The 144,179-nt window shown below is 41.5% G+C and overlaps 1 protein-coding gene across 1 annotated transcript; it reads left to right on the top strand.

Moving 5' to 3' along the window:
- Positions 1-73,919: 73,919 nt before the first annotated feature.
- LOC126267058 (odorant receptor Or2-like) lies at positions 73,920-124,490 on the top strand. Its single transcript, XM_049971897.1, has 5 exons — positions 73,920-74,710; positions 81,825-81,924; positions 96,498-96,599; positions 108,457-108,612; positions 124,373-124,490. Exons 1-5 carry the CDS (start codon positions 73,920-73,922, stop codon positions 124,427-124,429), a joined length of 1,206 nt encoding a protein of 401 aa, XP_049827854.1. The 3' UTR covers positions 124,430-124,490.
- Positions 124,491-144,179: the final 19,689 nt, after the last annotated feature.

Here is a 144,179-nt window from a genome sequence, read left to right as displayed (position 1 = left end):
AGAACCCCATTCAGATCTTAAGGAAGGGACTGCTAAGGTTAGGTGACTATGAGAAAATTATGGAATAACTAGCGATGGGATAACATTTTATGAGGTGAAACTGCTAATTTCAGAAGTCTGAACATCGTAGTAAAACTAGAAATGTAAAAAAAAGTGAATGTAAAGGCTCAATCTAGAAATAGTAGGGATCAGTGAAGTAAAATGGCAAGAAGAAAAGGATGTATGGTCTGACGAATATAGGCTAATATTAACAGCAGCAGAATATAGTATATCAGGGGTAAGATTCATTATGAATAGGAAAGTGGGCAGAGAGTGAGCTACTGTAAACAGTTCAGCCAAAGGATCGTCCTCATCAGATCTGACTACAAACCAAAACTAGCAATGATAGTTCAGGTATACATGCCAATGTCACAAGGGGAAGATGAACAAATGCAAGAAATATATATGTATATATGGATACTGAAAGGATAATTCAGGATGTAAAGGGAAATGAAAAGTAATAATCATGGAAGATTGGAATGCAGTTATAGGGGAAGATGTGGAAGGAAGCATTACAGGAGAACACTGGTTTGGTACTAGGAATGGAACAGGAGAATGACTAATTGAGTCCTGTAATGTGTTTCAGCTAGTAACAGTGAACACTCTATTCAAGAATCACAAGAGGAAGTGGAATACTTGGAAAAAGGTGCAAGATTACATCATGGCCAGGCAGAAATCTGGAAATCAGATAATGGATTATATGGTATATCCAGGTGCAGATATAGATTCAGATCATAATTTAACACACGCGAGACAGATTTTGACATTTTAGAGAATTGTCCAGAAGAACCAGTGTGGAAGGAATTTAACATATCTGAGAAGGACAGTTGTAAGTGTTGGACATTGAGATGTAGGCAAAAGGAAGGTAACAGTGAAGAAAGCTCGGGTAACAGATTAAATTCTTCAACTGATTGGTGTAAGAAGAAAGGTTCTGCATTTATGGGAATGCAGAAATACGGCAGTATAAATACCTTAGCAATGAAATAAGCAGGGCGTGGATGGTAACGAAGACAAAATAATGACAACAAGATTTGAAGAAACTGAAAAAGAAATGCTTGCAGGCAGGACTGACTCAGCATACACAAAAGTCAAACCAACCATCTGTAAAATCAGTAGCAAGGGCGTTAACAGTTGAAATTCCACAGCTAAATGCAGAGGAGAGAGTGGATAGATGGAAAGAGTACAATGAAGGCCTCTGTGACGGGGGAGGGCTTGTCTGATGACATGATAAAAGAACAAATTTGAGTCGCTATGGAAGATTTATGAGATCTGGTATTAGAGACAGAACTTTAAAGAGCTTTGAAAGACTTGAGATCAAATGAGGCAGAAGGGATAGACAATATTCCATCGGGATTTCTAAAGCCATTGTGGCAAGTCACAACCAAATAATTAATATGCTGGTTTGTAGAATCTACAAGTCTAGCAAAATACCACCAGTTTTGGAAAAATATCATCACACAACTTCAGACAGTAAAGTCAGATAAGTGTACAATCAGCTTAGTATCTGATGCATCTAAGCTGCTGACAAGGATAACACATAAAAAAACGGAAAAGAAATTGTTAGTTGATGATCAGTTTGGCTAATGTAAGGTAAAGACACCAGAGAGGCAGTTCTGACATTGTGCTTAATAATTCTGAGAAAAATAGGAGTAAGCTGTAGCAAAAGACAGGTGATGTACAATATGTACAACAAAGAATAGGGAACAATAAAACTGGAAGACCAAGAACAAGGTCTTCATATTAAAAGGGGTTACTCTTTCACCCCTACTGTTTAACCCGCACACATTGAAGAAGCAGTGATGGAAATAAAAAAAGGTTTCAAAAGTGTGATTAAAGTCCAGGATGAAAGAATATCAGTGATAGGCTTAACTGATGATGGTGCTATGCTCAATGAAAGGGAAGAAGAATTGCACTATCATTTTTGAATAAAACAGGCTTGCTTGTGACCAAACCTGTTTTATTAAAAAATTATCTTTATATGGTATAGTAACACATCATAATGTATGAAACTACTGCTGCTGGAGAAAAACTGACTTTTCGGCCATGCTTACTGTGGCCTTTTCTGGGACTACTGGTGCATTCCAGCCATGCAGTGCCCCTTACATTTTGTTGTTACTTTTCACAGCACATGCCGTTATGTCCTAACTTTAAAAAGATAGTTTGATTCATTGGTCACTTAAGGAAGAAGGAGAGGGAACTTTATTTTAATAGGATATTGTGCTTAAGGGAGAGCATACCTCTGTTGTCTATTGGCTCTTGTGTTACGTGCCATAATTGGTGGTCGCCAATGAACAAGAAGTTGGCTGCTGTTTACCAAATGCTGGACATCGGCCATGAGGCGGCAGTTACAGACAAGAACCTGAGTTGGTTTGAACAACAACAATGCATCATATTAACTTAGAAATAAGTGTAACAGAATTAGGCTGAATTAAAAAAACAATGACAGTGTCTGTTCAATATGTATTGTAATATTCTGCAAGACTTGTGAACTGTGTGGTTAGGTTTTACTGCTCATAGAAGTACAACAGCAAACTATTGAAGCAGTATGTGGATGTTCTTTGGCAACCTATTAATGAGACTTATCACAATTTAAACTATAGTACACTGGCCATGTAACTGTGTATTACTGGGGGGGGGGGGGGGGGGGGGGGAAGGGGGACAGTGAAAGTAAACATCTGTGAAACGCAAATATGCACCTGTTGGCTACATCATTTAAAATAGTCTGTGTTTGACTTCCATCCCCCAATTTTTCAGCCATTATAGCAACACAGTACATCAACATCGAGGACAGCAAATGAAGAAATAAAAATGGCAAACCATCACATTTGGTGCCCTGATGTGATGACTATTGTATGTAGGCAAAATAATCTAGGACTCACCAATTTTGATAGTGAAGTGTGAACTTGAGTGGTTTACTGTGATTGAAATGGAAGAGATGCAACAGCTAATCAGCACCTGGGTTTCATGGCCACAGTATGACAAAGGCCAATCACGAGCATGTTCTATGGAAGCAGCCATTGAGTACAGGAGCAGCCAATCAGCATGCAGGTGGACACAGCTAACCGGAGATAAACAAGACGCCTTGCTAAGAGAATTACAACTTGCTGCAGCTGTGCTGATCGAGATGACAACTGCAACAGCAGCAGCAGCAGAGCAGCAGAGGATGAGTGAACAAGAATAAGATAATTTCATAGTAAAAGCTGTTATGTATTAAGTGATAAATAATGAGTGGCCTTAATGAACAAGACAGTGTGATTGGAGACAACGCACAACAGGGGCCTGGTTCAGTAGATGATAGTGCTTATAAATCATACATGAATGTAACTTTGAATGATGGGAACGAAAGTCCTATTGTAGATGAAATAATAAAAGCATCAACTACAGTGTATGGTGAGGTGAGTGAAATGGATGAAAACAGTACTGAAGTGCATTTGGTCATTAAGGTTGAGGAGGTGGTAAATATGTTTTCGTTGTTTTGGACACATTCTCAAATATGTAAAACTGAATCCAATTAAGAAGGCAAATAATGGTACTGTAATTCAGACGTTTGCATTTGATTATTTTTGCAATGTAGGGGTACCAAAATCACTTCTGTCTGACAATGGTCCACAATTTGATTCAGAGAGCTTTGAACACTGTATTTCAATACACAAAATAAAACACATAAAGATTTTTACCCATCTTCCACAAGGTATCACGAGTGAAAGGATTATAAGGAGATTAACAGTCTGTGCAGGATGTATTGTAGTAAGAAACACTGCTTGGGTGGGTCATATTCATCATTTTGTAAATAGTATCAACAACTTGTGGAATGCATCAACAGGATATGCTCCATATGAGCTTATGTGCAATGAGGGACCCAGAAACATCATCAAAGAAGAAGTGGATTTACCCTAAGGTAAGCGGAGTAGCACAGGATGACAAGATCAGATTGGCTAAAGAGATGATGAAAACTAGTTTCACAATAGGTGACCTTGTCCTCATCAAAGTCAAAGAAAAATCTAGCAAAGTAAATGATGAGATTACGAAGTTTTTGCATGTGTGTCATGGTCCTTTCAGAGTGGTATGCATTGCCCATGACAACTCTTATGAATTGGTTTGCACAAAGACTAACAGGATTTTTGGATTAAAGAATATTATTGACCTGAAACCCTGTGTATCACCAATTAGATGTTTGAATATTAATCCACTACAGTTTTAAACATTTCTGAGTTGGGTTGTATTGATTTTGTTAGGAGAATGGAGTGTGCAATGAACAAGAAGTAAGACATACAAGAAAGTAGGGGGTTCAACATTCTGTGCTGGATTTGTTATGTGCATCATAATGATTAACCCAGCAGTCTGTCTCATTTTTCGTGTTTCCTGAGACAGTCACACTCTTCTCCTATTGTATCTGTAGTTTATAAGTGAATCAGCATCATTCTATCTTCTACTTTCATGTGATTTTGTACAGTAGGATACTTTAGTATATGGCTATGACAGAAAAAGTTTCTCCAGTGGTGTGTGTGTGTGTGTGACAGACTTACAATATCATCGGAAACCACAACTTTTTATTTCTTCTCCCTGAGAGTTAATTCCCTTTCCACATTTTTTCTTACTTTCCTTAACAGCTTTCTCAATGCACAGATTGAATAACATTGATCATAGGCTACAAACCTGTCTGATTACCTTTCATGCACTTAGAGTCTTATAATTGCTGTGAGAGTGTATACCTGTCCTGTTTTCCTCCTAAAGTAAGTTTGTCTGCTCCCAGGATTGGAATGACTCCTTACCCTCTCCCTTAAAACCCACATCCTTTTGTCTTTCCCTCTCCTTCCCTCTTTTCTGATGAAGCAACTGTTGGTTGCGAAAGCTTGAATTTTGTGTGTATGTTTGTGTGTCTGTCAACATGCCAGCACTTTCGGTTGGTAAGTTACATCATCTTTGTTTTTAGATATAATTTTCCCATGTGGAATGTTTCAAATTGGTACCATGATTAAAGAATTTCTGTCAAACAAAGAGGTAAGGTAAACAGAAAATAAACGGTGTCAGTGTAGGTGGAGGAAAATTAACATCTGAAGTAATCTGGTCCTGTGTGAAATCAGTAGCATTTGCTGCAGCAGCAGAGGCAATATGCAGTAAACACCATCTTGAATACTAGATCTTAATATTAATTGTGGTATAATAGATGTGTTTGTGTTCAGTGCAGTCAGTATATGAAGATAACTATCTACCTATAGAAGTGTGTTATGGTACAGTCTTATATAACATTAAGGAATACCAGCTTTAGACATAGTTGCCTGGTGTAATGTATGTGGAAAGCATAAGCAAGGTTTCTATGTATACCACTTTTCTGGCAAGAATCTCGAGTAATTTGATGGAATACAGTGAATTAATAGTTTTTCTAAGTGATGATTTTGTCTGATCGGTAATGAGAGTTAAGTTTACCTTAGTATAAGGATCTGTTAGTGTGGAGTGTTTCTCTGTAGAATCAGTTTTACAATAGATAAGCAGAGTAGGTGTTTATTTATTAGGCAATGAAGCAATAAGAAAATAATGACTAATGTTAGGGTCTTAATTGTTAGGGAGCATGTCTCTGCAGTAGAGATATTTTTTGAGAATGCACTCCACTAGCTAACGAGGTAAGAAATGTAAGTAAAGTAATGGAGCTGACAGACATGAATAATGAAAAAGTTAACTGCATACAAACAGATGTGGTGTAAATGTATTAATGATGTAAATATGAACTAGGCAACATTGGGCACTGTTTATAGTGTGCAATTCATGATTAACTGATAACTGTGGTGCTAAACTGAAGTGAATATTCTGGCAGGTCAACTATTTGGTAACATTTAGTGATTTTGTGAGGATTTAATTTTCTTGTTGAATGAGAGTACAGCTTCCATGCCCTTTATTTTGAATTGATTATTGATTAAGTTATGTGGTGGTGACTCTATTCCTTTTTTGTAATGTAATGATTAGTAAATCAATGTTACTGCACATCTTGAATTTTTGCTATTTTGCAAATGGGAAAGAAACAAAAAGCGTTTCAAGTTTAACCAGTTTCAGACAGTTATGACTTAGAGTAATGTTTTGTGGTGTAATGTGCACTTGATTAAAAATTTTTTTTGGTCCTAACCTTTCCTACTATAGTCAATTTTATTGATAATTACTGTGGTGTCATGAGGGCTATGTAATATATTTATTTATGATGTAATGTTTATCATTTGCCATTTGTGTTAAACATTTTTTCCTTAGACTTAAGATGGAAGTAAAAGTGCACTAAAGTAGGGTATTTTGTCTCATTTTGTAATTTACTTGGTGGAGAAGAACCACCACAAACCGTTAACAGTGAATTTCCTTACTAACTGCCACTTGGACCTGTTGAAGGCATGGAAAACTGGGCAAGAAAGTGTGTAAAAGGTAATTAAAAGTGTGAAAGAGCTTGCAAAAGATACTAACCACTAAGAAAGTGAAATATTCTGCCTATAAGTGGACTGCAGTGCACAGTGTAATTTAGTTTTTTGTAACCCATGAGGATTTATTTTGTCTAGCAAGACAGGACCTGTAGAGAGTGATATGTATCTTAAAATGTAATCTTTGCTTACCCAAAAAGGACGTCACTTCTGATGGAGATGCCTAATTTTTTGTAAAAGTATAACTTGTGAATATTTTGTACAAATGTACAATACAGTGTATGTAAATATTTTGTATGTTGATTTTCATATGGCCAGTGCATATAAGTATAAATTTGGAAAAACATACATACTGTAGTTTTGATAAGATTCCTTATGTAATATTTTTTGTGTGTAGAATGTTAAACCCAATTTCTGGGGTCACTTGTGATCATTGAATTGCCCAGTTAGATATTTGCATTATCTATCTGGTCAATCCAACAAGGGGGGGATGTGATGATGCAAGCTGGGCTATTTTTATTTCCCCTCTTGTTTTGCCTTCTGCCTCCTTAAATTCGTTTTTTCACTTTTAACTAATTTTCACTAACATACGTGACTATAATCTGAATTTTCATAAAAGATAAAGGCTAGCCCTCAGTTATAAAGGATATAACACCAGGTCTAATTTTGTGCTTAGTTTTATGTATGTAATTAATTTTCTAATTTATTTCGACTATTCCTAGTCAGTATCTTTTGTTATAAGGTGAAATCAGTAGTTGTTTCGTAACTTAAATTCTACTGTTGACATATAATCAAATATAAATTTTGTACTAATTACAAACATTAGAAGGAACAACTAATAGTATTCTTAAAGGATCTATTTGGCTCTATTTGAAAATATGTTAGCAAAGCCAGCCCTGAATTAATTCCAAAGTAATTAATAGTTTTGTCAAAAGCATTGTTTGCATAACAATATTTGTTAATTTCAAGATTTAAAAAAATAATTCGACCTAAGTCTTGCAATAGAAGTAACTGTTAAAGAGAACCATTTTTTTGATGTATTCAATTAATTTAATGAGTTAAGTTTTAATTGTAATTTCTGTAAATTTAATTTCTAGCATTGTGTAGTTTCAGTAGGCTACCTATTATTGTGAGGATATGTAAGGGCCCAATTTTGGTCCCGAGACAGTCAGTGCACAGCCAAGTTTCAGACACGAACCTGTGTTGCTTAGAACAACAACAATGCATCAAGTTATCTGTGAAATAAGTGTAACACAATAGGCCACGTGAAAAAAGCAATGAGAGTGTCTGTTCAGTATATACCGTAATATTCTGCAAGACTTGTGAACTGTGTGGTTAGGTTTTTACTGCTTGTAGATGTACAACAGTAAGCTATTGAAGCAGTACATGGATGTTAACTTGCAACCTATTAATGAGACTTACTAGAAAGTTAAATAATAGTGCACTAGCCATATAACTGTGTATTATTGGGATGTTGTGAACAGTGAAAGTAACCATCTGAGAAACGCAAATGAGCACCTGTCAGCTACATCATTACAACAGTCTGTGTTTGACTTCTACCCCCCTCCCCCAATTTTTCAGCCATTATAGCAACACAGTTCACCAGCACTAAGGACAACAAATGAAGAAATAAAGAAGGCAAACCGTCACATCTTCTGACCCAAAACTGAAAGGCTCTTAGTGATGCGACCCTCAGTTCACCTAAATATTTCAAAATATTCAAATGTGTGTGAAATGTTATGGGACTTAACTGCTAAAGTCATCAGTCCCTAAGCTTACAAACTACTTAACCTAAATTATCCTAAGGACAAATAAAGACACCCATGCTCGAGGGAGGACTCTAACCTCTGCTGGGACCAGCTGCACAGTCCTCGACTGCAGCGCCCTAGACCACTCTGCTAATCCTGTGCGGCCTGAATATTTCCCCTAAATCCTTGTCTTCTCTTATTAAATTGTCTATTACCCTCTTCCCACAATCTGTTTCTATTATCATTCTCTCTGCTCTCATTCCTATTTCTCTCAGTTGAATTAAATTGTGTTTATTACCTACATATCACCTCCTACAAATTCCTCCATTATAATTTTCATTCCAATTGCCATGCTGAAAGGCAGCATATGTATTACAATGAAAATTATACCTCTTGTTTCTCTCTAGTACTCTGTCCATGTTTTATATATTAAAAACTGTTCAGTAGTTGACATATCCAATAACCAGTCCCCATTGTACTTTCAGTGGCAATTTCCTTTTCAGTGCATCTGTTTGTGTAAGTTCATCAAAGGGTCAGTCTAAACAGTTTCTTCTTCTTAACTGCTACTTGATAAATTCTTCCATGCTCCCATTCCTTTCTTTATAACAAGACCCATTTCAAAAATCACTTTTAATTCTAGCTTGTTCAGTCTCTTATCATAATTAAATCAATAAAACCTGTTTCAAAACATTGTAAGTCATGTCTGTGTTGGTATACTGTTTAGCTAATGAAGGTGCCTCCCAATCCAAAAACTTTATTATGTACTTTATCTTAAGCATATCAGTCATAACAACAATGAAATTGTCATGAAAATGTTGTACAAACTCTCCAGGAAAAATTTTGATAGGTACTTTGGCCCACATAATTACTAGTGAACATTTTTATAGCAAAACTCCATTCTAATTCAACTAGTTTCCTATCAATAATCCACACATAACTGTTTAATGAATCTGAATTGCTAGTGACAAATTTGGATTCTATGTAAGTTTTTGTTCAATATTTTGATTATTCTAAACTATTTTTGATGTAACAGTGTTACTTTCTTGTTTTATTACACTATGTACAGTCTCAATTTTTTGCAGTGTTTTCAACTCTATATATGAAATTTGATTTTACCTCAGTAACCCAGTTTCCACTGAATTAATACAACCATTGATATTATTTATTCTCTGATCCAACAACTAATTTAAACTTGGCAATATTTTCTTTTCTCTCTATGACCTGATTGCTGTTATCTAAAGTCTCATTTTTAAAGTGTTCTAATCCTTTGTTTGTAGCAATAATTTTGCCCCCAAATCGTCATATAGTTCTTTTCTTGGTTGTTCTGAACTACTATTTTGTACACTGTTTTGTGTTTCAGCTCTTCTACCCCAACCACTACTTTATTGTTTGATCTTTTTCTTGTCTCAGCTTTCTGACATCCAACGTTTTCTAAACTTCTATTTAGCTCATTTCAATCTCTACGCCGTTTGTTAAGTGTAGCTGCAAAACCTTGTGAGTTTTTCAGGCAGATAGTTGTTGAAACCTAAAAGTTCTCTGTAGTTGAAGCCTTGGATTGGGCTACATGCATTACTCACATTTCTGCCTACTGGTCCTTCATCTGAAATTTAGTAAAGTTCCATATTATTCTGCGAGAGTATTGCTGTTCCATTAATACTTTGATATAATTGCATATTACTGTCTCAAACTGGTGTTTGGCTAACTGCCTCACTTTGGTTTTCCACGCTGAATAATACCAACACACCAGAATATTTCATACAACCTACACACTGTCTCTATCAGTAGGAAAAAATGTTAACATAGGGTACTTAACTTTTGGTGTCCGCAATGATGAAATCCCTCACAATTATTTCATATTTTCCTACATTTCACTTTTCTCGTTTTTTGTCCATCCATGGCTTCACAGTTTCATCTGATGATGGCAGGTTTAACGTTTGTAACCTGCCATGATTTTTAATGTCTTCCTTTCAATTTGTTTAAATACTGATCTGAGGTGAGAAATAATTAGTATGCCATTCTTGATGTTCAAAAATTAAACTGCAAATGATTGGCTGCCACCAAGTACTTCGGGAAATAATTAGTATTGATATCATTGTTGGCACTTCTTGAAAAAGAAACCACACTTTTTTTTACTATTTCACTGATTATTTTCGCATTAAAAACTTAAGTTTTATATTGTTAACTCAGTTTCCTTATATTTCCAGAAAGTATTGTACATGGTGGCTCACTGCAAATTGTTGAGAAAGCTCTGAGCATATGGTTTAGGTTATGAGATATGTGAGAGGAACAAAGACTTTTTCAGTAACAGACCCCAGTACATGGTTCTCAATGACGAGTGTTCGTCTAAGACAAGGAGTGCTCCAGGGAAGTGTGGTATGATCACTTTTATTCTCCACATAGATGAAAGATCTACGTGACATGTGAGCAGCAATTTACAGCTGTTTGCTGATGATGCTGTAGTGTACAAGGTGTCATCATTGAGTGACTGTAGGAATATACAAGATGATGTAAATAAAACAGAAAGAAACTTCCACTTGGGAAAAATATATTAAAAACAAAGATTCCAAGACTTACCAAGCGGGAAAGCGCCGGCAGACAGGCACATGAACAAAACACACAAATACACACACAGAATTACGAGCTTTCGCAACTGGCAGTTGTTTCGTCAGGAAGGAAGGAGAGGGAAAAATGAAAGGATGTGGGTTTTAAGGGAGAGGGTAAGGAGTCATTCCAATCCCGGGAGCGGAAAGACTTCCCTTAGGGGAAAAAAAGGACAGGTGTACACTCGCACACACACACACACACACATATCCATCCGCACATACACAGACACAAGCAGACATATTTAAAGGCAAAGAGTAAGGGCAGAGATGTCAGTCGAGGCGGAAGTACAGAGGCAAAGAAGTTGTTGAAAGACAGGTGAGGTATGAGTGGCGGCAACTTGAAATTAGCGGAGGTTGAGGCCTGGCGGATATCGAGAAGAGAGGATATACTGAAGGGCGAGTTCCCATCTCCGGAGTTCGGATAGGTTGGTGTTGGTGGGAAGTATCCAGATAACTCTGACGGTGTAACACTGTGCCAAGATGTGGTGGCCGTGCATCAAGGCATGTTTAGCCACAGGGTGATCCTCATTACCAACAAACACTGTCTGCCTGTGTCCATTCATGCGAATGGACAGTTTGTTGCTGGTCATTCCCACATAGAAAGCATCACAGTGCAGGCAGGTCAGTTGGTAAATCACGTGGGTGCTTTCACATGTGGCTCTCCCTTTGATCGTATACACCTTCCGGGTTACAGGACTGGAGTAGGTGGTGGTGGGAGGGTGCATAGGACAGGTTTTACACCGGGGGCGGTTGCAAGGGTAGGAGCCAGAGGGTAGGGGAGGTGGTTTGGGGATTTCATAGGGATGAACCAAGAGGTTACGAAGGTTAGGTGGGTGGCGGAAAGACACTCTTGGTGGAGTGGGGAGGATTTCATGAAGGATGGATCTCATTTCGGGGCAGGATTTTAGGAAGTCGTATCCCTGCTGGAGAGCCACATTCAAGGTCTGATCCAGTCCCGGGAAGTATTCTGTTACAAGTGGGGCACTTTTGGGGTTCTTCTGTGAGAGGTTCTGGGTTTGAGGGGATGAGGAAGTGGCTCTGGTTATCTGCTTCTGTACCAGTTTGGGAGGGTAGTTGCGGGATGCGAAAGCTGTTTTCAGGTTGTTGGTGTAATGGTCGAGGGATTCAGGACTGGAGCAGATTCGTTTGCCACGAAGGCCTAGGTTGTAGGGTAGGGACCGTTTCATATGGAATGGGTGGCAGCTGTCATAATGGAGGTACTGTTGCTTGTTGGTGGGTTTGATGTGGACGGATGTGTGCAGCTGGCCATTGGGCAGATGGAGGTCAACGTCTAGGAAAGTGGCATGGGATTTGGAGTAGGACCAGGTGAATCTGATGGAACCAAAGGAGTTGAGGTTGGAGAGGAAATTCTGGAGTTGTTCTTCACTGTGAGTCCAGATCATGAAGATGTCATCAATAAATCTGTACCAAACTTTGGGTTGGCAGGCTTGGGTAACCAAGAAGGCTTCCTCTAAGCGACCCATAAATAGGTTGGCATACGAGGGGGCCATCCTGGTACCCATGGCTGTTCCCTTTAATTGTTGGTATGTCTGGCCTTCAAAAGTGAAGAAGTTGTGGGTCAGGATGAAGCTGGCTAAGGTGACGAGGAAAGAGGTTTTAGGTAGGGTGGCAGGTGATCGGCGTGAAAGGAAGTGCTCCATTGCAGCGAGGCCCTGGACGTGCGGGATATTTGTGTATAGGGAAGTGGCATCAATGGTTACAAGGATGGTTTCCGGGGGTAACAGACTGGGTACGGATTCCAGGCGTTCGAGAAAGTGGTTGGTGTCTTTGATGAAGGATGGGAGACTGCATGTAATGGGTTGAAGGTGTTGATCTACGTAGGCAGAGATACGTTCTGTGGGGGCTTGGTAACCAGCTACAATGGGGCGGCCAGGATGTTTGGATTTGTGAATTTTAGGAAGTAGGTAGAAGGTAGGAGTGCGAGGTGTCGGTGGGGTGAGGAGTTTGATGGAGTCAGGTGAAAGGTTTTGTAGGGGGCCTAAGGTTCTGAGGATTCCTTGAAGCTCCGCCTGGACATCAGGAATGGGATTACCTCGGCAAACTTTGTATGTAGAGTTGTCTGAAAGCTGACGCAGTCCCTCAGCCACATACTCCCGATGATCAAGTACCACGGTCATGGAACCCTTGTCAGCCGGAAGAATGATGATGGATCGGTCAGCTTTCAGATCACGGATAGCCTGGGATTCGGTTGTGGTGATGTTGGGAGTAGGATTAAGGTTTTTCAAGAAAGATTGAGAGGCAAGGCTGGAAGTGAGAAATTCCTGGAAGGTTTGGAGAGGGTGATTTTGAGGAAGAGGAGGTGGGTCCCGCTGTGATGGAGGACGGAACTGTTGCAGGCAGGGTTCAATTTGGATAGTGTCTTGGGGAGTTGGATCATTAGGAGTGGGATCAGGATTGTTTTTCTTCGTGGCAAAGTGATATTTCCAGCAGAGACTACGAGTGTAGGACAGTAAATCCTTGACAAGGGCAGTTTGGTTGAACCTGGGAGTGGGGCTGAAGGTGAGGCCTTTGGATAGGACAGAGGTTTCGGATTGGGAGAGGGGTTTGGAGGAAAGGTTAACTACTGAATTGGGGTGTTGTGGTTCCAGATTGTGTTGACTGGAATTTTGAGGTGTTGGGGGGAGTGGAGCTGGAAGTGGGAGATTGAGTAGATGGGAGAGACTGGGTCTGTGTGCAATGAGAGGAGGTTGAGGTTTGTTGGAAAGGTTGTGGAGGGTGAGTGAGTTGCCTTTCCGGAGGTGGGAAACCAGGAGATTGGATAGTTTTTTGAGGTGGAGGGTGGCATGTTGTTCTAATTTGCGGTTGGCCTGTAGGAGGATGCTATGTACAGCCGGTGTGGATGTGGGAGAGGAAAGATTGAGGACTTTGATTTGGGATAGGAGTTGACGGGTGTGTTCATTGGCCGAGTCGATGTATAGGTGAAGGATTAGGCGGGTGAGGGCTATGGATTGTGCTGTTTGGAACTGGTATAAGGACTGATGGAAAGAAGGATTGCAGCCAGAGATGGGAACTTTAAGTGTGAGGCCTTTGGGAGTAATGCCAAATGTCAGACAAGCCTGAGTAAATAAAATATGGGAGCGTAATCTGGCTAGGGTGAAGGCATGTTTGCGGAGGGAATGTAAATAAAATTTAATGGGGTCGTTGTAGGGATGTTGTGAGGTTGACATGGTATTAGTAGGTGGAGAGGGTAATATGAGGTTAAAGTGAAAGTAAAGAGAGATTTGTATAGGGAGAGATAAAGGTGTGAAAAAAGTCGAAAAAGTGTTGGTTTGAGATGAGCTATGTTGATCATGTGCTGAACTTAGGTTGGTGAACAACAATGGGTGCAAAGGTTGGGTAGTTATGTTGTCTCCAGATCACGTTAAAGGGTGGGGAAATTCAAGAAAATTTCGAAAAAAAAATATTTTTTTTCGAAAAAAGTTTCGAAAAAATAATTTGCGGAAAAATAAAATTCGAAAAAAATTTTCGAATAAAATCTCGAAGAATATGTGTGTAAATGTATTCAAAGGACTGGTTATGTACTGGCAGGTTATGATTATGAGGCTAACAATTGTTTGATGAAGAAATAATAGCGTGTAAACCTGTGGGAAGCTGCTAAAAAATGATCGGTTTTGTGGGAAAAACGGGAATGGAAATAAAACGAAAGTTGTTGGAAAAAAACTGAGATGGTTGTGTAATGGGTGAAAGGAACTGAAGCTGTGAAATAGTATTCACGAGTTTACACGAAATGTTTGTAAACTTGGAACAATGGATTTTATAGCAGCGGTTATGTTGAAAGCGTTGAAAATTTTAGGTTATGGTTTGGAAGTAAATTACGTATTATTGAGTATAATTAGGCAGGATAAAATGTATGGTAGATTACGGAAAAATGGAAGATGAATACAAAGTGGAACTTCTTGTACAAACGAAAAGAGAAAGTAAGACGATAGAGAAGATTTCGAAATGCAACAGAGACAATAACAAACGTAATTGTTGAGTTCAAATTAATGATGATGTAAATAAAACAGAAAGAAACTTCCACATGGGAAAAATATATTAAAAACAAAGATTCCAAGACTTACCAAGCGGGAAAGCGCCGGCAGACAGGCACATGAACAAAACACACAAACACACACACAGAATTACGAGCTTTCGCAACTGGCAGTTGCTTCGTCAGGAAGGAAGAAGGAAGGAGAGGGAAAAATGAAAGGATGTGGGTTTTAAGGGAGAGGGTAAGGAGTCATTCCAATCCCGGGAGCGGAAAGACTTCCCTTAGGGGAAAAAAAGGACAGGTGTACACTCGCACACACACACACACACACACATATCCATCCGCACATACACAGACACAAGCAGACATATTTAAAGGCAAAGAGTAAGGGTAGAGATGTCAGTCGAGGCGGAAGTACAGAGGCAAAGAAGTTGTTGAAAGACAGGTGAGGTATGAGTGGCGGCAACTTGAAATTAGCGGAGGTTGAGGCCTGGCGGATATCGAGAAGAGAGGATATACTGAAGGGCGAGTTCCCATCTCCGGAGTTCGGATAGGTTGGTGTTGGTGGGAAGTATCCAGATAACTCTGACGGTGTAACACTGTGCCAAGATGTGCTGGCCATGCATCAAGGCATGTTTAGCCACAGGGTGATCCTCATTACCAACAAACACTGTCTGCCTGTGTCCATTCATGCGAATGGACAGTTTGTTGCTGGTCATTCCCACATAGAAAGCATCACAGTGCAGGCAGGTCAGTTGGTAAATCACGTGGGTGCTTTCACATGTGGCTCTCCCTTTGATCGTGTACACCTTCCGGGTTACAGGACTGGAGTAGGTGGTGGTGGGAGGGTGCATAGGACAGGTTTTACACCGGGGGCGGTTGCAAGGGTAGGAGCCAGAGGGTAGGGGAGGTGGTTTGGGGATTTCATAGGGATGAACCAAGAGGTTACGAAGGTTAGGTGGGCGGCGGAAAGACACTCTTGGTGGAGTGGGGAGGATTTCATGAAGGATGGATTTCATTTCGGGGCAGGATTTTAGGAAGTCGTATCCCTGCTGGAGAGCCACATTCAAGGTCTGATCCAGTCCCGGGAAGTATTCTGTTACAAGTGGGGCACTTTTGGGGTTCTTCTGTGAGAGGTTCTGGGTTTGAGGGGATGAGGAAGTGGCTCTGGTTATCTGCTTCTGTACCAGTTTGGGAGGGTAGTTGCGGGATGCGAAAGCTGTTTTCAGGTTGTTGGTGTAATGGTCGAGGGATTCAGGACTGGAGCAGATTCGTTTGCCACGAAGGCCTAGGCTGTAGGGAAGGGACCGTTTCATATGGAATGGGTGGCAGCTGTCATAATGGAGGTACTGTTGCTTGTTGGTGGGTTTGATGTGGACGGATGTGTGCAGCTGGCCATTGGACAGATGGAGGTCAACGTCTAGGAAAGTGGCATGGGATTTGGAGTAGGACCAGGTGAATCTGATGGAACCAAAGGAGTTGAGGTTGGAGAGGGAATTCTGGAGTTGTTCTTCACTGTGAGTCCAGATCATGAAGATGTCATCAATAAATCTGTACCAAACTTTGGGTTGGCAGGCTTGGGTAACCAAGAAGGCATCCTCTAAGCGACCCATAAATAGGTTGGCTGCCAGTCACTGGTTTTTGTGTCAGGTGCTAACCTTGGTTCCTTTGATGTGTACTATAGTGCTTATGGAGTTGTAGCTGTTATGTTTCTGGAGATGTGAGTATTTGAAGTGGTCACTATCACATTGTGTTGATCCCTAGACATATTTTTTTTCTCTTTCACATCAACATATGTTTAAACGGAAAGAGTTCCAGACTTATCTATATTGTCCAAGTTTTGGGAATATTTTTGAATGTTGTAATATATTCTTAAATGTTCTCTATTTTAGAATGTTTGAGAAAGTTCTTGAATTGTTTTGTAATATTGCAGTATATTGATAATGATGGACCATCTGACAACAACCTTTTTGTAATGTTCCCAAATATTTTGGAATGTTCTCATATTTCTGTAAACAAGTGGTTAGCAGAGTATATTATTTAAAATTAGGATACTGCTGGATACTTCAGTGGATTTAAGAGTACTGGAGAATATTTTCCAGCATTTGAGAATGCTTTTTAGTGTGGTGTACTACAATTTTTACAATTTTTCAATGAACATTTTTAATATTCTAAAAGGCACTTGAGTGATACAGAAAGTTCACAGAAAACAAATGGAAACAAAAATTTTGTGAAGTGAGTCATTTTCAGCTAGTAAATAAATAAAAACAAAATGAACAAATGATACAAAAGAAATAATGTAATTCTAAATATTTCACAACTAATATAGGTGATTCTAAAAATGAAACAGAAACTTTAAGTTTGTTGGAACTGAAATTAATAGACATAAAAGCAATGAAATATTAACATATTAATCACTTCCTGAAGAAATTAATTTCAACATATTTTTCTCTTTAATTAGCATACTGGTACTTCATACTGATAGATCCTATGAAGTAATATTCTGTAGTATTTCTGCAATCTGTGATAACATTGATCCTGTCAAAGCAACAGTTCAGAATCTAAGCCATAATCAAGTCTTAAAATTCCATTAACACAAGATTACATGAAACAATGAAAAGACAACCACTCCCCTGTAGTGGAGTAATGTGTGGTGCACAGAAACAAGTAACAGAAAACACTATTTACACAAGCCTTCGAGCACTACACTTTTTCTACTATAAATACATGTATTCACAAACGCAATCACAAACTGTAATTGCAGGAGAATGTGTTTGGATGTTTGTATGGCTGGAAGTGAATTTCACCTGTGTATTTTATAGCATTGATTAGTGTTTATTAACTTCCTCTAAGATTTTTGTATAAATTTTTCATGCATTCATTTTTGGTGAGCCAACTTTGGAGTGTAACAAAAACCAGAAATAGTGTAGCAGCAGAACTTGGATGGCATCCAGCAATGTTTTAAGTTAGTGTTACAAATCAAAATTTGATTGAAGATAGATAGGGACTGTGCTGGGTGTGCACAAATGCAGAGGGAATTAATTGGCCATAGTCTGTAAATAGCTGGAAGCCATGTTGGCCACAGTTGACAGATTTCAGACTAGTCCCATGGGCTGTAGAGATGTTGAAGCATCTGAGACAAATGCTTTGGCACCTATGGTGTGTACGACACTGCACACAATCCCTGATGTTACTATGTCTTCAGATTTGCATGTGGCAGTTAGTTGACGTTCAACTTATGATGATCTTTAAACAGCAAGAAGGGTGGGGGGTGGAGAAGTGGGGTGGGGATGTGGAAGGTCACGAATGTCAGGACAGAAGGCAAAAGTGGGTACCAGTTTATAGATGACCCTTACACCTCCAAAATAGGTTACATGTATTGCCCACTGGTGAAAGTATGTCTGCAAATGCACAGGATGCCTCACCTGTAGGGACTGTGGCTGATCTTCATGAGTGGTCCAAACAAACAAAGAAGTTGAGATTGATTGTCATTGGCAGCTCAAATGTTAAGTGGATGATAGAGCCCCTCAGGGAAATAGCACACATGTTGGGAAAGAGGATTAGGGTCTGCTCTGTTTATTTGATGGGGAGTCTTGAGCAAGATGAGGAGAAGGCTCTGCCTGCAGCAGCTGAGCACACTGGGTGCACCCACCTGCAAATCATATCTCACATTGGCATGAATGATGCCTACCACCTTGGTTCATAGGCCATCTTCTGTTCATGCAGGCTGCTGGCTGATTTGATGAAGACAGCTAGCCTTGCTCAGAGATTTTGTAGCACAGTTCCTAGAATCTGTCATGGTCCACTGGTTTGGAACCAAGTGAGAGGCTTAAACTAGAGGCTTCCATAATTCTCTGACAATCTTGAATGCATATTTCTTGACCCCTGCTATCAGCTGGGATAATGTAAGATCCTCCCAAATAGGTAGCATCTGCATGCAGTAAAGACCTTGTTCCTTGATTTGCTGACAATATGATGTTACTGTTGTGCCTTTTTTAGCCGGTCAGCAAACCAGGTCTTTACTGTCTTGCACAGACAGTTAAGAAATAAGGACTTTACAGTCACACATCCCAAGGCAGGACATCCAGCAGAAGCAGCAGGGCCACAAATTCTGGAAGTCTTTTCTGCATTGATGAAACTTTGTCACATAAAAACTGGTTGAGACAGTATATGAAGAACATTTATGTGGTAGACACAGGAATGTAAATATCTGGCAATTTGATCTGCTCTGTTTGCTAGTCCATGTAAACATTTAGGCTGCAGTGGTCTGCCAGAACACATACCAAATGGCAGCTCCTTTCTGTATATTGATGACACAAATATTTTGATAACCAGTAGAGGTGATATGTTACAAGATGCAGTCAATGAGACTATCTGTGTTACAATCTTGGTTCAAAGCAAATAGACTACTCATAAGTACATAGAAAACTGTAAGTATTAACTTCCACACAAGAAGAATTCTTACCCTCTTCAATGCAGCTATAGTTATTGGTGAAGATTGCACTGTGAATAGGCAGTGTACCAAATTTCTTACCAACAGTGACACTCTTAATTGGAAACTACATATTGAGACACTGTCACAAAAGCTTAACAAAATCTGTTATCTGTTAAGCTCATTAAAAGTCACAGCCACTGTAGATAGTTTGAAGTTGTAGTATCATGGCCTGTTAGAGTCTGTCTTGAGCAGTGGCCTGACCTTCTGGGGAAATAGCTCTGAATCCTTTGTAATATCCAAACTGCAATAACAAGTGGTAAGAATAACAACATTAAAAATAGAACTGAGCACTGTAAACCTCTGTTTAAACATGTAAAAGTCTACCACTGCCATGCCTCTATAAAATAGAATTGTCATGTTCTACTTTACAGCACTTGGAATCGCTCCTCAGAATGTAGACTGCCTTACATATGACACCAAAAAGAAAACCAAATTACAAATTAGAGCTCACAACCCAAAATTATATTGTAATGGGATTAGGTATGTAGGCATTAAAAAAAAAACTCTCATGAAACATCAAAACAAGCAAAGATCCAAAAATAATGAGAATTAAATTAAAGGAATTATTAAAAATTCAGTGCTTCTACTGAATTTTCCTGAAACAAAATTTTAATTACTTGTAAGAAGCTGGATTCTGTTTTAACTATAATGTATGACATGTAATATTTACATATGTGTGCACTACAAGAACAAAATTTGGTGATACGGTCTCCAGTAGGGGCATGTACACATGGAGTATTCTTGAAAATGGTAACTGCAAAACATATGGATTATTTCATAGTTATAGAATTTTTCATTTGTTATTTATTGTATGTATTTCTACTTCATAAGATAATTTAAGCTATTGTATCTTATAGTTTTATGCTTCTGTCTATTTCTCTTACAAGTATTCTACTGTTTGAAGTAAGTACCACCAGCACCATCTCTCATAATACATCATCTTCCTATAATTTTTAACTGATTTGTCCTACATGACGATGTGTTTTACTGTACAAAATGTATGATATACACCACTAATAATAAACAAATAAATAAGTCAATAAATAAAATTCATGCCTGTGGAATCATTTGCAACACTCCACAATGAGCCTTGGCTAACAAAAACATGCTGAAGCTCCAGTCTTTTACAGGTAAGCAATAGAATAAAAATTACATTTATTACATGAGCCCTATTATACTAATTTTAAGTTATCACCTACCAATTGTATCTAAGAAATCTTTAAAAATATAATAGAAAGAAACACACAAACACACACACAAATTTCAAGCTTTCGCAACCCTCAGTTGCATCATCAGGAAAGAGGAAAGGAGAGGGAAAGACAAAAAGGATGTGTGTTTTAAGGGAGAGGGTAAGGAGTCATTACAATCCCGGAAGCAGAAAGACTTACCTTAAGGGGGAAAAGGGACAGGTACACACACACACACACACACATATCCATCTGCACATATACAGACATGTCTGTACAGATATGTCTGCTTGTGTCTGTATATCTGCAGATGGATATGTGTGTGTGTGTGTGTGTGTGTGTGTGTGTGTGTACCCTCTCCCTTAAAACCCACATCCTTTTGTCTTTCCCTCTCTTTTTTTTTTTTTACTAGGAAAGTATTTCTAACTGGGTGCTAAGTGTGTCCACACATTTTATGAAAATGTAATTTTTCTTAGACTTCTGGTTGCACTTGCTGCATTTGCAGCTTCGAAATCATTTATGCTGATTTCACATCTTGCTTTTGGATAATGAAATAATATACAAAACCTCATTGAAAAGTAGGCAATGATGTAGAAAATCTCATTGAAAAGTAGGCAATTGAGTCATAAAAATTTAGCTTTTGGGAAAAATTGTGTAATGGAACCCATTGCACTTTTTCCGAATATACCTTGCAAAACTTTGTGATGAAAAATGTGTTTGAATATGGCAAGAACATAAACATTAGGCTACACTACAGGCCACTCTCTCACCACAACCTTTAATTGGCATTGACATTCATTGGCTTCAGCAAATTATCACCTTCCTACCTAACCTAAATTTTGGCTGTGCTGCAGATCAGTCTGTCTGTCACCACAACAAAAATTTTAGGGGGAGGAGTGGTTGAGGGCAGAATTACTGAATAACTAGTGGCAACGTCTTATATTTTGCTCCTCCCCCCCTTTCCCCACATATACACAATTCAAGATTTATGAAGTATTTATAATCCTTGAGTATATTATACCATTTTATTTATTTATATGATTGTGTTAAATGGGGAGTGAATGTTAACTGAGAAGGATTCATACCAAAATTGGGAGTACCTGAACCACAAAGTAGTTTTCTCAAGTTATAATGACATGTGATAAATTCATGGGAAAATTTGCAATAATGAACATAGAATTTGGTCTGTGCTACAGGTTGATCCTTTGACACAGCCCTTTTAATTCAGATTTATTGGCTTTGTCAATTGACAACCAAAGTCACATATTTCATTAAACCCTTTAGTAGTGATACTGATTTTTTGTATTCACCAAACATTTTTTAGTGTTTGAGACTATAATTTCATTCAGTGTGCCCTTTGTGGGAAAAATGAAAATATATTTATGTCTCATATTGTGTGACAAAAATGGTTCTCCTTAAATAACTGTCTCCAAAGATTATTATACATTTGTAAATGTATAGTGACAGAACCAATAAGACTTTGTTTCTAAAACAGTTGGCCAGTTTGTACTGCACAGTATCCATATTATGTAAACATTTCCTTCTGAAGCTTACGTACCTGATATACTCTCTGTATATGCCCCATGTAGATTAGTTAAAAAGAACAATCAAATTTGTGTGTGAATATATAATGAGACTAAACTTCAGTATCAGTCCAGACTGAAGGACTATTGGTAACTCATTCTACGGACATAAATAGCGCCTTTTGCGGAAAATGGAGGGACTACCACATATAGCCTAATTGGAATACTACTTTCTCTTGCTATGAGAAGATATTCAAAAGAGACCAGAGAATGGAACACTTTCAATTTTTAAGTAACTTTGTTAAAGTTATAGAGTTGTGGCAGACTGATGTATAACATTGTCTGAGGTAATAAGTGGACTTGTCTACAGTTTATCACCATGTATCTCACTTTTGAAGTTCTTTCTGAGTATGTGCTTAGATTTTGCCAATATTTATACTTGAAGAATGTTCACACACAATAAGTAAGTTCATTGGTTCATGCTCATTCCAGTTCCTTACAATATTTGTGAAGTACTGTCTTACGGTGCACTTTTGTTGTTGTTGCTGTAGTGGACTTGTCTGTTACAGTTCTCCATGCTGCTATATCCTTTGAAAGCCTGTTCATCTCTGAATAACTACTGCAACCTATATTCTTCTGAATCTGCTCACTGCATTCATTTCTTGATTTCCGTCAATAACTTTTACCCCCAACACTTCTCTTCAGTACTACATTTGTGGCCTTTGATGTCTTGTTATGTGTTCTTTAGCTGTATCACAAATTTCTTTTCTCTACAGTTCTGTAACTCATCATTAGTTACCAGTTCTACCTATCTAATTTTCAGCAGTCTTCTGCAGCTGCAAATTTACAAAGCTTTTATTCTCTTCTTGTCTAAACAGTTTATTGTCCATGTTTCACTTTCATACATGGCTACAATTCTGACAAATACCTTCAGAAAAGACTTTCTGAAACTAAAATCTATATTCAAAATTAACAAACCTCTCTTCTTCAGATATGCTTTTTCTATCATTGTCATTCTGCTTGTTATGTCCTTTCTACTTTGACCATGATCAGCTACTTTACTGCCCAAATAGCAGAAATCATCTACTGCTTTTAGTGTCTCATGTACTAATCTAATTCATTCACCAGATTCAATCTGATTACATTACATTACTCTTCATTTCCTATTATTGATGTTCATCTTATATCTCCTTTTGATACTCTGTCTATTCCATTCATCTGCTCTTCAAAGACCTTTGCTGTCTCTGACAGACTTACAATATCATCGGAAACCACAACTTTTTATTTATTCTCCCTGAGAGTTAATTCTCTTTCCACATTTTTTCTTACTTTCCTTAACAGCTTTCTCAATGCACAGATTGAATAACATTGATCATAGGCTACAAACCTGCCTGATTACCTTTCATGCACTTAGATTCTTATAATTGCTGTGTGGTTTCTGTACAAGTTGTAAATAGCCTTTTGCTCTCTGTATTTCACCCCTTCTACCTTCATAGATTCAAAGAAAGTATTCCAGTCAACATCGTCAAAAGCTTTCTGTGCCATTACACAAGAATATTTCTTCTGTTTTCTGTTTAAGATATATTGCGTATGCAGCTTCTTCCTGAAGTGAGCATGAAAAAGTGATGTTTGTGAATGAAGTGGTGTGTGTACTTATTGAAAGTAAAATAAGTGTTTCATTGTAGCTGCAAATGGGATTTATTCAGCACTACTGTACCTTTTACAAATGTTTAGGGCACTGAACTAGAATTTGGGATGATACGATTTAAAATCTTTCTACAGTTGTTCTGATTTAGACTTTTCTAGATCACATAAGGTGAGTGCCGGGACAGTAACATTGAGGCCTTGGTCAGTCTGTCCAGTGCCAACACAGTGTAGCCTGCCAGGATGTTAATTCATAACCATTTTTTGTGCAGATATTTCTATAACGTTTTGATGATAACATACTATTGTGCAAAGTCAAAAGGCAAATAAGGAGAAGTTAATTTAATGTTCTATGGTCTCATTTATTTAAAAATGATTATTTTCACATTGTTTATCCATTTATAAACTGCCAGGGGTACTTTGTGAACATTAATAATAAAATTTTGTTAATTTTTTTGTCCAAGTTAAATTCCATGTTTTTCAAATCATTCATAGTGATTGTACTGTAACTTTGAAGTACAGCACATGCAAAGAATACTAACTGCTCAATATAAGGCCTTTTATAATATACCAGCAGTGCATTAGTGCTGAAGTATGACTTTTCTTCATCAGGTTATCTTGATTACTTGTACTCTACTGCTCTACTTGGTGACAAAACACTGTATCCTGAGTCATTTCAGTGACAAGAGTAGGTAGCATCTGGTAACAGCTGATCATTCTTTGAGCCACTGCTTACACCTACACATGGTTTTTTCCATTCTTGGTGGTATCTTTGACTGATGGATTAATTAATATATCTCTTAAACCAACACCATAAATTTGAGTACTCAGCATTGTCTTGTCAGTATGATAGTTGCACAGTTGTTTATGGAAGTTTTAATTACACAGTCTGTATTCTGTCAGTTCAATGGATGCAATGCTGCATAATTTTGGTCTATTAAATGTATTACATATATCATAGAAGTGGATGGAACCATGTGGACTGAACATATGAACTTGTTCTACGTTTCACACTCACAGTTGTGTACAAACTCATTGATGTGTACCTACTCTGAAGAAAAATTCTATGTGCTGTACTTTGATGACTGCTGTGCACTATAGTTGTACAGGTAATACAAAATATGTGTTCATGTCTAGTTCACAGTAGTGGCAAATCCTAATTAATGTAAGTTAAATAGAAAATGCTACAGCATCCCCATTAGTAAAGAAAAAAAATAAAAAAAATAAAAAAAAATGTTTAGATTACAAAACTCAACCTATGTTTGTTCCTAATTTTGCAAATATTTAATCATAATCTAGAAGAAAACTAGTAATTTTCAAAAGGGAATGGTAAATCACTATTATTTGTAACACTTTATTAAATTTTGGTTTGGTGCATGATATTTCTGCCAAATACATAGTGTAGCATATTGACACACGTAAACTTCCTTGACATACAATACTTACCTTGGAAAGAAACAATGTGTGATCTTTCAGGATGAAGATACAGTGCCAGATACTCAGATCAAGGAGCATTGCGCAGGCAAACGAATGGTTTTCATAACTTTCCAGATCATCTGTAACTAGAGATTTCACAGGTTTTATGGTGCATATATCAGAACTATATCGATATAGCCAAGAAGAGATAAGCCTATTGTTCTCACAGTAGCTTCATAGTTGCTCTTTTGGGCAATGTTCTCTGAGCTTAGATATTATGGGAATGACAGATATTACCCTGTTACTGTCTATACTGTCTTTATCTCCGTTCTTATAAATTGGGACTACAACTGTAGATATCAAGACATCAGGGAATTTTCCAGTCTGAAATCTGCAGTTTATGAGGTAAGTCAGGGGAGGCATTGTAATATGATGATATGTTTTCAGATGTAATTTAAGAAGCAATAGCTACCTTCACTACATGCGTTTACGTAGCTTAGACACAATTAGGTATGCAATCTGACAACTAACCTGATTCCACTTGAAAGGACTGTCTCAAATCAAGTAGGCTTGTATTATTCAAAGTACCTTCAGAACTATTTTCATCATGTTCTGAGGTAGCAGATTTTCTGTGATTTTTTCCTACCCTATATCTCTGATCCATAGTAGGAACATTATGTTTCATCATGATGTGGAAGGAGAAAAGTATTTTCAGGTAAGGTTTATCCCAGTGCCATTTATTCGGTGAAGTTGGTGCATAATCCATTTTGACCCCTTTAATTATTTGTAGGTATCAAGTTAGAGTATCAAACACATCAAAGGCTCCCTATCACCATTGTCACAATTGCCCGGACTTATGGACTCAGCTTAGTGTAAGTGATCTGTGATCAACATTCTGAATTTCTTGACATATAAGGGTTGCCATACAGTATAATTAACACTTTCAATAGTTGTTTATAAGCCTAGACAATGTGATAGTATTGGATCTATTACATCATGATCTTTTTTTTTTTTTTTGCAAAGTGGTAATTATATTGTCCAAGTATGCATCTCATCTTGCTGGATGTTCCAAATTATCTGCTTGTAAACGTCAGGATTAATGTCTTCCATAAACATCAGCATGATGTTGTCATGTGTAATTTATAGATAATTAGTGACTTTCTCAACATGTTCAGTACATGCAGTAACATCAGATTGTGAATTACAGTACACAGAAACAAGTATTAGCTTAATACTACACAACTGAAATTTCAAAAATTTCCCATTGAGAAAACATTTTAACATTTAGCATTTCATAGGCAGTGCTTAGCAGTTTATTTACAAAAACAGCTACTATTCAATGGCTAATTTTAGTCTTAAAGAAGGTAAGTACGGTAATAGACAGATTCAGCTTTTGTGAGCCAGTGATCCACTATACAGAACGTACAACAAATGTTTGTATTTAAGGTGTTCATTTCCTTTAGTTTGTTTCCAACTGCTGCACAGTTGGCAGATTAGAAACATATTGTCAGCAGCTACTGGTAGGGAAGGCATACAACTGTTAGGCTCTTCAGTGAGCCACCCCCTGAATAGCTTCAGACTGAGAAAGTTGCTGCTGTGATTAACACACTGAACTCACATTTGGGAGGACATCAGTTCAAATCCACACCCAGCCATCCAGATTTAGGTTGTCCGTGATTTCTCTAAATTGCTCCAGGCAAATAACAGTATGGTTTCTTTAAAAATACATGGAAAACTTCCTCCTCCCTTCTTTAAACAATCAGAGCTTGTGCTTTGTCTGCAATGACCTCATTATTGATACCTTTAAATATCTGCTTTAACCCAGTTTTTTGGTTGGTTGGTTTGGGGAAGGAGACCAGACAGTGTGCTCATTGGTCTCATCGGATTAGGGAAAGATGGGAAAGGAAGTCGGCTGTGCCCTCTCAGAGGAACCATCCCGGCATTTGCCTAGAGTGCAGTTTTTTTGTTTTTTTTTTTTTTTTTTTCCTTCCCAGATCTAGTCACTGTAGACCTTCTACTGATCTTTCGATAAGTTGTCATTTTCTCTTGTGTTCATTGGTTTTTCCACTATATATTTGGTTTATACACATTGGAACTGCCTAGTTGGCAGCTGTGGGTGTATTTAATTGTTTTAAAAAATATTGTTGCTCACAAGAGGGGTGATGTCTTAGACATCATCAGCTGTCACTGACACAAATCTCCACATGTACATGCAAGGGCATAGTTTTCCATATACATTCCTTTATATGGAATAATGATTGTCATTTTCAAGGAAGGAGAAAGCATTTCAACATAATTGATTAAAATTGAGTTAAGTTATGGCTTTGAATCAGTATTAGTCCAGTTAGTCCAACTGTACACACAAACATTTTATTTTGCATTTGACAAGTTTGGTGGCATCACCATGGCTTTTTTACATTTTACATTTGACTCCTATATTATTCCCCATGGTGTAAAGACAGTTTCATTTTTATTTTGCTCCTAGTGTTGTAGCCATGTGCACTGCTATTACTTTTGAATTCGTTTCAATTGTTAATAACAAATTTCATAAGTGAATATATATATTGAGAGGCTTCAGTGAAGATCTCTAGCTCTTTAAATAAGTGTCTGCAGGATGATCTTGGATGAGCTCCAGCAATTATTCTGATTACACGTCTTTGTGCAATGAACACTCTTTTAGTCAATGATGAGTTACCCCAGAATATGATGCCATATGAAAGCAGAGAATGAAAATAGGCATGGTAAGCTAATTTACTGAGATGTATATCGCCAAAATTTGCAATGATCCTAATAGCATAAATAGCCGAACTCAAATGTTTCAGCAGATCTTCAGTGTGTTTTTTACAGTTCAATACCTCATCAATGCATACACCTAGAAATTTTGAATATTCTATCTTAGCTACCGATTTCTGATCGAAGTCTATATTTATTAATGGTTTTATTCCATTTACTGTGTGGAACTGTATATACTGTGTTTTGTCAAAGTTTAATGAGAGCCCATTTGCAGAGAACCACTGAATGATTTTCTGAAAAACATCATTTACAATTTCACCAGTTAATTTTTGTTTGTTAGATGTAATAGCTAGACTTCTATCATCGGAAAAAAAACACTAGCTTTGCGTCTTTATGACTATAGAATGGCAGGTCGTAATGTATATTAAGAACAGCAGAGGACCCAAGACTGAACCTTGTGGCACTACTTCTTGATTGATCCCCAGTTTGAGAAATCACCAGTTTTTTTGCATATTATGTGAACTGCTTATTTCAACTTTCTGCACTCTTCCAGTTAGGTATGATTTAAACCATTTGAGCACTGTCCCATTCATACCACAGTAGTGGGGCTTATCTAGAAGTATTCCATGATTTCACAATCAAAAACCTTTGAGAGATCATAAAAAATCCCAACGGGTGACTCCCGGTTACTCAGAGCATTTAATATTTCATTAGTGAAAGTATATATAGCATTTTCCATTGAAAAACTTTTCTGGAATCCAAACTGACATTTTCTTAAAACTTTATTTTTACAAAGGTGTGAAGCTACTCGACAATACATTACTTTTTCGAGAATTTGGGATAAGGCAGTCAGAAAAGAGATTGGGCGGTAGTTGTTGACATCAAACTTATCCTCTTTTTTATGCAGTGTTTTAACAATGGCATACTTCAGCCTATCTGGGAAAATGCCCTTCTTCAGAGAGCTATTACATATGTGGCCAAGAATCCCACTTTTCTCTTGGGAACAAGATTTTATTATTCTGCAGGAAATGCCATCAATTCCATGTGAGCTTTTATTCTTGAGAGAGTTTATTATCTTCCTAATTTCAGAAGGAGAGGTGGGTGGAATTTCAATTGTATCAAATTGTGTGAGTAAGACCTCTTCCATTAACTGCCTTACTTCTTCTAATGAACATTTAAATCCTATTTTCTCTACAACATTTAAAAAATGATTATTCAAAAACGTTTGTCAATATTCTATTTGCTTTGATGGTAATGTGATCACCCTGTTCTCTTGGTTTACCTGTCTCCCTTGTAATAATATTCCAAATTGTTTTGATCTTGTTATCAGAGGTATTAATCTCAGGCATGATGCACATTCTTCTGGACTTTTTAATAACCTTTCTTAATGTAGCATAGTAGTTTGCATAATATTTGGCTGTTTCCGGGTCATTACTCTTTTTTGTTGTTAGATACAGTTCCCTTTTATGGTTACAAGATATTTTTATTCCTTTAGTAAGCCAAGGTTTTTTGCATGGTGTCTTAGAATTAGATTTAATTACTTCCTTGGGGAAATAATTTTCAAATTCTCTTACAAGTGTATCATGAAATAAGTTATATTTTAAATTAGCATCGAGTTCCTTGTACGCCACATCCCAGTATAATTGCTGAAGATTTTCCCTGAAATTTCTAATTGTTGAGTAATTAATTGAACCCACAACTTTGGAGGGTAGTTTTGAATTACTGAATGAAGCTATGTAATATACTGTAACTACCTGAGCACCATGATTAGAAAGGTCATTCTCAACAGGACAAGAATTTATGTTTTTAAACTTATCTTGGTCTATAAAAGTGTTATCTATCAATGTGCTGCTATCCTTTACTATCCGAGTAGGAAAATTACTTTACTTTTGTGAGAATCTACTTTTTTCTTTAATCCACCAATATTTTGTTTAAATATGGTAACATTATTATTTACTTTACTGTTGTGAGAATCTTGTGAGTTTTGGACCTCTTTAGAACTTGCCTGCTTGAACTTGTCATTGGACCCTGATATTAGTCTAAAAAAAAGGTACATTCATGAGTACTAGTGCCCCCCCCCCCCCCCCCTCTTTATGGATTTCGCTAACAACCCTGCCAGTTTACCCTTCCCTTTCCTATTGAGTGGATGTTATTGCATGATTGATTATTACTGGTACATCCTGTTTTTGTTCAGCCTGAATTTAGTATGAGGGTGATCTGTGGATGGTTGCACTAACAACTGAAAATAGTCAAGTCTCAAATTTTTATTTTTATATGTGTATGTGACCTAAACAGTTACAATTTTTAAACTTTTAACATAATTTTATGTCATGTACACCACATCCTACCCATATTCTGGACAGCATGTAGACATTCAGTTTTCTGCTGATATGAATCAATATCTCCAAAGTGTTGTCTTCAACGGAACATTGAATAGGTTCTTACGGTAAATTAATCCTGTAAGAATGTAAAGTGGCATTTTGTGGGATGCCACGTGGACAGAAAGGAGAACATCAGAAGTTGACATTAAGTACTCATCGAAGAAGCAGCACTCAGTTTAAGCAACTCTGTCAAATCCTGCTGCAGACACAACTCCATGTTTTTCAGTATAGTCACAAAATACTTCACCTATAACCTGAAAAGCTCACAAAAATTCCCTGTAGCAATGTGTTACATGACAGACAGACAACATCTCTCCCAAAACTGTTCATTACCTGAAGCAAAGTTGTTTCTCAGAGCCTCTAATCTTTTTGGCTTTGCCAACTCTGACCAAAGTATCGCTACAGCCTTGATAACAAAGAAAATGTAGGAAAAAAGTATGGAAGCCTTGGCAGTGACAATGTTACCAATTTTTCATGAACCAATGGAATTGGAAATAATCTGGGAGCAATAAGGAATGATTTCAGTATTGACAAACAAAATACCTTGTCATGCATTGCCAGCCCATGTGATTCACCGGAAAAGAGTCCTGGCTAGCTGTGCCTCCTTTTCAAGATTTTAGTCAGTTAACTTACAAAAACTGAAAATGTAATCAGACAATGGAAACTCCTACCTGGAATATCAACAATGTAGAAAAAAACAGATTGCTACTTACCATAAAGAAGACATGTCAAGTTGCAGACAGGCACAATTAAAAGACACTCACATATACCTTTCACCCACAGCCTTCATCAATAAAACACACACACACACACACACACACACACACACACACACACACACACACACACACACACACACACACACACACACATGCATACACAAGTTCTAACATTCTCTGGACGACATCAAGAGACAGTGTGGTGCTTGGGTGCAAGACTCACATGCCTCTCAATTCAGTTAACTTGCCTGTTGTTTGTAGCTGACCCTCTCCTCTGGTTAATCAGCTATGTCAATCTCCCAAAAGCTTCTTCTCCAAAGATATGGTACTGGTTAAAGGAATTTAATAACTACTTTTCTATTCTTGAAATAATTTGTGTACTTATAGAATACTTTTCAGTTCAATCACAATACATTTTCAGTGTTCATAAACAATAACTTTGGCAAGCTAACTCATTCTTTGAAGATTATACTCATTTACACATATGCGAATAGCATACATGTGTCTTATTTCATTCATAGTCAAGACATGAAATAATTTAAGTATCTCTAGTCTCAAGTGAGTCAAATACCCGAATGTCCTTAGGAAACTACTATTCAACTGTCCACTAGTCTTTTTACAATCATCACATACATTAAAGAGCACAGAATACTACATAAACTTTTCTTGTTCTTCTTTGCCTGTACATGAAACTATGTGGACCATATAGCAAGTACTTGTCTGCAGTCACTCGGCCACTGTGTCCTCCTTTACCTCTTGGCTGTTCTTTTCGACCTGCACATACAAATAAACTAAGTGTTTTTCGCTGATTCTTTCTCCTACCTATATCTAAAGTATTGGGTGTTCAAAACGGTGGTAGGCCGAGTGATTCTAGAATTTCCTCTGAAATTGTCAAAGCACTACATGATTGTCAACTCCAGCATCTCTGGTCTGAGGTGCTGGAAGTGGCCTTATGTGCATGAGGTGCACTTGTGTGTGTGTGTGTGTGTGTGTGTGTGTGTGTGTGTGTGTGTGTATATTTTACTGATGAAAACTGAAAATGCCCCCCCCCCCCCCCCCCGTATCACATTACTGTTAGCACTTTTAGCAAAATTGTTCTTGATCTACAGTGCTTTGACATTATGATGTTGGATTGTTGATCCAAACAAATATATGTATGATGCTTAATAACTGTTGTTCTGAATGACTTTTAAGAACTTTCTGTGTAAGTATGTATTTTAGAGACTGATTCTCCCTGGGCTGATTTATGTAATCTTTATCCTTCAATGAGAGTTTGAAATATTAAATCAGATGTTGCTTTAAGGCACTTACACACTAATTGAGTAAATAGCACCTTTTAATCCACTGTCTGTGAACTCTTGAGCACTGAAATAATTTACATTTATTACACCTTTAATTTTAATACAAAGATACATGACCTACCCCATATATCAGAATACTTCAATCATTCTGAGATTAGATTAGATTAGATTTACTTTCATTCCAATTGATCTGTAGTCAGGAGGTCCTCCAGGATGTAGAACATGTCAGAAAAACAACAATACATGACAAATATTTTCATCTATTTTACTTATGTGTTCGAAATCGTTCACTAAATGCCTAACTCACTCTTGTTCATCAGACATATATAGAACTAAATGGAAGGTCCTTTGCACAGAACTGAAAAATGCTCAAACAATGCATGTGTTATTTTTGACACACTCATTAGTTTGTTCCCTATTAGAGTCTCGGACCCATGAAACTGAAATGATATGCACCACATATTTGTCTATAGTGACCAACCCACCTTCCAGTGAACCTGTCTCAAACTTTTCAACCAGCAAGAAATAAATTGCAACGTTGGATCTGCTGAACTTCAAGTACCTAGCTGCAGCAATATTTGTATTGTTTTTCTCCATATCAATATACAATATCTTCAAGGTAAGCTTAAAGGAGTATGATAACATGCTACGCTTGGCTACTTTGCTACCTATTGCAGGACAACCATCACACTTCATAGGGTATCAATACATATAAAAACGCACCTACATTTACATTGTCATTTATTTCAACAAAATATAACTTGGAGGTACATACAAAAATGATAAAATGAAAGAATAACAGGTTATGAGGAATTAAGTCTTCATAGAAAAAATGACATTACTACAACTGTTGTCTACCTATAAATATTCTAACATAATTGGTTTTCTACTGTTTCAAGACATATTTGTAAATGTCATGGGGCTGGCAGCCTTTCCATTTGATGCCATTTTGAGAGCTTGCGTGTCAATTTAGCTACATATTTTAAGCAAGTCTCTACTCAGTTGGCCTCATAAGCAGTCCTCCCAGCAGGGAAAAACTCCTAGTAGTGCCAAGAATCAAACTCTGGTCCCTGGTATCTCCATCAGACATCACAACTCAGCTGTGGAAGGAGACTGCCATATCATTGAAAAGGCCATTAGGCTAGATGCATGTGTCAAGAACATAATCAATAATGTATGCAGAAGCTATTTTGAAAAACTGTAGTAGGAGTGTCAGAGTATGTGCTGTTATGGCTTAAAATGGAAAACTCATTTTCCAATTCCACAGAAAGATGAGACACAGATAGAATTATTTCTGAGACACATGAAAAATGTCAAAGAACATTTAAAAGTTATATATTTGTTTGGTAAACTGCATACTGATAACACAGTTTTTTGTGTCTTCCTCGCCGTTGGGATTATCCTGAATAATGACTCACACAAGAAATGAGTAAATATAAATATGAGAAAAGTATCCAGGCCTAAAATTAAAAGTTGCCAAGAATAAGAATGTATGTTAAACTCTGAAAGTAACTGCAAAAATTTTACTAATCTCAGTACAACTAATGATGATATGACACTAATAAATAAAGAACAAAATTTAAAAGATGTCTCAGAAAATGACAGGAAAAGCTTCAAGACACTGGCTATTAGTGTCAGACTACTTGCATACTACACCGTGGCAATGGGCCATGAGCACAAACAAATGATGACTGCAGCTATTTGAGGAAAGAAGAGAGGTAGGGGGGTCATATCCCACCTCTTCCTTGCAGGTCAACCAGCTTAGGCCTGTGTTTCAGGATTCAGCAAATGTAGAGCTGAAGCATGGTAATGAGTACTGAAACCAGTGAAGACGTCTATTGCTACAATGTGCATAACAGTTATCAGGAATTATATGAAATTACAGATAAACAAAATTTCTAATAAAAATGTCTTTAAAGATATACATCATATACAGGATGTTTCAAAAATGACTGGTATATTTGAAATGGCAATACAAACTAAACAAGCAGCGATAGAAATACACCTTTTGTTGCAATATGCTTGGGACAACAGTACATTTTCAGTCAGACAAACTTTCGAAATTACAGTAGTTACAATTGTCAACAACAGATGGCGCTGCGGTCTGGGAAACTCTATAGTACGATATTTTCCACATATCCACCATGCGTAGCAATAATATGGCGTAGTCTCTGAATGAAATTACCCGAAACCTTTGACAACGTGTCTGGCGGGATGGCTTCACATGCAGATGAGATGTACTGCTTCAGCTGTTCAATTGTTTCTGGATTCTGGCGGTACACCTGGTCTTTCAAGTGTCCCCACAGAAAGAAGTCACAAGGGTTCATGTCTGGCGAGTAGGGAGGCCAATCCACGCCATCTCCTGTATGTTTCGGATAGCCCAAACCAATCACACGATCATCGAAATATTCATTCAGGAAATTAAAGACGTCAGCCATGCAATGTGGCCGGGCACCATCTTGCATAAGCCATGAGGTGTTCCCAGTGTTGTCTAAGGCAGTTTGTACCGCCACAAATTCACGAAGAATGTCCAGATAGCATAATCCAGTAATCGTTTCGGATCTGAAAAATGGGCCAATGATTCCTTTGGAAGAAATGGAGGCCCAGACCAGTACTTTTTGAGGATGCAGGGACAATGGGACTGCAACATGGGGCTTTTCGGTTCCCCATATGCACCAGTTCTGTTTATTGACGAAGCCGTCCAGGTAAAAATAAGCTTCATCAGTAAACCAAATGCTGCCTACATGCATATCGCCGTCATCAATCCTGTGCACTATATTGTTAGCAAATGTCTCTCGTGCAGCAATGGTAGCAGCGCTGAGGGGTTGCCACATTTGAATTTTGTATGGATAGAGGTGTAAACTCTGGCGCATGAGATGATACGTGGACGTTGGCGTCATTTGGACCGCAGCTGCAACACGGCGAACGGAAACCCTAGGCCGCTGTTGGATCACCTGCTGCACTAGCTGCACGTTGCCCTCTGTGGTTGCCGTATGTGGTCGCCCTACCTTTCCAGCACGTTCATCTGTCACGTTCCCAGTCCATTGAAATTTTTCAAACAGATCCTTTATTGTATCGCTTTTCGGTCCTTTGGTTACATTAAACCTCCGTTGAAAACTTCGTCTTGTTGCAACAACACTGTGTTCTAGGCAGTGGAATTCCAACACCAGAAAAATCCTCTGTTCTAAGGAATAAACCATGTTGTCCACAGCACACTTGCACGTTGTGAACAGCACACGCTTATAGCAGAAAGACGACGTACAGAATGGCGCACCCACAGACTGCGTTGTCTTCTATATCTTTCACATCACTTGCAGCACCATCTGTTGTTGAAAATTGTAACTACTGTAATTTCGAAAGTTTGTCCGTCTGAAAATGTACTGTTGTCCCAAGCATATTGCAACAAACGGTGTATTTCTATTGCTGCTCGTTTAGTTTTTATTGCTGTTTCAAATATACCGGTCATTTTTGAAACACCCTGTACATACTGCAGGCAACTGTGTGACAATTTATTATAGTCACTTTCAGAGTCACTCTACACTTCCTTGGTATGTTAAATTAAACTGAACTGAATTTTATTTGGTCCAGTAGGTTCACATGATGTATGGTGTATGTACATGTAACATAGGAAATGCCAACATTAGCAAACATTCATTATCATGTAATTACTAATCACTTTTTTATATTCTAACTTAATTGATTATAAGAAAAATATATACAGATTTAATGTGATAAGTACTTATAACTCTGTAAAATCCCTGTTCCACCAAGCAATCTTTGAGGTTCTTTGAAATCTTAGTTTCACATATATTGTAATAAAGATTTTTAGCCACACTTCCCAGTTATTTGATATATGAGTAGAAGTGTGCATCCCCAAGCATTGCCAGTTGGTGGCCTATGCTTCGTATGTACACTAGCATCTGTAGTTCTCTCTACACTTTCTTTTGTGACGTACCTTATAGTTTTATATATGCACAAGTATGTAAAACTTAAGACATCTAGTCTTTTGAAGCACTTTCTGCATGTTTCAGAAGTCATTCTTCTTAATAAGATCCTGATTGCTTTTTTTGTAATATGAAGACTTTTTTTAATTTCTTGAAAGAGTTTCCCTACACTGTCACTCCATACTGCAGATACAGTTCAAAGAGTCCACAGTATCCTGTGCACAGAAGCAATTTGTCTGATTACTGTGATAGCTGCCTCATGAATAAGATAGAGCTGAGTTTCCTACAAACAGAATTAATATTTTGCTTCCATTGCAGTTCATTTTCCACAGTAATACCAGACAAGCTAGTGCATTCTACTTCTTCCAGTATCATTTCATCCACTTCTAAACCTATGTGTGCAGTCTTCTCTTTATTTCTGAACACTGCAAACATAGTCCTTTTTAGATTTATAACAAGTCCATTTTCAGGAGCCACTGAGCTGTGGTGTATGCTCTCCTCTCCAGCTGTACCACATGTTTGTTATCGTTCATTATTGTCATGTCATCTGCATATAATATTTTCTTCTACTTTCAACACCTGTTGATTTACAAACAGATTAAACAGCAGTGGACCCATTATAGATCACCACAGTATTCCATATCTGATGGCTCTGGCTTCTGGCTGATATGCATTCATTATTGAAACATATTGTTTTCTGCTGCATAAGTATGATTCTATCCACTCATCTGCTTGCTCTCAAATACAATAGTTTTCAATTTCCTTATCAGTACTCCACAGTCAGTAGTGTTGAATGCTTTGGAGAGATGCAGAAACATTGCACATACAACTTACTTTTAATCTAAGGACTGTGTAATATATTCTGGTAGTCTGGCAATTACTGATTCTGTTGGTTTACTCTTTTTAAAACTATGCTTTTATCGTATAACAATGTTGTATTTGTCCAGATAATCAACTAATCTGTCATAAATATGCATTTCAATAAATTTTGATAAATCTGATATAAGCAAAACTCATATGTAATTGTTGCGGTCGCCCTTACCCCCTTTCTTGTATACTGGTACCATCCTTAGTTTTAGTTTTTTTTGGAATAATTCCATCCCTGAAAGAGCTGTTTACCATGTCTAGCATTGTTGAGATTATTTGCTCACTATTTGCTTTATTACGTAACTCAATATTTCATAATCACTAGGTGATTTCTTGGAGTTCATTTTTTTCTGCTGTTTTCCTCAGATCATTTTCTATGACTTGTTTCAGGTACATGATTCTCTCTGATAATTTATTAACCTTCCTTTGTGGACTATTTATTTCCAACTTTAAGTTCTCTAACAACTTTATACAGTTATCATTGAGTTGTTAGCTATTTCTCTACCATCTGTAACCGCTGTGACCATCTGTTTCTTTGTTTGATTCAGCTCTTTCCTTTCTTTCACCATTAATTGCATTCCAAGTTGTCTTTACCTTGTTATTTGAGTTCACATTGGTAACATTAATTTCTCTTGCTTTGGCCTCTAATTATTTTTCTATATTTCTTATGTATTATTTTATAATTTTCAGATTCATCCCTCCATCTCAGATCCTTCAGCTTCCTTCTCAGTTCAATTATTTCACTAGTAAGACTAATTATCAGCTGTGTCCATGCATGATGAGCTCTCATGTTCCACTGTGTCTGTATTAGATGAGTCTTCACTAGAGTTATTGGCACGTAATGTCTCATGAATTGCAATTTCCATTATGTCATCATGCCTCCTGTAATCAAGTTTCACCTCCCACACTTTTCTGCAATACATTTCACAGTCACTTGGAGTGACAGAATTGAATGCATCCTCTGTCAGTTTTTTGAGATTGGTTGCAGACATGTCGCCAGAGACATGTTGCTCCCTCATGTACTATTTAATTTTCATCCATGCAAGTTCAACTGGGTTCAAAATGGTTCAAATGGCTCTGAGCACTATGGGACTTAACAGCTGGGGTCATCAATCCCCTAGAACTTAGAACTACTTAAACCTAACTAACCTAAGGGCATCACACACATCCATGCCCGAGGCAGGATTCAAAACTGCAACTGCAGCGGTCGTGCAGTTCCAGACTGAAATGCCTAGAACCACTCAGCCACACTGGCTAGTGTTCAATTGGGTTCAGGTCGCAAATGTACAGTGGCAGGCAAACCATGGTGTGTCCTGAGTTCTCAGACTCTTTGTCTTCTACATATGTGTTTTCCACTCGGTTTATTCACCTGCACAAATGCATTCAGCTCAACCTTTGTCATTTGCAGCTACATCTACCATCTGTTCTCAGCAAACAACCACGAGGTGCACGGCAGAGGGTATGTCCCATTGCATTATTATTAGAACTTCTTCCTGTTCCATTCATTTTTGGAGGATGAGAAGAATGATTGTTTGAGTGCCTATGTGCATGTAGTAATTATTCTAATCTCATCCTCACAATCCCTATATAAGTAATACATAGGCAAATGTAATAATATTCCTAAAGTAATCATTTAAGACCAGTTCTTGAAACTTTGTTAATAGAATTTCTCAGCTTAGCTTACATCTATCTTCAAGAGTCTTCCAGTTCTGTTACTTTAGCATCTGTGTGACATCTCCCATGGATTAAACAAACCTGTGACTATTCGTGCTACCCATCTCTGTATACATTCAATATCCCCTATTAGTCTTATCTGGTATAGGTACCACACACTGAAGGAGTATTCTGGACCTTTGAAAATCATAAAATGATATGAAAGAAGTATAGAAAAATAATAAGAGAGATAAAAGCAAGATCAATTAATGCCACCATAATGAAATAAAAAAAACAAGGTAAAGGCAGCTCTACTGCATTTAACATTCCTTTTTCACAGGCATTCTATCATCACCATCTTTGGATAGTACATTGATAGCGTTTTGTCCACCTGTCTACAGTGATATAATACATTGTCCGTAACACTGTTAGAATTTAGTGGAAGATTTAGGAGCTCCATCTTTGAAAACCATTTCTCGAAATTTGCAGAGCTCATTTGGTAATTATGATCTCCTTGCGTTGATTCCTCCCTAGAAGTTTAGCACTCCTTGATTCACAACCAGTTTTTCAAGCCAATACTTGCCAGTATTATCCTTATGGATGCACTTCCCTATGACATAACCCCCAATACATTTCGTGGCCTCTGCCAGAGTTTGCCGCCTGTCAGGTAGCTATCAGTCAATGTTTCATAAAGATAAAAAATATTTTGTTGAGCTTCCCTAATGCCTGTCATGTGTACAAGGAAACAAGAACTGCCAAAGAACAATGTAACCACATCCTAGCAAGAGATTCTGTTTGTTGATTACATATTTCCATATGAATCCTGACGTAAGTACAGGTTTTTAATGAGGAGCCCACACCTCCAATTTACTTTTCACACAGCAGTGAAGGAAGTTTTTGGAGTGATATAGAAGCAGTGGGGGACAGGAGAGACATCTGCCAGTAACTTCAGCAATCACTGCTTTATGTTGTGTCCAGAACTTCATGATAATATTCCTTATAACTAACTAACTAAAGTCATTCACTTCTTCTTGATTAGAACTATGTCTCTTCCTAAGTGAAACAATATAAAAAGTAATTTATTTTAAAAACAAAGATTCCAAGACTTACCAAGCGGGAAAGCGCCGGTAGATAGGCACAATGAATAAAACACACAAACACATACACAGAATTTCTAGCTTTCGCAACCAATGGTTGCTTCTTCAGGAAAGACGGAAGGAGAGGGAAAGATGAAAGGATGTGGGTTTTAAGGGAGAGGGTAAGGAGTCATTCCAGTCCCGGGAGCGGAAAGACTTCCCTTAGGGGGAAAAAAAGACAGGTGTACACTCGCACACACACACATATCCATCCGCACATACACAGACACAAGCAGACATTTGTAAGGGCAAAGATTTCGGGCAGAGATGTCAGTCGAGGCAGAAGTACAGAGGCAAAGAAGTTGTTGAAAGACAGGTGAGGTATGAGCGGCGGCAACTTGAAATTAGTGGAGGTTGAGGGCTGGCGGATATCGAGAAGAGAGGATATACTGAAGGGCGAGTTCCCATCTCCGGAGTTCGGATAGGTTGGTGTTGGTGGGAAGTATCCAGATAACTCGGACAGTGTAACACTGTGCCAAGATGTGGTGGCCGTGCACCAAGGCATGTTTAGCCACAGGGTGATCCTCATTACCAACAAACACTGTCGGCCTGTGTCCATTCATGCGAATGGACAGTTTGTTGCTGGTCATTCCCACATAGAAAGCGTTGCAGTGCAGGCAGGTCAGTTGGTAAATCACGTGGGTGGTTTCACACGTGGTTCTCCCTTTGATCGTGTACACCTTCTGGGTTACAGGACTGGAGTAGGTGGTGGTGGGAGGGTACACAGGACAGGTTTTACACTGGGGGCAGTTGCAAGGGTAGGAGCCAGAGGGTAGGGAAGGTGGTTTGGGGATTTCATAGGGATGAACCAAGAGGTTACGGAGGCTAGGTGGACGGTGGAAAGACACTCTTGGTGGAGTGGGGAGGATTTCATGAAGGATGGATCTCATTTTGGGGCAGGATTTTAGGTAGTCGTATCCCTGCTGGAGAGCCACATTCAGAGTCTGATCCAGTCCCGGGAAGCCTCCTGTCACAAGTGGGGCACTTTTAGGGTTCTTCTGTGAGAGGTTCTGGGTTTGAGGGGATGAGGAAGTGGCTCTGGTTATTTGCTTCTGTACCAGGTCGGGAGGGTAGTTGCCGGATGCGAAAGCTGTTTTCAGGTTGTTGGTGTAATGGTCGAGGGATTCAGGACTGGAGCAGATTCATTTGCCACGAAGGCCTAGGCTGTAGGGAAGGGACCGTTTGATATGGAATGGGTGGCAGCTGTCATAATGGAGGTACTGTTGCTTGTAGGGAAGGGACCGTTTGATATGGAATGGGTGGCAGCTGTCATAATGGAGGTACTGTTGCTTGTTGGTGGGTTTGATGTGGACGGATGTGTGAAGCTGGCCATTGGACAGATGGTGGTCAATGTCAAGGAAAGTGGCATGGGATTTGGAGTAGGACCAGGTGAATCTGATGGAACCAAAGGAGTTGAGGTTGGAGAGGAAATTCTGGAGTTGTTCTTCACTGTGAGTCCAGATCATGAAGATGACATCAATAAATCTGTACCAAACTTTGGGTTGGCAGGCTTGGGTAACCAAGAAGGCTTCCTCTAAGCGACCCATCAATAGGTTGGCATACGAGGGGGCCATCCTGGTACCCATGGCTGTTCCCTTTAATTGTTGGTATGTCTGGCCTTCAAAAGTGTAGAAGTTGTGGGTTAGGATGAAGCTGGCTAAGGTGACAAGGAAAGAGGTTTTAGGTAGGGTGGCAGGTGATCGGCATGAAAGGAAGTGCTCCATTGCAGCGAGGCCCTGGACATGCGGGGTATTTGTGTATAGGGAAGTGGCATCAATGGTTACAAGGATGGTTTCCGGGGGTAACAGACTGGGTACGGATTCCAAGCATTCGAGAAAGTGGTTGGTGTCTTTGATGAAGGATGGGAGACTGCATGTAATGGGTTGAAGGTGTTGATCTACGTAGGCAGAGATACGTTCTGTGGGGGCTTGGTAATCAGCTACAATGGGGCGGCCAGGATGTTTGGGTTTGTGAATTTTAGGAAGTAGGTAGAAGGTAGGAGTGCGAGGTGTCGGTGGGGTCAGGAGTTTGATGGAATCAGGTGAAAGGCTTTGTAGGGGGCCTAAGGTACTGAGGATTCCTTGAAGCTCCGCCTAGACATCAGGAATGGGATTACCTTGGCAAACTTTGTATGTAGAGTCGTCTGAAAGCTGACGCAGTCCCTCAGCCACATACTCCCGACGATCAAGTACCACGGTCGTGGAATCCTTGTCAGCCGGAAGAATGATGATGGATCAGTCAGCTTTCAGATCACGGATAGCCTGGGCTTTGGCTGTGGTGATGTTGGGAGTAGGATTAAGATTTTTCAAGAAAGATTGAGAGGCAAGGCTGGAAGTGAGAAATTCCTGAAAGGTTTGGAGAGGGTGATTTTGAGGAAGAGGAGGTGGGTCCCACTGTGATGGAGGACGGAACTGTTCCAGGCAGGGTTCAATTTGGATAGTGTCTTGGGGAGTTGGATCATTAGGAGTGGGATCAGGATTATTTTTCTTCGTGGCAAAGTGATATTTCCAGCAGAGACTACGAGTGTAGAACAGTAAATCTTTGAAAGGGCAGTTTGGTTGAACCTGGGAGTGGGGCTGAAGGTGAGGCCTTTGGATAGGACAGAGGTTTCGGATTGGGAGAGGGGTTTGGAGGAAAGGTTTACTACTGAATTGGGGTGTTGTGGTTCCAGATTGTGTTGACTAGAATTTTGAGGTGTTGGGGGGAGTGGAGCTGGAAGTGGGAGATTGAGTAGATGGGAGAGACTGGGTCTGTGTGCAATGAGAGGAGGTTGAGGTTTGTTGGAAAGGTTGTGGAGGGTGAGTGATATATATATATATATATATATATATATATATATATATATATATATATATATATATATATAAAGATTCCAAGACTTACCAAGCGGGAAAGCGCCGGCAGACAGGCACATGAACAAAACACACAAACACACACACAGAATTACGAGCTTTCGCTACTGGCAGTTGCTTCGTCAGGAAAGAGGGAAGGAGAGGGAAAAATGAAAGGATGTGGGTTTTAAGGGAGAGGGTAAGGAGTCATTCCAATCCCGGGAGCGGAAAGACTTCCCTTAGGGGAAAAAAAGGACAGGTGTACACTTGCACACACACACCCACACACATATCCATCCGCACGTACACAGACACCATTTTCCCATGTGGAAGTTTCTTTCTATTTTATATATATATATATATATATATATATATATATATATATATATATATATATATATATATATATATATATATATATACTCAGAAGCGTACTCAGAAGCTTTGTTAAACATGAACATGTGGTGACTACCGATAAGTGAAAAGTGTGTTTTATCTGTGAATGACTTTCTTTGGACGAGTCCGATACTGGCTTTCTCCCGTGATGTAACACTCATGTTTTTCTGCTGTATTGTGTCTAGTTATTCAGTGTTTAATAAATGTATTTCCATGAAAACATTTGTCATAAGTCATATACATTACCTTAACATCATTAATAACCATAAACAGCTTTACACTTGTACAGCACAAATCAGGACTAAAACTGATGTTTTGTTTCTTGGAGTACCAGGCTAATAACCTGGATGAGAGCTTACAAACTTTCTAGTTCCATGCAGGCTCATACACTTTTACTGGTGTAAGTAGCAGTTCTCTTATGGGCCTGAATGAAAGGTTGTAGCAGTTTTTTGCTTTCTTTCCCATCTCGCAGTGCTCAAGCACAGTATCTATCACTTTATGAGCACCACTTTTTGCTACAAATCTTCTTTTCCTTTTAGTTGTCATGGGAGCCATACTAGAACCCCATGATGGACCTGGAGCAGTGTCTTCACTCATTTCAAAATAAGAGATGAGCAACAAGCAACACACAACAAAAAGCAAAACAAAGCAGAGGATACGTGAGGCATTCATTAATGGTTGGCAGTGCTGTTAAAATGGTGGCCCAGGCCTGACCTCTATTGGTAATTTCAGCAACCAAAGATTGGAATACCCCCACCCTCACTTAAAACTGCACAATACTGTAAACGTTGACCATTAACCACCAAACAAGAACAGTACCAGCTATTTTGAAACTTAAATTAATTGAAAGTGAAAATGTTGCACTGAAATTATTTGGACTGGTGAGTAATCAAGAAAATTATCTTGCAAAAGACACAATCACAATTTTTGACAGCGAACTGTCCTGTGCACTTTTTTTTATCACACTTATCATGAAACTATGATAAAATATTTACTACCATACCTATTCTCTACTCCAATCTGCAGCAGGTAATGTTGTGTTTGGGGAAATTGCTCAACTACTAAGAGTAATTTTAGATGACTAAAGATGTCAAATATGTGTTAGGTTCAACACTTGTGGAATCTTATAGAAACAACTCAGCTCACCTAATATAATGACAGCAGCTAGTCTGGGAATATAATAGTTTAATGCATACTAGAGAAAACATGTAGATTTGTAACACGAGATGTGATTCTGCATAGTGCTAGGAACAGCTACTGTTTAGATTTGCCTTCATCAAGACTCTCCCTGGGCTATAGCAGGTAGAGGTAAAATTATCTAGGCATATAAGTGTAACTTGTGTACATATTACACAAAGTGCTTGTACATTGTCATTAAATAAATGTAGATGAGTACTAGAAACATGGCTTCAGTGCAACAAATTCTGCCAGAATGGAGAAACCTTTGAAACTAATAACATTAATTAATTTTTTGGGCCTGCGGTAAAAACAAAAGGTAATTCATAGTAATGGCCAAGGAATTTATGTGATTCTTGCAAATATATGTGGTCTTTATATGAAAGTTAACTCTATTCCATACTTTGATTAGGACAACTATATGGAAAATATTGACTGGTCAGTATTTATTTTATTATACTTTTAGTTGTAAATTGACAAAATCTTGGTGATTCCTTTCTATTGCAGGTTGTGTAACTCTGAAGTCATATTTCTCATATTCTTATTAGCACTGATTTTCTTGAAAGGCAACATATTAAATGTTAGTTTCAGCATGTGACACAGGCTATACACCTGCATTTGCATTTATACTCTGCAAATGACTGTGAGGTGTGTGTCAAAGTGTTCATCCCATTGCATCAGTTATCAGTGATTCTTCCTGTTCCAATCATGTATGGAGCATGGGAAGAATTAAAGTTTGAATGCCTCTGTGCCTGCAATACTAAATATACTTAGTAGTTCAGCATGCAATGATAATTATTCTAAATTTGTCTTCATGATCCCTATGTGAGTGTTACGTAGGGAGTTCTAGTATATTAAACATTTAAAGCCAGTTCTTGAAACTTTGTTAATAGACTTTCTCAGGATAGCTTACATCAGTGTTCAAGAGTCTTCCTACCCAGTTTCTTCAATATCCATGGAAGAGTGTCACATTCTGTGACACTCTTCCATGGATTAAACAAACCTGCGTCCATTCATGTTACCCTTCTCTGTAGAAGTTTAGTGTCCCCTGCTAGTCCTATCTGGTATCGGTCGCAAACACTTGAGCAGTATTCTAGAACCAGTCACATGAGTAATTTGTAAGCAATCTCCTTTGCAGATTCACTGCACTTCCCCAGTATTCTACCAATAAATCAAATTGTGCCACCTACTTTCCCCTTGACTGAACATATGTCATAATTGCATTCCATATCTCTACAAAGTGTTATACCCACGTATTTGTATGAGTTTTACTAATTCCAATAGTGACTCTTTGATATTATACTCACAGGATACTATTTTCTTTCGGTTTGTGAAGTGCGTAATTTTACATTTCTGAGTACGGTAAGTTGCTAAACTCTGCACCACTTTCAAATCCTATCAAGATGTGACTGGATATTTATGCAGCTTCTTTCGTGTAGTACTTCATTATGGGTAACTGCATCTGCAAAAACCTGATTTTGTTATTAATATTGCCTAAAAGGTCATTAATATACAACCAAGGAATTACAGAAAAATGAACTGTATTATTGTGCCTTTTTGTTATACATTCCATTCCAATTAACATGTTGTATCCTCCCTACCAAAAGTCCCTCATTTCAGTCACAAAATTTCACTTGATTCCCCAAATGATCATACTTTGACAATAAGTGTTGGTGTGGTACTGAGTCAAATGCATTTAAGAAGTCAAGAAATACATCATCTGCCGCGTTACCTTGATTCAAAGCTATCAGTATGTCGTGTGAGAAAAGTGTAAGTTGGGTTTCACATGATCGATGTTTCAAAATCCATGCTGGTTGACATTGAGGAGGTCATTCTGTTCAAGATACCGGTACCTCATTGCATATGAGCTCAGAATATGTTCTAAGGCTCTACAACAAATCAATACCAAGGATATAGGACAGTGGTTTCGTAGATCACTTCTACTACCCTACTTGTAGATGGGTGTGCCCTGTGTCTTCTTCCAAGGACTGAGCTTGGTTTTTTGCATGAGGGATCTATGATAGATTATAGCTGGAAAAGCTAGTAGCAAATTCAGAATAAAATTTGACAGGGATTCCATTGGGCCCTCTGCCTTTGTTCAGTTTTAACGATTTCAGCTGTTTCTCAACACCACTGATACTAATGCTTATTTCATTCATTTTTTACTGGTACGAGGATTAAATTGGAGCAATTCTCTTGGGTTTTCTGTTGTAAAGGAACATTTTAAAGTGGAGTTAAGCATTTCAGCTTTTGTTTTCTACGCTTAATTTCATTTCCTGTTTCATTCGCTAGGGACTGGACACTAACTTCAGTACCACTAACAGCCTTTACATATGACCAGAATTTGTTTGGGTTCTGTGAGAGATCACTTGACAATATTTTGCTACGTTGCAGTTTCTATTAATGGCGCTAACTAAGCCAGTATTTCCCCTCGCACATCCAACCCTTTGCAAAGACCAGTCTTGTCATTTGGGTTTTTGTCTGTGTCGCCGATGATATACGTTTGTCTCTAGACTCCAAGCGTTGTCTTTGGATGCTGAGAATTGTCTTTGCGCTGTTCCGCCACGTCAGTTCTTTGTGAGCCTTTGATGTGTTTAGGTGAATAAACGAACTACTGTTAAATTGATGTTGTTTGGTATAACCAACCCTTACATCCACCTCACTGGTGACCCTGAGTTGTAACATCTTACGGTTTCGTCGTTTTACTGTGTCCACGACCTCTGTGTCAGTTATTTTCTCGTGTATTACGTTGACACAGCATTTGAACAATGACTTCGACCCAGCGCCTAATGCCGGATTTTGTGATCGACATGCATCATATTGTGGGCGATGTACACCCACCAAGTCTGGAACACGATGCCTCTCACATGACGATTACACTGATTTCAACGGACGTTTTCGAACCTGCAACAATAAGTGAGGTTAGAAGTGTGCATGACTCTGGCTATCAGACACCTTTGTTCCCACCACATGTGCCCTCCCTCATCGACAGTGCAGTTACCTCTTACAGATCTCCGTGCAGTGTGGGACCAATGCTGATTTCCGCAAGTGTTTCGTTGGACAACCTACCACTGCCAGGACAACGATTTGCTCGCCGCAATCCGTGCAGTACCACGCGGATTCCTGCAACGTGGCCGGCACTGCTTCGTTCACTGGTCAACCTCCTCAGCATCCAACCGCACCTGCGGCTGCTTCAGTTCAGCAACAGCACATGCCTTCCTGCTTCGATACCTCTGCCTGCAACAGGAGCAATAACTTGTTATCTGTGCCTGACCTCCATCTCTGTCCCACTGCTACGCCTCAGTGTTTTGTGCCACAACATTCACCTTATCCGCACACTGTTTTGAGTGGAGTGACTATGAACAGTGAACATTCACACATTCCATCCCAGGTTAGACAACATTTCCTACACTGTGCTTCTGGACAGCCTGCACCTCCTCAGCCTCCCTGCAACACAGGTGGCCCCAGCTCTTATCATACTTCGAGCTTTCCACGGACTAAAATGCATTCTCAAACTTTGAACTTTTTCTCACCTGTCGCCCCCACACTGGCTCCAATCGAGATTCCGCTAACGTTCTTGGCACATCTAGGTGCCTCATCCATGTCAGTCTTCCATGATGTGTCAATCCCAACACACCCGCAACGTGTTGAGCTTCCGCAACCACAATCGACACTTTACGATGTCTCACCCACGTCGGCCTTCCGTGTTGCGATGAATCACGCTCAACCACAATGCGTCATCTTCATGCTGTCACCCGACCAACCATCATCGCCATATCCCCTGGAGGCACACTCTCCTGGAATACTACAGCAACAACAGCTCGTTTCAGGCAGTGCCTCAATGAACTCAACTCAACCTGTTCTTCCAAACATTCTACCATGCTTACCGACGCTGCCACCATTTAATCCCGACAGAGCATAAACATTGTTCAAAATTGTGGACGAAGTGTTCGACCATTACAAACTCGACGAGTCAACCAGGTTTCTGTGCATCATCACCCACCTGCACGACCAGGAGGACTTGGTTGCTGACCTGGTTGACGCCCCGGACTCAGCTACCCGGTACACTCTAGCCAAAAAGACAGTTCTATGTTGGCTTGCACGCTCAACTGTGGCAGCAATACGGCAAGTGCTCCACGTCGAGCAACAAGGCAACGACAAACCGTTCCAGCGCTGGAGACGGCTACGTGCCCTGGTCAGCGACGATCTAATCTCTGACACAGCTCTCTTCACCATCTGGTCAGATAAACTATCTCCTCACATCCTCTTTTCTCTGGGTCAGAGGTCTCCTGAACCTGTCGAGCAACGAATGACAATTGCTGACAAGCTACATGATGCGTCACTACTCCACTTTGCCAGCCACTGCTTACCTAACAAGTCTCACATTCAGGCTCATCGTCCTGCAGCCGGATGCGGCCGGGGTCGCACTGTTTCGACTGTTCCGCTCTCTCTGGGAAGCATTAAACAAGCAACTGGGACGTCACCGGTTCCACCCACGGTCACGCTCCCTTCTGCAACCGAACCTGCTGCGGCTACCGAACCTAGGCCACCACCTCTGGTAACGAACTTTCCACAGGAAATGCAACTGCACTACACATACTGTTACTTCCACACACGGTTTGGTGAGGCGGCACGGAACTGCAGACCGCCCTGCTACTTCCCAAACGCCAATCGCAGGTAGGTATGGGTGCCGCCCCCTGCAAACACAGGCACCCCCAGTGCTCCATTCTGTCTGGAAACGACCGGATAATTGTAGACAATTTTATATTAAAGACACTTCATCGGGATACTGTTTCCTAGTGGACACAGGCGCCGATGTTTCGCTGCTGCGTACGTCCTTAGTGTTGTTGAACATCTGTCCTCATCATACCTCACTGAAAGCCATGAATTCAACTAAACTACAATGCTTGGGTTCAACTTCCCACGTCGTCTCACTCTCTGCGAACTGCAAACTTGAGTGGACTTATTTAGTGTGTGAAATTGACGAACCTATACTAGGGTTTGACTTCTTGCGACACCACAAACTTTCACCAGGCCTAGTGCAAAACACCATGTTTCATCACCCATCCAAGACTCACTTCCCTTATGCTCCGTCGAGCAAGCCCCCTCGTGACACATCAGTCTGGGCTCATCTCATCCGTACATGCTCGTCTCTGTCAACGACATTACTAAAAACAACACACAACTGCCTTGTCGAGCTTGAAAACGTCGCTTGCCTATGCAAGGAAAACTTTGAGCTCTCCCTCTGGCACCACGAAACTCATCTCCAGCTCTCCGATGCAGCAAAGAAATTACAGACACTTCAGCAAGGACAAAGCAAAGTCAGTAAGTGCACCGAATCTGCTTGCAGTGCCAGCAATTGAGTCTCCTTGTGCTTACCTCCCACTACCCCTCGCAACTGTGGTATCAAGTCTGCCATAACACTTACCGACAGTTCCACAGGGCCACATCCCCCTAACACGGCAGCATTTGACACTCGGCCGGACACAATTGCGCATGTGCGACGAGCATCACGTGTTCCTGAACTGACAGCTCCAACCCTGCCCCTCGCAGACAGCACCTTAAACTATGCAACGTCGGCTCTTGCGATCCGCCGTTCAACCGCAACGGACAACACAAACAGTGTACTGACGCCAAGCGCTTCGCCCACGACCATGCTGCCACAGGCCACGCCCTCGGACAATGGACTCACAAACGGCTCAAGAGCTCTCCTGAGCTCACCTGACCATGGTGCCACAGTTTCAGGCCGGCGGCCATCTTGTCGCATTGACTCCTGGAACACTTTGCTGCCTTGGCTCCCGTCGGATCTGCCGAGTGGCTCTGAATACCACGACCACGCATCGCCTAACCCACCCGCCACACATTGCAAACAAACTGCCTCCCGTGCTGTCGGAAACATTTCTGTCATCACCAACAGTACGGTTCACAAGCTTTGCCTCACGTGAGGTCCCCTGATCTCCAGTAAACCACGTCGACTTTGTCCTGAGCGCCTCTCCGACCTTAAAAATCAGATTTCTGAACTACTAAAATCCGGCGTCATTGAACCCTCTGCCAGCAGCTGGTCTATGCCCATACATATGACACCCAAGAAAGATGGGTGCTGGCGCATGTGTGGAGACTACCGTTGTCTAAACACGAACAATTATGGACACCTACCCAATACCCAACATTGCCTACTTTACCAGTTCCCTCGCAGGTGCGACCACGTTCTCTGTCATTGATTGCAAATGGGCGTACCACCAGATCCCAATGGCACCTGAAGACATCGAGAAAACAGCAATCACCACCCTGAGCAGGTTATTTCAGTTTCGATTCATGCCCTTTGGTCTGAAAAACACAACCCAGACCTGACAACGCTTCATCAACGAAGTGCTATTCGACCTAAAATACTGCTTTGCATATCTTGATGACATTCTTGTGTTCAGCTCCTCCATTGAAGACAACATTGAACATCTGCAAACTGTTATGAACGCTCTCGCGGCAGCAGGCATCGAGACCAAACAGGACAAATTGCAGCTACATCAACCCACTGTCACTTTTCTTGGTTTTCGGGTCTCTGCCGAAGGCATTTCACCACCCGCTGAGAAAGTAAAAACAATACTAAACCTACCCAGACCTTCATCATTCAAAGAGCTTTGGAGCTTTCTGGGGACGGTTAATTATTATCATCAACATCTACCTTGGGCTGCGGAGATTCAGGTTCCACTGACGGATCTGGATCTTGGCCTGTTCCTACGACTGACTCTTTGACTGCCCTCAAAAATCTTCTTGCCGAGGTCTGAACCATTGCGCATCCTCATCCCAATGCGCACCTTTTCATCACCACAGGCACGAGCGATACTGCCATCAGTGCGGCCCTTAGCCAGTCAATCGATGGCCAAACTTCGCCTCTGCAGTTCCTCTTGCGCAAGCTCACCAATGCACAACGGAAATATTCCGCATTTGACAGGGTGTTGGTTTTGGTCTACGAGGCAATTAAGTATTTTAAGACAGATGTTTTAACCCCTGGCTTCGGCCATTACAACCCCGCCAGCTGACCCGCCTCCTTGCCGCTTCAATACATGGACTTCATATCTCAGTTCACCATGTCACGATGTCAGACACATAAAGGGTGCTGACAATATAGTTGCTGATTTCCTTTCACGGGTTGATGCCGTCCATTCGCTGTTAGACCTCTCTGAACTGCCTAACCTCCAACCCGCTGATGAGGAGAAACAAAACCTGATTTCAGACTCTACTTCTTCACTACACTTCATCCGCACCACCTTCTCTGGCATCTCTGGTAAGATCTGGTGCGACGTCAGTACGGGCACGTTATGCCCCCTCATCCCAACCACACTCCAACGAGCTGTCTTCAATGCATTGTTTAATTTAGCCCACCCCAGTGTTTGTGCCTCTGCCCACCTCGTAGCTGTGTGCTTTGAGTGGAGAAATGTCAACAATGACTGCCAGCAGTGGGCACGGTCCTTCATCGCGTGCCAACGCTATAAAGTACACAAGCACAGTTCACCCCCCTCGGCTCCTTTTCGATCCCTCCTGGGTGTTTCCAGCATATTCACATTGACATTGTCCCCCCTCTCTCCCCCTCTAATGGTTCTTGTTATGTTCTCTCGTTTATCGACTGAACAACTTGCTGGGTAGAAGCTGTCCCCCTCCCCAATATTACAGCAGAAACTGTTGCTTGAGCTTTTGTCGAGTCATGGGTATCGCGTTTCTGATGTCCAGCTATCATCACAACTGACTAAGGCAGACAATTTGAGTTGGCCCTGTTCAACGGGATGGATTTGTAACATTTGTAGTATCCAGAGCATCCATATCACAGCATATTATCTGCAAAGTAACGGGCTAGTCAAGCACTGGCACTGCACTCTCAAGGCGGCTCTTCAATGCCACGACTCTCTATGGATGGAGGCCCTTTCCCTTGTGCTACTTGGCATTCATGCAATCTATAAGGAAGACCTTGAAGGCACAATAGCCCAGTTTGTATACGGCCAGAACATTGTTCTCCCTGGCGAACTCGTGAGCCCTTCTGCTTCTCTCCCTCCGTCTGACTTAGCTTCCTCCGTGTACTGCGTCAGATGCCACTTTATCAACCTCCACATCCCTCTGTCCACCAGCCATTCCTGCCCTAAGGTTCACGTCCTGAAATCTGTGGACAACTGCGAGTACATCCTGCTCTGAGATCACAACCTCCATATACAGGCCCATACCGAGTTCTCTGGCGCTCAGTCAACATCTATGACATTCAGATGAAAGATTCAGCTGTCACAGCAGACTTAAGCCTGCTCATGTTGAGCCTTCTTCTACCCCCCTTCAGGCCATGAACACACCACTCACTGTCGTGGCTCACGACGCTCCAACCACTCCCTCCACGTCGGACTTACACACTCGATCGAGTGAATTCCAGTTCCAGTCGTCGAGCTCTCCTCCAACCTCGCCCCCTACTCCAGTCTCACGCACTATGTCAAGTGACCACATGCTCCCAATGTCACGTTTACCTATGATCACACCCTCGCTACCGGGCCCCTCGCTGGTCACTTCGACCTCTCCACCATAGTCTGCCTCGCCCTGTCGAGGTTTCTCAAGCCTGCCCCCCCCCCCCCCCCCCCCATCTTGAACGTGCCCTCGCTTGAGGTGTTTGTACCTGCCTCCCCCAGACATAATCCACGATATATCAATAGTACTACATGATTATACTCTGTTCATCGTGTGTTTCCCTTCATCCAGTGCTCATGACACAACCTCCGCCATTCCCTGCCACCTGGTGAAATGTGTTCCCCTCTTGCTCGACGTCGACCTGGACATGCTTTGTGTGTTCTCCACGCCCACCAAAGACATCGTCATCGTCACTTCGTTCCACCCGCAAACTGCCAGCCTACCTGTCGCCACACGCCCAGTATGATGCCCGGTACGCTTCAACTACTTCCAGGTTTGGAGGCCGAACCTTCCCTCATGACATCTACGCACTCAGCGCCCCTATGTCAAGCTGACTGGTCCAGCTCCCGCGGACCACCCCTCCCGACACCTTAGTCACCTTCCCCCCAAGCCTCTCAAGAGTACTCCGTACTGCAGGGAGGGTGGGGGCTATTTGTCACCGATGAGGTTGACACCAGCATCGATATACTTTGTCTCTAGACTCTGAGAATCGTCTTTGGACACTGAGCATTGTCTTTGGGCTGTTCTGCCATGTCAGTTCTTTGTGAGCCTTTGATATGTTTAGTTGAATAAACGAACTACTGTTAAATTGGTGTTGTTTGCTGTAACCAACCTGAACATCCACCTCATTTCCATCGTTTTCAGCAACTGTTTTTGCAGAATGTCGATGGGAAGAATTAATATGTTAGTAGAGTTAAAAATTATTTTTAATGCAACTAGTAAGTTACTTCTCCCTGTTAGAAATCTTGTTATTCCAGTCACACCACTCACCACCACTCCCCTCCCCCACCAAATGCAATGGGATTTCTTCTTCATGCCACCATTACTTGCTTCACACAGTCAACGAGAAAGACTAGATGTTATGAGAATTCAAAAAATAGTAAGACTTCTTCACACAGTAAAAATAGTATTATGTTCTACTACAATTTCAAAAGAACAGTTTCAAATATTTACGAAAAAAGTGCGAAAAAAATAATATAATTAAAAATATCGGCACTCGATATTCCCATTTTGATGTCGATATATCGATCTATCTGAGACAGTGGCATGGTCGATATTTATTGACAACCTCAGGAAAAAATATTGATATTTATCGACAGCTCAAGGGTATACGGAACGCCCTATGCTTACAATGTTAAATTGAGCTAAAAGTTAGGAACATTTTCTCATTTGTTATTTGGACGATACTATTCATTTTTTCACAGAACACGGAGATATGTTCTGCTTTTATGCTGAATTATTAATTTTGTAAAAATAATGTATAGTTTTTCAGATATTTTATTTTTTGTAAATCTTAAAAAAAGTTATAAATTTTAACAAGTATTTTAAAATTTACATCCATTAACACAAAATAATTCCACATATCTTTTAATTCAGATATATTAGAAGGTCTTAAGGAATAACTACAGAAAATTTCATCTTTCTACTATAAATAGGCCCTGAGAAAATGTACCTTATACACAAAAAACTAAAGTTACGGGAAATTAGCTTCAAAGTTCTTTCTTCAGTACAAGCCAGCTCCATAGCTTGTATCATCAGAATCGTATAACAGCTACCTCTTGGTGGCTCTGCTATGCTGTGTAGACATCTTTGAATATACTTTTATGGCATTATCTGAAGACCTGATCCATTCCTTGTCCAAACAAAGCATAGCTGCGGCAGTTCGTAGTCCTACACAGAGCCCCAACTTCTGCAGAACTTTGCCCAGATTGAATGATGAAACAGCATCATAAACGCAAAAGTGAAGTGTGTTTATACCCACAAACACAGTTTTAGGTAGTCTATTCCATATCACATGGTTCACACACTCATTTGGATTTTGAGTCCGGCCATGAAGACATTTCTTTAGTAGATTAATATCTGCGAGGTCTCGGAATATTGGTTTTATTTAATCCATTATGGCAGGTGGCAGGTGATGAGGGTGATTGTATTGTTTCTTAGTTACCTTGCCTCTGTTGTACTTGCACCAACTATCGTCTCCTTTTGGACATAGCTCATGTTGGGGATTCTCATTGTTTGAAGCTGTATGAAAAAACAGAGCCCAGACTGCTCTTCTCATTAATTCTGCATCTGCTGTATTCTGTCTTATTGCTAGACCATAGCACTTCTGAGTATGATCTATTGTAGCATCTGTCAGTCTATTTTTCCCATCTAAAGTTTTTCCATCGCTCAATTTCTTGCCTTTCATGCCAGCCTTGAGCCGTCGAAGTCTTGATCCCATGCTTTTCTGAACATGGCCAACACACTCCAGTTTGGAAATTTTCACATTGTTACCATAGGGTCTCAGTTCCTCAATTTCTTTGAAAGCCTTTGAGTCACCATCTCCAAGATAATTTATGTATCTAACGTTGTACCATTTTACTGAGCGTTGATAAATACTTCTTACACCAGCAACTTCCATACCACCACTTGACCCATAGTAATTTGCCATGCACTCCTCTTCATGTTTTTTTCATTTTCTCCTTGCATGTGCAATGCTTGGAAAGTATCGCCACATCAACTACCCTACCAGTGTCCACACTTGTAACTGTTACTACAACATTCAGAGATGTGTGGCCCCTCTTCTGTCAGCTTCCATCAAAAGCTATGGACAAGTCTCTGCTATTATTATTTTCAACAACTGCTTCCTCAACAGCATCTTTCATGTTTTCCTGTGCCACATCTTCTATAGCAGAGCCTATTGCAATTATGTGTTTGTTAAATTTTGAAGGTGGAGGAGGGAGGTTCATCACACCACACAACATGGCACCTGCAGCCCTGCCCTTTCCTATACACCGTAATCCATAAACTAGTCTAATGTTTGTATCGTATGGTTTACCTGTATCTGCAGTAACATGTGAGGAATTGAAGAAAGTAACACTGTGTTTGCAATAACTGCACATCAACTCTAATTCACAAGCAAGTCCTACATGTAAGTTTGTTTTCAATGAAAGACCACATTTTCCACATTGTTTGCAGCACACATTGTTCTCCAAAACGTCTGATAATAAAGAGACGTTAATTACCTCATATTTTGTAGTCCCAGCATTTAGTTTCCCATATTCTTCTTCAATTCCAGCTAGTTTTCTTCTTGAAGCACTTTCCGGTGTAGTGGCAGCAGCATCACTCAATGTAGAACTGTTTTGTCGTTGTTGTGTAGTCATGGAGGTGCAGATTCAAATTTCACATGGTCCCTTTTCTCACAAGATTATGAGCTTTCCCCCTGGTCATTGACATGTCTGTTCGCTGTATTCAAATTTGTGCATGTGTAGCCTAATATCCATTTTCAACCGAAGGGACCTCCAGACGTATGTACCTCCTATTTCTTCTACACAGGTACCACTTGTTATGACTCTTTTGTCCTGTTTTGGAAGTTCTGACTCTTGAATTCCTTTGTTGAAACATAGTTTGCACCCGTTTATTTGTTGTTTTCTTTTCTGTGAGAGGTCTATGCATCATCTCGCCTGCTGAGATGTAACAGCCCATTGAAACCTATTTATACTCGTAATTTTCAACCATAAACAGAAATTTCTGACGTAAATACTATAGGGGGTGTAGGTAAACATGTACTTGTGGAATGGATACAAAGAAGCCAGTTACTACATTATAATTGTATTGAAGGGTGTAGGGTCTGTAATTGGTAGGATTATTCCCAGAAGTATGAATCTTCTGTAATCAATAAAAATAATGAAAGTATTGTTAATCCTCGATACCTAAGAGTTTGTACACGCTTAAATTAATAAACACACTAAGATTCACTCATATTTTTAATATGTAACAATCAATGTAATTAATGAAACACTGTACTAATTCAGAGATATGTGTTTTCTTTGTTATTTCATTGAAAAACTATTTATAACAATACAGCGTATTGTTTGAAAAAATATATATAGTGTCAGCCATGTTGGCATAGGGAGGCAGTATTTTGTGTGATTTTGGATAGAAAACATGTAGCTTCTAAGTAAGGTTCATTTCAGTATTGTAAGTATGTTATAAATTATTTGAGTTTTTGTAAAGGAAGGTTGGATTTTTCGAAATTACAATAAACACTATTCTGAAACTTAACACTTGATTAAATATTCATTGACTTAAGAGTCTATTTACAGTTATTGTCTAAGAATCCAGGACCATGCCTTCGACAAATATGGATGAATACAAACCCCGAAATTAATTTTAACTAGAAACAAGAAAATTTTCACTGCTCACACTATTGATCATAGAATATGAGTCATGTGGTAAGAATATATTATTGTCGGAAGTAAATGTGATGAATAGTGAGAAGAAGCGAAATGCCACATAGACCTCTCACAGAGACGAGAACAACAAATAAATGGGTGTGAACTACGTTACAATGAAGGAATTCAAGAGCCAAAACTTCCAAAACAGAGCACAAGTGTCATAACAAGTGGTACCTGTGTAGAACAAATAGGGGGTATGTACGTCTGGAGGTCCCTTCATTACAAGTCGCTGTTGCAAACTGACATTACACTATAACTTTTTATGTGATGCTAGTGAATTTGGGAGTACTTCACAACTGCTAAATATGTATCGGAATTGGATATAATTATGTCCTAACCTCCTTCTCCCCAACCCCCCTCTCTCTATTTCTATCTATTCCTCCCACTTCACCTCACCCTCTTCCCTCTTTCTGTCCATCACCTTATTCCCCTCTTTCTGTCCATCTCCTCAACCTGTATCTCTGTGCATCTTATCTTCCCCATCTATCTCTGCCCATCTCCAAGTTCCCCCTCTCCGTGTTCATTTCCTCTCCTCATTCTCTTTCCCTCTAACCTCCCACACACGCTGATCTTAAGCCTTGTTTCTTGTTATTGCAAATTCAGGTTTCATTGTAGTATTCTAATCATAACCTGATAAGCCATAAATACCACTTTCTTAATTTCTGTGAATATCGACAGCGAAGAAGAAAATCATACAGTAGTGTCCCGTTAATCCGAACAAATTGGGACCGGACCTTGTTCGCATTACCGATTTATTCGGATTAGCCGGAATTAGGGTGACGAGTTTTTAGAATGAAGTACATCAAACAGATAAGTAGGTACTCCGTGGTAACAAATTTGGGGCAAGTGTGAGAACAATGGCTCATTCTCACTCCCTGCCCTTGTTGTTGTGCATTTTTGAGACCTTTGTAGTGTCTGAGGTCAGTGCACTGCCAGTTGGCTCGCAAAGCGCTTGTTTATGTTAGTTATCGATCGCTGGCACCCGTAACAGTTGTATTGTATTCGTTCTGGTGTAGTGGTGCAACTATTTTCTTCATGAGTAAACGGAAACATACAATGTTAAATCTCAAAGAAAAATTAAATGCTTTGAAACTGATAGGGAATGGTAAGAGTGTATCTAAACTGGCAAAGGAACTGGGTCTTGGTAAAGCAACCATTTGTGATTGGATGAAGAACCAAGTGAAATTTGAACAGTTCTGTGCAATGTCTTCAGGAAAAACACTCGAAATTCGTCAGATTTTGAATCAGTCCCAGTATGATAAAGTGGATGAAGCTCTTTTCCTTTGGTTTACACAGCAAAGAGAGAGGGGAACTCTTTTGAGTGGAGCATTTGTTCACGAGAACGCTGTTTACCTGGACAAGTTATCGAATGGTGATGAGTCTTTTAGTGTGTGCGCGGGTTGGTTGGACAGGTTCAAAAAACATCATGAAATCCGTCAGCTAACAATTACTGGAAAGAAGCTTTCTTGTGACAGTGATGCAGCGAAGGAATACTTGGGTGAATTTGAAAAAAATTACAAGAGGGGGAAAGTATTCTCCCCAAAAAATTTATAACGCTGACGAGAGTGGCCTTAATTTTGGGTCATTACCAACAAAAAGCCTGGCAACAAAAGCAGAAGACCATGGTCTAGGTTTTAAAATGTGCAAATGTCGTGTGATTTTATTAGCGTGCAGCAACGCTGCTGGTAATCTGAAGCTGCCTTTAATGCTGATTGGCAAATTTGCTAGGCCCAGAGCTTTTAAAAACTGCAACATGAAGTCCCTGCCTGTATATTATCGCAACCAGAAAAAAGCATGGATGGATGGTAAACTGTTCAAAGAATGGTTTCACGACCTAATTGTTCACCCCTGTTCGACGGTTTTCTAAGGAAATTCATTTGTCTCCCCCTGCAAACCTTATGATTGATAACGCGCCATCTCACCCCAGCACTGACGAATTACGTAAGCCGCGCGGGATAGCCGCGTGGTTTGAGGCGTCTTGTCACGATCCGCGCGGCTTCCCCCGTTGGAGGTTCGAGTCCTCCCTCGGGAATGGGTGTGTGTGGTCCTTGCCGTAAGTTAGTTAGATTAAGTAGTGTGTAAGCTTCGGGACGGGTTACCTCAGCAGTTTGGTCCAGTAATTTCCAATTACGTGATGGAGACATTGTGGCGAAGTTTTTGCCGCCGAATGTTACACCACTTCTACGGCCGATGAACCAGGGTGTACTGCAAACATTATAACTGATTTACAGAAAACAATGTTTAAGATTGCTGTTCCAAGATGATAGATTTCTTTAGTGGACAAAATAAAAAAGACCAATTTGAAGGATGGTGTTTATTGGGCCGCTGAGGTATGGCAGAATATTTTACAAAATATTCTGAAAAATCTTGGAGAAAACTGTGGACATCTCTTGAATTTCAGGGCAACCTAGTTGACAATGAAGAGGAAAATCTACTGCAAATGATACAGAGAAACCCCAGGATGTGAAGAAGCTAGTGAAGGAGACGTAGATGAGTGGATGACAGCGGATGGGGCACGTGTGGAGAACCTTACTGACGCTGATTTAGTTGCTACTGTGACTCAAGACTATGAAGAAGTGGACTGCTGTGACGGAAGTGACAATGAGTCTGAAAGAGACAAAGGATAGCTGGTGCCACACAGTGACGCACCAGAAGCCCTTGACCTCGCGCTACGTTATCTGGAGCAACAGCCCACTGCTACACCGGCTCATTTGATGTTCATGAGACGATGGCGCAACTATGTGTCATATAACAGACTGTCTTCATTATGCCAAAAAACAATGACTGAGTTCTTGTCATCTAAAAAGTAGGAATAAAATGTCAGCTGTATTTTAGTAAGTTTGACAGCTTTTCTCTCATTGTTATGCATTGTTTAAACCTAATATCTTCTTGTCAATTTTTCTAATAAATGTTTACTGTAATGCGTAAATTAAAAGATTGTGTATTTACAGCAGTCTACCGCACAGTTTTCCATACTTAGACTAACATTTTTCATGTTCGGATTAACCGAACGTTCGGATTACCGGGGTTCGGATTAGGGGGACTCTGCTGTACAGTAGATTTTTGTGTACACAATTTTTGTTTAAAATACATATAATGTGAAAGAATACATATGAGAGAAACAATTTTTAATGGTTTCAGTGTCCTACTATTGCAGCTAAAATAGACTGCAAGGAAGGAAAAAAAAAACACTCTCACACATGTTCTCAGTAGAGGAAAGCGCAGCATTTCCTGTTTCGCCGTTGGTTTCCGTTGAAAACCAACATTGTTGATACTCAACCTGTCCTGTGCACTGATGTTTAGAAGATGTATAGCCTATATCCATTTAATGTCTATTAGCCTATTGCCTCAAAATTTCAAAGCGATCGGTGAAGAACTTTCGGATATTTAAGATTTTCAACGGACCAAAAATTACAGTTTTATTTGTATAAATGGGGCCTGTTATACCAGAGTCTGTAAAATCATTCTTTTAAATAATAATTTTGAACACAAGCATTCTGCCAGAAAATGTGAGAAAAGGCGCGTGTCACTTGCTCATGCACTCATGTTCTGAGACCACTTTCATTTATTTCATCCCTGTTGATTGTAATTAGTTCATGCATGTACCGGAAGTCTGGCTCTAAACATACATTCAGGTTTTGTCTACCCATGCTTGGCAGAGTCTTGAACTGCACTGCCCTATTTGACGTACCTTCAGTCCTTCAGCTTAATAAAGAAAAAACAAGAAACAAAAACAAAAAAACAAGGAAGTGACCCATTTTGCCAATTTGTGTTTGATAATGCAGACTTCAGTGTGAACACCTTAAATGGAACTGGTACTTTTCATGCAGTGTTAGATACAATGTGTACTATTCCCATGATACATTGTTCCCTGTGATAAATATTGTAAATTTGAAATATTGTTCCTCATCTCAAGTTGTTTGTGAAACCGGAAAATTTGACCTACAAGTATTTATCAGTGGTGGTGGTGGTTAGTGTTTAACGTCCCGTCGACAACGAGGTCATTAGAGACGGAGCGCAAGCTCGGGTTAGGGAAGGATTGGGAAGGAAATCGGCCGTGCCCTTTCAAAGGAACCATACCGGCATTTGCCTGAAACGATTTAGGGAAATCACGGAAAACCTAAATCAGGATGGCCGGAGACGGGATTGAACCGTCGGCCTCCCGAATGCGAGTCCAGTGTGCTAACCACTGCGCCACCTCCCTCGGTAAGTATTTCTCAGAATACAAGTTGGAGGCCTGAAGACTACAAAAATTGAAGATTTACGCATGACTGCTCCTACAAATAGATAGTCATTTCAGACAGTGGGAATGACTTGATTATATGAGAGTGTTCTGAAATGCAGCTGTTACAGGATGGGACGATTACATAGAACGGTTGTTGGCTGGCAAAGAGCATGAACGTTCATGAATAAAGTGCCTTCCATTTGTTAATTCAACACCAACCTATTATGATGCCATATGTTCTGTTCAGTTGGCAGCTAGAGACACATTTCAAAAAACTTAGAGTACTTGCTATGTCATATTTGATCAGCCTCTGTATAGGAAGGGGAGGGATATTGTTGAAAGTAGACTCTTTGACGAATTAAGAACATTTGTGAACGTGCTCTTTATCCAATGCCTCTATCATTATGAAAAGGCAGGCGAAGGCACAAAATCTTCATTCGACAATCCTTATGTTCCAATGCACTTTGTGAACTCAGTCAAACCGAATAAGATTTTTGTCGTTCATGGAGATTACCTTATACACAAAGTAATATGGCCTCAAAATTTCTTCCTTCAAATCGGCAGGTCAGGTTACGTTTATTAACTACAATGTCGTTTAGGATCTCAATTTACTGTTGTATTTAATGGGAACCCATGCGAGGGAAAGCAAGCACGTATAGTGCTGAGAGAATTCGTAGATCTAGAAAATGTTCTACGATTGAAATTGTAGTTGAATCAGAGATTGTAAACCAAGTTCCTTAGCATAAAATATTGTACAACCTACGAAACAAGAATCGTTTGATCATATTTCTGAAAAATCGAGTTTCTAAATTGTGGCATCGAGGTAGATCAGGCAAAAGAAGAGGCTGACCTTGTAACACCTACCGTTTCAAGAACAAATGATTTGGGGAGTGTGCTCATAGTGGAAGATATTCTACTTGTGCTCATGAATGGTTTAGTACAAGAAGTTGAAAACGTATTTTTTGTAAAGCCAGGAAGAGGACAAGTGGTCTTACACTGGATCTTTCAAGTTCGACAGTGAACATATGCTTTCCACTCACGCCGTTATTGGATGTGATACAAGGTCTGCTCTTTTTCGGTAAAGGAAAAAGAAGTTGACAACATTATTAAGAAACACGAACACCTATGTTCAGCACTAGGTACGCTCAAGTAACCAGACGCTACCTATGAAGAAATAATAAGAGGTGGAGAACAGTTCATTATCGCCAAGTACTATAGTGGGGATTACAGCAATTCCTAGACACTAGACGATTTGCGGTTCCAGCTATTCACCAAATCTGCCACAAAAAGCAACGTCAATCTTGCAAGGTTGCTACCCACAAAAGATACTGCGCAACATCGTTCGTTATGGAGTTACCACATCTCCAAAGTTGGGTGAGAAACAGAAAACCTCAGAAAATAAGGCTGGACTAACAGTAATCATGGTCCGACTGTTGTAACGAGCGAAGATGCAGCACCTGAGTCAATTCTGCATGTTTTTTTAGTGTTCATGTAAGTTAAGTTGTAGCGCAGTGTGCTCCTGCAGAAAAGCAGGTTTGAAAATATTATTTCCTTAGAAATAATTGCAGTGAAGTCAATTGTGAAATTGTGCCAGAATTTTTATACGAAGAACGTGAAGACATAGATTTAATGTAACCAATAACAGCTGCCAACATGAGTTATTTAGGAGTAATTTCCTCGGAGTAGTGAAGCAACTTAAATCACTTAATAAAAGCAAGTCTTCCGGCCCAGACTGTACCACAGTTAGCTTCCTTTCAGAGTGGACGGACTATGCAATAGCTCCATACTTGAGAATCATACACAACCGCTCGCTCGACGAAAGATCCGTACGCAAAGACTGGAAAATTGCACAGGTCACACCAATATTCAAGAAAGGTAGTAGGACCATTTCTCTAAATTTTAGGCCGGTATAATTAACATTAGTGAACGTGCTGGCCACAGCTGTAGTATTGTGCAACGTTTATTTAGGTTGGAGCCTTCACGGTCGGATACGTCCATCGTGACACAGAACGCAGAGGCGGTGCTCTTCTGAAAAGACGGCGTGGAGCCACTGGGGGTGCCCCAATCGCTGAGCCTCACCGCTGCTGCGTCAAGGGAAGTCGCAACAACGATCGCCCCGTTCACTGTTCGTGGTGCTACAGACGACGACGCACGGCCCCTATGTGCTGTCGTCTTGCTGTGAACAACACCCTTCACCCTTTCCTGACACAAGGTATGTGATGTGGATGCATGATCAAAATGGTTCAAATGGCTCTAAGGACCGCGAGACTTAACATCTGAGGTCATCAGTCCACAGGATGCATCCTGTAAACTGAACACGCAGTAGCCGCGGGGGGCCGTTGAGTTCGTGCATGGTGTTTTGCTACACTCTCCTGAACCTATAAATTGCATATTCACATGACAGTCGTAGGATTCCAGTCATCGCCTGCAGCTATATTGTGGTACGTTAAACTGCAGTCTCGATAGGCCACATTCCCCTCACTATCTACTTCTGAAAGTTGCTCGTAGTCGCTTCTCCTCCTCGTGCGAAGCATAACGCGATCATCTCATAAACGACCGACATAGAAAGCGATTCCTAAAACAGAAAGCTGCTACATATCTTTCCTTATACAGCGAATGTACACGGCGTTACTCCAACTTGCTTGTTGTAGGTGCTCTGAAAGATGTATCATTTGCATATCCAACCACGTAGAACACTTAACGCCAATTTGACGTTAGCTGTATGCCACTTTTCTGTTGTAAATACGTTAGACACAGAAGTAATTTTAGAAGACATCAATTTTTTATAGAAAATCTTCATGACCAGTCCATCAGTACCGTTATTTAAGTCGGACGATTTCTTTTTAAACTAGCCAAAACGAGGACACCAGTGAAACGACAGCGGATGGGAAGAAGTAATACCGTTGAGTTAGTTTCAATCTTAAAACCTGTTGAGTTAGTTTCACTCTTAACAACAATCGTATTCTTAATATCATGCGAGAATTATCGGACACTAGGCATTTTTTATATCTCACTTGCAAGATAGAGTTATGAGAGCTAGCAAAAACACAGACCAAAGCGTTGAAAATATACCAAGATGAAACCCTGTTCAGATAATACGAAGTGAATTGGATATGTAAACAGACTGGAGCACAGCTAATAAGTTAGGATAGCATCTAAGTAGACCACGCACTGAGGCGAACGAATATTTGAACTATACGGTTAGACATTGCCAAGAAAACTATGAGTTCGCTGGGGATATAAACTGCGCAAGACGATGGATGTTCAGGAGATATATGCATCTACACCTACATCGATACTCTGCAATCCACTTAAGGGCGCGTGACGGAGGTACCTTGTACCACTAGTAGTCATTGCCTTTCCTGTTCCACTAGCAAACAAAACGAGGGAGAAACAACCGTCCATATGCCTCCGTATGAGCCCTAATTTCTCGTCATTTGTCTCAGTGGTTCTTGCTCGTAACTTATGTTGGAGGCAACAGAATCGTTCTGCTGTCAGCTTCAAATGCCCGATCTCTAAATTTTATCAATAGCTTTCTGCGAAAAGAACGTCGCCTTCGCTCCAGGGATTCCCATTTGAGTTCGCGAAGCGTCTCCATAAACTTGCATGTTGTTCAGACCTACCGGTAACAAATCTAGCAGCCCGTCTCTGAATGGCTTCGAAGTTTTCCTTTAATCCGACCTGGTACGGATCCCAGACACTTGAGCAGTACTCAAGAATAGGTCGCATTACCGTCATATATGCTGTCACCTTTAGAGATGAACCTCACTGTCCTAGAATTCTTCCAATAAAACGAAATTGACCATTCGCCTTTCCTACCACAATCGTCTACTGCTCATTCCATTTCATATCACTCTACAACGTTACGCCCAGATATTTAAACTACGTGACTGTGTCAAGCGCGACACTACTAAAGGCGCAACCGAAGACTACAGGTTTGTTTTTCCGACTCATCCGCGTTTTCTCACATTTTTCTACGCTTAGAGTTAGCTGCCGTTCATCACACCAAATAAAATTTTTGTCTAAGTTTTCTTGTAACCTCCTACAGTCATTCAGTTTCAACACCTTACCATGCACCACAACATCATCAACAAACAACCGTAGACTAGTGCTCACTCTGTTGCCAACTCAATTATGTATGTAGAAAACAATGGTGGCGCTATGACACTTCCTGGGGCGCTCCTTACGATACTAGTGTCTCTGACGAACACTCGCCGTAGAGGACAACATACTGAAGCCTTCGAGCCGTTTGCATATCTGTGAACTTGTTCCATATACACGTATCTTCTTTAACAGCCTGCAATGCGGCACCGTCTCAAACGCTTTCCGGAAAGTTAGAAATATGGAACCTGCCTGTTGCTCATTATCCATAGTTCGCAGTATACCTCGTGAGAAAAGGGCAAGCTGAGTTTCGCAAGAACGATGCTTTCTAAAACCGTGCTCATTCGTGGACATAATGTTCTCAGTCTCAAGAAAATTAATTACATTCGAATTGAGAATATATTTAAGGATTCTGCAGCAAACCGATGTTAGGGATAATGGTCTGTAATTTTGCGGTTCCGTTCCTTTGCCCTTCTTATATACAGGAGTCATCTACATTTCTTTCCAGTCGCTTTGGGTTTTGTGCTGGGCGAGAGATTCGCAATAAATCCAAATTAAGTTAGGGGCCAATACCGTAGTGCTCTCTTTGAAAAATCGATCCGCGCGGGGTAGCCGAGCGATCTCAGGCGCCTTGTCACGGTCCGTTCGTCTCCCCCTGTCGGAGGTTCGAGTCCGCCTTCGGGTATGGGTGTGTGTGTTGTCCTTAGTGTAAGTTGCTTTAAGTTAGATTAAGTAGTGCGTAAGCTTAGGGACCAATGATCCCAGCAGTTTGGTCCCATAAGACCTTACGATAAATTTCCAATTTCCTTTGAAAAATCGTGTTGGGGTTCCATTCAGATCTGCTGACATATTTGTTTTCAACTCCTTCAGTCGTTTCTCTACGCCAGGGATACTTATTACTACGTAGTCCATGCGGGAGTCTGGCCGATGGTCAAACGAAGGTATGTTTGTACTATTATCCTGTGTGAACGACTTCTCGGACGTGAAATTTAAAACTTCGGCCTTCGTTTCACTATCTTCGACTGCCACGCCAGACTGGTCAACAAGTGACCGGATGGAAGCCTTAGACCCACTTAACGATTTTATATAGGACCAGAATTTTCCCGGGGTCGCTGTCAGCTCTTTTGCTAAGGTATTACGGCTGTGGTAGTTGAATGCTTTGCGCATAGATCTCTTCACAGACGCACGAATCTCTACTAACCTTTGCCTGTCGTCATTTGAGTGTTCTCTTTTGAACCGAGAGTGCCACAGCCACTGCTTCCTCAACTTTGTCTAAATCTCTTTATTAAACCATGGTGCGTCTTTCCCGTCCTTAATCCACTTACTAGGTGCATAATTCTCAGACCACGATTTACAATCTGCTTGAACTTTGTCCATAATTCCTCTACATCCCTCATTGGAACTAAGTGATATTACACTCCTGGAAATTGAAATAAGAACACCGTGAATTCATTGTCCCAGGAAGGGGAAACTTTATTGACACATTCCTGGGGTCAGATACATCACATGATCACACTGAAAGAACCACAGGCACATAGACACAGGCAACAGAGCATGCACAATGTCGGCACTAGTACAGTGTATATCCACCTTTCACAGCAATGCAGGCTGCTATTCTCCCATGGAGACGATCGTAGAGATGCTGGATGTAGTCCTGTGGAACGGCTTGCCATGCCATTTTCACCTGGCGCCTCAGTTGGACCAGCGTTCGTGCTGGACGTGCAGACCGCGTGAGACGACGCTTCATCCAGTCCCAAACATGCTCAATGGGGGACAGATCGGGAGATCTTGCTGGCCAGGGTAGTTGACTTACACCTTCTAGAGCACGTTGGGTGGCACGGGATACATGCGGACGTGCATTGTTCTGTTGGAACAGCAAGTTCCCTTGCCGGTCTAGGAATGGTAGAACGATGGGTTCGATGACGGTTTGGATGTACCGTGCACTATTCAATGTCCCCTCGACGATCACCAGAGGTGTACGGCCAGTGTAGGAGATCGCTCCCCACACCATGATGCCGGGTGTTGGCCCTGTGTGCCTCGGTCGTATGCAGTCCTGATTGTGGCGCTCACCTGCACGGCGCCAAACACGCATACGACCATCATTGGCACCAAGGCAGAAGCGACTCTCATCGCTGAAGACGACACGACTCCATTCGTCCCTCCATTCACGCCTGTCGCGACACCACTGGAGGCGGGCTGCACGATGTTGGGGTGTGAGCGGAAGACGGCCTAACGGTGTGCGGGACCGTAGCCCAGCTTCATGGACAGGGTTGCGAATGGTCCTCGCCGATACCCCAGGAGCAATAGTGTCCCTAATTTGCTGGGAAGTGGCGGTGCGGTCCCCTACGGCACTGCGTAGGATCCTACGGTCTTGGCGTGCATCCGTGCGTCGCTGCGGTCCGGTCCCAGGTCGACGGGCACGTGCACCTTCCGCCGACCACTGGCGACAACATCGATGTACTGTGGAGACCTCACACCCCACGTGTTGAGCAATTCGGCGGTACGTCCACCCGGCCTCCCGCATGCCCACTATACGCCCTCGCTCAAAGTCCGTCAACTGCACATACGGTTCACGTCCACGCTGTCGCGGCATGCTACCAGTGTTAAAGACTGCGATGGAGCTCCGTATGCCACGGCAAACTGGCTGACACTGACGGCGGCGGTGCACAAATGCTGCGCAGCTAGCGCCATTCGACGGCCAACACCGCGGTTCCTGGTGTGTCCGCTGTGCCGTGCGTGTGATCATTGCTTGTACAGCCCTCTCGCAGTGTCCGGAGCAAGTATGGTGGGTCTGACACACCGGTGTCAATGTGTTCTTTTTTCCATTTCCAGGAGTGTATTTCACTAAGTGAGTTGCTAACAACTGATTATCTGCTCTTTTTAGCAGAAACACTCTCCTGGCCTTCTTAACTGATTTATTAACTTTTTTTATCTGGGGAGACCTTCACTCTGGGAGGGAGTTCTGTTAACTTTTACGATTAATGATATAAATATAATTTTTGTAAACCCTCACAGTATTGTCACTTGACGCGAAAAATGATATGATGTCTCCCTTCAGCAAGAGCTTCATTGTACAGATCGCTAGGCTACCTCCCCACGCGACGGTTAACTTATCGAAGTATTACAGAATGGGGTTGTGGCACTAGGCCCGAATTTGGGTTCAGATCTCTTTCGACTACGCTGGGTTATGTTATCCACGGTTTTCATGAACCATCGAAAGCGAAAGTAAGGACGTCTTCCAGAAGAGCACGGACGAAGGGTTTCACTGTCTTGCTCCAACCAAGAACTCCTTCAGCAATAACCACAATGTCTATTCGCAGATAAAAGCCAACAATCATCCGTTATGGACGATTGGTAGTCAAATTCCAGCTCCATTATTATCTGTGTTTTCGTTTGTGTCCCTCAACCACTTCAGGCGAACACAGGGATGGTCACTAACTCTTTCGTGGGTTCTTGCTTTCTCAATCCGTTTCCTTCAGGGCTAGAGTTATGTCTCTCATCACATCGAATTCGATGAGATGTTGACTTCGAACTTCTTTCCTTTTATCGAAAGTAGTGGAGACATGAAGTTTCGAAGTCCCGTTCATGCACAGCCATCTCAGTCATGTGCTCATTCCCAGCATTCTCTATAGGTGCAGCCACCAGACTTCCATCCCAAAGGCACTCATGTTTAGAAAAAAACAGAACACCATGAACGACTAGATACAGGTCGTTCATATTCACAAGACATGTGCATTAGTGTGTTCTGCAGAAGTGATTAGCATTTCAGTCACCTCTGTTCAGTATGTGCCGTGTTGCCTAGTAGGCATAGTGTCCGCTACTGGACCTGACAACTTGTTCCATACGTGACAGGCATCTGCGCGTAGAAGGAGCGAATGGCGTTCTGTGATATAGTCACCCATGATAATTCATCTGGGTCCAATGTTCATCCGTGGTGGTTGACATTGGGTCACTTCGGTTCACCTGTCGTTTCACAATATCCCAAACATTTTCGATTGGTGACAAGTCTGGTGATCTGGTGGGCCAGGCTGACATCCTGTGACATCAAGGTGTTCGTGCAGCAACATGTCGTTGTGCATTGTCTTGCTGAAAATGGCGTCTGAGGTGGCCTACAGGTCGCAGTGGCCTGGAGACGCACTAACTGTAGTTTGTGGTTGTACGCAGCAGCACCCCATACCATAATGCCTTGAGTTGGCGCTATGTGTGTTCTGCGAATGCAGTCACTGTGATGGCGCTCCCCGTGTCTGCGACGAACCAAAATGCAGCCATCATTTTCATCCGAAAACACAATCTGATGCCATTCTGTCCCGAGTGACTCGTACCCAACATCATTGCCTTCTAGCATGTTTCAGCACTTTCGCCAAGATAGACGACGTACTGTCACCTCTGATAATGTACGATGCGTTACACTGTTCTATCGTTGCACGACAGCCGAGGAGTACGGAGATCTGTCCTGCAATGCCATTCGGGTGACTTGTCAGTCTTCAAGGGGGGTGGACGTACCCATCTCGTCGTGTTCTGCTGCCTTCCGTGAACCATTCTGCTCACCCCCGTTGCACTGTCGAAACACTTCGTCTCACACGAGGAGCAATGTCCCAGATTGATGCATCACATTATATCACGACAATAATGTTCCCGCTTTCAATCTCACTGATTTGACGGTAACGTTCTCACATACGTCTGCGAGGTATCCTGCACGTCTGCTCAGGTCACACTGATTCGTTACTTTCGGCTTATATCGTCAACGAGAGTCGCAGGAACATTTTAACGGTAGGTGGTGTTGCGCTGCGATATCGATGTCGACTCTGAACCCGCAGGCCGACATGGTTCAAATGCTAATCGTTGCTGCAAAACATACTAAGGTACATCTCTCGTGGATATGAACGTCCGTTTCTAGTCGTTCCAGGGTGTTCTGTTTTTATCTGAACGTGAGTGTATTTCCCTCTAGCACAATGATATTTAACAGGATGTGGCAAAGTATTATGCACCGTCGTAATGTATGCACTGAGACCGGTGGTTGTCACTTTGAACAATTGCTGTGACACTATTTTGTTGCCATGTAGTATAAGCAGTTTACTGATTGTTGAGTATAGTTCCGTATTCGAAGCATTCAGTTTAGGAACCTCGACCACATGCTTCATTTTTATCCCTAAGGTTTGATACACTCTGTGTATCTTCTCATTCCCGCTGTGATGTAATTTTCGTTCGGCCTGTGACACATTTAAGTTCCGCTCAGAGTTCTAAGTTGTCACTTATGATCTGATTACGTAAGTTAATTATATGCATTGAAATAGCCAATTATTTCAGCCTAACCGGCTTACGCGCTTTCGGTTTTCAGCAAGTATTTAAATTTCTGCCTCTATCCAGACATTATAAAACAGGTATGTTCCAAGCTACAGCGAGGACAGGAGAGAGTGTTCTAGCATAATTTTAAAATTTTTCATTGTTACTGTAACAATTTCAAAATACATCTTTCCGAGCCAATACTGACACGAAATTTTGGACTGAAATCCGACCAACCGAGTTTTTGGTACGTTTGTTGTACAACTTTATGGATTTTAAAACTGATGAAGTTTACAAAATTAAAATTGTAGTAAGACACTGCATCATGTGAAATGATAATTAAATCAAGACACTAAGCTGTCGACAGGCGTTGATATACATCAACGGTGACAGTTGAAAATGTGTGCCCCGTCCAGGACTTGAACCCGGGATCTCCTGCTTGCATGGCAGACGCGCTATCCATCTTTTTTTTTCTTTCTCACTTTGTTCATTATAGTTAGTTGCATTTGGTCTTTGCGGACATCGCAAGACACCCGTTTAAGATGATCGTTTATTCCTCGATTAATGGTTCAAATGGCTCTGAGCACTATGGGACTTAATATCCGAGGTCATCAGTCCCCTAGAAGTTAGAACTACTTAAACCTAACCAACCTAAGGACATCACACACATCCATGTCCGAGGCACGATTCGAACCTGCGACCGTAGCAGTTGCGCGGTTGCAGACTGAAGCGCCTAGAACCGCTTGCCGCCAAAGGCCGGTCTGATTCCTTGACTCAGTTTTCTATTACAGAGAGCACACCCCCCTCCGACCGAAAACATTACAGTGAGACTGTAACCACGAACCAGCGAACTATAACAGACTCTTTTTCACAGGTCAGTGAAAATCTACAGAATTTTACTTGCATCACACCGCGTTAGACCATCCCTCTACATTTGCATACCACATTACGGCGCGTTTCAGTAACAACTGAAACACATCATCCAGAAATTGTCAAATCAAAGTCAGGTTTCGTTATCCATCGCTACACTCATTACTTGCGGCGGACAATCTTACCAAATCCCGTAAGAGTTGGTGTAATGCGTGTGCATCCAGCACAGGAGAAGGATGTCAATGGCCGGTTAGCCTCTAACTATATGTTATCTGTCCGCCGCAAGTAATGAGTGTAGTTGGCAGGGGCACTACGAATGTAGTGAGTGAAGTTGGGAATGTGGGTGTAATGGGGAGCGTGCAAGGGATAAATACCTGCAGTCGCGCTATTCTCTGTGCGCTCGGTTGCACAGATGGATAGGGCGTCTGCTATGTAAGCAGGAGATCCCGGGTTCGAGTGCTGGTTGGGGCACATATTGTCAGCTGTCCCCGTTGATGTATATTAACGCCTTTCGACAGATTAAGGTACTGATTTAATTATCATTTCATTGTAAGAGAGCAGCATGGATATCAATGTCCGAAAGAACAAATACCATCTTCATATACAGCCTCATGTTGTGAACGTGCGAACGTTGTATTATTGTTACATTACAGTTTTCGACTTCTTTCACATTACCGTGTTATGAGTGTAAGAACGTTGTATTGTTAGTACGTTTCTTTCACATTGCTGTACACGCGTATGCAACTAGTCATGTTACGAGTACGCTATACACGTGTTTATTTTGTACAGTTCTGTCTGAATAACTGAATAAAGTTGGGTCCTACAGCTGTTTCCTTTACTATCAATAACACTGTCGTAATGTTAAGCTGCTCAATAATGTAAGCGCTTAGAATGGAAATCCTCTTCCACATTTTTCCCGACTTCCTCGCTGCTTACCCCATACTGGAAGAGATTAACGTAGCCTATACGATAGAAAACTTATAGAGGCGAAATTTTATGAATTTTTACAGCCGGGCGGTGTGGACAAGCGGTTCTAGGCGCTTCATCCCGGAACCGCGCGACCGCTACGGTCGCAGGTTCGAATCCTGCCTCGGGCATGGATGTGTGTGATGTCCTTAGGTTAGTTAGGTTTAAGTTGTTCTGAGTTCTAGGGGACTGATGACCTCAGATGTTAAGTCCCATAGTGCTCAGAGCCATTTGAACCTTTCTTTTTTTTTTTGAATTTTTAAATAGTGAAATTTGATCATATCAAAAAATGGATGCATGTTATTATAATTACCGTAAAACTCAAAAGTTTCACGGAAAATCTAACAAAAGGATTCGGTACAAATCTTCCATTTATTACTGTTACTAAATGGTAGACTAGCGTGCAGAAGTTTGGACTGAAGACCACAGCAACAACAACTTACTTAATACCGAAGAAGACGGCTGCATATTTTCTCCAAATCGAATGAGGGCGTTGTCGGCGCAGCCGCAGTGGTGTTGGCTGACGACGCCTCTGACGCGTATTACTTCCATGGAGTTCCTGGTGCAACACAAAAATCTGATTTACAGGCGAAATGAAGGGAAGCTCCACTCCAACTTTGTAGTGAAGAAATGGTACCAATTCTAAACTCGTATACGTTGGATTCGTCAGATATATTTGATTTTGCGTATGAGGGACGCTTACTGGACACCAGTGGAAATTCAACTGTAATATCGATCGTTTTCTCACGTGCTCCTAGAAACAACGCTCCTTGGTCATAAATTAGACAGTAGAATGTTTCATTAATCAGCTTAAAAGATTGATATAGCTGTGCAGAGTTAGGTTGTGTTTACAAATGACTTGTAATTACAGGTAGAGTTAAGCGCATCTTGTTAACTATTCACGCGTGAATCTTCTGTTTGCTGGTGCGTGGGAATTACGTTCTGTACTGAGAGGAATATTCCCTTTGTGTCTGATCTTATAACGAAACCCCGCGAAGCAGTACTCGCTTTCAGGATGTATGTCTTATGTATTGGTGCGTTTAACTCTCGTTGTGAAATTTCACTGTTGCACAGTAGTTTACGTACAGCAGACGTTATAAGCTCTGTATGTAAGAGTGATGTAAGACCACTTCCATTTCCGCAGTCGCTTCAATTAACAAGATTCTTCTGAGCTGTTTAGGAATTCTGTTTATGATTTCCCAGCGTCATCAAAACGGCCAGTAAGCGCTACAGGAAAAATACTTGTATTAGTATTGATCGATGGCTTTTCGTTATAAGAAAAGCGATGGTGCGGAGGAATACACATCGACTCGGCAGGATCCTCTTCTCCTCTGTCTTGGCTGTGGTCCTACCAGGGGAATAGAGCTTAAATCCTAAGGCAAGACCTTCCACTTGGACAGTCTGGTGTCATCTGTTGTCCGACCATGGGCTGGGATTCGCAAGAAGGTCGGTCGCTGACGTGGCAGTACACGCGGAATTCCGTACTCAAGTACGACGTGCGCATTCTCCACATTATTGGCCTGTGGCCGCTGGCAGGCTCGCGGCTCTATCGGTGCCTCGTAGCTGTCTTCTTCTCTCTCTGTTTAGGAAACTTTACCGAGGCCGTGATCAACTTGTGCACGCTACACGGATATCTGGAAGACTTCACGCTGGCTTTGTCGAACGCGTCGTTCGTTATCGTTGGCGCCCTAAAAGTGACCTTCTTCTTGCGGAACGAGCGCGGCTATTGCCGTCTGGTGCGATGGCTGGACGCCCTTGTAGCTAGCCAGAGGGAGCGTATTAGAGGACGTCTACAGTTGGAGGATATCTTCACTGGAGCCCAGAGTCTCGCTATGCGCCTTACGAGAGGTTTCTTCGTGTACAACGCGTCGATAGTACTCACTTGGGTGCTGGTGCCGCTGACCGCACCACCAGAAGCCAAAAGGTTGCCTTTCCAGCAGCTCCCCTTAACGGAGGACAGCCCATTCTCCGTTTACGCGCTGTCTTATGCTCTCCAAGGGGTCTCCATGCTCTGGATAGCTCTAATCAGTGTGCAGATGGACTGCTTCTTTACCGCTGCCATGATCCACGCCACATCTCAACTGAGGATACTGTCTTCGATCATCGCTGATCTACAGCTGGGAAACGACGACCAGAAACTTCAGGAGAAAATCTCACTAGATAGCATGTACAAAGAGTTGCGTCTATGCATACAGGCGCACCAAGAAATCACAAGGTATATAATGGCAGTACATTCTACACAATAATTCAGTGGTATTATACACGCTTCATAGGGGCAACTACAACAAATTTCAAATTTAGGTTGGCTGCTCACTATTCCCCAGTGAGTTTATCATTTCGTGGATCTTCTTTAACTTTGTCAAATCTAACGAATACCAATGAATATTCGACTTACAATGAGAGGTCCAAAGTGATAGGAACGACTTTTTGTAATCATTTAGCCGATGATATAGGTTAAGGTACCAGGTACCATAGCCTATAGTCATTCACCATGGTGGACCCTTGTTTGCAAGTAATCGGCAAAAAAGAATTTCACATTTTCACATGATGCGCTACAGCTTTGAACACGTAACTTTTCACATATAAGTTGCGTAGTTTGTTGGTTACTGTCCACTCCTAACAAGCAAAAGGTTGTGGGTTATTCCTCTTCTCGTGCTTTTGAATTTTAATTTTTTATTTATAAACCTTTGGTCACCCTTTTTATTCAAATAATGGGTTGAAATGTAATTTATTTTCCTTATATCCTGTATCACATCATTTTAATCATTGTATTAACTTTGACAATTGCTCTCACTTTTTCTCGTATCTTTCTTTTGCTACTTGGAATCTTATTTCGTGTGATTTTATCCCGAGATTTTTCCGTTGAAATGGTACGGCCAATTTCCTTCCCTATTCTGGACACAGTCCGTGCTTGTGCTCCGTCTCTGATGACCTCGACGTCGACTGGACATTAAACACAAACTTCCTTCCTTCCTTCCTTCCTTCCTTCATGCGATTTTATCATCTTATATTTTCGTCCATGTTTTTACAGTCATTATTTATTTTCCCCATTTGTTTGACGTTCGTTTTACTTAAAACCCCTCCTTCGTTTCAATATTCATTTGTTTGTTTTGTCTATAGTCCAATAAGACTTTATGTCTCAATGTCTGAATGACGATTACCATTCAAAAAAACGCACAAAAATTACATTTTTGTCATTATTTCAGAGTCAATATAAGCAGAGTATTGCATCTTCTGTTTTTTAACTAACAGATCAAAATTTTCAAATGTTTATATATCGTGATAGAGAAATAAAAATAATTAAACTCACATGCACAAGGATTCCAACTGGAAAAGGAATGACAGGAAGAAAGATGAGAGCAATTGATAAACGTAATACGATGATTGAAATGAAGTGACAAAGGAACAGAAATAAAAAGTTACATTCAAAGTGATTAACTAAAAGAAAATAATAATCAAAGTCTTTTTTGATAAATATTCAAAAATAAAAAATTCGAAGTAATTGACGAGATTCGAACCCCCAACCTTTTACATGTAAGGACTGAACATTTACTATTACGTTACAGGAACTATCTGGGATACACTACTTGTTTAATGCTGTCAACGATCACGCAGATTTGAGAATTTTTTTTTCAGCAAATACCTCATAAACGAGGACCCATAAAGGTGAATGGCTGCAGGGTGTGATACCGGGACCTAAACCTACATCACAGTACAGTTTGTTTCAAAATGTCGATTCGACCGCAGAGAACCTCTCCTTGTCGGCAAAATTCTTATGAATGTATAGCCGATTTATGATGTAAAAGGAATTAACAGGATTCCAGCTTTGTTACAAGCCTTCACCAAGGGATGTTTAATTATGTTCGTTATTGGCTATTTTCAGTACAGCAAGACATCATTACTGCGGTTGATAATGGTGTGAGTACATGCAGGGTATTGGGTATATCTAACGCTACTGAAACTTTTCAGGTAGATATTGCAACACTGTATGCTCAGTAGATGTGAACATGCAGCTAGCTGATCTCTATCTTTCAGACAATGAGAGAGATCGACTCAATGCCGTGAGGGCCATGAGTGCATCACACACACAGTTGGCTGGATAGCAGTGACTGAGAATGATGATGTGATGGACCCAGGACCACAATCTCACAAGAAGACTGAGCATGGACGCTGCAGAAGAACTACACCTCGAGGAGATAGCAATATTTTTCGAATGTATCTGACGAATACGTGGACGACTACGGTGATAAGCCAGTCGCGAGTAGTGCCAGAGTGTCAACACTAACAGTAGGGAACAGGTTACTGGAAGCTGTGTTGAGATCTCGAGTTGTTGTTCGTCATACCACAGACAACAGCAGCTTGAACGGTGATGAGCCAGAGTCAATTCGGACGTTGAGTGGCGTTCTGTGGTGTTTAGCGACGAGTCTCACTTCTGTCTGTGTAGTCGGATTGACATCAACGTTTCTGTAGACGACATATTGGAAGATCATAGGAAGCTGCTGTTAGGGAGAGTCAGACCTCAGGAACTCCTAGAATCATGGAGGAAACGGTGGAGGAGATACTGGATATGACAACAGGATTGATTTAGCAACTGTTAAAGGGGACGTGAATGCTTGTCACTATGTAACAAGAACGTAAATCGTGTTGTCATATGCTTCATGACTAGGGTAACAACTGGCACATTCGAGCGGGATAATGCAAGACCATACTCTGCAATTTTCACCACGAATCACAGAGAAGTCTACGGATCCTTGCCCAGTCCTCACTCACAGAACATATCTGGGAAGTGATGGCAAGACGTATTCTTTCATACTGTCCTCCACCAGCAGTATTCGTGAACAGACCCAGCATGTTTTTCAGGTATCCCTAGAAATTTCTCAAGAAGATATTCGGAGTCTGCTTACTTCCATCCCACAGGGAATATAATTGTGCATCGGTGTCCTTGGTGGTCACGCCTCATACTAATGTGCTCGATTGCTATCAGTTCTGAAAGGAATGAAAGTTTAATCATTTAATTCCTTTATGTTCTTAAAGTTTTACAAATTTCGTATTGCTGCTTCACGCTTATCATTTTCCATTTCCGTCGCTGTATTTCTCATAGTCAGGAATTTTTGCTCTGTGGGGCGGTGCGGTCAACAGAACGAGCGCTAGTCTAATAGTGGTCCCAATAGTCTGCAGTGGTAGCTGTTAAGTTACCAGGAGTCTTCTTAAAAGTCTAACTTTCGTATAATATTTCAACTAGTCCTCTTCGTCAGGTGTTACAAGAGCAGATTTCAAATATGTTTGCCACATAGCTACGAACAGTCGGCGGAAAAATCTGACACTGCCATTCTTGGCCTTCTGAAGTACACAAAGTGCTTCATTTTACGAGCACAATGTTTCGACGGCTGCTTCAAGTTGTTGGATACTCGGATCCATGGAAAGCTTCCCTTGTTCTCCTCAGTCACTAAAGAGCAGCTTCGGTATTGTTTTTAGATCGCCTTCGGTCTGTCTCTAAACAAAATATGTACGTCCACTGTCAAATCTTGTCGGTTTAATTAGGCACTGAAAAGAGATTATGCTTCACCCAAAGAAAATGGTAAATGCGAAAGACGAACAGACGTAGCTTTGGTGAGTTTAGAGCTAATTTGGATGTGGGACTGCGGTGTCGATTATCATGTGAAATGGCCACTGGCTTAATTTTTGGTTCATTCTTTGTAGTCAGCGAAATCGTTACACAATGGTTATGTTATGTTATGCTAAACGGGGACCTAGAAACGATGGACAGGCTCCGTCCCCGGCCACAGCCGCAGTGGTCCACAACCCCACGACGACTACCGAAGTTCACTTCACCCCTCCGCTGCCCCACACCGAGCCCAGGATTAAACCAGCCCGCATTCTCCGAGGCAGATGGAAAACCGCCTAAAAACCATCCACAGACTGGCCGGCTCACCGGACCTCGACACAAATCCGCCGGGTGGATTCGTGCGGGGGACCGGCGCTCCTTTCCGCCCGGAAAGCCGTGCGTCGGACCGCTCGTCCAACCGGGCGGGCTACACAATAGATCTCTAACAGCCACGGGGTCGACAGCAAGAAAGATCGTTCTGGACAAGACAATGAATACATATTCAGGAATTTCATATTACATACCGCTGCCCAGAAAACCTGATTGAGGTTTCCCGTGAGCTCCTTAAAGCACTTAGTGCCAATCGGTTTGTTCGCAAACTTTGGTTCAACTGAACTAGATCACTGTCACTAACATTTCTGACCTCGAAGAGGTTTTTTGCTCTAGCCTTTCTTTCTTCTTCGGTGTCAGGGTATTAATGTATAATTAATCTTCATTTCTATGAACTTAGATAGACGGAAGAGCTGACCATTGTCTTCCTGAAGGAATGTTCGTCTAGGAACGTCAAGAAATTCATTAAAATGTTAATCAAAGGGCTGGATCGGAAACTGGACACATGGCCCTGAGTACAAGGGCTTGTACTGAAAATGCGAGATAAAAAGCATAATAAATGACAGGACTATATTTTCTTAATACTCTGTTACGTTTCTCATCATTTCGTAAACTTTCCACTTCAAAGTGAGCAGAGCAGGCAAATTTTAGCAATAGCTTCATCTTATTTTCTAGGGGAAACGCAGTGTATATCTCATTGTTAACGAACTTAATAGTATGGGTCTCATTTCTTGCATGCTGCAACGTGTGGAAAAAACTGTCTTAGAAGAAACTAAGGAGTCCCAGAGGAGAATTAAAGCAAATGTCCGTATCGGTTTATCAGCTAGAAGATGGTGCAGTGGAATACAAAACCGGGTACTTGTCGAGGCATGGGCATCTCTTGCGGACACCAATCGCAAATGACTCCGTATAGATTTTTAGGAGCACAAAGACACTAGACGGAAAGGCAGAGCGTTACACTTTAGCACGCTCTTCAGATCTTTGTCTGTAGCCAGCCCAATAACGAAAGTTTAATATACACTGGCGGAAAAAAATCTCAAACCCAGGAAGGAATTGTGTGACATAAACGAAAGTTCGTAGGCGTGTTCCTGCATCCAAAGGATGATTTCCGCTGAAATTTCGCGCCAGTCGCGTAAGAGTGATTCTGGTAGCACCACTATGAGGATGCAAATCAGGTTTACTTTTAACAGAAGCTGTAACGGTCGTGAACGTTAGTTACCTTTGATGCTGGAAATGGTCAGCTGCTTATGGTCAAGAAAGACGGCATTGTCAGCACATCACTGAATTTGGACGAAGTTGTGTAACAGGGTTACGAGAAGCTGCGATATTGCAGAAAGACTTGACAGGAATGTAGCCACTGTACATGACTGTTAGCAGCGATGGTCACGAGAATGTACAGCGTTGTAAGAAGACTGGGCTCCGGAAAGCTACGTGGCATTATTGAGAGGGAAGACCATCGTGTTCGACGTGTGACCCTGGCGCTTCGTACTGCAGCTGCAGCAGCCGTTTGAGCAGCAGATGTCAGTGCAGTGACTGTTGCAAACCAGTACCTTCACGAAGAGCTCTGAGCCAGACGCCCATTAGCGTGCATTCCACAGTCCCCAAACCACCACCATTTGCAACCTCAGTGGTGTCAAGCGAGAGCTATCGGAGGTCAGGGCGAGGCTCGGTTGTGTTTTCTGACGAAAGCTGGTTCTGCCTCGGTGTCAGTGACGAGCGTTTGTTGGTTAGAACAAGGTCAGTTGAGGGCCTGCGACCATCTAGTCTGTGTTATAGACACAGTGGACCTACACTTGGAGTGCAATTTCATATTACAGCACGAGCACTCTCGTGTTAATCCCACACGTACTGACAGCAAGTTTGTCCGTCAGTCTGCTGATTCGACCTGTTGTGGTGCTATTCATGAACGAAGTTCTGGGGAGTGTTTTCTAACAGGATATCGCTCGCTCACCTATCACTGTTATAACCTAACATGCTCTACAGAGTGTCGAATTGTTGCGTGGGCATGTTCTAGCAACAGATATGTCTCTAATCGAGCACATTTGGGACATCATTGCACGACAGCTTAAGCGCAATCCACAGACAGCATTAACCGTCACTGTATTGACCGACCAAGTGCAACAGGCATGGAACGCCATCCAACAAACTGACATCCGGTCCCTGTACAACAAAGTGCATACCCGTTTGCATAGTTGCATTCAGAGTTCTGGCGGTTACGTCGATTATTAATGTACCGGTGTTTCACATTTGCAGTGGTTTATCTCGGGTTACATTAACCTGTTATCTCTCAGTGAAAATCGCTTAAATACGTTACCTAGACAAATGTTTTTCCAAAATTTCGTTACTCTACATTATTTATTTTTTGATATCGCGATTTTTTTCCGTCGGCCTATTTCCTTATTACATTATTATGTGGTACCATTCCGTTTTTACAGCTACAGTCTTGTTTAGAAAACAGAAAAATTTCTCCCGAAAATTAAGGTTTTTCCAAATGTGAAAATGTCTTACAAGGTACAACATGGCTATGTAGCTATAAACAAACGTTCTACTGGAATTTAAAAGCGTTGCAGTCGTGAAAATCTTGTTAATACTGTACTTCATCGCCTATCTGTTTCATTAGTACTCTACCTCACAAAAGTAATCAGTAAGTGAAATCAATTTAAGCAGAACTATTGTCAAAAACGTATACCTTTTGAAACAGAAGGTGCTGGAAACCAGCACAAATTTCCATTTCCACGACAAGAAAAACTGTTATGCCATTAAAGAAATTCGGTTCATTTTCAAGTAACACATGTTCCACAGTAAAATACCTTTTTCTCATATTTCAGGGTACAAAATGGTGTACGACCGATAAAGTACGGCTCTGTCCATAACATTCACTATAGAATTCACAATATATTCCTAATAGCTCAAAAAATAATACATAATTTAAATTTCGCGAACCCGAAGCATTTACAAACGCTGCACACAACACAACAAAACTGAATAAAATTACGGAAACTGCATATGGCGGTCTCAAGTGCGCATTCCCTCTTGTTATTCGAAAATCAGTCAGTAGACTAATGTACCAACCAGGAAACACACGTGTTCCTAGGTACAGTATCCTCTAGGTACAATACTCTCCCATACTTGGCAAACTGCTGCAGTATTCTAGTACTAGTAGAGACAATAAATGAATGACGCAATAATAGTCCTTCTCCGAAGCGAGATTTGTTACCTGCACAATGACTGAAGCGGTAGTGAAACTGCTAAAACAAGAACTAAGCAACTTTACACTCATGAGCCCTTATTGGTGTATATAATTTGTTTTCACTTTAAAATACCCAGTATAGGTTGTTGAAATGCGTAAGCCACTCGTCTACCATTGTAAACACGATGTATTTCGTCTTTGCAGATTTGTCGATCACCTCGAGAGCGTCATGAACCCTATAGCAATGATGCAGCTCGCTGTTGGAGTATTCAACGGTTGCATGCTGATATTTCCGGCGACGTATGTAAGTATCTGTGGAGTATACTCCAGGTATCTATGAAAGAGCTATCGCATGTATAAACTCAGTATTGTCATTGTAATATCGAAAATTTAAAATCTCGCCAGTGAAAAACAGTCCCAGTGGCTTATAGATTGCACGGGAGAGTGAATGTCCCTTGCTGTTGCCCAACAGGTTAGTCTTCTCCGAAAGCTTATATTCTTTTTGGTTAGAATTGCTGCTATTCCTAAACCCCAATGCTGTAAGGAAGTGGCCGTTGTGTCCCTTCGTTCTCGTTCCCTTGGATTTAATTCAGTTAATATCGTTCGATGAAGTGACAAGGAAGAAAAGGATAGTCCATCTCTCAACAACAGAATGGAGTAAAGTCAAATCCAGCATGTACATTAGCACATAAATGAAATTTATTCTAGAGATTCGTTCGCCTGGAAGAGTTCTCATGTCTTGCCGCTGGAGAGGAAATAAAGACTCGACAGAAGTTGCTGAAGTACTGGAAAAAAAGAAAGGATGCGCACCAGAGTAGATGAGATCAAGGTGACAGTATTGTTCTTAGAAAATCTTTATGAAGTTCGTAGGATATATATCATTTGCTTTAATGCAACATTTCAGACCGCTATATGGCCGTGTCTTTTAATATATGCACACATTTCTTAATTGGCAATAATCACTTGTAGCTTCGAAACACGTTATCCTGATGAATCTTTGCAGTTTTATTGATATATGGGCACTAAACCGTTCGTCATGTAGACCAACATTTAGAATATTTTTCTCTGCCGCCCCCCCCCCCCCCCCGCCCCTCCCCTCACCTGTTAGATCAGCTTTTCGCATGGCATTGCTTGCAGTGGGCGATACATACCAAAGTCCTTATTCATCTTCTAGGGCAACTTCACTCAAAAAGTTTCATTTCTACTGAGTCAACAAACAAGTGCCAACGATTTCTTTTTATGCATTTCCGATATGGGATATAGTACAACCGGACCGCCATAGACTCATTACGAATGGCCCAGTGATGTGTAGTGGTAGTAAAAGTTAGCTGTCTTCTCTCAAAAAAGAACAGAAAAGTCAACCAGCAAATATAACAGTTTGAGACGCCATATTTTTAAATTTGCTTATGTGCCTGTGCGCAGGGTTTCTGGTGTCATTTAAATTACATAATGAACTATTTTCAATTGTTTCAGTCTGAATTCCGTATGAGTGTGTGTCCTCATATGCTTGAATATGACTATAGAACGTAGAAAATAAGTAAAAAAAGTAACAATGTAAGTTATGTTTTCTTTTTCCCCTTTGTTTGTGAGTCACAATCTATATTTACGAGCGTTTAGGCGAAATGTATAATAGAAATAGAATCAAGTAAATTTATACTTAGCAAACAATTATAATTCCCTAACAAACAACAGAGGAAAATGGTACAACATCTTTAGTTATATTATATCTCTTTATATATCACCAGAGCCCGAATTTGTGTGCAGGAACAAGTACCAAAAACAAATTTCAAGCACATATGCAATAAAAATTCGTAAAATATGCATAAACATATTACGATTAACAAATATTGTCATCAGTCCACCGTAGTTATATTATTTGTTATTTTATTCATGGCTGTAATTTTCAGAATCTGTGGTATTACTTTTTTAAGATAAAATTCAGTCTTCAGTTGCAAATAAATTTTATTATGTTACTTCCTGGCAGATTTTTTTGTAACCTTGTATATTTATTTAAATATATTAACAACGATACATTAAAAACATTTCATTCTATTAAATTATTTCTAGAGTTGGTTAACATTGCTGTCATTTTATAGGTTTTCGTTTGTATATCCTTTTCTTTTTTCGTTTTTCTCTTATTGTTGTTCCTTGAACCTTTTTAGATGGCCTTTTGTCGTATTTTTTGTTTGGGTAAGGCATTGCAAGAAAGGCATAATAATTTATACGTTGCAACGACACACTGATTTTGAGTTCAAATTTCTGTATATCATGCACTTGTGATGCCACATTCACATTGTGTATTCTGGTTTGATCTCTTTCTCTAGTTTGCACTGTTAGGTGGGACAGTATGAGGGAAAACATCAGCATGATAGATGGAGCAGAAGTGGAAGAAAATTTTTTTTTTTACATGCGCTACAGATTATACATGAATTGAAGAGTAAAACTGTGTGCCGAGACTCGAACTCGGGACCTTTGCCTTTCGCGGGCAAGTGCTCTACGAACTGAGCTACCCAAGCACGACTCACGCCCCGTCCACACAGCTTTACTTCTGCCAGAACCTCGTCTTGGTCCGGCACACAGTTTTAATCTGCCAGGAAGTTTCATGTCAGCTCACACTCCGCTGCAGAGTGAAAATATCATTCTGGAAATTTTATTTTGCTCCACCGGTTTCGACAGACTAATTTGTTATCTTCAGAAGCTTACAAAATTAGAGATACTATAAATCTTTAGACTTCAGCTACATTTTTATGTGAAGTATAAAAAGTATATTACAGGAACTTACTTTTTTTAACATATGTCAATATTTTTTCCATTGCTCCATAGAAGCATAATGGCATGGTATGTCCAAAATGTAGATACTATATGTGATTTTTAAACACTGATTGACAGTTTACAGTAACTGAATTTATCTATGTATCTGTTGTGCTAACAGCAAGAAGAATATGTAAAATCATACATAATAATATAACCAAAGCATATAAAGAAGTTTAATATAATATATTTGAAAAAAATATGGCACGTTGTTCTGATATATGAAGGGGATGGGCTAATTTACATGTTTCATGTGAAAACTACCCAATTCCTTTGTATATGTAATGCCAAGGTCTAAAGATTGATAACATCCCTAATTTTGTAGGGTTCTGGAAATTAATTTGCAACGGATGCCTGAATTTTATCCTGAAAAAAATTATTTGTACTTAATTACTGTTGAAAATTATTCCATTGCTTTAATCTAAATCTTAATGGGAAACAAAATAAAGAATGTTTTATATTAGAAACTCAACATATTGTTCAATACTGCTGCAACAGACGAGAAGCGCCATGCCAGGAAAAGGGTTGAAAAGTGAAAGTGGCCTCTCTGCGTCACAAGAGGTCACCGGTATATGAAACTCCGAATCCCTTTTTTAGTGAGTTCTTCTTGCACTTCACACGTTTCCCCAGTCAGGAGTTTTTCAACTTCACTAATTGTTTTATAGGTTGGTTTTTACCAGCAAGTCCATCCACTTATCCAAATCAATTTTTGCGATTCCATGTGTTTAGGATGGCAGTGTTGGCAACACCTGACACACTAGGTACAATGATAGTTACAATGAATTATTCTTTGCTTGCAATTCCTTTTTTGACTTCTGGCAGCACAGGAAAGCAACTACCTATGTACTGGTATTTATTTTCTATATCACTTGAGTTCAAACACGTTTGAACTATCTGTATAAAATCGTCTTCTGGACCTTAATTGTGTACTATTTTTTCACATCACTGAAATGTTAAGCATAGCAACATGTGCCCTCCAACCGCGAACCCCACCATGTTAAAATAGACTGAGGAGATAAAGCTAATCTGAAAACTGAAACTCTAGTAGGTGCTTTAATGAAAATTTTCTTGCTCTTGAGAACAAGATGCTCATCTTTCGGATATTGTGATCTCAGCGTTTCTGCTACGCAGTGTAGCCCATGGGCTAAACACGTCAAATGTATAACTTTGGGGTGAAGAGTTTTTAATGCAGTTGTTTGTTTTACAAAGTGTGGAACAGCATCTGTAAGAAATAACAGCAGACTGTAGTATTTTATACCATCAGGCCACAAAAACTAGAGAATGGTTAAAAATTGCGTTTGTAGAGTGGTTTACCCTTTTAATATCCAAATACTGGGTGTTCCATTTATCTGATGACTTCCTGTGCAGCGCAGTATATGCCAGGCAGCGAGCACTCCGTTGCCCAGCGATAAGATGCCGTGTCACCCGTCCACTGCTGCGGTACGGCATGACTACATTTACAATACAAGTTAATAAATGTTGTGCTCACTCGTGTCACGCATGGAGATGCTCGAACTGCCTGCCATTATTTCCCACGCATTTCTGACATCTTCTCAAGAAACACAGGATTAATTCTCTCTGAGATATTGAAATAATTGATTCACGGATTTATCGGTCAGTTCCAGTTCCTCTATCGTGAATTTCGCGCAAAGTAAGCTTCGTCCTCTTTCACTCAGTTCATTGAAAAACGGTCGCAAAATGTTCTGCACATATCTTACACTATCTTATTTCCTCCATATTCCTGTTTCTGAAAGTGACTGTAACTGCAGCTAAGTGCACGTAACACATCCGCCAGAAGTGATCCTACGTCGTACCTCAGATGATTCAGCATCACACAATAAGAAAGGGGAACACCAGACTCTATTGCAACGTTGCTAAATAATTAGCTTATACGATGAAATTGCACAGTCGTCTTTTCAAGAAATTAAAGAAAAATGTTGCATGTGTCAACCAACTAGAACTTTAAATACCTTGCTTTATAATTTCGCAATAAAATATTTAATGATGAATGGGAATTTTTATTTTGAGCGGAAAATGGCTTGACTTGCAAATCTTAATAAATACACAAGCAAAATAAATTTTCCACAAGAACTGCAAAACTGATTCCATAAAGGTGAGAACAGTAGACAAAACTGTTAATGCATACATTTAGATTATTCAAAAACTTAACTGTTTTTGCAAAGAAATCCGAATTCTCGATATCACTCAAAAGATACACAAACCAGAAACCATGACTACAACCAGTATACTATGCGTGGCTGCTTCTACTTTACTTAATTCCCAGACTGTGAGATGTTCACCAGCATAGAGTTGCTTTACGTGAGAATCAGAGTAGCTTCTCCATCAACTTGCTATATAAACTGTCAGTAACGTGGTGTAATTAAATAGTTCGTGACTACTTCACGATTTTCGAAACAATCATACACCTTGAATCTATAAAGGACAAAAGTCATCATTACTCGTGCTCACAAAACGGAAGTCACTTTTTTCAGTTCATTTTCGTTTGGTGGCTATACGAGTAATTTGGTGTTTAGCCCGAAACAGGACGGCTAAAAAAAAATAGGTGCCAATTGCTGCTCAGGATTTCGTTAAAATTTCGTCGAAAGGTTTTGAACGGTCTGTGGTGGTTCTGCCCCGTACACCACAGCAGAAACTGCAGTCGCATTGCAATTGGAAGGAGTGCGGTCACGCCCTTAGAGGAGGGCTGAACTGTCCGCCGGGTGTCAAGAGTGTCGAAAGTTGCCAAGAACGTCGTCCTGGTGTTCATCAAACAGCGAACTGTCGTTTCCGACGGCGAAACGTTTGAGATCCAATCCCCGCAAGGAAATGAGTGGTTTCATTGACGTCCCTTATGTCACCCAAAAAGAACATCTCGTGTCAGTTATGAGCAGCGGTGTGTGAAAGGTTTTCCTCGGCCACCCATCAGACATTAGCTTGAATTCGACGCTGTCCGTCGCAATTCTGACCTCTATCGCAGACGTATATAAAGAAGGCGAGAAATACGTGTGACAGGGATGTGACGTTCTTCCCATCGTATGACACGTCCACGGTAGCGTTGGGCAGAATTTAGAGTGAAATTGGGTGCCAATGTGATATCAATAACCCATGAACTTCTGGGCTCTGGCCTTGCTTTTCGCATCCGAACCCCGATGTGACGTCGCAGGGGGCCATGTTTTTGCGTCATAGCAGATAAAGGTTTTAGGCACCTTTGGACCAAATTTCAGACTTCTACGTGACAATGGGTCTCAGTGTGATGGCTTTCTATCACCATATCATGAGTTTCATTAAGAATTTCTTCAGAAGAAATCACAATCAGAACAATACTAAACTTGCAGCTCTCGGTCTTAATGCTGTGGTTTCCTTTTCCCATATCACGAGTTACACTGACCGTTCCTCAGAAGAAACCGCACTGAGAATTACGCTAAGCTTGCAGCTCTCGAGCGACTGCATATGAATTCATTTATCGAAAACAATCTGTCCTGTCTACTAATGGTCAATACCCATGTACTTTCCTCTCTAGTCTACAACCAACGCATTAGAATCATTGTTTTAATAATTTTCGTCTGTATCCATGTGTGTCACACTGTTCGTATAAGCGAGTTAGTGACGAACAATTGCGCATTACGTCTCTTCGAATGTTTGGGGAAAAAAGTGAAGAGTGACTTTTACATACAATAGCCATTTTAGAGCTGTTTGAGTTGCCATAATAATTAACGTTTTCCATGTTTTTAAAAATATTTTGTTCTATCCCCTGTGACGCGATGGCTAAACGCTGAAGATGACTTGCCTGTGAACGCCTGGGAAAATAAAAGGTTACGCGTCTCTAATGAAAAAACGTGGACTCTTAGTAGGATGAAACCTGTAGGAGAATAGGAACCTTTCTTTCTGAACGTTTTGATATACAATTAACCACATTAGTTCTCACGTTATGTTTATTATAATTTTTTTATGAAGATCAGTAAATTACTTTTTTATGTGTTGGTCTATGCCCTTACTAACTATCTCACTTAGATGTCTGAAACATTAAGTACACATGAAAAACACATCTATCTAAGAAGTAGACTACAATAATGTCATTTCAGCCACAAGTTTTAATTCTCTTTCATAATTAATCAGTACGTATTTTCCTTCCTGTTGATATTACGGTAGTGCATGTAGTCTGATTTCTTCTAAATAGTAACCTGAAACATCCCAAACAAATAGATTTTTTGTGCATAAAATAAATATGTCAGAAAGTCTAATTCTCAGGAAATTCAGCTCAAAGTTGTATTTGATTTGCGACTCATCTCTGTTGTTCCCAATACACCCCAGTTGCGTAATCTTTTTGGTTTACATGTTCCTGATCCTCTCTCTTTCTTTTGTTGGTTCTCCTTGTTCATCTGGAGTCTTTAGTCGATTCAGGGACCTATTCTTCCGCGCTTCGGTCAATCTCATGGAATCAATAGCTAAAAGTGCCTGTGTGATATTAAAACCAGAGTATATGACAAGCATCTCTAGAACTTCACTGCCCCACATTAATGTGACATAATGACAAGATAGCAGGAACTCAAACTATGGAAATAATTACAAGAAAAACAACCCTCGAGAGCCAAAGATAAGCAAGAGAAACGTAAGAGATTCGCGAAGTTTATCTTTTATCGGTGTTGTGTAGTATATTTTTTTCTGAAACAAAAGTCTAATGACAAATCAATATGAAATTCCTTAGAGGTAACAAAGAAAGTTAATTATTAAATAATAAATAATGTTATTAAATAATGTACTCCACAAAAATGTGGGAAATTAAGGAGATGGGACCTGGATAAACTGAAAGAACCAGAGGTTGTACAGAGTTTCAGGGAGAGCATAAGGGAACAATTGACAGGAATAGGGGAAAGAAATACAGTAGAAGAAGAATGGGTAGCTCTGAGGGATGAAGTAGTGAAGGCAGCAGAGGATAAAGTAGGTAAAAAGACGAGGGCTGCTAGAAATCCTTGGGTAACAGAAGAAATATTGAATTTAATTGATGAAAGGAGAAAATATAAAAATGCAGTAAATGAAGCAGGCAAAAAGGAATACAAACGTCTCAAAAATGAGATCGACAGGAAGTGCAAAATGGCTAAACAGGGATGGCTAGAGGACAAATGTAAGGATGTAGAGGCTTATCTCACTAGGGGTAAGATAGATACTGCCTACAGGAAAATTAAAGAGACCTTTGGAGAGAAGAGAACCACGTGTATGAATATCAAGAGCTCAGATGGCAGCCCAGTTCTAAGCAAAGAAGGGAAGGCAGAAAGGTGGAAGGAGTATATAGAAGGTTTATACAAGGGTGATGTACTTGAGGACAATATTATGGAAATGGAAGAGGATGTAGATGAAGACGAAATGGGTGATACGATACTGCGTGAAGAGTTTGACAGAGCACTGAAAGACCTGAGTCGAAACAAGGCCCCCGGAGTAGACAACATTCCATTAGAACTACTGACGGCCTTGGGAGAGCCAGTCATGACAAAACTCTACCAGCTGGTGAGCAAGATGTATGAGACTGGCGAAATACCCTCAGACTTCAAGAAGAATATAATAATTCCAATCCCAAAGAAAGCAGGTGCTGACAGATGTGAAAATTACCGAACTATCAGTTTAATAAGTCACAGCTGCAAAATACTAACGCGAATTCTTTACAGACGAATGGAAAAACTGGTAGATGCGGACCTCGGGGAGGATCAGTTTGGATTCCGTCGAAATGTTGGAACACGTGAGGCAATACTGACCTTACGACTGATCTTAGAAGAAAGATTAAGAAAAGGGAAACCTACATTTCTAGCATTTGTAGACTTAGAGAAAGCTTTTGACAATGTTGACTGGAATACTCTTTTTCAAATTCTAAAGGTGGCAGGGGTAAAATACAGGGAGCGAAAGGCTATTTACAATTTGTACAGAAACCAGATGGCAGTCATAAGAGTCGAGGGGCATGAAAGGGAAGCAGTGGTTGGGAAAGGAGTGAGACAGGGTTGTAGCCTCTCCCCGATGTTATTCAATCTGTATATTGAGCAAGCAGTAAAGGAAACAAAAGAAAAATTTGGAGTAGGTATTAAAATTCATGGAGACGAAGTAAAAACTTTGAGGTTCGCCGATGACATTGTAATTCTGTCAGAGACGGCAAAGGACTTGGAAGAGCAGTTGAACGGAATGGACAGTGTCTTGAAAGGCGGATATCAACAAAAGCAAAACGAGGATAATGGAATGTAGTCAAATTAAATCGGGTGATGCTGAGGGAATTAGATTAGGAAATGAGACACTTAAAGTAGTAAAGGAGTTTTGCTATTTAGGAAGTAAAATAACTGATGATGGTCGAAGTAGAGAGGATATAAAATGTAGACTGGCAATGGCAAGGAAAGCGTTTCTGAAAAAGAGAAATTTGTTAACATCGAATATACACTCCTGGAAATGGAAAAAAGAACACATTGACACCGGTGTGTCAGACCCGCCATACTTGCTCCGGACACTTCGAGAGGGCTGTACAAGCAATGATCACACGCACGGCACAGCGGACACATCAGGAACCGCGGTGTTGGCCGTCGAATGGCGCTAGCTGCGCAGCATTTGTGCACCGCCGCCGTCAGTGTCAGCCAGTTTGCCGTGGCATACGGAGCTACATCGCAGTCTTTAACACTGGTAGCATGCCGCGACAGCGTGGACGTGAACCGTATGTGCAGTTGACGGACTTTGAGCGAGGGCGTATAGTGGGCATGCGGGAGGCCGGGTGGACGTACCGCCGAATTGCTCAACACGTGGGGCGTGAGGTCTCCGCAGTACATCGATGTTGTCGCCAGTGGTCGGCGGAAGGTGCACGTGCCCGTCGACCTGGGACCGGACCGCAGCGACGCACGGATGCACGCCAAGACCGTAGGATCCTACAAAGTGCCGTAGGGGACCGCACCGCCACTTCCCAGCAAATTAGGGACACTGTTGCTCCTAGGGTATCGGCGAGGACCATTCGCAACCGTCTCCATGAAGCTGGGCTACGGTCCCGCACACCGTTAGGCCGTCTTCCGCTCACGCCCCAACATCGTGCAGCCCGCCTCCAGTGGTGTCGCGACAGGCGTGAATGGAGGGACGAATGGAGACGTGTCGTCTTCAGCGATGAGAGTCGCTTCTGCCTTGGTGCCAGTGATGGTCGTATGCGTGTTTGGTGCCGTGCAGGTGAGCGCCACAATCAGGACTGCATACGACCGAGGCACACAGGGCCAACACCCGGCATCATGGGGTGGGGAGCGATCTCCTACACTGGCCGTACACCTCTGGTGATCGTCGAGGGGACACTGAATAGTGCACGGTACATCCAAACCGTCATCGAACCCATCGTTCGACCATTCCTAGACCGGCAAGGGAACTTGCTGTTCCAACAGGACAATGCACGTCCGCATGTATCCCGTGCCACCCAACGTGCTCTAGAAGGTGTAAGTCAACTACCCTGGCCAGCAAGATCTCCGGATCTGTCCCCCATTGAGCATGTTTGGGACTGGATGAAGCGTCGTCTCACGCGGTCTGCACGTCCAGCACGAACGCTGGTCCAACTGAGGCGCCAGGTGGAAATGGCATGGCAAGCCGTTCCACAGGACTACATCCAGCATCTGTACGATCGTCTCCATGGGAGAATAGCAGCCTGCATTGCTGCGAAAGGTGGTTATACACTGTACTAGTGCCGACATTGTGCATGCTCTGTTGCCTGTGTCTATGTGCCTGTGGTTCTGTCAGTGTGATCATGTGATTTATCTGACCCCAGGAATGTGTCAATAAAGTTTCCCCTTCCTGGGACAATGAATTCACGGTGTTCTTATTTCAATTTCCAGGAGTGTAGATTTAAGTGTCAGGAAGTCATTTCTGAAAATATTTGTTTGGAGTGTAGCCATGTATGGAAGTGAAACATGGACGATAACTAGTTTGGACAAGAAGAGAATAGAAGCTTTCGAAATGTGGTGCTACAGAAGAATACTGAAGATAAGGTGGATAGATCACATAACTAATGAGGAGGTATTGAATAGGATTGGGGAGAAGAGAAGTTTGTGGCACAACTTGACTAGAAGAAGGGATCGGTTGGTAGGACATGTTTTGAGGCATCAAGGGATCACAAATTTAGCATTGGAGGGCAGTGTGGAGGGTAAAAATCGTAGAGGGAGACCGAGAGATGAGTACACTAAGCAGATTCAGAAGGATGTAGGTTGCAGTAGGTACTGGGAGATGAAGAAGCTTGCACAGGATAGAGTAGCGTGGAGAGCTGCATCAAACCAGTCTCAGGACTGAAGACCACAACAACAACACTCCATCTCTTTATAAAACAGTGTTTGCCTTAACCGTCAAACACGTCCTGTCCCCATATTCATATTTCCAAGGCAAAATGAATGGGAAAACAATCAAGTTGCGGGTTACAGTACATCTGCGAAGTAACACATAGCTACAGATAATGAAAGCAGTGGGGTTTAGCAACCTAATCATTTCATTAATCGTCTGCAAAATATAGATGGAATTTAAACATGTAATAAATGAACTAACACACTGAGGCGACAAAAGTAATCTGATAGCGATATCCGCATATACAGGTGGTGGTAGTATCACGTACACGTTGTGTAAAAAGACAGTGTATTAGTTGATGTGTTATTTGTACTCAGAATGTGAAAATGTTTCCGGCATGATTCTGGCCACACGACGGGAACTAACAGTCTTTGAATGTGGGATGGTAGTTGGAGCTGGATAAATGGGATATTCCATTTTGCATATCATTAGGTAATTCAGTATTTCGCCATCCACAGGGTCAAGAGTGTGCTAAGAAAATAAAATTTCAGGCATTAGCTTTCACCTCAGACAACGCTGTGACTGTTGGTCTTCACTTAACGACCGAGAGCAGCGGCGTTTGCGTAGAGTTTCCAGTGCTAACAAACAACACTGCTTGAAATAACCATATAAATCAACATGGGACTTACGACGAACGTATCCGTTAGGAAGTTGCGACGAAATGTGGCGTTAATGGGCTGCAGGAGCAAACGACCGATGGCGTTCCTTTGTTAACAGCAAGACATCACCTGAAGCACCTCTCCTCGGCTTGTGACCATATCAGTTGGATACTAGACGACAGGAAAACCGCTGTCTGGTCAGTTGGTAAGAGCTGATGGTAGAGTTCGAGGTCGGTGCAGACCCCATGAAGCCATGAGCCCATGCTGTCAACAAGGCGCTATGAAAGCTGGCGGTGACTCCATAAAGGTGTCGGCTGTGTTTAAATGGAATGGACCGAGTCCTGGTCCAGCTGAACCGATCATTGGCAGGAGGTTCTGCTACTTAGAGACCATTTGCAGCAATTCGTGCACTTCATATACCCAAACAAAGGATTTTTATGGATGATAATGCGCCTTGTGGTCGGGCAACAGTTGTTCGCGATTGGTTTGAAGAACGTCCTTGACAATTCGAGCGAATGATTTTGTCACTCAGATCACCCAACATGAATCGCATTGAACATTTATGGTACATAATCGACAAGTTATTTCGTGCACAAAATCCTGCACCGGCCAAACATTCGTTAATTATAGGTGGATATAGAGGCAACATGGTTCAGTATTTCGGTAGCGGACTTCCAACGACTTGTTAAGTCTATTCGATGTCAAGCTTCTGCACTAAGCAAAAGGACGTCAGACACACTCTAAGGAGGTATCTGATGGCTGTTGTCACTGTAGTGTACCCCGAAGGCTTGTATATATTTTTATTAGAAATTACACTTTCTGCGATAAACAGATAACATTTTGCTACACATGGCACTTGACAATGATTCCACATATTTCAACGTGTAGTGATACATTATTTAAGAGATCAATGAAAAAATTTAAGACTGAGAAAATGGTTATGTCAGTTGAGCCCCATTACTGCATACCTTCTTTCAAAACTGTTACAAATAAACAAAGATTTTTTTTATGGATGTCCATCCTATTGCATGGAGTGGGGCTTCAGCTGATGATATATGAGAAAAAGTACCACCACAGTTGTATCTTGCGAATGTCTTTATTGTCTCACACGACTGTTTTCGGCGGCACATTACTGCCATCCTCAGGCCCCACCACTTTCAAAAACAGTATTACATTTCCTTGGCGCTTTTACTGTGGAGTCCTTGTGACTAGTACACGTGGGCTGGCTTTCCTCAGGAGTCCCTACTCGACAGCAATACGCTGTCCACCGTGCGACATTGTAGACACCGTGTTGTCTACAATGCCGCACGGTGAACACAATACGCTGTCGAGTAGAGACTCCTGAGGAAAGCCAGCCCACGTGTACTAGTCACAAGGACTCCACAGTAAAAGCGCCAAGGAAATGTAATACTGTTTTTGAAAGTGGTGGGGCCTGAGGATGGCAGTAATGTGCCGCCGAAAACAGTCGTGTGAGACAATAAAGACATTCGCAAGATACAACTGTGGTGGTACTTTTTCTCACAAAGGTTCTTTTGATGCGCTAATGTCAATATGCAACATTATCAGACACCAATGAACTACCGCTACCGGTAGTAGTCTGAGGTTCTTTTTGCTGCAAATAGAGGTTTTAATTGTGCTTTAGCCACAGTTTATTTGCTTTTAGTTTATGTAGTACATGAAAGGTATGACTCAACAGTGGCGCTCATCTGGAATTTTTTCTCCCTTCTGTCAAAGCTATTGTCACGTCTATGGATTTCAATGTCCTCTGTAGCTAAACGAGTATTGTGACTATCACCTGAATCATAATAACATTATGGTAACAGACACATCAGAAGACGTCGTATAGGGAATGTAGAATACAACCAGTGTGCCCATGAAGATAGCAGGTAAGTAAAGGCCTTGAAAATGTAAATAACATGGTGTATGTACCAGTCTTAGACATCGAAGCACATGGCATGTAGATCTGATTTGTGTATGTGTGTGTGTGTGTGTGTGTGTGTGTGTGTGTGTGTGTGTGTGTGTGTCTTTCGCGCAAAAAGACACAACGTCCCTGAACGAGACGTCTTAAGATTTACCGAGTGTCTAGCCGAAGAGGTAGACGGAGCTAAATTTGCTTAGAAGTTCCGATGAGAATCACAGAAAAATACGCACATGCTACCCACGGGAGTCTAAACAGATTCACTGTATACGAAATTATAAGCAGACCATATTGAATGTTCTGCGCACAAGACGGTTACTGGCCTCAAGAATACTAGAGGTGCAGGAGCGGTACATACTAAAAATTACTCTATTACTTTAATGAACGCGCGCGCGCGCGCGCGCGTGTGTGTGTGTGTGTGTGTGTGTGTGTGTGTGTGTGTGTGTGTGTGTTTGGAGAGGGGAAGCGACGATGTGTATATATTACTAGTTGGCACCAGAATGTTCTGTTTAATTCCAACTAAGTAAGTACTTAAGTATTTAAGTAAATATTTCTACTTAACCGCTGTTTCCATTGCCTCAGCCAAACCCATCCTCTTGTTTCCAAAATGAGATTTTCACTCTGCAGCGGAGTGTGCGCTGATATGAAACTTACTGGCAGATTAAAACTGTGTGCCAGACCGAGACTCGAACTCGGGACCTTTGCCTTTCGCGGGCAAGGGCTCTACCACCTTTTTTTTCATTTTGTTCGGTATTATTCGTTGCGTTTGGTCTGGGCGGATGTCACAAGACAAGACAAGTTGATCGTTGATTCCTTTACTCAGTTTTTTTTATTACAGAGGGCAAGCAGCCCTCTGACCAAACACGCTGAGCTACCGTCCCGGTGGAGCCCATTTTCAAATCATCCTCCGCCCAGAAACGACTCACGCCCCGTCCTCACAGCTTTTCTTCCGCCAGTACCTCGTCTCCTAACTTCCAAACTTTACAGAAGCTCTCCTGCGAACCTTGCATAACTAGCACTCCTGAAAGAAAGGATATTGCGGAGACATGTCTTAACCACAGCCTGTGGGATGTTTCCATCTTCTTGTAACCATTGAAGCCACGCTCCATTGAAGACCTATCTCCCAAACTGATGAACTGCTAATAATATGAACGGCATTTTGTTACCTGTCTTTGCAACTGCACAGACTGAAGTACGGCACTTGTGTGCACGTGTCCACAGAGCTCAGAGAACGACGCCCTGCTGAAGTGCGTGATCGCCGCCCCCACCATCAGCGCGCAGCTGCTGCTCTACTGTCTGGGGGCGCACAGCGTGCGGGAGCAGGTTAGCAGCAGTTGCCTTTGCCATTTTGCTGTTCCCTTTCATTTCAGTACTGTCACTGGAAATAACATCTATCCATCAGTATCGGAGTTGTTATCTAAAAGATGTCGAAATATAAATCTTGCGTACAAATGGGTACGAGTACGCTGAAATACCGCTAGTTATCTGCTCACATGTCCTTCTTGATACACTGTGCCGAGCGGCTGCGAGCTGTCAAGGGGATGGCCTCAGACGCGGCCATCATACTCGGCCCGTATTTGGCAAGCCGTTTGTGTGCACCTAAAAGGAAAGATTCTGAGATACATTCACAGAAAAAATCGAAACACCAAAAATAATTACTGTAGAATAATGAAATTTCGAAAACATCAATTACACTATACACCAATTAGGTGCCTTCAGGAGTACGCTGATGCAATAGCTCCATACTTAGCAATCATATACAACCGCTCGCTCGACGAAAGACACTTACCCACAAACTGGAAAGTTGCACAAGTCACACCGATATTCAAAAAAGGTAGCAAAAGTAATCCACTAAATTATAGGCCCATACCATTAACGTCGATATGCATCACGATTTTGAACATATGTTGTGTTCGAACATCATGAATTCCATCGAAGACGGTCTACTGATACACAGAAACATTGTTCTCATTAAACACGGCTAGCTCTTTATACACACAAAGTGTTAAGTGCTACTGACGAGGGATTTCAGATCGATTCCGTATTTCTACATTTCCAGAAGGCTTTCGACACTGTACCACACAAGCGGCTTGTAGTGAAATTGCATGCTTACGGAATGCGACTGGATTCGTAATTTCCTCTAAGAGAAGTAACAGTTCGTAGTAACTGACCCAAAGTCATCGAGTAAAAAAAAAGTGATTTCTGGCTTTCCCCAAGGTAGTGTATAGGTCCTCTGCTGTTCCTCATCTGTATAAATGATTTAGGAGACAGCTTGAGCAGCTATCTCAGGTTGTTTACAGATGATCATGTGGTTTATCGCCTAGTAAAGTCATCAGAAGATCAAAACAAATTACAAAACTATTTAGAAAAGATATCTGTATGCTGCGGGAATTGGCAACTGATCGTAAATAATTAATGAAAAGTGTGGAGTCATCCATATGAGTGCTAAAAGGAATCCGTTAAACTTCGGTTACATGATAAATCAGTAAAATATAAAGGCTATAAATTCAATTAAATACCTAGGAATTACAATTACGAACACCTTAAATTGAAAAAAAAAACACATAGAAAATGATGTAGGGAAAGCAAACAAAAGACGGCGTTTTATTGGCAGAACAAGAAAAATATGTAACAGATCTACTGAAGAGGCCGCCTACACTACGCTCGTCCGTCTTCTTTTGCAATGCTGCCGAGCGGTCTGGAATCCTTAACAGATAGGATTAACGGACTACATCTAGAAAGTTCAAAGAAGAGCAGCATGTTCTGTATTATCGCGAAATAGGCGGGGACTATCACGGACACGATACAGGTTTTCGAGTAGACATCATTAAAACAAAGTCGTTTCTCGTTGCGGCGGAATATACTGACGAAATTTCAATCACCAACTTTCTGCTCCAAATGTGGAAATATTTTGTTGGCGCCGATGTATATAGGGAGAAGCGATCATCATAATAAAGTAAAGGAAATCAAAGCTCGCATGGAAAGATACAGGTCTTCGTATACTTATATGGATATGGCGTCTGTTCATTCGGACATGTCCGAAAGAACAGACACCATTGATGACCTGCAGCCGTCTAGAACGAAATTAGAATTACATATTAATACCTTCAGCTGCTGACGGGCGTTGATATATGCTCCACTCGGGACTCGAACCAAGGATCTCCTGCTTACATAGCCACGGAGGGCACAGAGGATAGTACGACTGCAGGGACTATCTCGCACACGCTTCTCGCGAGACCCACATTCTCACCTTATATGTCCACACACTGCATTCGTAGTGTCCCTAACGAACACACTCATTACTCGTGGAAGACATTCTTACAAAGTTACGTAAGAGTTCCGGTAATACGTGTGCATCCGCACAGAAGAAGAAGGTCTTGGCCAGTATTGCCAGAACTATATACTTATATGGATATGGTGTCTGTTCTTTCGGATATGTTCGAAGCTTCAGACAAGAGTGTTAATGTTCTAAGTGTGCAAACTATATTGTTGTGGTCGTGTGGTTTGTCTGGAGGACGGAAACCTCTGATCGTTTTTTCTGGGTTACACCCCATGGTGAAAATATTGGAGTACCACTTTCAATGCGATCAAGGTTAGTAAAACGTTACGCCATATGGTATTGTTGCGTGGGAGACCACAAAGGGTAGATTCAGCCTCCTAAATAAAAAGGTTTTTCTGTCCATCGCGCACAAAGACACCTTTACTTCGCCAAGTGTGAGAGTTGTGTACTTAATTATATCTCATAAGAACAGGTGACTGTTCCGGGTTAAGGTCGTGGGACACCTAATATCATGTCGGACCTCCTTTAGCCCAGCGTAATGCAGCAGCGCTATGTGTCATGGACTCCTCAAGCCATTGAAAGTCCCCTGCAGAAGTGCTGTGCTGTGCTGCCTCTACAGCTGACCATTATTGCGGAAATATTTCCGGTACAGGATCTTGTGCACAAACTGGGCTCTCGATTATGTCCCATAAATGTTCGAGATGTTCATGTAGCCGATCTGGGTGGCAAAATAGTTCCCTCGAATTGTCCAGAATGTACTTCAATCCAGTCGCGAAGAGTTGTGGCCCGCCTATATAGTGCATTGTCATCCACAAAAGTTCCATTGTTATTTGGAAACATGAAGTCCATGAATGGCAGCAAATCATCTCCAAGTAGCCGAACATAACTATTTCCTGTTAGTGATCTATTCAGTAGGACCATGGCTTCGTGGAGTATGCACCACACTCGTACACTACCATCAGCTCTTACCAACTGAAATTAGGAGTCACCTGACCTGGCCACTATTTTCCAGTTGTCTATGGTCCAACCTATGTGGTCACGAGCCCAGGAGTGGCGCCGCAGGCGATGTGCTACCAGGGGAGGCACTTGCGCCTGTCGTCTGCTACCATAACCCATTAACGACAAATTTTGCCACACTGTCCAAACGGATTCATTCGTCGTAAGTCCCACTTTGGTTTCTGCGGTTATTTCAAGCAGGATCGTTAGTCTGTTAGCTATGAAAACTCTATGCAAACGCCGCTACTGTCGGCCTTTCAGCGAAGACCGTCGACCATTGCGCTCTTCGCGGTGGGAGGTAATACCTGAAATTAAATATTCTCGGCACACTCTTGACGCTGTGGATCCCGAAATATTGAGTTCCCTAACGATATTCGAAATGGAATGTCCCTAAGCGTCTAGTTCGAACCTCAATCTTTTTATTTTTTATTTTTATCTATTTATTTATTTTTTGATTCATCAATCTTCTGACTGGCTTGGCCAGCCCGCCACGAATTCGTCTCCTGTGCCAAACTTTTCATTTCAGAGTAGCACTGGAACCTATGTCTTCGAATATTTGCTGGGTGTATTCCAGTTTCTGTGTTCCTCTACAGATATTACCCTCTGCAGCTGCCTCTAGTACCATGGAAGTTATTCCCTTATGTCTTCACAGACGCCCTATCTCCCTGTCCATTCTTCTTGTCAGAGTTTTCCATATGTTCTGCGGAAAACCTCCTCGTTATTTACCTCATCAGTTCACCTATTTTTTAACATTCTTTTGTAGCACCAGCTATCCTTTCGCGTTCAAAGTCATTTAATTTCCTTTGTGCGTCCATAATCACATGGGAAGTGACATCGCCGACAGTGCAATGCCCTTTCATATCCTAAGGACGCGCTACTACCACTACCTGTATATGTGCATATCGCTATCCTATGACTTTTGTTACTTCAATCTAGTGGTGTGGTGGTATGTTTGTGTTTGATGGTGGTCAGAGAATGGGGAAGGTAAAGTCTGGTGGCGGCATATAGCCTACTCCTATCGAATAGCAGCAAGGGGACTGCCAGGCTTAACTTCTCTACCCGACGGACAGAACACGACTAACTGTTACATGCCCTCACTTCATCAGACACTGCCGAGTGGTTTGGTTGTTGATTGTTTTTGGGGAAGGAGACCAGACAGCGAGTCATCGGTCTCATCGGATTAGGGAAGGATGGAGAAGGAAGTCGGCCGTGCCCTTTCAGAGGAACCATCCCGGCATTTGCCTGGAGTGATTTAGGAAAATCACGGAAAACCTAAATCAGGATGGCCGGACGCGGGATTGAACCGTCGTCTTCCCGAATGCGAGTCCAGTGTCTAACCACTGCGCCACCTCGCTCGGTGGAGTGGTTTGGAATTTGATGCAAGACGTCTGAGCGAAGACTGGCGATCGGGTACTTTACGCCACCATCCATCCTCCCCTTTACTGTAAAGGCAACGGAAAAGTAGTCAACAGTACAGTGCATATCCAGGTGGTTTACCTATCCAAGTACAGGACACGTTCGAAGTTGCTAAGCTTCTCTTGCGTTAAATGTATTTGCATTTTCGAATACGGACAACCATCAGCTATACAATGGAATGACGACAATGAAAACTTTTGCCTGATTGGGACTCTAATCCACATTTCCCCCTTATGACGAGCGATTCAAAAATGGCTCGGAACACTATGGAACTTAACTTCTGAGGTCACCAGTCCCCTAGAACTTAGAACTACTTAAACCTAAGTAACCTAAGGACATCACACACATCCATGCCCGAGGCAGGATTCGAACCTGCGACCGCAGCGGTCGCGCGGTTCCCAACTGTAGCGCCTAGAACCGCTCGGCCACCCCGGCCAGCTGACGAGCGGTTACCTGCCAATTACGCTCTCCGAGCACGACTTGCGGCTAGGCCCAAACTTCCATATGCTGTCAACCACGAATCTTCAAGCATGTCTGAAGGAACTGTACATCATACTTCTGAATAAAACAGGCACTGTAATACCGCATGTATCGGTTGACACCCAGCAAGCGACATTCAATCAACAAAATATCTCCTCTATACAGGAATATACATAACCACTGTGGGGAGCCGGACTCGGGTATCACGGGGATGTCAACCTCGTCCCGTCTGTCCCCAGATCGGTCCGCCGCTGTGGTTGCCCCGGTTGCTGCCCGCAGTGGGGCTGAGCCCTCGCCTGTGGTTGATTGGGAGGTCATTCCAAGGCGTGGCAGGCAGCGAAAGGCGTCCCCGGAGGCTGATCAGAAAGCCTCCCCGGTGCGTCTGACAAACCGGTTTCAGGCACTGTCTCTGGCTGAGCCAGATGCAGCCGCCTGCCCTGTTTCAGAGGATCATTCTCAGCCTTCAAGGTCCGGGCAATCGCAGAGGGTGGGCTTACTGGTAGTTGGGAGCTCCAACGTTAGGCGCGTAATGGGGCCCCTTAGGGATACGGCGGCTAAGGAGGGGAAGAAATCCAGTGTGCACTCCGTGTGCATTCCGGGAGGAGTCATTCCTGATGTGGAAAGGGTCCTTCCGGATGCCATGAAGAGCACAGGGTGCAGCCAGCTGCAGGTGGTGGCACATGTCGGCACTAATGACGTGTGTCGCTTTGGATCTGAGGAAATTCTCTCTGGATTCCAGCGGCTATCTGATTTGGTGAAGGCTGCCGGTCTTGCTTACGAGATGAAGGCAGAGCTCACCATCTCCAGCATCGTTGACAGAACCGACTGCGGACCTTTGGTGTAGAGCCGGGTGGAGGGTCTGAATCAGAGGCTCAGACGGTTTTGCGACCGTATTGGCTGCAGATTCCTAGACTTGCGCCATAGGGTGGTGGGGTTTCGGGTTCCGCTGAATAGGTCAGGAGTTCACTACACTCTGCTGGCGGCTACACGGGTAGCGGAGGCTGTGTGGCGTGGACTGGGCGGTTTTTTAGGTTAGAAGGCCTCGGGAAAGTGCGGGATGGGCTGCAATGTCAAAGGGTGCTTGGCAATTACAGGACGTGCTTGGATCAAGGAACAGTCGGAATTTTAGTTGTAAATTGTTGTAGTTGCGCTGGAAAAGTCCCTGAGCTTCAAGCGCTAATAGAAAGCATAGAAGCTGATATCGTTATAGGTACAGAAAGCTTGCTAAATCCTGAAATAAGTTCTGCAGAAATTTTTACGAAGTCTCAGACGGTGTTCAGGAAAGATAGATTAGGCAGAATTGGTGGTGGAGTGTTTGTGTCTGTCAGTAGTGGTTTATCTTGTAGTGAAGTCGAAGTAGATACTCCGTGCGAATTGGTGTGGGTGGAGGTTATACTTAACAGCCGAATTAAGTTAATAATTGGCTCCTTCTACCGTCCCCCAGACTCCGATGATACAGTTGCGGAACAGTTCAGAGAAAGTTTGAGTTTCGTAACAAATAAATACCCCACTCATACGGTTATAGTTGGTGGGGACTTCAACCTACCCTCGGTATGTTGGCAAAAATACTTGTTCAAAACCGGTGGTAGGCAGAAAACGTCTTCCGAGATTGTCCTAAATGCATTCTCCGAAAATTATTTCGAGCAGTTAGTCCACGAACCCACGCGAATTGTAAATGGCTGCGAAAACACACTTGACCTCTTGGCCACAAACAATCCAGAGCTGATAGAGAGCATCATGAGTGATACAGGGATTAGTGATCACAAGGTCATTGTAGATAGGCTCAATACCATTTCTTCCAAATCCATCAGAAACAAACGCAAAATAATTTTATTTAAAAAAGCGGATAAAGTGCCACTAGAAGCCTTCCTAAAAGACAACTTCGATTCCTTCCGAACTGACTATGCGAATGTAGACGAGATGTGGCTCAAATTCAAAGATATAGTAGCAACAGCAATTGAGATATTCATACCTCATAAATTGGTAAGAGATGGAACGGATCCCCCGTGGTACACAAAAGAGGTCCGAACGCTGTTGCAGAGGCAACGGAAAAAGCATGCGAAGTTCAGAAGAACGCGAAATCCTGAAGATGGGCTAAAATTTACACACGCGCGAAATTTGGCACGTACTTCAATGCGAGATGCCTTTAATAGGTTCCACAACGAAACATTGTCTCGAAATTTGGTAGAAAATCCGAAGAAATTCTGGTAGTATGTAAAGTACACAAGCGGCAAGACGCAGTCAATACCTTCGCTGCGCAGTGCCGAAGGTACTGTTATCGACGACTGTGCCGCTAAAGCGGAGTTATTGAACGCAGTTTTCCGAAATTCCTTCACCAGGGAAGACGAATGGAATATTCCAGAATTTGAAACATGAACATCTGCTAGCATGAGTTTCTTAGAAGTAGATACCTTAGGGGTTGCGAAGCAACTCAAATCGCTTGATACGGGTAAGTCTTCAGGTCCAGATTGTATACCGATTAGGTTCCTTTCAGATTACGCTGATACTATAGCTCCCTACTTAGCACTCATATACAACCGCTCGCTCACCGATAGATCTGTACCTACAGATTGGAAAATTGGGCAGGTCGCACCAGTGAGTAAGAAGGGTAGTAGGAGTAATCCATTTAACTACAGACCTATATCATTGACGTCGGTTTGCAGTACGGTTTTGGAGCATATACTGTATTCAAACATTATGAATCACCTCGAAGGGAACGATCTATTGACACGTAATCAGCATGGCTTCAGAAAACATCGCTCTTGTGCAACGCAGCTAGCTCTATATTCGCACGAAGTAATGGCCGCTATCGACAGGGGATCTCAAGTTGATTCCGTATTTCTAGATTTCCGGAAAGCTTTTGACACCGTTCCTCACAAGCGACTTCTAATCGAGCTGCGGAGCTATGGGGTAGCGTCTCAGTTGTGCGACTGGATTCGTGATTTCCTGTCAGGAAGGTCGCAGTTCGTAGTAATAGACGGCAAATCATCGAGTAAAACTGAAGTGATATCAGGTGTTCCCCAGGGAAGCGTCCTGGGACCTCTACTGTTCCTGATCTATATAAATGACCTGGGTGACAATCTGAGCAGTTCTCTTAGACTGTTCGCAGATGATGCTGTAATTTACCGTCTAGTAAGGTCATCCGAAGACCAGTATCAGCTGCAAAGCGATTTAGAAAAGATTGCTGTATGGTGTGTCAGGTGGCAGTTGACGCTAAATAATGAAGAGTGTGAGATGATCCACATGAGTTCCAAAAGAAATCCGTTGGAATTCGATTACTCGATAAATAGTACAATTCTCAAGGCTGTCAATTCAACTAAGTACCTGGGTGTTAAAATTACGAACAACTTCAGTTGGAAGGACCACATAGATAATATTGTCGGGAAGGCGAGCCAAAGGTTGCGTTTCATTGGCAGGACACTTAGAAGTTGCAACAAGTCCACTAAAGAGACAGCTTACAGTACACTCGTTCGTCCTCTGTTAGAATATTGCTGCGCGGTGTGGGATCCTTACCAGGTGGGATTGACGGAGGACATCGAGAGGGTGCAAAGAAGGGCAGCTCGTTTTGTATTATCGCGTTATAGGGGAGAGAGTGTGGCAGATATGATACACGAGTTGGGATGGAAGTCATTACAGCATAGACGTTTTTCGTCGCGGCGAGACCTTTTTACGAAATTTCAGTCACCAACTTTCTCTTCCGAATGCGAAAATATTTTGTTGAGCCCAACCTACATAGGTAGGAATGATCATCAAAATAAAATAAGAGAAATCAGAGCTCGAACAGAAAGGTTTAGGTGTTCGTTTTTCCCGCTCGCTGTTCGGGAGTGGAATAGTAGAGAGATAGTATGATTGTAGTTCGATGAACCCTCTGCCAAGCACTTAAATGTGAATTGCAGGGTAGTCACTTAGATGTAGATGTAGATGTAGGATGTACGAGTGCAGGCTGTAGACACATTTCTGACACTATCTGGAAGGCTTGGGTTTGCCCGTGAGTCGTGCTCAAAGAGCCTAATTGTTAGCTAGCACGGTAGCACGGCGTCTTCGGGCAGAGAGCTAGTTGCCCGGTGTAATCAAAAAACCAACTGAAGTCTTCAACAATGAGCTTGGAGGAGTGTCATGTGAGGTCCACCCAGGCCAAATAACGAAAAAAGTAAGGTAAGACGACCGCTCACAGCAAGCGGGAAATCCGGGCTCGGGTCCCGGTCAGGCATTTTTTCATTGTCATTCCATAATACAGCTGAAGGTTGTCCATATTCGCAAATGCGAATATAGCCTATTTCATAACGGCTGTAGTCGCTACAGTGTTGGTTCGTTTGGACATGCGGGAACTGGTATATCTGAAGAAACTTTACACCATACTTCTGAACAACACAGTCTGTGCAATATTGTATAGCTTAAGGGGAGTCGTACCGCCCAAACTGTACATTTATTTGTGTTTGACAACAACAGTTATCCACTAGCCGCTTTTCAGTTTCTGTGTTTCCTGTGATAGTTTTCGTCATGACTTAACCATAAAGGAGTGTTTAAAAAATACTAAACAAAGGAAACAGATACGACAGAACAAATATAGCAGCAGTAAAAAGAGTGGTTAGCGGGGAAGGACGTGATAATTTGGTTGTAAATAGTGACAGTCCTTCTACTCCTCCGAGTGCTTCCAAGAAAAAACTGCTGGTCAATGATGTAAAATACAACGCAGCTTCAGACAGTGAAACAAAGTGCAATATCAATATTAATCTTCATATACTTATTTCAGCTTTGTGTGAAACAGTCTGTTGTCATATATGTGGAGGGGAAATTGAAATTTCTGAAAACCTGTCTCAACGCAGTGGTCTGGTGTGCACTTTACAAATAATGTGTTTGAACTGTGAAAGCGAAAAGACTTTCAAGACTTCAGAAGTAAGTGTAAAGAATGGACTAACCTAAGATACTTCTATGGACTTAGGTGCATAGGAAAAGGCCATTACGCTGGTAAGGTTCTTTGTGGCTTGCTGAACCTCCCTAGTCCCCCTACAAAATCAATCAAATACAACTCCATAGTTAGAAGTAGCGTCAAGGCGTGTGCTATGGAGTCAATGGTTACAGGAGCAGAGCAGGCTGTAGCAGAAAATGGTAGTTCTGACATAGCAATATCATTCGACGGATCCTGGCAAAAAAGAGGTTTCCAGTCATGTTCATCTATTATCAGCATCGACAATGGAAAAGTGTTGGATGTTGATGTGTTGACCATGTACTGTCACGGTTGTAGGCAAGCAGACAAGAGTACTGAAAAGCAAACTAAACATGAAATGAATTGTCAGGGAAATTATGAAGGAACTAGTGGAGGGATGGAGGTTGCTTCTGCAGTGAAAATGTTCCAACGTTCCCAGCGTGACCGTGCTGTTCGCTACAGGAGTTTTCTTGGGGATGGAGACTCACCATCGTGTAAGGCAGTGGTGGAGAGTAAACACTATGGTTATTTGTCAATTACAAAACTAGAGTGCATTAATCATGTGCAAAAGAGGATGGGCACGAGACTACGTAGACACAAACAGCTGTTGGGTAGTACCAAGTTATCTGATGGTCTAAGTATAAGACGTCGACTGACCGATAAACAAATTGATCAGATTATACAATATTATGGTATGGCTATTAGAAGTAACAGAGATAATTTAGATGGTATGAAGAGAGCTGTTTGGGCAATTTATTTTCAGAAGCTGTCTACAGATGCTGTACCAATACACAACCCGTGTTCCTCTTAATGGTGTAAATACTTGAAGGCAAAAGAGGAGGGTAAAGCAGACACTTTCTCACACAAAATTACTATACCAAATGCTGTTATGCTTGACATGAAACCTGTGTTTCAGGATCTTGCCCAAACAGAGCTGTTGAAGAAATGTGTCAAGGGCAAAACATAAAATGCGAATGAATCATTTAACAATGTTGTATGGTCAAGGATACCAAAAAATGTGTTTGTTGGAAGGTCAGTCTTTGAACTTGGTGTTTTGGATGTTGTTCTCATTTTTAATTATGGCTATTCTGGAAGACTACAGGTTTTGGAATATGCTGGCATTCATAAAGGTTACAACAGCACTAAAAGTGTGCTGGACTTGGACCAACTGCGAATCATGAAGGCTGAGATTGTAACAAACTATATGTCAAAAGAAGCCAGATCCAAGAGAAGGAGGGCAGCACTGGGTGAGGAAGATGAAGGAGGAGATGAGGACTACCATTCAGGAGGATTCTAACATATTTTTTTATGTATCAGTTTGCTGTATATTAAAATATTTTCTTTAAACTCAATTTTCTCAACATGACATATTTCAGTATAAAAGCCCCTTTTTCTCAGAAACTTCTGAATCTACATCGATGAATTATTTACCACATAACAAAGATAGTACAATGATGTTGTAGCTCTACTTTACTAGTATTTACTGTAATAGTTAAAATTCAAGAAATTAAAATTGTGAAAATTTACACCAAAGAATTGTGTTTAGGGAAAAAATCATTTTCCAGTTGTTATTTTAAAGTGATTTTAGAACAATACAGTCACAAAACATGGGAAAAAACACCATATTTATGTACTCAACAGTTCGTGAGAAAACGTGGCATTTAAATAGCGAATTTAACATTGTCTGACGAGAAGCGCTGTATTCAACTAGTCAAGGTCGTTGATACCAGTGTTTATACATTCTTAAAGTCATAGTCGACTTGAGGCCAGCTACACTTTTACTGCCGGCCGCGGTGGTCTCGCGGTTCTAGGCGCGCAGTCCGGAACCGTGTGACTGCTACGGTCGCAGGTTCGAATCCTGCCTCGGGCATGGATGTGTGTGATGTCCTTAGGTTAGTTAGGTTTAAGTAGTTCTAAGTTCTAGGGGACTGATGACCACAGCAGTTGAGTCCCATAGTGCTCAGAGCCATTTGAACCATTTTTGAACACTTTTACTTGTAATTCCTTCCTAAGTCACTTGCGTATAGGACGAGTGTACAGAAGGAACTACGTGGGCAGCAGCTGGGGCTCTGTGTTCGCAGGGAGAGGCGGTGTCGCTGGGGGCCTACAGCTGTGGCTGGCCGGACGCGAGCGCCGGCTTCTGGCGAGCGCTGCTGGTGGTCATGGCGAGGGCGCAGAAGCCGCTGACGCTCACCGCTGGCGGCATCTACCCCATACAGAGGGCCACCTTCCTCTCGGTACAGTAATTTTAAGCTTGACTTGCTGATACACTTTTCATGAAATATCGTTCTATGATATAAGAATTTTAGTCAACATTCAGTGAAATGTAGTGCTAAAGATTTGATGATGGCAACGTAGTTTGCTGAAACCGGTCATCACAATAAAGGCTGCACAACAGCGATCTTGGCTGTTAGAAGTTGCACTTCTATTTCTGCACTAATATAGATCGCTCTCTAGCTTGGAAACGTCAAGCTTGTATGAAAATTTCTATTGTGTATCCCGACATTCATTTTTAGGGAGGTGCTACAGATTGAGGATTTATACTTCATCTGTCATAAAGTATCTTGGCTTCAAACTAATACCGAAACTGTGAAGCCATTGTACATATTAGTCACCAGCATATATTTTAAAGAATTACACCATTAGTACCGTAGGTGTGACGACTAACTGTGTCCTCATGGTTCGTACAACTTGATTGTCCTGACTTTGACCTCCGTACATAAATAGTAACCTTTATAGGTGAACACCCAAACAGTCAAATACCATTACAGAAACCTAAAATTCGGGCATATTTCTAAGCGCAACTGCTTTCCATTTCTGCTTTTTCATATAGATTCTATTTTTTATTATAAAGATTTTCGCTCGTTATTTCTACTGCGAAAACTATTTCTCCTAGGATCTGGTATCTATTCTTTTCATGATCTTAAATGTGAATACTTGCAAGTTATGCACATCAATAACAGTATGCAAATGACTGAAAAATTACGTTTACTGATCTCCACATTTCCTGTTTCAAAAGATGACGTATCCATCATGATGTGGAGTTATTGAAATTAACATCATATGGGCGACGTCTACATACCGCTTCTCTGGACACCCTGTGAAACTTTCAGGGGATAGAGGCTGAATTTCGAGAAGTACGACCATTACATACACTTTCTATAAGTTATATAGACTTCATTGTTTTTTGTATAATGCGTATGGAACGCAAATACGACTCTAAATGCAGCCTATAATCATTAAAAGAAAATGCCACTCATTGCCCAGGATGACCTCTGTACAAACTGCTTTTATGCTTTTAATTGAATAAATCCATTTCATATCGGCAGCATAATCCTCCTAATCGTATAATCTGTACATATTATAAATTAACGTCCCGCGCCGCAGTTCCTGTCTGCGTCTTCAGGCACATCTCAGAAACGACTGTAGGGATTTTGGTATAGTTAACAGGTAAACTGACATGCGCGATCTGTATATATGTATTATAACGGTTAAGTAATTATGAATGTCTAAATTACTTATCGTTACCTGTTTCGTATTTAAATGCCGTTTTGAGTGATAACTCGTAGCAGTGGTGGGAGATACGAGTTGGTCAGCTACATAAGAAGTGGTATCTGGCGGGAAAAATGGTAAACAGCCACCACACTTCGAAGAGTAGCGAAGCTCGAGGACAGCATGTGTCCGTCCCGGCGTTCTAACTGTAAACCTCATTCTTGGTGCAAGAATGCTTGACAGTTTGAGTTCCGATTCGACCATGGCTTTCTCAGTGTGATTTTTAATCTAGTGTTTACCTCTCAGTGATGTGGAGATTCCTCAGAAAGGACATGTGGTTCGGGTTCCATGTCAATCTATTGATCCCTTGGGTGGATAACTGGGCTGTGTTGGAGACACGCAAGTTGCCAAAGTGGCGTCCAATTGAAAGATTTGCAGCAGGGCATTGAGCCATACGAGATTTTTATTATCAGATTCTGAAGATTAATACTGTCTTCTTCTTCTATACAAATCATAAATTGAAGTTCACAGCCATATAGTTCTGTCTTTATGAGAGGCCTAACAGCAAGAACTACCATAGGGGTTTTGATTCGGTTTTCACTAACAAACTGGTTTACTATGAACGTTTGTGTGTATAATTTATCACCACTACGTCAAAGAAGTCGCCTGGCTGTAAATTCTTAGTGCTGTCCGTGTAAAGTGATCACTAAATGAGGATGGATACAGTTTTTTTTTTTTTGCCTTTTTAATTTCAGTTGGTTTGATCATCTATTTTTCTTCGAGAACGTCGACGAAGAAATCGAGTGTCCGTTTCCTCCTTACGCTCGCGTGCCGATTGCTAGTTGCTGCTAATTACATTCCTCTGACTGACTGACACCAAGTGATTTTTTCATCTATCTGTAGGTGACAATTGATGTATGTTCAACTGTTATACCCGATGAGTTGCTAAAAATACTGACAGGCTTTCCGAGTTACATCAGTGTCATGTGTTACTTCTGCGTGAGCTATCCATGGCCTTCAATGAGTCGTCACAAAGTAATTCGTTCGTTTTATTATATTCCAGTTACTTTCCAGAGCCTATTACGATCAGAATAAGCGAAAAATTGAAGCACCCAAAAGGCATGTCTGGATGCTAATGCAACTTTGTGCGTACATGCACACACCAGCGGCGGGTACCATAAAATGAGGTGAATAGAAACCTTTTTCAACTTTAAAAGAAAAAAATGATAATTTTAAAAAGGAATATGAAAATAAAAATTATACGGGATTTCACGTCTAGTGCCTATCTTTAAAATTAGAGTTAGATTTGGGAACCAGCTCATGTCTTCACAACATAAAAAACAAAAAAATGTGGCGTTTCTGTTCACCCATCAGAGAGAAGTGAAGGTAAACAGCAACATTAAGTAAAGGAAACACGTTTTTAGCGTTGTACGACCTACTTTTATAGCATAGAACTTACCCCAAAGATGAAAACCAACTTCTTAACCTTAGTAGATGTTTTCCCCCGAGCCGGCCACTGTGGGCGAGCGGTTCTAGGCGCTTCAGTCCGCAACCGTTCTTCTGCTACGGTCGTAGGTTCGAATCCTGCCTCGGGCATGGATGTGTGTGATGTCCTTAGGTTAGTTAGGTTTACGTAGTTCTAAGTCTAGGGGACTGATGACCTCAGATGTTAAACCCCATGGTGCTTAGAGCATATGAACGATTTTTTTCCTCCGAGTAGTGCAAGGAAATACACGAACAACACGCAAAGAAAAGCGTTACAGGTTGAAACATTATAGGAAGCCACTTCTCTGTTTCATCGCTGATCACGAACTGCCTGTCGAAAGCGCAGACGATCCACACCTTTGCTCGGTTTAGTTGATTAATGATCTTCTTTGCCTTGATGTCCCCACACAGTGTCCGTCGCCTCTCTGCCGCCTTCCCCCTCAAAGTGTTTGAATATGATGCGAATTCTACAAGGCATATCAATCTACGTCACTGGCTATTGCACACATATTACGTACATTTGGTGTGGCACATTCGATGGGAAAGGCGATGTGGCCGTCTGAAGCGCAAGTGGATGGGCTGACGTTGGTTCTTCCACTGCTGGCAACAATGTTGAATCGTCTGTAATTGGCGGGTGACTAGGATGTGTAGACGAGGCTAGCAAACTGCTCCGAGTGATAACTGGCAGAATGATCCTTAGTTCACCTGTCAGGAAGAGCTGCGTAGACACTGCCGCGAAGTCTACTGTTGTCAGTAGGTAGAAGGTGCTAACTAGACTAGTGGCGATCGTTTTTGTATTGATGTCTGGGACAGTATGTATTGTTTCCACGGAGAGGTCGTTGTCGATTAATTTGACTTTGACTTCATCTGACTGAAAACGGCATACTCTGACTATGTGTGTTCCAGGTTCAGTGGCTCATGATCCATTCTCGTGAGGGATATCCAGATTGTTGTCATCCAGTAGGTTGTTTGTATCTTCTTCTGTGATGAGGACCTAGGATGTATTTAATCTGTTAATGGAGACTGTCATAGGTTGCTGTTGACATCAGTATGGCATTTGTGGCTGTCAAAACCTATTACTTGGAATGATCTATTTTAAGGAGGCTATAAGGCTGTCCATACTGCATCATTTACTTGAAATCCATGAGTCTCTTGTGTGTGAATGGTGTTTGGGCAAGTGCGCAGATGGAGAAGGCACCAATGAATTGTAAATGTGGGTTTCCACCTGTTGCTCCATTGTGGGGAGATCTGAGAGGTTGTGCAGGACTCAGTAACACAATGTTTTGCTGGCAGTGTAAGAGTCTCACAGTAAAGGATCTCTGTGAGCGAGGTGTAGGTCATCCCTGAAGAGCATGCACAAATGTTGCGAAGCATCCATGGAAAAGTTTCAGTCCATGTGCCCTGTGGGACATGAGTGCTGTCTTCATCATGCAGTGCCATCATTCCACCAGGCGATTACTCTGGGGTGGTATGCCACTGTGTGATGGCAGAGGGTGGTGGAGAATGCCGAATCGAATTGGCATACTTGATCCTTGGTGATAAAATTTGGACAATAAAAACGTGGTATCCATTATGAAGACCTTGGCAGTTGCTTCTACCATGATATCTATCAGAGGCACAGCGTCAACCATTGGCAGAAGATATGTGTACGCCTCTGATTCTGATGGAGGTCCCATCAGGTCTAAATGCACATGATGGAAGCGCCCATGTGGTATTTCGAATATTTCAAGGGGAAACCGCATCTATCGAGCCACCTTGCTGTGCTGAAAATCGAGGCACTCACATGTCCATTCACAGCAGATGACTCTGATGTATCTGACTCTAGGCCGCACAAAGCACTCAGTGACAAGCCAGATTGTCAGTCTAACATATGGATGCATGAGATGGTGTCGGTGATCAAAGAGTGATGGCTACATTGATGTGGGTTGGATCAGTCGGATCTTGTGTTGAGACACATCTCGAAGGATACTGACCTCTGACCCTGAGATTCACTGACATGCAATTTTATGGTTGGAAGGAATGTCCATGAGTAGAGTTTGAACTGTCGGTTCCCACTCTTGTTAATCTGTTAATCTTTTGCAATCCAACGTGGAAGAAATTGTCCGTAATCGAGACAGATAGTCAGCTGCAATGTTATCCACTCCGTTAACGTGTTAGATGTCAGATGAATATTGAGCTGTCAGGCCAAGACAGCGGAACTATCTTGGGCTGACCATCTCTGACAAGTGTCATGTGGCATCTACCAGCTGTCTGTGAGGGTAAATAATGACATGACGTCCTCTAAGTCTTCCTGAAATTATCATACGCCTCTTATACTACCAGTAACTCACAGACGAAAGCTGACCATATTTTTGGGATGCTGTTAGTGTCCCGCAGATGAATGTGAAGCGTTGTGTAGCACCTGCCATCTAATGGTGGAGGACTGCCTTAGCCGGATATGTTTCCGATGCGTTAAAGATCCAGTTATTCTCAATTTCTCATACACATATTTAAATTTACGACGTGTGGGTGGGTACGTTGAGGATATCTTTCGGCGTATAAGTCTCTAGATCTCACTTAATATCGTTGGCATTCTCCGAAAATGAGAAGCATATCGACTTGTTCTTCGAACGAATACATGGTTCACATTCGCTTGATTCGACGTTACTAGTCTTACCGTTCCTATTAGTATTGTATTGCGAAACCGTCCAATGGTGTTTACATGTTAGTGGCACGTTAGATGGATACGCCGTATTCCGCGAATATTTACTGTTTGCACGATTTACGAGAGAGAATTGTCAGAGGATGTGCTTCGATAAGTGCCCAAGCGATAAGGAATACCAGTCAATTCATGATCAGAAGATGATACCAATGGTCATCATTGCGAACACCTGTAAATGGAAGTTCATGCCACATTTGTGACCTTGGTTGACCTCCAAAGACCTTACTGTTAAACATCATTGGATTCGTCTCGATAGCCGCTATAAGTACCAAGCTACAGCATACCATAAAAAAAGTTGGCCTTCATATTTCTGACGCGACCCCACAAGAAACCAACGTCATATTATGGCCCCCGTTGTCCTATGCAACATTTTCCCACAAACTTTTCAGCTACTATGATACTTTCGGATAGTTAGAGACTCACCCAGTATTACTAAATGTTTCTCTCTTTGGGTTGAATCACTTAATGCATTCAGGTAATTGTTGATGTTCTCCATAAACGCGAGATCACCAATCCATCTACTTATGCCCAGGAATGCTACCATCTCGTTTCGTAAATTAAGGAATCTCTTCAGAACTGTCGACGTCTTATGCACCTAATTTCAGAGTGATAGGAAACATCGGCATATTCGGCTTCGACATCAACCAAGATTTCGTTATAAGTAAGAGGTCTCAGTATGGGGGACCACAACCTCCATTACATCATTCACTTTAGCTGACTTGGCACGCAATTCCTCTTCATATCAGGTAATGAACAGCAGCTGTCAATGAGGGCCTGACAAATTCCAATTTCTCCCTTATGGAGCTAGTAAGAACACGACGTTCTCCTCGCACTGATGGTGCACCATCTGTTGTGATGCTGACCAGCCGTTTCCACTCCATTTCAAAAGAATCAATTGCCCTATCCGCAGCATCAAAAAATGTCCTCGCCAGTAGAAGCGACCTTACGTGAAATTAAACTGAGAAACTCCTCCGACACTTCAAGCTCGGCGTTTACTCCCTGCACGAAAGTCGCCAGCTTGGCTGTGGACACGGCAGTGGAATCGTAAAGTGCCATGGAAAATGCTATGAACCTGGATGCCCTGTGAGTCAGCTGACGCTGTACATCTGCAACCATATCACAAGTGCGGCGTTCCATTGTGTGGCGAGGAAGTGCGACTTGCTAAGCTTCGACATTTCGGTTGCACGCACAACCTCCGCTGCCTCTACTACTCATTCCTTTGTGTACTCTCCATCACAAAATGGTCTTCCACTCCCTGCGATTCTGAGAGCTATTTTGTAGCTGACTTGTAGCGGTGGCTCCTCGATGTCATTTCCCTCCTGAAGAAACAGATTGTATATATTTAGTCGCTTGTTACGGCAAAATGTAAACCAGACGGTGATTATGTTTCATGTGAATCGATAGCATACTTCTGTTACTGCATTTAAATATTTAAGTACTTATGTAGGGTAGAGAGGGGCTAACTGAATAGGGGAACTGTATGAATAAATGTAAGCCTTTATGCATACGCCGTGACATGAACAGCGATGAAACGCCATTACGTGTGTGACCGTGGTCGTCAAAAGTCTTCTCTTTCCAGTGAACAATTCTATTTAGTTTTGTGATTTCAGAAATTTATTCAAGAATGGTTTAAAGTGTAGAAGGCTAAGTGATTCAGATCTGCCTATTATGCCGTTCCTAAAACTGGGGTTGATATTCGTTAGGAATTTCCTGCAGTGTGTGAGAAATGAAAGACATGTTGTAAGTTGCGGCGTTCCTCCGCCATACTGGTTGGTGTATTGCGGAACAACGTCAAGATGGCGTTTAAATGTATTATGGGCTTATATGAATAACTGAGTGCGGGGCTTTAACAATAAGCTAGTGGAAAACTGATTGAAAATGAGATAAAATGCATTTAAAAAATATTTTCTGTTTAGTAATATCATGCGAATTATATCTTCACTGCTGCAGATGGTGAGTGACGGTGAGGATCTAAAAAAGGAAAAGAGGCAGAATGGAATGGGACAAGGTGTCGAGAAAGGAGGCAGTTGAAGCCGCTGTGAAAGGGGCATCAATATTAGAACCCAGTAATACTTTTGAAGAGCTATTTACGAGTTTGTACCGACGTTATCAAAAGAAAATACGTGAAATTATGGCAATTAGTACTCTTTTAGCAAAGAAATATGCATGTGGTAATTGTGATGGATATCAAAATATATATTTTTTAAGATCTAGAAACCTCTCTAGCCAATAGAATAATATATTAGGCAAAAAGAGGATTTGCACTCACACAGAAAGACGTGTGTATTGCAGCCTCCAAACTAGCTGTCCAGAGCGACAGCAAACATTACAGGAAGGACACAGCGGGAAGAGACTGGTGTAGTTCTTTCTGCAAGGGTTAATGAATATATTGACGTGAAGAAACGAGTGATAGAACAAGAAAGGGCTGGTGCAGTCCTATTCAAGAAGATGGTTACCAAAATTATGAGAAAAGTTTTTGATACCGATTCAGCTGCAGTTTTGACGATGTTGCACCTCTAAATAATTTTTAAGATGAGACGATGGAATGCAAATGTTGATTCTGCCAGCAAAGTGATCAAGTGCTGCACCTGCATATGAAAATAAAGGTATGTGGGTACAACGGCAAAAGTGTTCCACCTAGTGTCGGTGCGTGAGGTCGCAAGCAATTTCACTGTGGACGCTGCAGGTGTTTAATACAAGAATAGGAATATTTCACAAAGGTTAATTTATTTTAATGTGACATTATCATTGTATCATTAGGTCTAATCAGTATTAAACAGAAATTAGGATTGTTTTCAGCTAAAAATCTTTGTACCTTAATCGTTATGTGCCCATAATTAACTTTATTCAAACAGCCCCGACCATTATCCGAATATTCCTATTCAATTGGTTCTTTTGCCAAGTCTAGAGTGCAAATATAATAACACTATGACATAAATTTTTGAGAATATTGTAAAACCTCCTATCACGGATAGCACAGATGTAGCCATAATCTAAAACGAAAATGTAATTAATAACTTCCAAGAAAAAAATTACGTAAGTTGAAATTATTCTTATAGCCTAGCTGTGTCCTACTTTTTTCCTTAAATTGTCGTAATAACTGTGCGCAGCTCGTGGTCGTGCGGTAGCGTACTCGCTTCCCGCGCCCTGGTTCCCGGGTTCGATTCCCGGCGGGGTCAGGGATTTTCTTTGCCTCGTGATGACTGGGTGTTGTGTGACTTCCTTAGGTTAGTCCATAGTGCTGAGAGCCATTTGAACCATAATAGCTATTTTAAAAGATAAATGAACATATGGTCATCTGTGGGCTGTGTTATGAAAAGTTTTTATTTAATTCGTGTGATTAACTAATTTGGACATTTGTCATTATCAGGGACACGCATGTGTGAACTTATGTACATCACATTTTATATTGTCTAAATATCATATTCGTCTTAGACTTACAGGGTCACTCGTTATAATACTTAAATACATGTGGACAGGATGTAAGTCACAATGCTACATCATCACATTTAACACGGTAGTAAGTGTAACTACGAGTACTTGTAAGTGGTTTTTTTCTTCTTTTTTTATGGCCACCTTCATTGCATTCAGCATTCTCTCTCTCTCGATCGTCAGAGGATAAGTGCATCATGTCGTCTTTGTAATGGCGTTCCATTGTATGTTTTTTTTCAGTTCATAATTTTGCGAAGCCGCAATAAGCACTTTGGATGGCCTTCAAACAATACAAAAAAGCACCACAATGTGGCTCCCTCACTTTTATTTTTTTTACAACTTTGTAGACAACACAGTGCTTCTGATACGGAACGTAAATCTAAATTTAACACAGCTTGAACTACCAGTGAATTACTTCACGAGTCATGAGCCTACTGCCTACTTCTAACGGTGTTCTTCCTCTACTTCCTCACCGTTCAGCCCCATTAGCCGATGCGCTCTGAGCGTTAGGCAGGAGTACGGAGCGCTGTTTGGCCAAGCGTGTCACAGAGTGAACAAATCATCAACTGACGGTGTCATCAACTTTTAAATTCATAATTTTACTATTAGACCGGTTCACTACCAACATAGATAAACAAATCTTCGAATACTGTTTCATTTTGTCTTCCGACGTGATAGCACACAACTTTCTTGGAAGTCTTGTTTTATATTCATCCCATTGTTTCTGGTCACCCGATTTGACAGTATATAATGTGTTTCAAGAGGGCGGATAGCGGACAGAGGTTCAGGGCACTCTCTTGTCCTTGGGGTGGTAAAATGCCCAAAACGGCGGAAGAATAAGCAATGATAAACGGCATGAGGGTACAGAAGGCAATAGAATCGACTGCATTACAGTCACACAACGAATATATTCACAGGACATATGGCCTGTACTTGAAAAAGTGTCAAGATGATCTCTCCATTGATACCGGAATAGTCCCACATTCGGATCTCCGGGAGGGGACTTCCAAGGCGGAGGTGACCATAAGAAAAAGATTGAACAAACAACGAAGGGACAGCGTTCTACGAATTGAGACGTGGAATATCAGAAGCCTGAACGTGGTAGGGAAGCTGGAAAATCTGAAACGGGAAATGAAAATGCACAATTAAGATACAGTAGGGGGTCAATGAAGTTCTATGGAAAGAAGAAAAGTATTTCTGGTCACATGAGTATAGGATAACATAAACAGCAGCAGAAAATCGTTTAACGGAAGTAGGATTCGTTGTGAATAGGAACGTAGGACAGACAGTGTGTTACTGTGAATAATTCAGTGATGTGATCGTTCTTATCAGAATCGACAAGAAACCAACACCGACAACGATAGTTCAGGTATGCATGCCGACGTCGCAAGCTGAAGATGAAGAGATAGAGAAACTATATGAGGACGTTGAAAGGGCAGTACAGTACGCAAAGGGAGATGAAAATCCAATAGGCATGAGGAACTGGAATGCAGTTATACGGGAAGGAGTAGAAGCAAAAGTTACAGGAGAACGTGGGCTTGGGTCAAGGAATGAGAGTGGAGAAAGACTAACTGAGTTCAGCAATAAATTTCAACTATTAATAGCGAATACTCTGTTCAAGAATCACAGGAGGCGGAGATGGAAAAGGACTCGTGATACTGGAAGATTTCAGTTAGATTACATCATGAGCAGACAGAGATTAACAAATCACATACTTGATTGTAAGGCGTACCCAGGAACAGGTATAGACTCGGATCACAATACAAGAAGCCATGGGTAACAGAAAAAATACTTCATGTGATCGATGAAAGAAGGAAACAAAAAAGTGCAGGAAAATTCAGGAATACAGAAATACTAATCGCTGAGGAATGGAAAAAAACGAAATGGAACACAGGAAATGCTGAGATGCTAAGACGGAATGGCTGCATGCAAAGTGTGAAGAAATCGAAAAAGAAATGATTTTCGGAAGGACTTCCCTTAGCTTATAGAAAAGTCAAAACAATCTACCGTGAAAATAAAAGCAAGAGCTGTAAAATTAAATGTGCAGTGGGAATTCCACTGTTAAATGCAGCAGAAAGAAAAGAATATATTGAAGGCTTCTATGAGGGGGAAGATTTGTCTGATGAAGGAAAGGCCGGCCGGTGTGGCCGTGCGGTTCTAGGCGTTTCAGTCTGGAACCGCATGACCGCTACGGTCGCAGGTTCGAATCCTGCCTCGGGCACGGATGTTTGTGATGTTCTTAGGTTAGTTAAGTTTAATTAGTTCTAAGTTCTAGGCGACTGATGACCTAAGAAATTAAGTCGCATAGTGCTCAGAGCCATTTGAACCACTTTTTGATGAAGGACAAACAGGAGGCGATTAAGAAGAGATAGGAGATCCAGTATTAGAATCAGAATTTAAGATAGCTTTGAAGGACTAAAGATCAAATAAGGCAGTAGGGATAGATAACAATTCCTCAGAGTTTCTAAAATCGTTGGAGGAAGTGGCAACAAAACAATTATTCACGTTGGTGTATAGAATTTATGAGTCTGGTGACATACCATCTGACTTTCGGAAAAATATCATCCACACAATTAGGAAGACTGAGAGAGCTGACAACTGCGAGAACTATAGCACAATAAGCGTAACAGCTCATACATCCAAGTTTCTGGCAAGAATAATATACAGAAGAAGAGAAAAGGAAATTGAGAATGTGTTGGCTTTAGGAGAGGTAAAGCCACGGAGTGGCAATTCTGATGTTGCGGTTGATAATGGAAGCAAGACTAAAGAAAAATCAAGACACGTTCATGGGATTTGCCGTCCTGGAAAAAGTAATGAGAACTAGCAGAAATCAGAACAGCGACAAACTTAATGCTACGGTCGCAGGTTCGAATACTGCCTTGGGCATGGATGTGTGTGATGTCCTTAGGTTAGTTAGGTTTAGATAGTTCTAAGTTCTAGGGGACTGATGACCTCAGATGTTGATTCCCATAGTGCTCAGGATCATTTGAACCATTTTTGAGTTGCAGAGGACGGCACAAAATAGGAAATCGTGGAGGGCCATATCAAACCAGTCAGGAGATTGAAGACTTTAAAAAAATGTTAAAATAGCAATCCTCTGGATGGATATAATGTATTAGTATTATTCGTGTTTAGCTTTGTTGCCAGGTCTGGTAGGACATATGTAGAACATGAACAGTGTAAGATGTTGAGTGATCACTTTGAAGTAAAAGAGAATGCCGCATACTTGTGTGGGATAGCATTTTCTGCACCTGACGGAGTTTGAAATGCGCCTGATTGTCGGTCTCGATTAGGCTGGCTGGTGGAATAGCGGAAACATCCAGATTTGTGGGCATTTGGCTGTGAAAGTAGCCCAGTGTCAAACTGCATGGGAGTATCAGGCAAGGCATGCTCATTGTCAAGGCTCCAGTCGACTATATCTCACCACAACAAGGGAGCATAGCTGTGTTGCGCCTCAGTCACGTAGGTCGGAGGTTAGCAGCAGCTGGACCAGAAAATTATGTTGGCTACCGTTAGCACCACAACGCAAATGGTTGTAGTTGGACTGGTGCCATGAGCAGGAGGCATGGGCAGCTGATCAAGGGCGTCACGCTGTGTGCAGCTATGACTAGTGGTTCACACTACCATCGATGACCATCGTAGGTAAGTATGGTGGAGAAGACTCCTTTTTGCAGTGTTTTGGAGAGCCATGGCGGTGTTACACGTCGTGTCATAGAGTGTGGCGACATTGGGTCATGGGTGATAGTTTCTGAGGGATCTCTGACAGCAGAGAAGTAAGCCACGCACATCCTGCGTCCAGATCTGTTACCTGTTGCCCATGGTATTGAGATACAATTTCTCAATTTTTCAAAATGACATGTTCGTACACACATGATGTGGGTCTACAGAATATTTCAGGAATGCTATTGTCGGAAGATCTTTGCCTCAGAAATGCTGCGTTATGACGGGGTGTATTGTCATGCTGACGCGCACAGTCATCGTCTAAAACTTTTCCACTCCTGTATCCAGTACACAGTGCCGTAAAATGGGTTGATACCGTTTTGCATTTAGTGTTTTCTTAGGTACAGTAAGGGGACGACACTCAAATACGAAAAACACCACCTCTGTCATACTTCAGTGTTGGCGCTAGACATGATAACCGGTAACGTTCACCAGACATTTGCCAAACCCAAACCTTTCTATCAGATTGTCATTTGGTAAAGCGTGATTCACTCCACTCGCTTCCACCCACAGTCCACTTGCGTTGGTCTTTTCACCACAGTAAGCGTCGGTTAGCAATGACTGCTGAAATGTGTGGCTTATGAGGAACTGCTCGACCCTTCTAACCCCTTCCTTTCAACTCCCTATGCGCAATCGTTGTGCTAGCTGAACTACTTGTAGCGCTTTGCAACTCGTCAGTGATCCCTTCCGTCTATTTCACGTAGTTTCTTACAACTATCCTCTGCAATGATGTGTGGCCCCTCTCCGTCAGTACATGAAAGTCTCCCCAAATGTTCATGACGGATTTGTTACTCGGATGATATCCAATGACCAGTCCGCGCTTCAAACCCCCGATTTCTCCTGACTGACCCATTCTGTTGTTACTGCTTCTATACTAGCAACATGTTACTGCCCACCTTCTTTTAAACTAGACCTCGTGAAATCTAGTGGTCAGTTCTGCATTAATAGGTATGTCCGGATACTTTTGATAAAGCACTCCATCTTCAGGCTGCAAGTGGCCTACCGGGACCATCCGACCGCCGTGTCATCCTCAATGGAGGATGCGGACAGGAGGGGCGTGGAGTCAGCACACCGCTCTCCCGGTCGTTATGATGGTATTCTTGACCGAAGCCGCTACTATTCGGTCGAGTAATTCCTCAGTTGGCATCACGAAGCTGAGTGCACCCCGAAAACTGGCAACAGTCCATGGCGGCCTGGATGGTCACCCATCCAAGTGCCGACCACGCCCGACAGCGCTTAACTTCGGTGATCTCACGGGAACCGGTGTATCAACAGAGGCAAGGCTGTTGTATACTTCTGATAGGGAACTATGTTTGTAAGAGCAGGGAATTAGGCAACTACAACCGTTTGGCCGTTTGGCAGTCTGGAACCGCGCGACCGCTACGGTCGCAGGTTCGAATCCTGCCTCGGGCATGAATGTGTGTGATGTCCTTAGGTTAGTTAGATTTAAGTAGTTCAAAGTTCTAGGGGACTGATGACCTTAGAAGTTAAGTCCCCTAGTGCTCAGAGCCATTTGAACCATTTGAATCAACCGTTTGGGTGTTCCAGGATGAACGAAAACCAACAAAATCTGTTCGTTCGCGAAGCACGGCGACGAAAACGAATCGTTGTTTCTCTGATAACAAGAGTATTACGTCAACTACGGTGTCCTGATCCCATGCCATTCCATACCATATCCGATTTTTTAGTTTATCGATCGACTGCGGAGGACCTCCGTTACAGCTTGCGTTCAGAAGTGTAAACAACAGTGCCATTGGTCTGGGAACAGTGGAAGGAGATGGTTTCGTGAAGGATGCTTAACGTTGCTCGGTTTTAACATTTACCTGACGAGTAAGGCTAAAGGATGTCTACAGACGATCTCATTGTGTTGTCTAAACAGAGTCAAGGTATACTGTCTGATGATATTGGGGCTGTCTCTCGTGGTTTCGGCTCGGACCAAAAGTTCTGTATGATGGTGAAATGAACAAAGGTATTGTGAATACATTTGGGACAAAAACTGGCATCCTATGTTGTGGAATACGGCCATTTCTGCGTCAGCATCACAGTTTTCTATACAAGGATCACTACACTAATTTCAGTAAGTGCTATGCTTGGATTTCGTGAAGTCGTTAGCGCAAAGATTCGCCGAATGCGTCCATATGTACCCAATGATTTGACAATTAATGTTCACTGTTGTTCCGCAAGAATGGAAATTAATACAAAGCTTTCTCCGAAGATTAGACACTATAATACTGTTGAGTACATAGGTTGGTTGGTTTGGGGGATTCAAGGGACCAGACTGCGACGGTCATCGGTCCCTGTTGTGTACATAGTTCCGCGTAGTTCCCACTAGAGCGCGCCCCGCTAAGCACAGCAGCGCAAGCGCAGCGCTCGTCCGTCTCCGCACTACGAGATGGCGCTGTCATAGAGACGGACCAAATTCTGCTTCCGCCGATCCGCGTATTAATATGTAACGCAGCCAATGAGATTGCTGCTAACGTAGAACCTTTTCTCCTCGCGGATCACACTCGCGCAGTGATACCTGAACGCGCTAGGTATTATAAGGTGCGTACAGCCCTCCGTCTAGTCATTCTACATTAGTCTGCATTAATCTACAGTCAAGTTTCAGTCTGCGCCTAATAAGATTATCATATTCCTGTACATGGCCATGAAAAGAAGTGAATAGACACTTTGTCAAGTATCAGAGATATGTGAGAATAAGATTAACGTACCACGACCAAAGGAAGTTCAGATTGTCAATTGTAAATAGCGTCCAGAACTAAGTTAAGTTATTTTTATGCTTTTTGTTATTTTAATAAAGGTGTGTGAAAATTAATCAAGTTCTGTTTAAAGTTGGTCACCGTCAATCTGCTACTCTAAGCGTGCAAATGGCATTTCTATCGTTTGACCTAACGGCAGAAGATAAACACGCCACGATAAGGCCACGAGACATATTGCTGACTCTCGCCTACTTCGCTAGAGCGAAAAGTAAAATAATCTGATGGTGTGTGTACCGAAGGTCTTACGGTATGCACACCACAAATATCAAAATAAATCCCATACACTAACAGATATATGGATAACCTCGGACGAATATACGGGCTACACTTTGTGATGCAACTTACATAGAATTTTGAAATATTAGTGCTGCGCTTTGTCTAAGTCCGTTGCCTCTCGGTCTGTTTCAGCTCCTCAACGCGGGATACTCATACTACGCTGTGCTTCGCAACTACAACAGCCGTTAACAGTGTCTAACAGCACCAATATTTTCTCTCTGCCTGACAACACAAGCAAAGCGAGTCATCGTTGGGACAACAAGCTTCACTACAGTGCCACAAATCTACTGTTTTGGGCCTGTAATTTTAGTCTAAGAAACTCTAGATATATATACACCATGAATGATGTTCCATAAAACGACAATTTCATGTATGACTGTCACCCTTTATGCTCAAATGCATGAACCAGCCTTTAGGTTGCTTTAAAATGATATCAGAGCAAACATTCCCAGAATATTATAAAGTTTATCAATAAATTTTATGTGTGTTAAAAACTTGCAAATAAGGAGTCTAGTGTAACCTAGCCCAAACAAAAAGCATTATTTTTCTTTGCATAACATCATATAGCCTTAAGGGGAAACAACTGTACATGATGCACTCTTAGTGCTGTTATGTTTCAATCAACCTGCTGTCTCTGATGAAGTATGCATCAAGTAATACATGAAAAAAAAAATTTCTTCTGTCCTTTCTCTCCTTGTTTAATGACCTGAATGCAGTTGCATCTATAGTTAATTTGGGTCAGAGGATTACTACCTGCTCGTTGTATCCACCACCACAAGATGTGGTGGTCCTCACAGAACTTAAAGAATAACCCATCCCAATGGCCGTTTCTTTTACTGGGGGTTTTCAGTGCGCTCTCTGTATCCACTTGCCTGAATGAAGCAATACTTCAAAGGAAGCCACCAATATGGATCGTCAACAGAGCTAACTGGACACTGTTCAACCAGCTAGAGGTGTTTGAAGATAGAGGCAGCGTTCAGGAAGTGGTGGAGCACCTTATACATTGCCGCAGCTACAGGTATAAACAATATAACGTTTATGGTGAGGAGTCCTGAACAGTCCTCCTTACTCGTGGACGATTTTGCAGTAATCAACTGCTTCTTCGATACTGCAACGACGACTCCTCAGTTGCTACTTAACCGTGCAGAGTTAGAGAAGTGGGATGCAGAAACGGTCTGCAATTTTGTGCTGATAAGTTTGTGTGTTCGTTTTAATCATTCTAGTCTGATTTCTAATTTTCCCTATTTGCATATGATGGGCACCATTCTCAATTTTAAGGACTTGGTGAAGTTTCTGGGCCTCATTTTTGCCTTCATACCATAGCGGTTGCCACACCCAGAAAGCACTGTACATCTTAATGTGCCTTAGCTGCAGGTGTTGTGGAGCGGACAGAATGCCCCTGCTCCAGTTTTCTAGAGCTTACGTTAGACTGGCTAGACTATAGTTTCACAGCGCATGGTTCAGCAAGATCTTATGCGAAGATCGCTGACGCTGTCCACCATGAGGGGGACAGGCTGTCAGCGGATGCTTACGGGTTCAGCCTCATACCCAGTCTCTGTGCTGAGGCTGTAGAACCCTCTCTCATCATGCGCTGAAAACTTCTCGTCGTACATCAGGCATGTAAGTTTCTCTCTGCTTTCAATTCACGAGCATATCATACTCCTCCTTGTCCAGCTGTGGAACGCCTTTTCTGTTGTCATCCTCGAGCAACAAGGCTGTTTGGCATTCGTGTGAAGTACGTGCTGTAGTCACTTGGTGTAGGCAAGTACAGCCTCAAAGACAAGGTTTTAATCGACTGCCATCCTGGTTACTGCAGAGGCCTAGAGTAATTTTAGATTGAATGCAGTACAGGGCATCTGTTTTTAATGTTCAGAAGAGGATGCAATCCTGCATCTGTTTTTAATACATTATTTTATTATGTTTAAACAGAACACCGCAACTATATAGCTGTATTTATGGATTGCCCAAAACAATGGAACTCCGTTAGTTGGTCTGTTGTTTCCCATGATCATATCCTCAAGGTCTGACTGCCCCAGGACTTTACTGTCTTCGATGTGGAAGCGATTTCTCTTTTTTGGGTGCCAGGGCCCATGGATATTAAGGAGAATGAAATGGCAGGTGAGATGATCCACAGGTATTTCGGTGTGCCATCCTCCTACAAACTATCGCCTCACTGTTGAGATACAGGGCCATATGTCGATTGGAAGAACGGTAGCTGAAAGTGATAAGCAGTTAACTGCGTTATTGTGAAGTGCACAACACAGCCACGCTGTACCTCCTTCCAGCCACCCAGACCAAATGTCATCTTTCCCATTCGTCTTCATACTGGACACAGCCCTATGACGCATGGTTACTCGTTTCAGCGAGATGACCCACCAATGTGCGGTGTTTGGGGCGTGCATATCACGGTGCCCCACATTTCAGTAGACTGTTTTGTATTCAGACAAGAGAGCAGCGGCTCACTTTTTTTGTGAAATCTTATGGGACTTAACTGCTAAGGTCATCAGGCCCTGAGGTTACACACTACTTAACCTAAATTATCCTAAGGGCAAACACACACACACCCAAGCCCGAGGGAGGACTCGAACCTCCGCCGGGAACAGCCGCACAGTCCATGACTGCAGCGCCCAGGACCGCTCGGCTAATCCCGCGTGGCAGCGGCTCATTTGTCCACCGCTTTGCCTCCTTTTTAAATGACAGTAATACGAGTGTGGGGCGTCTTTAAAGGTGCTGTGCAATGTCTGCTTTGTTCCCTAAGATTTTAGGGCGACGTTTTTAATGTGTTATCAGTGAGGTTGGCTCACCTGTGTTTCTCGTAAGTGATCAACCAGCCACATGTTCCTGTGCGTCCGTTTTAGTTTCCTCTCGACTTACTTGTGTTTTAATTGACAATGTTAGACCGTCAGGTCATTTTAGCGCTCTCGTAACGACGTCAGCTAGTGTGATCTAATGGGTGGTCATGCGTGACATATGGAGAAAGTGAGTGCAATTTTATGTCAGATATCTTTTTATTTCTTTTATCGCGTTTCAACTAATTTTCATATTGTTGCCGATAAAATGGTTATTGATCGTACCTAGCACACAAACGTAGAAACACACACTCACACACACACACACACACACACACACACACACACACACATATATATATATATATATATATATATATATATATATATATATATATATATATATCTGGCCATGAACTCGTCACTTGATTTTCTTCCCTTAATTCAAGCAGCTGTTTTTAACAACTGCAATGTTATGAATAATGAAGCATCTTGACACTGCAGCATTCAGCAAAATACAAGAACGAATCAAATGAAAATATTACATTCGTAAGAAGAATCCGAAACTTCGTTCCATTATCTCGTATTCTTAGAATTAAGGTAAACAATTCCTGTGCTGATAAGAATGACGATGTATTGACGCTGTCGTAGTACTTGTGTAAAGACGACTGTACGACAAGGAAATTGCAACATTGCACTATCGAGTTGTAAAAACAATATGTTAAAAATTTTTTGTATCACACTGGATCATGATAATTCAATATGATGATGCTTGTCTGTGGGAGCAGCAATATAATGACAAGTAAGAAGATCTCTAGCCCGCCCGGTTAGCCGTGCGGTCCAACGGATTGCTTTTCGGGCGGGAATGCGTACCGGTCCCCGGCACGAATCCGCCCTGCGGATTAGTGTCTAGGTCCGCTGCCGGCCAGTCTGTGGATGGTTTTTAAGACGGGTTTTCATCTGCCTCGGCGAATGCCGGCTGATTCCTCTTATTCCACCTTAGTTACACTATGTCGGCGACTGTTGCGTAAACACTTTCTCCACGTACGCGTATACCATAATTACTCTACCGAGCAAACATTGGGTTTACACTCGTCTCGTGTGAGTCGTTCCCGGGGAGGGGCTGGGGGAGGGGGGGAGGTCCACTGGTGGCCGAACCGCACAATAACCCTGGGTTCGTTGTGGGGCGGCGGTGGGGTGTGTGGACCGCTGTAGCCTGTTGTGGGACTGTGAACCACTGAGGGCTACGGCAGGGACGAAGCCTCCCTGCCGTTTCTAGATCTCCTGTTCCATTTAATGCAATACAAGAAGATCTCTAATGACAGGCGTTTCTTGTCCAGTACAGCATACCTACATTAAATTGCAGCACGAGGAAGGATAGCAATTACTGACATTTACCTATTATCCTTATAGGATATGTTGGGAAAAACACATGACTGAATTTATAGGTAATTTTCCAGTATGTGAGATATTGAAACTAGTTCACAGAACTGCCACATCTAGCAGCAACAGCACCTCTGACCTTGCTGTGGCTCAAGTCGTGCTGAGTGTAGTTGGCACATACCAATGTGTCATTAACTGCTATTTCAGCTCTGGACCTTAGTTCATCAGTCGTAATGGCCAGTGACTAGGCAACCCGTGATCATTTGTCTTCAATGGGTGAGAATGTGGAGCACATATTAGCCAGGGCTACAGCCAAACACCTTCTGTATCGAGGTAGGTCTGTCCAACATCAACAACATGTGGGCATGTATTATGTTGTCACTGAAAGGTAACATCACGGTGACCACGAAGATAAGGGACTGCCACGGGCGTTGTAAATGTATCACTGCTATCCAAATTCCAGCTATCTGAGGCAAAGCACTCCGTAGGATCACTTCAGGTGCTGGGCCGTATGAAGATGACGAATACAACCACGCATCTTTCGCTTACCTCGGAGCTTTCACGGACGAATACATCAATCAACACACTGTATGCAGAGCAGGGAGTCGTCTGAAAAAAGGACCTGGCACCACTCCTGCTCCGTTGGTGTCGTTGGCTGTACCACAGTCAGTGAGCCTATCTGTTGTTGCATCAAGGGAAGTCACAGCAAAGATCGCCTCTTGGCTGCTAGTCCTCCAGAGGATGTCGCACTATACATGACGCTCTTGGTGTAAACAAGTCTGAACGTGGTTGCATGAGCCAGTACCGGCAAACGAGCGATTTGTCTCTCCTCTCAGGCACTAGTCACGTGGGGCCATTGAGATGGTGTTTTGTTTGACTCTCCTGAATCCATAGCTTCCACGTTCACATTAGAGTCGTGGGAGCCCGATCAGCTCAAGTAGTAGTATTATGAAAGCTCGATAGACCAAAATCTCATCACTGTCGAATTCTGACACTTGCTCGTAGAGATTTCTTCTTCTAACTAGAGCCAAAACGCCATCATCTCATAAACAACCAACATTCAGATATGGTCTCTGAGTGAGAAACCTTTTGTATAACTGTCCGTTATATAAAGATTGTGGGGACAGTGTTTCTCGTACCAGCTTTTGTAGGGGAGCTGAAAAACTAATTATTTTCATATTCAAGCGTGTAGTACACCTCATGCCTGTTTGACGATGGCTGCATGCCGACTTCGTGTTGTTGCAATTTTAGTTCACAGCAACATATTTACGTTAGCCACTGACATAATCTGAAAAGCCATAAAAATTTGCAGAAAATCTTCACGCATCCTCTATGTGTACCGATATATGGGTAAGACATTTCCTTTGCAAACTAGTCGAAAAAAGAAAAACACTGAAAGAACAGCAAACAGAAAGAAGTGATACTGCTCAGTTAGTTTCATTCTTAAAAAACAATCATATTCTTAACAACATGCGAGACACTAGAAGTTTGTTACATCTCACTTGCAGTATCTGTGCATGAGAAGTAGCAAAAATAGAGACTACAGCACTGAAAGCGTAACAGAGGTGGTTGTAATGGAGACTGTCAAGGTTTTTCCTTTCTTTGTTTTCGTGAAAGATTATCTTGGTAGCATGTACGAACTTAAAAAAGAAAAAAAACCCTCAAAGTGCTAGACGGTTAGACACCGCAAGGTACTCTTTGGCTTCGCTGTGCATCTGAACTGCGCAAGACGAAAGATGCTGTAGAGATGTGGAGAGATGTTTGCTCTGTGGGGAGCTTTGTTAACTTTTAATGTTAATGATAATAACAATAATTCTTCCAAATCCCAGTAACATTGTCACGAGAATTATTCCTGCCACAAGAAGCGATATTATGTAACCCTATAGTAAGAGCTGATTTTATAGGTCGTTGGGTTAGCACCCCAAGCAAGTATTAACTTACCGATGTGTCACAGAATGGGGTTAAGCCACAAGACTCGAATTCGCGTTCAGATCCGTTTCGTGCATCCTAAGCTATATTTGACTAATTTCCATGAGGCATCAAAGGCAGAAGTCGGTATATTTCCTCTCAGAAAAACGCGGCCAACGACTTTCAATGTCTTGATCCAATCAGGTGCCCCACGTCTAGTAAATTCACCGTCTATTAGACGATAAAATCCAGTCGGCCTCCATTCAGGAGGAGTGATGTTCAAATTATACCCTGCCGTTATGATTCATGTTTTTGGTTGTGTCCCTGAACCACTTCTGGCAATTTCCGGGATGTTTCCTTACCATGTTATGGTTACCGGCATTCCTAATTCATTTCCTAGCTATGTGACTAATCCCATAGAAGTCGATGAGACGCTCATCTGGAGCTTCCTTCCTCATATTGCAAGCATCGATTGCAGAGACACATGAGGTGTCGAAGTCTTGTTCGTGCTGTGCTATGTTAGTCAAGTGCTCACTTCCAGAATTCTTCGCAGGTGCTACCACGAGACTGCTATTATGAGTCCAGGGTGAGTGGAAAAGCATTTCATAACTTTGGAATGATACGGAAATTTATTTAGATAACTTACAGAAGTCGTAAATGCGCCATTTTGTAGCAAAAAGTTGACTCATGTACTACATAAGATTCCCATTCCGCCACCAGGAGCGCCAGCGTAGTACACAGTTAAAATGGCTTCTTTCATTGGTAGTACCTGAATAAGCTTTAAAACTTTTTAATTCCATAGATCGATGAAGATGACCGAGATGGGATGGTTTACTAACAGGGGTGAAATTCGAGGTTTCCTCAATAATCGCTCCCCAGGTCGGTGGATTGGACGTGAAAGGCCACTAGCATGTGCAATGTCGCTCTCCAGATTAGACACCACCGGATCTCTTTGTCCGGGGGTTTCATTAAAGACCGTGTATATGTTTCACCCCTACTAAACAATTTAGACAACCATAAAAATCGAATCTACACTGCCATTGCACAAAAAAATCCAATTTTCTGCAACGAGTGTGGGAAGAGCTTTATTACCAGTGGGATATTTGCTGCATCACAAGTCGTAGTCACATCGTAACAAAATGACACTTGACACTTATGTGATACTTGGGGTTATTTGCTACAAAATGACACATCTACGGATTCTGTAAGGTACCTCAACAAATTTATTCATCATTTCAAATTTGTAAAGTTCTTTCTGAGGCACCTGTATTTCCGTCTAGCATGGTTGTCATTATTGACCTGCTGCTAGCGAGAGTGTATACTTTTCTGTTTTCTATACAGAGCGTCTCGAACCTTCAGCACAAAAGCTAAACTGGTGATAGAGAATCCTAAACTATTTTGAGATAAAGAACCAATGATAAAATAAAGTCCCAGGTGTTACGAGGTCTAGAATGAGATTGCACATGGGATATGAGTTTGTAAACTTTCAGCAGTTGCTATGACATTATACTGTTGCTATAACTTGTAAGTAATTTACGCCAACAAAAACTAAATATTGACTTTTGACAGCTAGTTATCCCAGAGCATTGACATTAGGCTCCTCGATCTTGTGTATGATATCGATACCATTTCAAGAAAGACATCGTTCCACAAGTCTATGTTTTAAAATTGTACTTTGTAAAGCATTACTAATTTCCAGCTTAGCTCATTTTCGAGTGCATCTATGGCATCTACATCATCCTCGTCTGTTGAAAATCGCATGCCATGCGTGATTCTACATACCACGGTCGTGCATGATCTCGCGATGGATCCCCACAAATCACACCTGCACACAATTGTTTATCGTACTGTCAAGTGTACAAGTGTATCCAGAAGAAATTCATCATGTTAGCTAACAGTGCCTAAGTAAGTCAATAATATCTATGAAAGTAGGCACCCAAATCAACACGACTTCCTTACGCGACTGCACAATTGCAATTGGCAGCAAGTAGCTGCTGCATCTGCCTCGATACTGACAATATAAAAGTGGTGTGTTGGACCCTACGAGTACTGCAATAAAGAGTGCTTTCACAAAATTCAAACGATTTTCATTATTTCTCCAACAGTGTCAAAATATATTTTCATGAACTAACACTGACAGGAAAAGTTTAGGTAAAAAATTTTAACTGATTTCCTTACAAGCTGAATTTTTGGTTGTACAAGATTATGAGGTTACAACAAATCAACATAAAAACAAACTAAAATTAGATTAAGAGGGATAGAATGCTCCCTCATGTCCTGATTGTACTATCGTTGTGTAGTTGGTACACTGTAACAAGTCCTCAACTTCTTTCTGATTAGTATGCACATCTGTGCTGTACTCGAGTTGCGTGTGTGCTATGAATGTGTTTGTTTTGAGCAATTCTGTTTCAATAACTGTATAGAACTGGATTACACCCCTGCTTCTTTTGTTTAGAAAAAGATCTTCATAATGCGGTCAGCAATGTAAGCTCTAGAAACGGAAGTCCTCTTTCACTTTTTACTCACATACTCGCCGCTCGTCCCAGTCTCGAATTGGGCTGAAAACTATAACAGTCATACGACAGCTAGATACGCTATCTTTGAGTAACCTTATACGAGGTGCATTCAAGTTCTAAGGCCTCCGATTTTCTTTCTCCGGACTGGAAAGAGGTAGAAACATGCGCATTGTTTTAAAATGAGGCCGCGTTCATTGTCAATACGTCCCAGAGATGGCAGCACCGTACGATAGATGGAATATTACCGCCAGCGGCGAGAATGAGAACTGTTTTAAATACTTAAAATGGCGACGTTTTTCTTACTTGAACAGCGTGCAATCATTCGTCTTCTGAATTTGCGTGGTGTGAAACCAATTGAAATTCATCGACAGTTGAAGGAGACATGTGGTGATGGAGTTATGGATGTGTCGAAAGTGCGTTCGTGGGTGCGACAGTTTAATGAAGGCAGAACATTGTGTGACAACAAACCGAAACAACCTCAGGCTCTCACAAGCCGGTATGACGACATGATCGAGAAAGTGGAGAGAATTGTTTTGGGGGATCACCGAATGACTGTTGAACAGATCGCCTCTAGAGTTGGCATTTCTGTGGATTGTGTGCACACAATCCTGCACGACGACCTGAAAATGCGAAAAGTGTCATCCAGATGGGTGCCACGAATACTGACGAACGACCACATGGCTGCCCGTGTGGCATGTTGCCAAGCAATGCTGACGCACAATGACAGCATGAATGGGACTTTCTTTTCGCCGGTTGTGACAATGGATGAGACGTGGATGCCATTTTTCAATCCAGAAAGAAAGCGCCAATCAGCTCATTGGAAGCACACAGATTCAGCGCCACCAAAAAAAATTCGGGTAACCGCCAGTGCTGAAAAAATGATGGTGTCCATGTTCTGGGAGAGCGAGGGCGTAATCCTTACCCATTGCGTTCCAGAGGCCACTACGGTAACAGGTGCATCCTACAAAAATGTTTTGAAGAACAAATTCCTATCTGCACTGCAACAAAAACGTCTGGGAAGGGCTGCGCCTGTGCTGTTTCACCAAGACAACGCACCCGCACATCGAGCTAACGTTATGCAATAGTTTCTTCGTGATAACAGCTTTGAAGTGATTCCTCATGCTCCCTACTCACCTGACGATGCAGAACTTCGGAATGAAAATGACAACAACAAGAACTTAACAGAAGAAGACGAATGATGAAAATGTTCTCGAAACCAAACGAAGGTGCTATCAACGTATCAGTAGTGGGGTTGACTGATGACGCCTCTAAGGCTTGTTACTTCTATGGGATTCCTAGTAGTACACTAAAGTCAGATTTCAGAAGATATCAAGACAAGTTCCACCATAACTTTATAGTGAAGACATGGTACCAATTCTGAAACCGTTTACTTTGGAGTCCTCAGATATATTTCCTTCTTCGAGTAGTTGGCTTTTACGCGACAACAAAGGAAAGTCAACTGTATTATCGATCTCCAGTTCACCTGTTCCGAGAAACAACGCTTCTTGGTCATAAATTAGAAAGCATAATTTCAAGATGTTTCATTAATTAGCGTAAAAGATTGATGTAGCTGTGCAGAGGGACGCTGTATTTATAAACAGCTTGTAATTACACGTAAAGTTAAGTTCGTCTTGTTAACGATTAACTCGTGAATTTTCTCGTTGCGGTGTGGGTAGTAAGATCTGTACCGAGAGGTATATTCCCTTTGAGTATGAGCTCATAATGAAGCTTCGAGCAGCACAACGCGTCATCACAACGTATCACTTATGTATTGTCGAATATAATTCTAGTTATGGAATTACATAGCAGTTTACATCCAACAGATGTTATAGGTTGTGTACATACGTAGGCGGGGTATAAGACAACTTCCGTCGGTGCAGTCACTTTGATTAACAAGATTCTGCTGACTTGTTTCCGGATTCTGTTTATGGGGCACCGATTTTAGCAAAACCGTTGGTAAACGGTACAGGAAAATTATCTGTATTTGTATTGATCGACCGCTTTTCGTTACAAGAAAAGTGGAGAAGAACACATCCAAAGAGTAGGACCCACTCCTCATTTGTCTATCAAGTGGACGTGTGAGCGGAATAGAGCTTAAATCTAAATGCAAGGCTTCCCTCTAGGACAGTACAATGACTTACAATGAAGGCTATGTATGATATGTTTGAAGTAAAACATCTAGAGAGACTTTCGGTAAGCGCTGTCATATATTCCCCGTAGAGGAGAAGAAGAGGTTTTCTTCTAAGCGATTGTCAAGTGTGACTACATGGCACTTGATTACGTTAGTCAAGAAGACTGAAAGAACATTGTCAAATCGGCGTTTTTAAAATAATTTCGCTTTGCGCTAGGCTTAAAAAACAGAGTTTACGTTTAGCTTACGTGTTTTGATGTTTTAAGAGTCTTAAATGATATTTATTCTGGAATATTATCAGAGAAGTGTAGAAATGTAACAAATAAACTCTTTTACGTTATGTGCATCTTCATTTTCTCCTGGCGCAATGACTGCTCCATTAAATTTCTGCTATGCAGCCACATGAATTCAGCTGAATTTGTGATGCTGCACACCTAAACTTTAATGAAGCTGTTTTACATGAATTTAGCATCCACTCAGGAAACTATATGAAGCCGCTATTGAGTTTAAAAAAATAACAATTTCAGAGCAAAAAATATGATTTTAGTTGAGAATATCAGTATCAAAAACAACGAGAAATAGTAGCTTCGGAATTTTTTAGAAATTAATCGTTAAGTGGGCTTATATCCATGCACTATAAACACCTTGCTTCTTAAATGACGAGTGTTGTAATAAACATGTCCAAAAATGAGAATAGCAGCTGTTACAGTAGTCACAACGGATGTCACACAATTCAACCTCATGACAAAATTCAGAACTGCGCCAGAAGGCCGCCACGGGCAATTCAGCCGGCGGGAAGCAGTCCCCATGTTACTTGCACGTCGAATTCACTACGTGTATCTCTCCGCACTTCAGCAACTATAAAATGCGACTCATCATCGTAGATGTTGCACTGAGTTAAGTCACAAGTACACTACTGGCCATTAAAATTGCCACACCAAAAAGAAATGTAGATGACGAACGGGTATTCATTGGACAAATATATTACACTAGAACTGACATGTGATTACATTTTCACGCAATTTGGGTGCATAGATCAAGAGAAATCAGTGCCCAGAACAAACACCTTTGGTCGTAATAACGGCCTTGATACGCCTGGGCATTGAGTCAAACAGAGCTTGGATGGCGTGTGCAGGCACAGCTGCCCATGCAGCATCAACACGATACCACACTACATCAAGAGTAGTGACTGGCCTATTGTCACGAGCCAGTTGCTCGGCCACCACTGACCAGACGTTTTCAGTTGGTGAGAGATCTGGAGAATGTGCTGGCCAGGGCAGCAGTCGAACATTTTCTCTATCCACAAAGGCCCTTACAGGACCTGCAACACGCGGTCGTGCATTATACTGCTGAAATGTAGAGTTTCGCAGGGATAGAATGAAGGGTAGAGCCACGGGTCGTAACACATCTGGAATGTAACATCCACTGCGAGCAAGAGGTGACCGAGACGTGTAACCAATGGTGCCCCATTGGTGATACGCCAGTATGGCGATGACGAATGCACGCTTCCAATGTGCGTTCACCGCGATGTCGCCAAACACGGATGCGACGATCATGATGCTGTAAACAGAACCCGGATTCATCCGAAAAAATGACGTTTTGCCATTCGTGCACCCAGGTTCGTCGTTGAGTACACCAACGCAGGCGCTCCTGTCTGTGATGCAGCGTCAAGGGTCTCGGAGCTGATAGTCCATGCTGCTGCAAACGTCGTCGAACTGTTCGTCCAGATGGTTGTTTTCTTACAAACATCTCCATCTGTTGACTCAGGGATCGAGATGTGGCTGCACGATCAGTTACAGCCATGTCGTATCGAGTGTTAATGATACAAGGCCGTTGGGATCCAGCACGGCACTCCGTATTACCCTCCTGAACCCAACGATTCCTTCCTGCTAACAGTCATTGGATCTCGACCAACGCGAGCAGAAATGTCGCGATACGATAAACCGCAATCGGGATAGGCTACAATCCGACCTTTATCAAAGTCGGAACCGTGATGGTACGCATTTCTCCTTGTTACACGAGGGATCACAACAACCTTTCACTAGGCAACGCCAGTCAACTGCTGTTTGTGTATGAGAAATCGGTTGGAAACTTTCCTCATGTCAGCACGTTGTATGTGTCGCCACCGGCGCCAACCTTGTGTAAATGCTCTGAAAAGCTAATCATTTACATACCACAGCATCTTCTTCCTGTCGGTTACATTTCGTGTCAGTAGCACGTCATCTTCGTGGTGTAGCAATTTTAAAGGCCTGTAGTGTAACATCTAACAGACAATGTCGGTACATTAGGTTGGTGCATACTTGCATAACAATTTTTGTTTTTCATGTTGTTGTTTTGGTAGTACAGGGTTATTTATCGGTGTCATTTTGCGGTTCACTGTTGCTATTTGAGTTTACATATTGTCATTTTGTCACTTGGAGATTGTGAGTGGAACTGTGGACTTTAGAAAATGGAGTGCCAAGTGGAGAAATCGAGACTTGGCTGACATTCTTCTGATTGAGTTCAGTAGTGGGATGACAACAGCTGAGGCATCCAGAAACGTTTTAGATGTGTATGTGGATGATGCCATTCGATGGGGCACTGCAAGAAAACGGTTTTCTCGTTTTAAGAAAGATCGTTTTGACATTAGTCACCATCCACATTCAGGAAGACTTTTGGCGTTTGACGAAGGTCGTTTAAAAGCATTAATTCACAATGATTCATCTCACTGTACTCAAGAACTGACAGATATGATGAACCTTTCTCATTCCACTATCGTAAGACATTTAGATGCAATGGAGAAGGTTCAAAAGTCGGTTGCCGCATGCTCTGAGGTAATGTCACAAAAATCTGCAGATAGCCATATGTGTATCTCTGCTTGCTCACCTTGAAGTGGCTCACGAACAACACCGATCATTCCTATCCTGTATCCTTACTGATGATGAGAAATGGTGTCTTCACGCTAACCTAAGAAGAAGAAAGGAATGGCTGAGCCTAAACAAAGCGACAACCCCCCATGCAAAGACCTGTGCCCGTCCACAAAAGGTAATGTTATGCAACTGGTGGAACAACGATGGTCTGCTGTTCTAAGAATTTTTTGCCGTAGGTGTAACCATCACTGCTGACATTTATTGTCAGACGTCATGCAGGCGAAATCCAGGAACAACCATCAGGAAGACTACTTGCAGTGAAGCTACTCCACGATAACACCCGCAAGCATTCTGATAGACTGACAAAAACGCCATACGTGAGTCGAGTTGGGAAGTCATTCTGCACCCATCTTATTCACCTTATCAGATTTTCACCTTGTCGACTCTCCATGGAACACCCTTCAAGGAATCTCCTTTTCGGATGAAAATGCGCTCCCATCATGGCTCGACGAGTTCTTCACCTCAAAATCACGCGAATGCTGCAGTCGCGGAATTCGCGGAGTTACGCCAGCGTTGGAAGACTATTGTCAATGATGAAGGAGAAAATAATATTGATGATTAAAGTCTCTCTTATGTATCCTTGTTGTATTTATTAAACTTACTGTGGTCATCGGTCCCTAGGCTTACACGTTACTTAATCTAATTTAAACTAACTTAGGCTAAGGATAACACACACACCCATGCCCGAGGCTGGACTCGAACCTCCGACGGGGATAGCCGCTCAAATCGTGGCATGACGCCCTAGTCCGAGCGACTACCCCGCGTGGCTACCGAAGAACGCTAAGAACTTATGCACCAACCTAACGGTTGCTAAGTGGTGTATCTGGTCAGGTGAACTGCGTCCTTGCAGCCTGAATGATACGTTCTCGCTTGTAAGATGTGCAAACTGAGCTCTAGTATTTCAATAGAGTGTCACTGAAGTCATTATGCGATTTCAAATGAAGATAAATAATCGTGAAATATGTAGTGAGTGAAGAATAAAAATTCCATTCTTCCCTTGTTAAAACCGTTACATTTCTGTAAATTTTCTGCCATGTATGTGTTATAAAGACCTATTTATTTGTTTTAAGTTAGATGAAATGCAAGTGCAAAGGATGAGAAGCACACTCTTCCAGTTAAAAACTGACATTCAGGATATTGAACATATACACAAAATTTTACCTATGTGTGTATTTCTGAAAAAATATCCAGTTTGTGACCACTGTAGAGGGCCAGGAGTGGATGACTTCTATTGTGGCAGGCTTAAGTTGAGGCGACCCAAACAGCAGCCGTTCAGTGCAGAAGACTGACTGCAACCAGTGTCGGAACTTAGAGGTAACCACCAGCTAGAAGGCAATAATTCGACTGTGGTAGACTTAGAACCAGCAGGAGGTCTGTCATTGGTGCACGCCAAGCCTCAGGGTTTTGGTTGCAGACCCATCACTCCTCATCGCCTAGCTTAGACTCCTCTTTTAGATGATGCTACCTGACTGAGATGCCATTGGCTAAAAATGGTCTACATATATTGTAAGGTGTCAGGCAAATCCAACACCTTCCATGAAAACCCTGACATGATAAGCAAATCCAGTAGTATGTCACATAGCTCCGAATAAATAGTGACATTAAATTAACCAAAGTAATACGAGTAACGAGTGAGCAAATGGAATACCACAGACTAACACGAGAATGCCTAAATCCATGTCATACCTTCCCACTGTAAGACAGACACAGTTCCGAGGGGAGAAACGAGAACAGAAGCCGAGAGCAGAACCATGTTAAGCTGGAAGGCCCTACGATAAGGGACGGACACCCACGTCGCCAGCTAACCGCTAGGACCACCCCAGCTGCAAGTTTTAGCATGAGACCTTAAGCTCCGCCTACAAAAATTCTGTCTATCCAATGAGAAACGTTATACTTTTTGTGGTGGGACCATGTTTTTACAGTTTGCAACGTACCAGAGACGCGAAGAAGTCTCACGCTAAAACTTGCAGCTGGTGTGGTCCTTTTACCATTATTGTAAGATCTATACTGTTCTTCTGGAGGGCTCTATGTTTTAACATGCGCTGGGGGGTGGTCCTGACATAACAGAGACGCGAAAAAGTCTAACGCTAAAACTTGCAGCTGGGGTGGTCCTAGCGGATAGCTGGCGACGTGGGTGTCCGTCCCTTATTGGAGGTCCTTCCAGCTTAATACGGTTCTGCTCTCAGCTTCTCTTCTCGTTTCTCCTGTCGGAACTGCGTCTGTCTCACAGGGGGGAAGGTATGACATGGATTTAGGCATTCTTGTGTTAGTCTGTGGTATTCCATTTGCTCACTCATTACTCGTATTACTTTGGTCAATTTGATGGCATGATTTATTCAGAGCTAAGTGACATACTACTGGATTTGCTTATCATGTCAGGGTTTTCATGGAAGGTGTTGGATTTGCCTGACACCTTACATATCACCGCCCTGCGTTGTCTAAGTCAGTCAAAAACTCTTCCTTTATCTAAATTTTGTTGCCTACTGTTCAGCCACATTATTCTGGTTCTATGCTAGTTTGTGTTACTAATTTATATTTTTATATTCTTCCACATTATTCTCAAAAATGACAAGAGAAGAATATCTTTATGCTATTCTTAATTTTTAATTATTTTCTTTCTTTATTTAAGTGTGAAGTTTGTTTTTTAATAAGTTTATTATCGAAAGTGAGGAGTCTTTCACATCGATTTTCTTAGAAATATTTTTTTTATAAATGTAGTAGTTAAGTAAAATCTATTCCTAACCCATTTTCTGAATATCATGTACAAGTAAAATGTTTTTGTTTCTAGACACTCATTTCAACATTGTTACACTAACAAATAAGAATTAGTTCCAAGAATTGCTTTGACAAAGAAATATACATAAACAAGTATTGAGATATTATCCTAACAAATGGCAAAAATGTTAAAAAAGGGTAAACATCCACCAAGATAATTTTTTATTCTTTGTTTTTATAAGTAGAAAATAAGTAAAATATTGTTATTCTTTTATTTTTATGAGGATAAAATAAGTGACATATAGTTTTAGTGTTTATTATGCCTTACTTTTGTTCTTTATATACTGTCCATTTCAGAACTAATGACTTATTTTTATCGATAGTCTATATTTTACTTAAGTCCATAGTCAGTGACTGTTATTTTGTAGTTTATTAGCTGTCTGGTGTGCTTAACTTATTTAGTTTTTCACACGTTTCTTTTGCACAATTCCTACATCACATAAATTGATTTCACACATTCACACAATCCTATGAATGTTTAAGCATGAGGTTGGCGAATGTTTTTGCAAAATATGGATTTGAGCGAGATGGATGTGGGCAAGTATTTGATGTACAGTTTCGTTCATCGTTCCTTGTTGGCTTTGCAAGTGTGTGTTGCTGTTCTGGAGGTCCCATATTGGAATGGAGTTGTGAGTGCAGAATCTCGTGGTTTACCGGCTTTGAATGAGTGAAAGTCATCGTTATGTGTCGCGGAAAGCGGTCGTTTTTCGTTGTAATACTTCGCAGACAACTAGTTTACAATAGGATAGGGATTTGGGAAGGTATGTCGACTATTCTTCACCCATCTTCTTTCTTGGTTTCAATCTTGCGAATCTTCAACTTCTGTCCTTCCTGATTTTTCTCTGCTTTTTACTTGCTTCTTGGTTCTTCTCTGGGCAGGATATGGAAATATTTATTGATAACTAGTCGCTTTGAAGTTTTCCTCTTAGTAACAGTTTGATAAATTGTTTGGGCGTGTCATTTTTACTTTGTGGAAGTTCAGTTTCGTGCATCAGGGTGCTGTTTAATAGCAGTAGTGTGACTTTTACACATATTTTTTTTGCCAGTGGTGGCTTGCCCAAGCCGTCTTCTCGTCGGGGCATTTTTTTGCTCGCCCCGCTGAGTCGGAGCGTCGGGCGTCTTTTGGATTTACGAGCGGTGAAAGACCGGTGTTTGCTTGTCAGTCCCAAGACCCCCTTGGCTTTCCGTGTTCTGTCACAGCAGGATTCCGCTTAGCTGGCAGATTTATCACCTACTTTTGATACAAGGCCCCTCTGCTGGTCTCGCTGTCCTTTCCCTTCTCTCAACACTTCTCCATTGTAGGAATCGTGTCTTGCTTTCTTTCTTGACACTTCTCTCGTTACAACTTGTGGGTCGTTGCATCTGGTCTTTGTTGGAGTTTTTACAATGGTTCTTACAAAAAGTTTTACTTATAATCATCTAACATATGTCTAGTACCTAAATTGTTTTACGTCTTCTTAAAAAGCTTTACAAATTTCGGCGCCCTTTCCATGTTACAATTCTAAGATATTTCGAGTCTTAACTTCTAAAAAAATCCTCAAATTCCTTTTTTTTATTTTTGTGTAGTGTTGTGGTGTATTTTTAGTATTTCATGCTGTTAGACTATCTACGATTTATCCCTTCACCTTAATCTATGGTCCTATTGGTGTTTTTTGTTTTTGTTTTTATTGAAACTACTTTCTTTTTCCCACCTTTCTCTCTCTTCATTCTTCTTTCTCCTGACGATCTTAGCTGCAATATAAACTTGAAATATTTTGATAATTATTTACTTGAACTTCTTGCAATTTTTTGTCGATTTCTTTATGGACTTTTAACATGAGTTGAGGCGATTCCTCCTTTTGTGAATACCATTCTAATTCTTCATCCTCTTTATCTCGCATCATTCTTAATTGTTTGTTTATGGCTGGTATTTCTTCTAATTTTAGCTTTTGCTCAAAGAGAAGTGTGACATATCCGAATGTTACGCTACCTTTCCCCATATCTATTATCGCTCGTCTCTCATTTAAAAAATCTACACCTATAATCAAATCTACAGTTAGTTTAGGTATAATCACAAGGTTGGCTTAGATCTTTTGACCTTGGCACGAAAGAGTTACCCCTGTTTGTCTCGTAACTTCCGCAGCATTGTTTCTAATAGGACCTCTTACTTTACTCTTACGTGTTTTCAGAACTGGCAATTCCTCATTGTCATTACACTATATGAATAAATTTTCTGAGATCGTAGTCAGTTCACTTCCACTATCAATTACAATATTGACTGGGATATGCTTTACCATGGCCTTCACAATTGCTTGAATTTGAAAGGGTTGGTTCTGTTCTTCGTCTTCTTGCATCAACGAATCCTCCACTGAATCATACATGAGTCTTTTTAGGAATTTCCCTTGTGGCTTCGAACTTTCTTTAGGATAAGCTTCGACTGCTACTTCTCTCTCTTTTATTTCCTCTTCTCTATTTCTTCCTTCATTTACGCTTTCTTCAACATCCTCTACTTTTTCCTCATCCTCGTCTATCTCCTCCTTCTTCGTCGCTACTTCCACATAATAGCATCTAAATGCTCTAATTATCGCTTCATTCTCCCAATTAATTTTGTCCCAACACGATATTGTTATTTTCTTGTCTTCGTTTTCATCTGGTCCCTGCGGATTTGTTTCTACCTTCTTCTCTGTTCAAGGTGTTGCAATTATCCTGGGTCGGTGCGTCATTCTCTTTGGCATGGGCACTTAGCTGTCAATTCGAACGTTTATCGAGGTTTGGTGGTGTTACCTCCACCTCTTCTATCTATATTCTCTTTTCTTGTTCAGCTTGTTGATAGTGGCTTCTTTGTTGATAATTTGTCGGTCTATTCGTTCTCCAGTACCCATTCCGGTTGTTGTTATTCCCTCTGTAATAGTTGTTGCCTTTCCTGGGTGAATTATAGTTATTGCCATATTCTCTTCTAAATCCATAACCGGTTCTTTGTTGAATCTATTGTCGTTTCTTGGTGCGAAGTTATCACATGGTTCGTAATTATTGTTTCTTCGTACGGTGTCTTGTGTATTCCACTGCTTTTTGCTTTCGTTTTCACGTGCGCTTCGTCTTTTTCTTGCGTCATCTTCCGAAAAATGAACTCTAGTTCCCTTAGAATACCTTTAAATGCTTCGAAGTCATTGCCTCCGCGACCTACTAATGATTGCTGGTATTTCAATGGTAGCTTCATCGCGCATAATTTAATCAACTCTCCGTCACTGTATAGTACATCTAAGCAATGATTTTTCTTTGCCATTAATTCGAAAAATTTCATGGGACTCTTCTCTCCTGAATTTTCAAAATATGGGTTCTGTAATAATTCGTACTTCACTCTGTTCTGTGCTTCGCTGGACCAATATCGTGAGAGAAACTTCTCTCTGAAATCTTCGTACGATCAGCATGTCGCTGCAACATTCTGCATGGTTTCTGCGACTGTTCCTGACATGTGTGCTCATATAAAGTCTAATTTGTGTGCTAGCGTCCAGTGTTCTGGTAATCCTACTCGGAATTGATCAATAAAAG

This window comes from Schistocerca gregaria, chromosome 4 (assembly GCF_023897955.1).
Source record: "Schistocerca gregaria isolate iqSchGreg1 chromosome 4, iqSchGreg1.2, whole genome shotgun sequence".
NCBI classification, from domain to species: domain Eukaryota; kingdom Metazoa; phylum Arthropoda; class Insecta; order Orthoptera; family Acrididae; genus Schistocerca; species Schistocerca gregaria.
The sequence above is the reverse complement of the archived record's forward strand: the minus strand, read 5'-3'. Positions and strand labels throughout refer to the sequence as shown.

What these genes read in the sequence shown, in the direction of transcription:
- LOC126267058 (XM_049971897.1), top strand. Translation starts at nt 73,920, where the DNA reads ATGGGCTGGGATTCGCAAGAAGGTCGGTCGCTGACGTGGCAGTACACG. An exon ending in GCGCACCAAGAAATCACAAG is followed by an intron (nt 74,711 to 81,824) that starts GTATATAATGGC and finishes TCGTCTTTGCAG; the next exon opens with ATTTGTCGATCACCTCGAGA. An exon ending in CGCACAGCGTGCGGGAGCAG is followed by an intron (nt 96,600 to 108,456) that starts GTTAGCAGCAGT and finishes CTGTGTTCGCAG; the next exon opens with GGAGAGGCGGTGTCGCTGGG.